At 35.3% G+C, this 144179-nt stretch overlaps 6 protein-coding genes and 2 pseudogenes across 6 annotated transcripts; 3 read left to right on the top strand and 5 right to left on the bottom strand.

The window, feature by feature from the left end:
* Positions 1–3909: 3909 nt before the first annotated feature.
* Positions 3910–4905, top strand: LOC131408178 (olfactory receptor 8B8-like; annotated as a pseudogene).
* A 21820-nt stretch (positions 4906–26725) lies between these two features.
* LOC131407859 (olfactory receptor 8B3-like) lies at positions 26726–27658 on the top strand. Its single transcript, XM_058544459.1, has one exon. The coding sequence runs from the start codon at positions 26726–26728 to the stop codon at positions 27656–27658; it is 933 nt and encodes a 310-aa protein (XP_058400442.1).
* A 16990-nt stretch (positions 27659–44648) lies between these two features.
* Positions 44649–45578, top strand: LOC131408328 (olfactory receptor 8B3-like). Its single transcript, XM_058544943.1, has one exon. It carries the CDS (start codon positions 44649–44651, stop codon positions 45576–45578), a length of 930 nt encoding a protein of 309 aa, XP_058400926.1.
* A 5293-nt stretch (positions 45579–50871) lies between these two features.
* LOC131408322 (olfactory receptor 8D2-like) lies at positions 50872–51813 on the bottom strand. The gene has a single exon (XM_058544938.1). It carries the CDS (start codon positions 51811–51813, stop codon positions 50872–50874), a length of 942 nt encoding a protein of 313 aa, XP_058400921.1.
* A 28207-nt stretch (positions 51814–80020) lies between these two features.
* LOC131408326 (olfactory receptor 10D1B-like) lies at positions 80021–80953 on the bottom strand. Its single transcript, XM_058544941.1, has one exon. The coding sequence runs from the start codon at positions 80951–80953 to the stop codon at positions 80021–80023; it is 933 nt and encodes a 310-aa protein (XP_058400924.1).
* Positions 80954–90972: 10019 nt separating this feature from the next.
* Positions 90973–91887, bottom strand: LOC131408179 (olfactory receptor 8G5-like; annotated as a pseudogene).
* Positions 91888–112262: 20375 nt separating this feature from the next.
* On the bottom strand, positions 112263–113198 carry LOC131408331 (putative olfactory receptor 8G3). The gene has a single exon (XM_058544946.1). The coding sequence runs from the start codon at positions 113190–113192 to the stop codon at positions 112263–112265; it is 930 nt and encodes a 309-aa protein (XP_058400929.1). The 5' UTR covers positions 113193–113198.
* A 16006-nt stretch (positions 113199–129204) lies between these two features.
* LOC131408329 (olfactory receptor 8G1-like) lies at positions 129205–130161 on the bottom strand. The gene has a single exon (XM_058544944.1). It carries the CDS (start codon positions 130135–130137, stop codon positions 129205–129207), a length of 933 nt encoding a protein of 310 aa, XP_058400927.1. The 5' UTR covers positions 130138–130161.
* Between the last annotated feature and the right edge of the window lie 14018 nt (positions 130162–144179).

The raw sequence follows: 144179 nt of genomic DNA on the forward strand, positions 1-144179 counted from the left end.
GTTCGGTTCAGTCAGGGCCAAGAGCTACCCTTAGCAATGGGCAGGGTTATGATTTAGGTCTCCTGCCTGGGCAGAGGTACAGACCAGGCTCCAGGTACTTTGTTTGAGGTCACAAATCACACAGACCTGCACTCCACCAAGTTCTCTGTTCAGACTGCACCACTATCTTTCTTCTGCAGATGAGTAAAGTTACTGTTTGGGATTACTACTTAGGCACTACGAGCAGGAACTCGGTCTGCCAACATTCCAGTGCTGGTTGTTGCAAGCCTCTCCCCCCTCCTCCATCATAATCAGATTCCCAATGGTAAAGCCCATAGATTCCGCTGATAACTTTCTTTTTTTCTTTTGTATAACTTCTGTATTTTCTTTGTGGTTACCATGGGGCATTATACACAATAACACAATTGTAACAATCTCTCTTAAGTTGGTAACTTAACCTCATTTGCTTCCAAATACCTTTCCTTTTATTTTCCTCTACACCTTATCTTGTTTATATCACAATTACATCTATTTGTATTGTGTAGCCATTAAATATTTTTAGTTATAGTTATTTTTAGCATTTTTGTCTTTTTCCTTTATATTAGTATAGAAATAAATTTACCCACTACAATTACATATTGTTCTGTATTTTTCTATGTGTTTACTTTTATCAACTCATTTTAGATTTTGCTAAGCTAATGTATATTGTTTAGCATCCTTTCTTTTCAACTGAAGAAGTTCTTTTATTTTTTTTTGGTAAGGCAGGTGTAATGGAGATGAACTCCTTCAGCTTTTGTCTGTCTAAGAATATCCTTATTTTTCCTTCATTTTGAAGGACAGTTTTGCCAGTTATAGTATTCTTGGTTGACCATTTTTTCCCCAGCACTTTTAATATATCATCCCAATTTCTCAAGGCCTGCAAAATTTCTGCTGAAAAATCCACTGATGTTCTGATGGGGATTTCATTGGAAATGATAAATTGCTTTTCTCTTCATGCTTTCAAAATTATCTTTGTCTTTGATTTTGATAACTTGATTCTAATGTGTCTCAGTGTGGATTTCTTTGGGATGATCTTATTTGGAATCTTTTTTGCTTCCTGGATCTGGTTGTCCATTTCCTTCTACAGTTTTGGGAATTATTCAGTTTTTTCTTTTTCTTTGAATAAGCTTTCTGTACCATTCTCACTCCCATCTCCTACTGGGATTCCTAACATGTGTATGTTGGTCCACCTGGTCATGTCCAATAAGTCCCTAAGGATTTCTTCATTATTTTTTATTGTTTTTTTTTTTTAACAATGCTTCTCCTACTGAATAATTTCCAATGAGCTTTTTTTTTTCAAATTAGATGATTCTTTCTTTTGTTTGATCTTTCTTTTGTTTGTTGATCCACTCTAGTGATTTTTTCAGTTCATTTGTATTCTCCAGCTCCATTATTTTTGTTTAGTATTTTAAGTTTTCTATATCTTTGTTAAAATTCTCCCTTTGTTCATGTATTTTTCACTGACTACAGTGAGCATCTTTGTGACAGTTAAGTTGTGTTTTCTATCAGGGAAATTATATATTTCCATTTCATTAGGGTGTGATTTTGGAGATGTAAGTTGTCCCATTTTGAAAAATATTTTCCTGTTTCTTCATTTTTCTTGACCCTCTGTGCTGGAGTCTGCACACTATACGAAACAACTACCTGTCCTAGTATTAATGGGCTAGCCTTGTGTTGGAGAAGACTCATACCAGTAAGCCTGGTCCGGGACTTAGAGGGCATCTCAACCTGTGTATTAGTCCAACCTGCTTTTTTTGTTCTTAGTGAGCCCCAGGCATCCAGATTGTGCAGGGTCCCATCACTGCTCAAAACATGTGAGACTGAAACCAATTCCTCAGGCAGCCCCAGATAAGGTCGTTGGACACATAGTGCATTTTTTCCCCCAATATTGAAAAGAAGTGGAAGAAATGTGGAGAGTGAGAAGAAACACGTTTTTAATTACTAGCTCTGTGCTAAGCCAGAGAGAGAGACTGTGGTGACTTCCATCCCCAAACCACTATCTTGGTTCTCTCTCACCTTGGGCAGCTAAGGTATGCCATGTCCTATGTCCCATCTGCTTTCTGAGACAGGCTATACAGAAGCCAGTCTTCTGGACAATACCAAGAAAAGTTGGGTCATTGGATGAATTGTGCACCCCATTCTGTTCCCATGGAGAAGCTGGACAGGGGAGTTTTGTGCCAATTGTAAGTAGTTGTGCAAGGATAGGTATTATGCAAGAGGCTATATTGAACTTCCCTAACAGCTTAAATATTACTGTTTTTATGCTTGAATTGGGTGCAGGACCCTCTTAACTAGTATCTGGATTTCTTACAGAGGGAATATGTACACAAATCATTTTTAAATCAATGTGTTCAAGGAGAGTAGAAAAGTCTAGGGGTTACCTCTTTTGCCATCTTGCGGATTGGGAAATGGGCTCTCCTTTGGGAGATATACAATCTCTACAGTGAAAAACTTAAGTAAAAAATAGTCCCTGAGGAACTAAAGACATATTATGGCCTGGGTGTAAATACAGTCCCCTTAGTTCCCTATTACACCTAGAAACTGTCCCCTCAGGAGGAGACTGAGAAAGCTTCTATCCTGTTTAGAACTGAGTACAATATATTATTAAATTCACATTAAATCTTCTATGACTTACCAAGAGGCAAAAAAGATAATAACATACACTATTTATTTTTCTCTTTTGCTTGTGTGCTGAAGTCACAGTCAGAAATTATGATCTGGGGGCTGGCCTGGTAGTGGTTAAGTTTGTGCACACTACTTTGGTGGCCCAGGGTTTGCAGGTTTGGATCCTGCGCGTGGACTTGCACACCACTCAGCAAGCCGTGCTGTGGCAGCAACCCATATACAAAATAGAGGAAGATGGGCAGAGATGTTACCTCCGGGCTCATCTTCCTCAGCAAAAAGAGGAAGATTGGCAACATATGTGAGCTCAGGGCCAATCTTCCTCACACAAAAGAAAGAAAGAAAGAAAGAATTTATGATCTGTAGTTCTGAAAGATTTCTGGTGCATATCCAAAATTAAGTGTGGGATGCATCTCCTTAGAATCAAATGAACCAAAGCCTCAGAGTATGAAATTGCCCTTGCAGGACCATGGGGGTAAGAACAGCGATAAGGAAGCACCAAAGTTTTATGGCTTATGGCAGGTAAGTTTCTGAAGTCCATTATATTGATGCCCTTGTTATTTGAGATGGAACTCCAAGGATCTAAGAGATGCCACTTTCTTTACCATGTTTGAGTCCTGAGACTTATGTAAAATTGGTAGTAGAATCTGTTCAAGGGGGTGCAGGGAAAACAGAGAGACATTATTGGGCTCAAAGAACGCTTTATATCAGTCAGATCCATGATGGAATTCTGACTCTTCTACACTTATGACTTTTACTTTGTGACATGGGCCAGTACCTTAACCTTTCCTAGACTCGGATTCCTTAGTTTTGGATTAGAAACAATGTTTTGGTTCCTATCTCAACAAGTCTAATCTGCATTAGAGGCCAGCATCAGGTAGGTTGTGTTGCTGCCGCCAATTTTACTGATGAAGAGAGAGTTCAAATAAATGAGAAATGTTGTCATGAGAGAAGGACCATTCTGTCTTGGTCCAGACGTCTCCTTATCCTTTGGTCTTCCATAAGTCATTATTTGCACATGGAAGCAGTGGCCTTCCCACTGTAGGCTAAGTTTTGACGCTCTTTGCTATATTTAGCTTGTAAAGGCTCTAATAAGGGAGAGTCTGTGTCACTCAGTTTCATGATAATGGCAGAGGAGATTCGATGGGTCCAAATTGGGCTAGTCTCAAACTTCAGCAAAGCATACTCCTCTTTTGTGCATATAGGAAAAGCTGAGTTGTTTTCTATGTAACTTTCTTCTCCTGTGTCCACAGATTCCCTTAGAGAAGAATGTCTCCTAGAAATGGTTCTTTCATGATTACATTCGTTCTGTTGGGAATAACAGACAGGCCAGATCTCTAACTCCCCCTGTTCTTCCTGTTTCTAATAGAGGATATTGTCACGTGTTGGGAAATTTGGGCTTGACAACTCTGATTGAGCTGAATTCACACTTGCACACACTCATGTACTTTTTCCTGTTTAATTTGTCTTTCATAGGTTTTTATTCTTCTGTTTTTACACACAAAATGCTGACTAACTTCATATCAAGAAAAATATTATATTTTACATGTGGTACATGAGCCAGCTTACTTTTTGTGGGGCTTTTTTGGTTTTGGGGTGTTTTTTTTGGTATTTTTGAATGCTATGTGCTGACATCAATGGTCTATGATCACTATGTGGCTAGCTGTAGTCCACTTTTGCTTAAAGTTGCTGTGACTATAAAGTGTGTTCCAGCCTCATGCTTGGTTCATACTTGGTAGCATTTTCTTGTGCCATAGCTTACACCAGACACACGCTGAGACTGACCTTCTGTGATGCAAACACCATTAACCATTATGTGTGATTCCCGCTCTGCTCCAGTGCTACTGCCTGAGCACCTATGTCAATGAGCTGATAGTTTTCATTGTGGTGGGAATCATCGTGCCCATTCTGACCAGCTTTATCTCTTATGCTTTTATCCTCTCCAGTACCTTCCACATCAGCTCCACTGAAAGTATGTCCAAAGCTTTCAGCACCTGCAGTTCCCACGTAATTGCTATTCCTTCTCTGTTCTTTGGATCAGCTACAATTATGTATCTCAAACCACCTTCTTCTGTGTCTACGGGTAATGGAAATATCTCTTCTGTGTTTTACACCAGTACAGTTCCCTTGATAAACTGCTTAATTTACAGCTTGAGGAACAAAGACCTTACACTTGTTCTGACAAAAACCCTGAGTAGGAGACAGATTTTATCAGAAACAGTATCTGATCGTGCCTGTAGTTTTATATCTCACCTGATTGGATAAGCATTGCTTCTAGAGATCAGGATAGACTTAAGTTTGAAGGTGGAAGTCAGCTATACTCAATTAAGTTGACAGGGATAAAATAGTTGACCCTTGCTCTTTGTATGTATATAGTCATAATGCAATGATTATGTTTTATCTTTGTATAAATAGGTCACAGAATTTGGAAGTTGTCGTGAATTCAGAATAAATTATTTCAATTCTTAAAGTGTTGCTGAAATGTGATGATGAAAAAGTGGTGAAAATGAACAGTTTGGTAGTTCTTGCTAGGAATGATAAAGATAAAAGAAACAAAAAATACTAGAAATATAAAGGGACAATTGTGTAAAGTAATGCCAAGGACAAGTGTTCACTCACCATTGATACTGGAATTAGGAAATACAAAAGGATTAACATTAGTTTGTCAGAATTCTGACTTCAATCTATGGATCAAAGTTCCAAATTAATAAAGTCTGCGGAGGCAGTGAATCGATGGAATTTTTTCATTTGGTCTTGCGTTATTCAAGCAAGAATATTCTGATACCCTGTCACTAAAAAAAAAATAAATAAATAAAAAGCATTTAAGTAGTCCCTAAATTTCTGAAATCCTCCCTACTATCCAAGGAAATCTCATGTTATAGGTATTTACATCAATGAATTGTTGATCCTTGCTTATTGAAACTGAAGTTTGGAATTGTAGCTCATTATAAAAATTGTTGAGTGTGATAGAATTCTAAGTACTAGGTAAGCAACTGTGGATTAAATGGTACAGAGTAAAATGTTGTCTTTCATATCTCAGAATATTTGTTTTGAAGTTGATAATACTTTGACCCTTGAACCACTAAATTTATCCTGCCTGGAATTACTACCTCCTATTTTTTCCTATCCTATTACCTACTGGTCCTACCTTCTTGAGAGCATTTTTTTTTGTTTCCCTACGACTGTGTGAGGGCTCCCTTCTTTGGCTTGCATTCCATTGGGGTTTGTTTTTACTATGGAATGCATTATATTGTATGATAAATGCTTTTTACATTTGTCAATCTAAATAATAAAATGAAACTAGGAGTGAATTTTTTCCCTTAAATGAGTAAATCTTTGCATAGAGTACAGACTCAAATGTATGGGTAAAACAAAACCATTAATTTTAATGCCTCCAACTATGTTCCAGGCATAGGGAAGATAATGGAGCTAAGTAAAACTTTATACTTCCTCACCTTTCTAAGAACGGTAAATACATGCTGACTGAGAAGGGTGAGTGGAATAGATCTAGCAATCTGAGGGTGTCAAGAAACTGGTCTTTTGTTTTCTCTTCAGGGAGATAATCTACTGTTATCAGCCAATCTTAGCAGATACAAGACTTGCTACCCTGTGGATACCCTGCAGACAGATGTCCACTTTGATTCTTACCTAAATATAGTCCTTAAGTAAATATAGTTCTGACCCCTGTGGAGAGTTGCCAGACATTCAGGTGCTGACATGACCATGCACAAGCTATATATATATTTATACACACACACAGTTATATTTAACATTACATATACGTCTGCACAAAACTGATTGACATGCTATGTTGCAAAAATAGCAATATTGTCTAAACTCAAACTAAACAATAATAATCTAAAGGTTTAGCTGGTTTTATATTTAAGTAAAATGAGCTTCAATAAATTGGTATTTGATTTAAGAGCCCCAGTTTCCATTTGAAGAATGTCCCGTCCATCTCTACTTAGCAAATATCAGTATATCTTACTAAAGTATAGATCTTTAAGGATACAACGTTACTTTGTTAATTGTTATATTCTCAGTTTCTAGCACCTCATGGGTGCTCAACTAATACTATTTGAATAAATTAGTGGCTGAGCTATACATATGGTGCTGCTATGTGGTCGCAGTGTGTCACAGGAGTCTCTCGTGTGAGGTCAGTTTACTTCAGGTTTAACATGGTTGTTTTCTGATGTAGTCCTTTCAGAATATTTTTCTTTGCACATTAGAATTATTTGAGAGGGGTCGGCCCCATGGCTTAGCGGTTAAGTGTGAGTGTTCCGCTGCTTGAGGCCCGGGTTCGGATCCTGGGCGCGCACCAACGCACCACTTCTCCGGCCATGCTGAGGCCGTGTCCCACATACAGGAACTAGAAGGATGTGCAGCTATGACATACAACTATTTCCTGGGGCTTTGGGGGAAAAAAAATAAATAAATAAAATTTAAAAAAAAAAGAATTATTTGAGAGGTTTAAGTAAGTACTGAGATTCATTGGATCTAAAATATGAGTTTTTCCTTTAAATTTAGAATATATTATTTTATTCATCTAGATAAGCACTGGTAAAAACATTAGAAGCTATGCAATAAAAAGATGAAAAATAAATCATAACTTTTGAATTTAGAGTTGTACTCCAAGACCACAAAATTTAGCGATATCTGTTTTTTACCAGTAAATTGAATTTCCATCTAGACAACATTTTTTTAAATTTTGCCCTTTTCCCACCACTCAGCTTTGACATAGAACTGTTGTTAGTATTTTAATTGAAAGCATTATGACCAGGTCTGTATCCACATTTAGAATCTATTTTTTAATACAACTTCGAGAAACACAAGTTTATAAGTAACTTCATCAAAATGAAGAGAAAATTGAACAAGAAATTAAAAAGAAATCAACCATACTTGTTTTTTTTCTTCCCCTTCAATCTGCAGTGGAATCTCACATAAAAGCAGTAGGAGAAAGAAAAAATTTCACATCAAGAGAAGCCCTCTAAGACTATCAACAGATTTTTTCAGTAGAAAGTTTGCAGGCCAGAAGGGAGTGGCATGATGTATTCAAAGTGCTGAGACAAACTAACAAAGAGTTCCAATGAAGAACACTTACTCGGCAAAGTTATCATTCAGGATTGAAGGAGAGATAAAGAGTTTAGTAGACAAGCAAAAGCTAAAGGAGTTCATCACCTCTAAACTGGCCTTACAAGAAATGATAAAGGGACTTCTTTAAACTGAAAAGAAAGTGTGTTAATTAGTAACAAGAAAACATGAAAATATAAATCTCACTGGTAAAGGTAAATACACAGAAAAGGTAGGGGATTAATCACTTATAATGCTAGTATGAAGGTTAAAAGTCAAAGGTAGTAAAAATCATTGTAACTACAATTAGTTAAGGGATAGATCTAAAATGTGACATCAAACACATGAAATGCAGAGAAGTAGAGTAAAACTATAGAGTTTTAGAATGCATTCAAACTCAAGTTGTTATCAACTTAAAATAGACTGTCATAAAGATAAGTTGTTATATGTAAGACTCATAGTAACCACAAACAAAACCTATAGTAGATACACAGAACATAATGAGATAGGAATATAAGCATACCTCCAAAGAAAGTCATCAAATGACAAATGAAGAGATCAAGACAAGAAGAAAGAAACACAGGAACTACAAAACAGCCAGAAAAAAAATTAACACAAGGGCAATAAATACATACCTATAAATAATTACTTTAAATATAAATGAACTAAATTCTCCAATCAAAAGACATAGAGTGGCTGAATGGATAAAATACAAGACCCATCTATATGCTGCCTACAAAAGACACACTTCAGACGTAAGGACACACACTGACTAAAAGTGAAGGGATGGAAAGATATATTCCATGCAAATGAAAACCAAAAGAAAGTTTGAGTAGCTATACTTGTATCAGACAAAATAGACTTCCTAAAAAAACTGCAATAAGAGACAAAGAAGGGCATTATATAATGGTAAGGGGGTCAATCTAACAAAAAGATATAACATTTATAAGTATTTATGCACCCAACGTAGGATCACTTAAATATATAAGGCAAATATTAACAGGCCTAAAGGGAGAAATAAACAGCAATATAATAATGTTATGGGAATTTAATACCTCACTTATATCAATGAATAGATAATACAGGCAGAAAATCAATAAGGAAACATCAACCTTAAATGACATATTAAAACAAATGGACTTAACAGATAAATACAGAACATGCCACCCAAAAGCAACAGAGTACACATTATTCTCAAGTGCACATGGAACATTCTCTAGGATAAATCAAATGGCAGGCCATGAAACAAATCTTAACAAATTTAATAAGATTGAAATCATATCAAGTATCTTTCCTCACCATAATGACATGAGGCTAGAGAGTAATTACAAGTAGAAAACTGGAAAATTCCCAAATATGTGGATATTAAACAACATGATACTGAACAACCCATGGGTCAACAAACAAAACAAAAGAGAAATAAAAAAGAAATCTCAAGACAAATGAAAATGGAGATACAACATACCAAAAGCTATGACATGCAGCAGAAACAGTTGTAAAAGGGCAGTTCATAGCAATAATGCCTACCTTAATAAACAAGAAAAATTTCAAATAAACAACCTAAATTTATACCTCAAGGAACTAGAAAAGAGAAGAACACACAGAGCCAAAATTAGTAGAAGGAAGAAAATAACAAAGATCAGAACAAAAATAAATGAAATAGAGAGTAAAAAGAAAATAGAAAGGATCAATAAAACCAAGAGCAGGTTCTTAAAAAAGATAAACAAAATTGACAAACTTTTAGCTAGACTCACCAAGGAAAAAGAGAGAGGACTTAGATACATAAAATAAGAAATGATGGAGGTGACATTACAACTCATGTTCCATAAATACAAAGAATTGTGAGACTACTATGAATAATTTCAAGCCAACAAATTAGGCAATGTAGAAGAAATGCATAAATTCCTACAAACATGCAGTCTTCCAAGACTGAATCATAAAGACATAGAAAATCTGAACAGGCAAATCACTAATAAGGAGATTGAATCAGTAATCAACAACCTCCCAACAAACAAACTTCCAGGACCAGAGGGCTTCACTGGTGATTCTACCAAATACTGAAAGAATGATTAAATCCAATCCTTCTCAAACTCTTCCAAAAAATATAACAAAAGTGAACACTTCCATGCTTATTTTAGGAGGCCAGCATTACCCTGATACCAAAATCAGACAAGGACACCACAAGAAAAGAAAATCACAGAATAATATCCTGGAAGAATATAGATGGAAAAATCCTCAACAAAATATGAGCAAACCAGATTCAACCATACATTAAAAAGATGATAAACCATGATCAAGTGAAATTTACTCCGTGGATGCAAAGATGGTTCAACATCAGCAAATTAATCAACACTACATTACATTGTAATTACATTACAATAAACTAATACACTACATTAACAAAATGAAGTTAAAAATCTTATGATCATCTCAATTGATACAGAAAAAAGCATTTGACAAAATTTAACATCCATTTACAATAAAAAAAAACCTCTTAAAAAAGTGGGTATAGAGGGAATATACCACAACATAATATAAACATATGTGACAAGGCTACAGCTACTATTGTACTCAATAGCTAAAGGTTGAAAGCTTTCCCTCTAAAATCAGGAACATGACAAGAATGACCACTCTTTTCACTTTTATTCAACATGGTAGTGGTAGTCATAGCCACAGCAATTAGGCAGGAAAAAGGAAAAGAAGAAGTAAAACTGCCACTATTTACAGATGACATGATATTATGTATAGAAAACTCTAAAGGCTCCACCAAAAGCCTATTAGAAATAATAAATGAATTCAGTAATGTTCCAGGACACAAAATCAATCTACAAGAGTTAGTTCTATTTCAATACAGTAAAAATGAACCATCAGAAAGAGAAATTAAGAAAACAATCCCATTTACAATTGCATTAAAAAGTATAAAATATCTAGTAATAAATTTAACCCAGGATATGAAAGACCTGTACACTGAAAACTATAACACATTAATGAGAGAAATTGAAGACAACACAAATAAACGGAAAGATATTCCATGCCCACGGATTGGAAGAATTAATATTGTTAAAATGTCCATACTGCCCAAAGCAGTTACAGATTCAATGAAATCTCTATCAAAATTCTAGTGACATTTTTCACTAAAATAGAACAAACAATCCTAAAATTTGTGTGGAACCACAAAAGCTCCCAAATAAACAAAGCCATCTTGAGAAAAAAGAACTAAGCTGGAGGCATCACACTCCCTGATTTCAAACTACCTTACAAAGCTATAGTAATCAAAACAGTATGATATTGGCATAAAAACAGACCCATAGATCAGTGAAACAGAATGAAGAGCCCAGAAATACATCCATGCATGTATGATTGATTAATTACCATAAAGGAGCCAAGAATATACAATGAGGAAAGGACAATCTCTTCAATAAATGGTGTTGGAAAAACTGGACAGGCACATGCAAACAAATAAAACTGGACCAGTATCTTACACCATACACAAAAATTAACTCAAAATGGATGAAAGACGTAAATGTAAGACTTGAAATCATGAAATTTCTAGAAGAACACACAGATGGTAAGCTCCTTGACGTTAGTCTTGGAATTGATTATTTGGGTTTGACACCAAAAGCAAAGGCAACAAAAGCAAAAATAAATGCGTGACTATATCCAACTTAAAAGCTTCTTCACAGGAAAGGAAACCATCAACAAATTGAAAAAGCAAACTACTGAATGGGAGAAAATATTTGCAAATCATATATCTGATAATTGGTTAATGTCCAAAATACATAAAGAACTCATACAAATCAATAGCAAAAAAATAAACAATCAGATTAAAAAATGCACGGAGGATATGAATAGATATTTTTCCAAAGAAGGCATATATATGACCAACAGGTACGTGAGAAGATGATTAACATCACTAATCATCAGGGAAATGCAAATCAAAACCAAAATGTGATATCACCTCAGACCTGTCAGAATCCCTATTATCAAAAAGACAAGAGATAACAAGTGTCAGCGAGTATGTGAAGAAAAGGGAACCCTTGTCCACTGTTCATGGAAATGTACATTGGTTGCAGCCACTATGGAAACAGTATAGAAGCTCCTCAAAAAGTTAAAATTAGAACTACCATATGATCCAGCAATCCCACTTATTATTACTTATCGGAAGAATATGAAAACGTTAACTTGAAAATGTATATACACTCCCATATGTATTGCAGCATTGTTTACAATAACTAAGATATAGAAACAATCTGAGTGTTCACCGATGGATGAAAGGATAAAGAAAATGTGGTGTATACATACAATGGAATGCTATTAAGCCATAAAAAAGAATGAAATCTTCCCATTTGCAACAACCTGGATGGACCTTGAGGACATTATGCTAAGGAAAATAGAGCGAGAAAGACAAATATGGTATGATCTCACTTATATTTGGAATCTAAAAAACAAAACAAAACAAAAAAAAACCAGCTCATGAATACACATAGATACAGAGAAGAGATTGATGGTTGCCAGAGGTGGGGGTTGGGAGCTGGGCAAAATGGGTGAAGCATGTTAAAAGGTACAAACTTCCAATTATAAAATAAATGTCATGGTGGTGTAATATACAGAACGGCAAGTATAGTTAATAATACTGTATTGAATATTTGAAAGTTGCCAAGAGAGTAAATCTTAAAAGTTCTCATCACAAGAAAAAAATTCTGTAAATATGTACAGTTATGGATATTAACTAGACTTATTGTGGTGATCATTTAGCAATATATATAAATATTGAATTATTATGTTGTACACCTGAAACTAATAAAATGTTGTATTTCAATTAAACATCAATAAAGCAAAAAATATTGGAGTGCTCAGTTCCCCTAGTAGATAATGATTAGGCAGATGTGTTGTATTCCCCCACGAACCCAACCAGATTCTTGGCCACAAATTTTCTCTCACTTTAAAATGAAAATATGCTATTAATTTAAATAGTAGCTCTTAAGCCAACTCTTCACATAAAATATTTTAGAGTCAACCAAATTCAACTTGCATTTTAAGAAATAGCCTCATAGTAGCCCCATTCCAGCTCCATGGTATCTAAAAAAGGAGAAACAATCTGAAGAGAAGATAAACTGTATGTCAAGAAATATGTTAAATATTGATGTTACAAAGATAAATTGGACATAGATCCTAATTCATTGAGTAGGTGACATATATTTAGGAAAATATGACTTAAAGGAGGAGTAATGGCCACTGCAAAACCCCTAAGGTGATATTTTCAGCATGTTTGAAAAACAGTAAAGGCTATTATGCTGAATGAAAGGATTGAGGAAGAAAAGGTAAGACGCAGACAGAGATATAACAAGGGGCAAGATCATGTCGGATCTTGTAGGCCATTGAGAAACTTGAACTTTATCTCTGAGTGAAATGGAGTACCGGAGATTAAAATGCAATGACAATGTTTTAAGATGATCTTCTCTGCTATTTTAGAATAAACTGTAGGAGCCATGGATGCATCATGGAGCTCACTGGGTTGTATTGCAAGTAAGAGATAATGCTTTCTCAAATCAAAGTGGTAGTATCATAGCTCTGATGTATGAGTTAACTGCGCATATATTGTGTATAAAAAAGTAGCTATATTTGACCGCTTATAATTTTAAAACATTCATTTGGCAAAAGATACCCCAGCAAATTAGTAGACTAATGGTGGACTAGGAACAAATATAGTTTAAATGCAGGTGGCAGACATTGAATTAACATCCATTGTGTTCCACAATTGGACAAAAACTGAGAAAACAATCCCACATTAAAGGGAGAAAGGACTTAAACAAGACAATCACAGAAAAGCAAATTCAAAAGGTTTAAAAATTTATTAAAAAGTACTCAAGCTCAGTAGTAGTCAGGAGTGAAATTTTAAGTAACAGTGATATATCACTTGACTCCTATCAGATTGTCACATTTTTAAAGCATCAGTAACACTTGGGCTGGCATAAATGCTGGGAAAAGCAAAGGTCATTTCATACATTGCCTGGGGAGAGGTGAATTATTACAGCCTTTAGGAAAACCATAATATTAAATATTAACCATGATATTAAACTGAAAGACAATATTCTGGGAATTTATTTCAGTGAAGTAAAGTACTGGTATATCATGTAGTGGTATGCGTAATGATGATTATTTTAGCATTGCTTTTGGTGGTAAAAAGCTGGAAAAATATATAAATTCAATATCCAGGTGGAGTAGTTGGATAAGTTATGATGTATCCACAATATAGAATATTGAAGAGATTTCAATAAAGTATTGTTAAATGACAAAAGCAAGAGGTCAAAAAGTATATACTTTGTAATCAATTATAAAGACACTATATATTTGGTTATATGAGCAAGTAGGAAATTAGGAGAAGGTGTGAACTAGGTTATAAATATGAGTAACTTGAGGTCATGGAGGGAGGGGAGATAAGATGCAAGAAGGAGTGCCAAGAAAAAAGGAAAATAAAGTGATTTGTTTCAAAAGATTATTAGGTATTGTGCATGATGTGACCACGCATATCACAATGGGAAAATTTATTTGTGTAGGAGACTGTGTATGTGCATGTAATATATTTTTTGAGAGGTATTTCAAATAAGTCACTACTTATATGCTATGGATTGTACCTGAAAGTCAAGCAAACGATAGGAAATAGAGAAGGAAAGAGAGAAATTTTCTACCTCATTTTCCCTGGGGAAATGTGCAATTTCTGATATGAAATTTTGAGTACAATATTGTCTTCAAAGACATCAGGGCAAAAGCATCTTCATATGTATATAATCAATTTCATAATTTGTCTTTCCTAAAGGTTTTGAATTGGTTAGTGGCTCCTATGTAAGCCTCCCTCTGTGTCAATCCCCTGAATCCTTGGAGTTCAAAATAAAATAACTTACATGATGCCACCTGTTATTACTTTGAAAACAAAAGGTACTGTTTGGATCTCGCTTTTTGTAGTTTAAGGATCACGTCTGGGCAAAATCTTAATTAAAAATCATGATCTTTATTTGATTGACATCAAAAGCTAAGATTCATAAATGTCCTGAGTCTCTCTAGATAAAAGGAAGAGAAGTTTTAGGAGAGTTTCTAGACCACTGTGACTATAAGATGACCATTTTTGTGGGAACATGAGTTTTCATTTACTTAGGTAAATACCTTGAATGGGGACAACTTTATAAAGAACTGTCAAGTTCTTTTCTAATCAAGCTGTACCATTATGTATTCCCACCAATAATCTGTGAGAATTCCAGGTGCTTTGCATCCTTACCAGTGCTAGATATAGCCAATGTTACTTTTTTGACATTTTAGCCCTTCTAATAGGTTTGTTGTGATATTTCATTGTAGTTTTCATTTGCATTTCTGTAATGACTCATGACGTAGAGCATCTTTTCACCAGTGTGTTTATCATCCATCCATCTTCTTTAGTGAGTATCTGTTCACATGCTTTGCTCATTTCTTTATTTAGTTTTTTTTTTTTTGTCATTTATTGTTGAGTTTTAAATGTTCTTTATATATTTCTGGATGCACATCCATTATTAGATGTATGGTTTGCAAATATAGTCCTCCAGTGTCTGGCTTGCCATTTCATTCTTTTAATATTATATTTCTCAGAGGAAAAATTTTTAATTTTGATAATGTCCAATGTAACTATTTTTTTATTTTATGCACTGTTTCTTTGTTATCCTGTCTTAGGAATCTTTACCTAACCCTAGGTGAAAGCCTTTTCCTTTCACTCTCTTGTAAAAGTCTTAATGTTTCATATTTTACATTTCTCTCTGATTCATGTATGTGTGAAGTTAGTTGTAGATTTTTTTGTAGATGCCTGTTTTCAGGTTCAGAAAGTTTCCTTTTATTTATATTTTTATACAAAATAGTAAATATAGGTTGCAATTTATCTAGTATTTTTTTCATATTGATTAAGAAGATCATATAGTTTTCCTGCTTCACTCTTTTGATATGGTGAATTACTCTGATTGTTATTCAGATATTAAACCAGATTTGTATTCCCATTGTTAAACATTACTTTTCATGGTGTATTTTTGTTTTTATATATTTAGATTCAATTAGATAGTTAAAAAAATTGCATCTATGGTTATGAACGGCATTGGTCTGCAGTTTTCTTTTCTTGTAATTACAGTCTGGTTTTAGTATCAGGGTAATGCTTGTCTTATAGAATAAACTGTGATGTTTCTCCTTTTTAATTTTTCAAAAAGTTTGTGAAAATTTATACTTTTTCTTTTGGAAATGTTTGGTAGAATTTAACAATGAAGTTACCTGGGCCTTGCGCTATTTTTGTGGGAAAGTTTTTAACTTAAATTTTAATCTTCAATAGATATAAAGTCATTCTAGTTGCCTACTTCTTCTTAAGTGGGCTTTGGTAGTTTGTATTTTCAGTGAGTTTGAATGACATTAATTGGTTGTCAAATTTATTAGTATAAATTTGTTCATAATATTCTCCTACTTTCTTTTTAGGTCCATAGGATCTGTAGCAATTGCCTCTCGCTTGTGTACTGGTAATGTGTGTTTTCCTCTTTTTTTGCCTAATCAATCTGGCTAGAGGAGTATCACTTCTGTTGATCTCAAAAACACAGTTTTTACAGTAATTGATTTTTTTTTTTTTTTTTTTTTGGTGAGGAATCTCCACCCTGAGCTAAAATCTGTGTCAATCTTCCTCTATCTTTTTACTATATGGGCCACCAGCACAGCATGGCCACTAACAAAGCAGTGTAGATCCGTGTCCTGGAACCAAACCTGGGCTGCCACAGTGGAGCACAGTAAACTTAACCACTAGGCCACCGAGGCTTGCTCAGTAATTATGTATTTATTTTTTTTGCTAAGGAAGATTCGCCCAGAGCTAACATCCGTTGCCAATCCTGCTCTGTTTTTGCTGAGGAAGATTCGCCCTGAGCTAACATCCTTGCCAATCCTCCTCTGTTTTTGCTTGAGGAAGATTAGCCCTGAGCCAACATCTGTGCCAATCTTCCTCTATTTATCTTTGTGGGATACTGCCACAGCATGGCTAGTGAGTGGAGTAGGTCTACAATTGGTATCTGAACCTGTGAATGTGGCCCACTTAAGCGGAGTGTGTAGAACTTGAACCACTCAGCCATGGGGCTGGGCCCAGTAAGTGATTTTTTATATTGTTCTTTTGTTTCCTTTTTTATTGCCTTTTGCCCTTATATTTACCATTTAATCTTTCTGCTTATTTGGTTGTTTTTTAAAAAAATTTTTGTGGTTTCATAAGATAGAAGTTTAAGTCTTTCATTTGAGGTATCTCTTCTTTACCAATATAGGTGCTTAGGTATCATAAATAGCCATGTAAACAATATATTTAACTATATTACACATATTTTGATAAGTAGTGATTTTATTTTTATTCACTTCAAAATGTTTTCTTTTATCTCTTCTCATCTTTTTTTTAGAGTTTAGTCTTGTTTTTATGGTAACAACTTTACTGGCATATAATTCACATACCACATAATTCACACATTTAAAGTGTAAAATTTAATTGTTTTCACTTTACTCACAGAATTGTGTGTCCACTGTCACAATCAATTTTAGGACCTTTTCATCATCCCCAAAGGAAACTCCAGACCCCTTGACTGTCGGTTTCCTATTCCCTCACTCCCAAATCTAGACAGCCACTAATATAATTTGTCTCTATTATTTAAATTCTTTCAATATTTTATAAAAATATAATAATATAATATGTGGTTGTTTATGACTGGCTTTTTTTGTTTGTCTTAGTGTTTTCAAGGTTCATCCATGTCATAAATTGTAAAAGTAGTCGGTTCCTTTTTTTCCAGAAAGTAATATTCCATTTTATGGATATACTACATTTTGTTTGTAGTTGGCGGATATTTGAATTTACTATCTTTCGGTAATTATAAATAATGCTTCTATGAACATTCATAGACAAGATTTTGTGTGGATTCATGTTTTTTCCCCCCTCCTTAGACATATACCTAGAAGAATAATTGCTAGGTCATATGGTTCTTCTATGTTTAATATACAATATGAGGAACTGCTAGACTGTTTCCAAAGTGGCTTCACCATTTGATATTCCCATTTGAAGGGTATTAGGGTTCCAATCTTTTCATATCTTCACCAACCCTTGGAATTATCTGACCTTTTCATTATAGCCATCCTAGTGAGTATGAGGTCATGTTGCTTTGTGGTTTTCATTTGCTTTTCCCTGATTACTAATGATATTGAGCATCTTGTCATATACTTATTGGCCATTTATATAAGTTCTTTGGAGAAATATCTATTTAAATCCTTCACCTCTTTTAATTTCTGGTTATTTTTTTTTCAATATTGAGTTATAAGAGCTCTTAATTTATTCTAGGTATTAGATTCTTATCAGTTATATGATTTGCAAATATTTCTCCCATTGTATGAATTGTCTTTTCACTCTCTTGATAATCTTTTGAACCTCAAAAGTTTTAAATTTTGTTGAATTCCAATATATCTATTTTTTTCTTTTGTCACTTGTGCTATAGGTGTCATATCTAAGAAATCATCGCCAAACCCAGGTCACAGAGATTTACTCAGATATTTTCTTCTATAATTTTTATGATACTACTTCTTACATTTAGGTCTACAATTTATTTGGAATTAATTTTGTTTATTGTGTGAGGTAGAGGTCCAATTTCATTCCATTGAATGTGAACATTCAGTTATTCCAGGACAATTTGTTGAAAGGACTATTGTCTCTCCATGGAATTGTAATGGCACCCATGTTGAAAATCAACTGGCCATGAAAGTGAGGGTTAGTTTTAGATTCTTTTCATTGAAATATATGTGTTATATATATATATATATATATATATATATATATATATATATACATCTGTCATGAGTGTAAATGCAGTTAATTTATCTCTATGTTGTCATTCTCTGTTTTTCTTTCACATGTCATTTGTATGAGCTCTTTACTATGTTTACATTTATGTCTTTTTATTCTACTTGGTTAACAATTAAAAACAAAGGTGGGATGGTGTCAGAATTTTTTAAAACTACATTTTTTTTTTTTCTGATAACTCAGAACCAGAAGTATGAAGGTGGGAGGAAAAGTAAGAGTCTTTAAAATTTTTCCCTCCTTGAACTAACTACTGTTTGAAACAACTGCTTCCTTTCATGTTAACACTCCTCTAAAGAATTCAAATGCTATTCATAATCACAATGCGGTGCATTAGATCCCTAGAGCTTATTCATCTTCTAAATGGAAGTTTGTATTTTTTTACCAACATCTCCCCAGTTCCCCTACTCTCAGCCTCTGGTAATGACCTTTCCACTCTCTGTATCTATGAGTTCAGCTTTTTTAGATTCCACATATAAGTGATATCACATAATATTTGTCCTTCTCGGTCTGATTTACTTCACTTAGCAAAATATCCTCTAGGACCATCTATGATGTTGTAAATGGCAGAATTGCATTCTTTCTCTTTGCTAAATAATATTTCATTGTGTACGTACGCCACATACTTGAAAGTTGCTAAGATAGTAGGTCTTAAATGTTATCACCACAAAGAAGAAATAGTAATTATATTACATAATGGAGGCATTAGCCAACAAAACAGTGTTAATCATATGGCAAGATACGTTTATCAAATCAACACTTTGTATGCCTCAAAGTGACACAGAGATATATGTCAAGTATATCTTAATAAAGTTGGGAAAAAAGAATTCAAATGCTTCTGACAATGAGATAAGGAAAATTTAAAGGAGATTGCAAAGTTATTATCCAATTTTTTCCACCATATGAAAATTTATAATATTTTTTGCAGTTTTAAAAACTAGACTAATTATGTATATGTGTATACACACACACACACACACACACACATATGGATATATAAAGGATCTTAATTTGATTTTTTAACACTTTCTTAAGAGCTTTCATTTGAGAAATTCCTTAGAGCATTTTTTTTTTCTTTTAATTAGTTCAAATGTTGTCCCCATCATTGGGAGCTGTTTACCTCAATTATCACTGAAACATATTTTTCTAATTGAGAAAAATTTCCTTCACTGGTAGGGACTTAGACCACATAACTCTATTCCTTAATTCATAGGGAGAGTTTACACAGGTTAATTTTCCACACTGCAGTAGTTTTGGTACAAAAAAAAAGTTTTACGTTTAGGGCATTTGAAATTGCAGGAAGGCTTTCCCCTGAAGACGCAGTGTTCCTTCTCTCCTTTCCATGAGTTATGTTTAGAGATCGTGTAAAGAATTTATGATTTAGCCAAGTTCAGAGGCAACATTTTTTTGTGTGAGTCATTGATAAGATAGTTGATACTTAAAATAAGGTAAACCCCAGATAACTGCACTTCTTTTCAAATAATACATGTATTGTCACATTGTGGGCTTACTAGGACACATTTCTGAGTTCTATTGTCCAGAAATGCAATTGTTCATTGCCTTTACACAGAGTATTTTCATGACTTTTGATTTTTTCAGAAATTTTAAATTATGGCAAATTTCAAGGAGAGAAAAGAGTAGCTCTTGAACATGGCCACTTGGTTTTGAGCAAGAAATGGAAGTTAAATGCAACGGTCACATAAGTCATAGTTTGGCAGGTCCTCTTTCTGCTTCTCTATCTGTACTCAGGTTTCAAGAGAAAAATGGTCAGCCTAGCCAGCTCTTCATCATAACTTCCATTTGAAGCCTTATAGTCAAACTTTCTTTGAAATAGGAAACTTTGGTTGTTATAAGGATGCCCATAAAGAGAGCCTAGTGTCTCTTTTTTAAATATCACAAGCACTTGTTGGGTTCGGTTTGGGGATTTCTAACCTCAATTCATGTAATTAATAATTTTCTCTTTACCTTGAGTCCTTTTCCAAAATGCTGCCTCACAAATTTCCCACTTTTTTTTTTTTTTTACCAATTTTTTCAGTATACCAGTTTCAAAATCATATGTGATATTCTGGGAAGATCTTAAACATAGATCTTAGACATGAATCTTAGATCATAGACATAGAGAGTGAAAAAAAGCTTCAAAATGAAACCTAAAATTAAAATTTCAGTAGGCATGATCTTTGAGTGCCTGTTATAAACTGAATGTTTGTGTCACCAATCAAAGTCGTATGTCGAAACCTAATCCTCCAAGTATTAGGAAGTAAGAACTCTAAAAGTTGATTAGGGCATGATGCTGCAACCCTCATTAGTAGGATCAATGTCCTGATCAGATAGGACCCTTTTCTCTCTGGCCATGTGAGAACACAGCAAGAAGATGGCAGTCTATGAACCAGCAAGCAAGAGCTCACCAGACACTGAATCTGCCAGTGCCTTGATCTTGGACTTCCCAGGATCCAGAACTATGAGAAATAAATTTCTCTTATTTATAAGCTAGCCAGCCTATAGGTTTTGTTATACCAGGCCAAATGGGATAATGGAATGCCTAAGTGGTCTTTTTCATCTTTACCTCTTTAGAGTTGCCATGTGAAAAAAAAATAATCCCATAATTGTGGTAGCACAAGTCATTGTTTTGTGTTTGGAGGCACTTCTTATTTTGAGCAGTTTGAAAAAATTCAGAGTCTGATGCTTTTTTAGTACTAAAGGAACCACCTCTATATAAGTAAAGAATGATGCCCTTCTCCCTCACTACATATAAATGTATGTGTAAATATGTGCTTATGTATTCTCCAAATGAATAAGAATTCAGAATTCATCAGATTTATTGACCTATAATTTTCTTTTCTTGCAGTGTCTATCAGGCTTTGGTAACAGGGTAATGCTGGCCTCTTAAATGGATTTGGAGTTCTGTTCTTTAAGTTTACGGAAGAAATGCAAAGGGTTTGTGTTAATTCTTTAAGTGTTTGGTAGAATTTATGCTTGAAGCCATCGGGTCCTAGGATTTTCTTTGTTGGGGGGTTTTTGATTGTTGATTCAATCACATTGCCAGCTGTAGTTTTGTTCAGAATATTTTTGCTCATGATTCATTTTTGGTAGGTTGTATCTTTGTAGGAATTTATTTATTTCTTCTAGATTATCTACTTTCTTGTGTATCAATGTTCATATAATTTTATAACCTTTTTTATTTCTGTGGCATCAGTTGTGTTGTCTTCTGGTCCATTTCTGATTTTAGTTATTTGATTTTTCTCTTTATTTCTCATTCAGTCTTGTTAAGGCCTTGTCAATTTTGTTTATCTTTTAAAAAACTCAGTTTCTTTGATTTTACTATTATTTTCTATTCTCTATTTGATGTATTTCTGCTCTAATCTTTTTATTTCCTTCCTTCTGCTTATTTTGGGATTTAGCTGTTCATCTAGTTCCTTGAGGTGTAAAGGTAAGTTGTTTGAGTCTTTCTTCTTTTTTCATGTAGATGTTTATCATAATACTATTTCCTCTTAATATTGCTTTTGCTGCATCCCATAGCTTTTGTTATGTTGTATTTTCTATTTCATTTGTCACAGATATTTTCTAATTTCCCTTTTAATTTATCTTTAACACAGTGGTTTTCAAAAGTGTGTTGTTTAATTTCCACATATTTGTGAATTTTCCTGTTTTCTTACTACTGTTGATTTCTAGTCTCCTTCAGTTGTGGTCAGAGAAGATGCTTTGTAAGAGTTCTATCTTTATAAATTTAAGACTTGTTTTATGACCTAAAATGTGATCTATCCTGGAGAATGTGTGCTCAAGATAAAAGCACTTTCTGATGCTGCTGGATGGAATTTTCTGTATATGTCTATTAGGTCCATTTAGTCTATAGTATTGTTCAAGTCCAATCTTAGCTGGTATCGTGTTTAGTTCATCTGTCCATTATTGAAAGTTCTGTCAATGTTTGCTTTTTATATTCAGGTACTGTGAATTTGAATGCATATACATTTATGATTTTCATATCTTATTGTAGAATTGATCTTATTTTTATAATTATACAATGTCCTTTTTTGTCTCATAACATTTTTTGTCTGAAGTATATTTTGTCTAATATAAGTATAGTTATGGCTGCTCTTTTTTTGTTGCTATTGCATGAATTTTTTTTTCATCTTTTTTTTTTGTGAAGAATATCGGCCCTGAGCTAACATCCATGACAATCCTCCTCTTGTGTTTTTGCTGAGGAAGAAAAGCCCTGAGCTAACATCTATTTCCAATCCTCCTCCTTTTTTTCTCTTTTTCTCCCCCAAGCCCTGTAGATAGTTGTATGTCATAGTTGCGTATCCTTCTTGTTGCTGTATGTGGGATGCCGCCTCAGCATGGCCAGACAAGCAGTGCGTCGGTGTGTGCCTGGGATCCGAACCCGGCCCCCCAGCAGCAGAGCGTGCGCACTCAACCACCAAGCCACGGGGCCGGCCTCCCCATCTTTTTACTTACCATGCATGTGTGTTCCTAAGTCAAAAGTGAGTTTTTCATAGCCAGCATATATTTGTCTCTTTTTTTCATCTATTTATCCACTCTCTGTCTTTCGATGGGAGAGTTTAAGCTATTTCCATTTAAAGTAATTATTGATCAGAAAGGATTTAGTATTGAAAATTTTGTTAATTGTTTCATCTTTTTCTTATAGTGTTTTGTCACTCATTTGCTCTTTTGATGTCTTCCTTTGTGTTTTGTTGAATTTTTGTATTGATATACTTTGATTATTTTCTCTCTTTCTTTTGTATACTTTCTATAGTTTTTTTGGTTACCATGGGGCTTATATAAAATTTGTATAGTTATAACAGTCTATATTAAGTTGATAAGAGCTTAACTTCAATCACTTGCAAAAACTCTATGCTTTTACTCCCCTTCACACCTTATGTTATTAATGCAACAACTTACATGTATTACACCCAGTTATTCATGTTTAAACTTATCACACACTCTCACATATTTTCCTACCTGCTCATATACGCAAATACATTTATAGGGCTCTATCTTTGCTTTTAAGAAATATTCTTGACCTCTTTCTCTTTCTATTAAAAATATCTTATTGAATACATATATGTATCGCATATCCATTAATTTATTTTTAATACCTTTATCTGTTAACTTTTATATCAGAAATGAAAGAAATTTACCCACCACTTTTACAATTACACAATGTTCTGTGTTTTTCTATGTTTTTACATTTATCAATTCATTTTAGATTTTCTTAAGCCAAGGTGTTGTTGTTTAGTTTCTTTTTTTTTCAATTCAAAGAACTCTTGTAAACACTTCTGGTAAGATAGTTCTAATGGTGATGAATTACTTCAGCTCTTGTTTGTCTGAGAAAGTTTTAATCTCTCCTTCTTTTTGAAGGACAGTTTTGCTGGTCATGGTATTCTTGGTTGACCATTTTTTTTCTTTCAACAATTTGAATATATCACCCCACTCCCTCTTGCCTGCAAGATTTCAGCTAAAAATCCACTGATATTCTTATGGGGTTTCATTGTGTGTGATAAGTTGCATTTCTCTTCCTCCTTTCAAAATTCTCTTTGTCTTTGATAATTTGCTTATAATGTGTCTTGGTGTGAATTTTTTTGGAGTCATTTATTTGGGATCTTTTTTGTTTCCTTTGTTTCTGGAGGTCCATTTTCTTCCACACATTCGGGGATTTTTCAGTCATTTTTCTTTCAGAAATCTTTCAGTAATTTCTCATACTCTTCTCCTTCTGAGATCCCATTAATGCGTATATTAGCCCATCTGAGACAGTGTAAAAAATCCCTTAGACTTTCTTCACTAGTTTTCATTATTTTTTCATTTTTCTCCTCTGAGTGAATAATTTGCAATGACATTTTTTGAATTATATAATGCTTTCTTTTGTTTGATTTAGTCTGCTGTTGTAACCCTCTAGTGAACTTTTCAGTTTAGTTATTGTATTCTTCAGCTCCATGATTTCTGTTTGGTACTCTTGAAAGTTTTCTGCCTCTTTGTTGAAACTCTCACTTTGTACAAATATGTTCTCTGACTATAGTGAGGATCTTTGTAATGCTTATTTTGAATTCTCTGTCAGGCAAATTATGTATCTCCATTTCATCAGAGTAAGGGTGTGTAGATTTATCTTGTTACTTTTTGGAAAACATTTTGATGTGTCTTCATTTTCTTTGACTCTCTGTGCTTGTGTATGCACGTTAGACAAAATAGCTACCCGTAGTAATCTTCATGGACTGGCTTTGTACTGAGAAGTCTCACACCAATGAGACATGGGAGCCTCTCATTCTTTGTGTTAGTCCAATCCACTTTCTTTGTTCTTAGTGGTTCCAGGCATTTGGAGTATGTTGGGTCATGCCAGCACTCTAAAACAAGCAAAACTGAAGCCAATTCCTCAGGCATCCCCCAGATAAGTTGGGTCATTGGGTGCACAGCACAACTTTTTCCCTCACTAGGGAGAAGCTGGAGGAAAAGAGTTTCTACTGCTAGTTTTATGCTGAGCCAGGGGGAGAGGCTATGGTGAGTTCTAGCCAAAACTGCTATCTGTGTTCTCTCTCACCTCAGGCAACTAAACTGTGCCATGTCCTGTGTCCCCTCACCTTTCTGAAACAGGCTATTCAGAAACCAGTCTTCTGGAATGCCCCAAGAAAAGTCAGTGGGTTAGATGCATGGTGCACCAATTTCCTTCCCAGAAAGAAGCTAGGCACTGGGTTTCTTTCTCTAATCACAATGTTTCTTGCAAGCAGAGGTATCAGACAAGAAGATATCTTTTATTTCCCTAATAGCTTCAATATGAGTGGTTTCTTGCTTGAACCGGGTGCAGGACCCTCTTAACTACTATCTGGATTTCTTACAAAATGAGTCTGTACATGAAATGATTTGGACTCATTGTGTTCATGGAGGTAGGATAGTCTAGGTTTCCTCTTCTGGCATGTTGCTGAAAGGGAAATGGTAGTTTATTTTTGGCTCTTCCATGGGGGATGTACAATCCCTACAGTGAATAGAAAACTTGAGTAAAATTTTGGGTCCCTAGGGAACTAAAGACTGATTATGGTCCTGGTGTAAATACATTCCTCTTAGTTCCCTTTTACACCTAGAAACTTGTCCCTGGGGAAGAGAGTGACTAATCTGCCTTGTTTATAACTGAGTGATGATATCATTACACTCACATTAAATCTTCTGTGACTTACCAAGTGTCACAAATAATAAAGACTATTTATTTTTCTCTGCTGCTTGAGAGGACTGAAAGTCATAATCAGGAACTATGATCTATAGCTCTCAAAGATTTCCAAGGCATATCAAAAATTAAGTGTGGATGCATCCTCTTAGAATCAAAGTAGTCAAAGCCTCAGAGACTGAAATTGTCCTTCTAGGACCACAGGGCTAATAATAATGATAAGGAAGCACTGAGGTTTTCTGGCTTAAGGAGGGTAAGTTTCTGAATTCAGCTTATATTAATATCCTCCCTGTTTGAGATGGAATACTGAAGATCTAAGATATGCCACTTTCCAAATTTTGCAGCCCTGAGACTCAAGTAAAACTGGCAGAAAAAATTGTTAGAAAAGAGGAGCAAGAAATGTTCAGAGACGTTAAGGGGCTCAGAGGGTGCAGTTTCTCAGCCAGTAGGTTTCATCTCCATGGATGGAACTCTCACTCATATACATTTATGGCTCTTAGTCTGTGCCATGGGACAGTAATCTCTCATAAAATCTGGTCCCTTAATTTTGGATTAGAAACAATGTTTTTGGTTCCCACCCCACCAAGTCTAATCTGCATCTGAGGTAGCTAGGGTCTCAGTCTCTAATTCTACTAGTGAGAGGAGGGGTCAAGTGAATGAATAAATGTTGAGATGAGAGAAAAATTATTCTGTCCAGATTCATCCTTCTTCTCCCTTATCCTATGGTTCTTCCAACAGTTACATTTCCATACGGCAGCAGTTCCCTTCACTCTGTAGGGTAAGTTTTGATATTCTTTTCTGCTTAGTTTATAAAGACTTTATAAGGAAAAGTCCATGTCACTCAGTTTCATGATAATGGTAAAGCAATTCTATGGGTGCAGGTTGTGCTAGTATCAGATATTCCCAGTGTATACACCACACTTGTGAGAGGAGACATTGTGGAAAAGCTGTTTTTCCTCTATATCACTTTTTTCTTCTGTGGTAACAGATCTCATTAGAGAAGAATGGCTCCTGCAAATGGTTCCTTCGTGACTCAGTTCATTTTGGTGGGATTAACAGACAGACCAGATCTCCAACTCCCGATGTTCTTCCTGTTTCTACTTATGTATATCGTCACCGTCTTGGGAAATATGGGTTTGATAACTCTAATTGGGCTAAATTCACACCTATACACCCCCATGTACTTTTTCCTCTTTAACTTGTCCTTCGTAGATGTATGTTATTCTTCTGTATTTACACCCAAAATGTTGATTAACTTCATATCAAAGAAGAATATTATCTCCTACATAGGATGCATGACCCAGCTTTACTTTTTCTGTTTTTTCATCATTTCTGAATGCTATGTGCTGACATCAATGGCCTATGATCGCTATGTGGCCATCTGTAAACCACTTTTGTATAATGTTGCCATGTCCCATAAAGTGTGTTCCAGTCTTATGCTTGGTTCATACTTGATGGCATTTTTTGGTGCCATGGCCCACACAGGATGCATGCTGAGACTGACCTTCTGTGATGCAAACATCATCAACCATTATTTGTGTGACATTCTCCCTCTGCTCCAGCTCTCCTGCACGAGCACTTACATCAATGAGCTGGAAGCTTTCATTGTGGTGGGCATCAACATCATTGTGCCTAGTGTCACTATCTTTGTCTCTTATGGTTTCATCCTCTCCAGCATCCTCCACATCAGCTCCACAGAAGGAAGGTCCAAAGCCTTCAGTACCTGCAGTTCCCACATAATTGCTGTTTCTCTCTTTTTTGGATCAGCTGCATTTATGTATCTCAAACCATCTTCTGCAGTGTCTATGGATGTAGGAAAAATCTCTTCTGTCTTTTACACCAATACAGTTCCCTTGATGAACCCCTTAATTTATAGTTTGAGGAACAAAGATGTTAAAATTGCTCTGAGAAGAACTCTCGGTGTGAGAAAGTTTTGATCAGAAACATTATCTGTCTATGCATGTAGTTACAGGACAGGGAGTTTCTATGAGTTTAATTAAAATACTTTTGTGGAAGTCTTCTTATCCTTTTTTTTTTCTTAACATGGTGAAGGAAATTTGAGTCCTCTCTCAATAATTTATTTCCATTCTTTGTTTCTAAGTCTGCTTTTTTTCTTCAACAATTGCTTGATATCTTCTCAACCTTTTTCCTGTTTAGTAACAACATTGAGTAGGAAATATATTATCTCTGTATCTTTATTGTCATTTTGATTTTTTTTCCCACTAGGAAAAGGTGAATGGTCTCCAAATGACCATATTAGTTAACACCAGAGTGACATTGTATTATTAGGCATGGTTCTTATTTGCCACTTGCTATTAGAACCATGAATCAGACACTCTGTTTCTACTTTCCATTCTCTGATTGGCAAGAAAATGTCCTTTAAATGTCAGAGATGGAAGATTTGCAAAGACTATCAATTAGAATCCATCTTGCACCTGTAAACATTTTGTATCAAGTTTCTTTTGGTAAAGAGTTTTCTCTTTTACCTTTATATATCAAACTGGCACATAACGGATTGTAAAAATATATGTTTTGCATAGATGGAAATGTGAATGTCAGAGTCGTTAATGATTTGCATAAAATCACACGCTTTCAAAAGAAAAAGTCTACTAAACTCTTAGCCTTCTGATTTCAAGTCTATTGATCTTAAGTATACTTTGCATCCTCTTCATTCTATTATTTCTATTTCAGTAGGCATGGATTATCAGAAAAGATTTCTAATTTCATAGTTGGTTCTATTTTGTTTCAGGATAATATATGAATTTCTCTCATGCTAGGTATTACTTTTTTTTGGTTTTTGTTTAGTAAGACAGTTTGATGGTTCTTTCTGTTGGAAAAAGGAGACCTTTTAGGCTAGTATAATGGTGAGAGGATTGGCTCAGATAGGGAGGTTACTTTTTCTGCAAAATGAAGAGAAAACTGAATTTGGAATGTTTGAAAGTGTTTGTACCTCATAGAACAAGGAATGCGAGATAAGGAGCCCACAAACATGTCCTTAAATCAGGACTCCACAAGGCATATGGTCAATAAAAAGGATGTCTCTCTGTGAGGAGTGGTCTTGAGGATTAGGAACTGCATTTCATTCTGAAATTGCATCCTGTTCTGTAGAGTACTGTAAACATATTTAATTGTTCATAAATCTTCGATAAAGCTGTATGCACAAAGCCCATACATTAGTAGTGCTTTGGAAATGAAGGTGAAAAAGCTGTGGCTTCATTTGGGGAATGAGGTAGAGAGACAGCAGCAGTTACAGGAGATAAAATAGTGAGGGGTAATTGAAACTCAAATTAGGAAAAAGGAATATGAAAGTAAAAGTTTGGATAATGAAAGCCCCTACCCTTGACTCTCCCCTTTCTGAAAGGCCCTAGAAATATTATGAAGATCACAAAATTTTTCTGGATGGATTGAGTGATTAAGTTCTTTGATATTGAAAAAAGTTAAACCAACAGGGCTGGGAGACCTGGGAACAACGAAATCACTTCTCTTTGTGTTGGCTTCCATATGCTACTTGCAAATGGATTTTTAGGTACAAAATCTTCTAACTGCAGCTGGGAGAGCAATGACAACTTGAAAGAAATATTTGATGAATAAATCAAATTTTGACATGTCTTTACTGGAAGGATGTTGGGTTTTTTTTTTTTTTTGATAAAAAGTAAAATAGAAAAATGGTACTCTAAAAATCCTCCATATGGTGTATCAGCGACAATGTAAATATTTTCCAAGATACCTTAAATAATATTTATTATTTAATAATTTCCTAATCTCTACTCATTATTTAGGTATTTTATAATTTAGCATAGCTGGGTTTTGGCTTGTTGGTTTGTTTTTTAGGTGTTTGGCATTACTAAATCCTTGACTTATGGTTTTAAATGACCACTCATATTCCATTCCCTAACCTCAATATCAACACGCTTCTTTTTAATTTTACAAATTTTATTTATATATAAATATAATAGTTGATCTTGGTTGCACATTTTTCTTTGTTTTGTTTTTTTTTTACTTACTGTTCCTTCTGATAAACTCGTTTTTCTTATGGGAAGAAATGTGTGTCTAAACAAGTAAATATATCTGAGCCATTTGGAAACCTTTGTACATATTGTAAAGGTACAATTTGTTTTGTATTTTATCATGATTTGAGGTTTCCCAAGAATGGGTTAAACTTGATCACTAGTTTTTCATGTCATGAGCCTAAAAATTCAAATGAAATCTACTCATTTTCAGAAAAGATACACTGTTTTTAAAATTATTTTTTATCTTGGACTAATTTGAATAAAGTAATAAAAATAGTTTAAATATAGTTATAATACTTAAGGGTTGTAATGTTTTAAAAGAGGCAACTTAGCTTAGAGTTTAGCAGGTTAAGAATTTTTTAGTTAGCTATAAGTACTATGTATCTATCTATTTGGACTTCTTTCAAAAAGAGGAAATCAAGCCAGGGTATTTTACGTGCACAACATACCTAAACTTATTAGCTTTTGTTCTGTTGTGTTATGTGAGTGGCACTGATAAGTTTTGAGGGAAGGTATGATTCTATTAAAATTGTCACAGCTGAGAGTCAACCAGGTAAGCCACAGTATTCCCTGTTCGTGAGCACTAGGGCTGAGGTCTTTCTAGGTCAGCACGAAAGCTTTGAGTTTCTAGGCTTAACAGAAAATGGTCCTTCTAGTTAAGGCACAGAAAGAAAGTTCCCTGATTATATCCCAAATTTGTTTAATGTAAACTTTCTCTGAACAGGCTGCCATTGTTGCTCAGGATCAGGTTTGGAATGAGCATGATCAGAGTGCACTGTGGTTAAGAGCCGAGGACAACAAGAAGTAAAAAGAGTTTTGGTTCTATATTTCTTCAATTCCTAATTCCCCAATAATAATGGCCATATATGAAAAAGCCACAGCCAACATTATACTCAATAGTGAAAAACTGAAAGGTATTCCTCTAGGAACAGGAACAATTCAGAGATGCCCGCTCTGCCACTATTCTTCAACATGGTATTGGGAGTCCTTGAAAGATCACTTAGGCAAGAGAAAGAAATAACAGGCATCTAATTTGGAGAGGAAGAAATAAAACTGTCACTTTTGGGGGATGACATGATCCTACATATAGAAAATCCTAAATAATCCGCAAAAAAACTATTAGAAGCAATTAACAAGTACAGTAAATTTGCAGAGTATAAAATCAACATACAAAAGTAAGTGGCATTTCTATACACTAACAATGAATTAGCAGAAAAAGAAGTCAAGAACACAATCCCATTTACAATCACAACAAAAAGAATAACAGAACCAAGAATAAATTTAACCAAGGAGGTAAAAAAAAATCTGTGCACTGAAAACTATAAGACGTTATTGAAAGAAATCCAAAAAAGACATAAAGAAATGGAAAGATATTCCATGCACATGGATTGGAAGAACAAACATAAGTTAAAATGTCAATATTACCTAAAGAAATCTACAGATTTGATGTAATCTAAATTAGAATCTCAATGACATTTTTCATGGAAATAGAACAAAAAATCCTGAAATTTACATAGAAAAAGAGAAAACCCCACATAGCCAAAGCAATCCTGAGAAAAAGAGCAAAGCTGGAGGTATCAAGCTCCCTGAATTTAAAATATACTACAAAACTATAGTAATCAAAACAGCATGGCACTGGCGGAAAAAGCAGACACATAGATCAGTGAAACAGAATTGAGAGCCCAGAAGTAAAACTACACATCTATGGACAGCTAATCTTCGCCAAAGGAGCCAAGAACAACCAATGGAGAAAGGAAAGTCTCTTCAACAAATGGTGTTGATAAGACTGGACAGCCACATGCAAAAGAATGAAAGTAGACCATTATTTACACCATATACCAAAACTAACACAAAATGGAGTAAGAACTTGAATTTAAGACCTGAAACCATAAAACTCTTAGAAGAAAACCTAGGCAGTATTGTTCCTTGACATGAGTCGCAGTAGTATCTTTTTGAATACCATGTCTCCGCAGACAAGAGAAACAAACAAAGAAAACTAAGCCCATGGGACTGTATCAATTGAAAAGCTGCTGCACAGCAAAGGAAACTACCAACAAAGTGAAAAAACAACCCATCAACTGGGATAAAATGTTTAAAAATCATATACTTGATAAGGGGTTAATTTCTAGAATATATAAAGAACTCATATAACTCAACAACAAACAAACGAACAACCTGATCAAAATCTGGGCAGAGGAGTTGAACAGACATTTTTCCAAAGAAGATATACAGATGGCCAACAGGCACATGAAAAGATGTTCAACATCACTAATCGTTAGGAAATGTAAATCAAAACTACAATGAGATATCACCTCATGTCCATCAGTATGGCTATAACTAACAAGATAAGAAATAACAAGTGTTGGAGAGGATATGGAGAAAAGGGAATCCTCATACACTGCTGGTAGGAATAAAAACTGGTTCAGCCACTAGGGAAAACACTATAGAGATTTCTCAAAAAATTAAAAATAGAAATACCATATTATCCAGCTATTCCACTTCTAGGTATTTATCCAAAGAAAATGAAAACTCTAATTTGAAAAGATACATGTACCACTATGATCATTGCTATAATTATAATATTCACAATAGCCAAAACTTGGAAGCAACCCAAGTGCCCATCAAAGGATGAGTGGATAAAGAAGATGTGGTGTATGCTTATACAATAGAATACTGCTAAGCCATAAAAAAGATGAAATTGTGCCATTTGTGACAGCAAGTTTGGACCTTGAGGGTATTTTGCTAAGCAAAATAAGTCAGAGAAAGATAAATACCATATAATTTCACTCAAATGTGGAAGATAACAAACAAACACATAGATAAGGAGAACAAATTGGTGGTTACTAGAGGGGAAGTGGGTGGGGGAAGGCTGAAAGCGGTGAAGGGGAACATATGTATTCTGATGAACGGAAACTAGACTTTTGGTTGTGAGCACCTTGCAGTCTATACAGAATCCAGAAAATAATGATGTACACATGATAAACCCAAAGCTAGCAGAAAGAAGGAATCAATATAAAATAAATCAGAGATAAATGAAATAAAGCGTAAAGCCATATAGAAAATCAATAAATCCAAAAGTCAGGTCTCTGATAAAAATCAACAAAATTGACAAACTTTTGCTACATGAACTAAGATAAAAAAGCTTAAATTACTAAAATCAGAAATGAAAGTGGGGACATTGTGAATCATTTTACAGAAATAAAAAGGATGATAAAAGAGTACTATAAACAATTGTATGCCAAAAAATTGGAATACCTAGATGAAATGAAAAAAATTACTAGAAACACAAAAAGTACCATGATTAAATCATGAAGAAATAGAAAATCCAACTAAACCTATAACTAGTAAGGAGATTGAACCATTACTTTAAAATCTCCCAACAAAGAAAAGTCCCGTGTCTGTTGGCATCACTGGTCAATTTTACCAAACATTTAAAGAAGAACTAACACCAATCCTTCTCAAAAACTTTTCCAAAAAGTTGAAAAGAAGGAAAACACTTGCTAATTGATTCTTCAAGGCCAGTATTATCCTAATGCCAAGAAATACTCTTGTATACATTGCAAAATGGTCACCAAAATAAGTCCAGTTATCATCTGTCATCTTACAAAGTTAATACAATATTATCAACTATGTTCCTGTGCTGTACATTACATCCCCATGATTTATTTATTTTACAACTGAAAGTTTGTACTTCTTAATACCCTTCACCTATTTCACCTACCCCCAAAGCCCTTTCTCATCCAAAACCACCAATCCTAGTTTTGTTTTGTTTGTATGTTTTATTTTTAGATTGTACATACAAGTGATGTATGCATTATTTGTCTTCTCTGTCTGATTTATTTCACTTAGCATAATACCTTCAAGATCGATCCTGGTTGTCACAAATGGCAAGATTTCATTCTTTTTTATGATTGAGTAGCATTCCATTATAGATATAGATATAGATATAGATATAGATATAGATATAGATATCACATCTTCTTTATCCATTCATCCAACAGTGGTCACTTAGTTTGTTTCCCAATCTTGGCTATTACAAATAATGCTACAATGAACATAGACGTACATATATATTTTCAAATTAGTGTTTTTGTTTTCTTTGGATACATACCTAGTAGTGGAATTGCTGAATCATATGGTACCTCTATTTTTAATTTCTTGAGGAACCTTCATACTATTTTACACAGTGGCTGCACCAATTTACATTCCCATCACCAGTGCATGCGAGTTCCCTTTTCTCCATATCCTTGCTAACACTGGTTATTTCTGTCTTTTTGATAATAGCCATTCTGAAATGTGAGAGGTGAGATCTCATTGTGGTTTTGTTTTGTATTTCCCTGACGATTAGTGACATTGAGCATCTTTTCATGTGCCTGTTGGCTATCCGTATTTCTTCTTTGGAAAAACGTCTATTTAGATCCTCTGCTCATTTGTTAATCAGACTGTCTAGTTTTTTGTTATTGAATTATGTAAGTTCTTTATGTATTTTGGATATTAACCCTTTATCAAATTTACAAATATTTTCTCCCACTCACTAGTTTGTCTTTTTGTTTGTTGATGGTTTCTTTCAGTGTGAAGAAGCTTTTTGTTCAATGCAATTTCATTTATTTTTGGTTTTGTTTCCTTTGCCTTTGGAGTCAGATTCAAAAAAACATTGCTAAGACTGATGTCAAGGAACTTACCGCCTGTGTTTTCATCTATGAATTTTATGGTTGTAGGTCTTACATTCGTCTTTAATCCATTTTGAGTTAATTTCTGTGTATGGTGTAAGATAGTGGTCCAGTTTTATTCTTTTGCGTGTAGCCGTCCAGTTTTCTCAACTCCAACACCATTTATCAAAGAAACTATCTTTTCCCCACTGTATATTCTTGCCTCCTTTGTCATAATTAATTGACCATAAATGCGTGCATTTATTTCTGAGCCCTGTATCTTGTTTCGTCTATCTATGTGTCTCTTTTTATGCCAATACCATATTATTCTGATTACTGTAGCTTTTTAGTATACTTTAAAATTTGGAAACATGATACTTCTGAATTTGTTCTTCATCCTCAAGATTATTTGGGCTATTTGGGCTCTTTTGTGGTTCCATACAAATTTCGGAATTATTTGTTCTAGGTCTGTGAAAAATGCTATTGGAATTTTGATTGCATTGAATCTGTAGATTGCCTTGGATAGTATGGACAATTTAGCAATGTTAATTCTCCCAATCCATGAACATGAAATATCTTTCAATTTATTTATGTCTTTAATTTCTTTCAACAATATCATATAGTTTTCTGTGTATAGGTCTTTTACATCCTTGATAAATTTATTCCTAGGTATTTCATTCTTTTTTTTTTTTTTTTTGGTGAGGAAGATCAATCCTGCGCTAACATCTGCCAATCCTCCTCTTTGTGCTGAGGAAGACTGGCCCTGGACTAACATCCATGTCTATCTTCCTCCACTCTATATGGGATGCCGCCACAGCATGGCTTGACAAGCGGTGCGTCAATGCGTGCCCGGGATCGGAACCCGCGAACCCTGGGCTGCCGCAGGAGAGCACGTGCACTTAACCACTTGCACCACCAGGCCGGCCCCTATTTCATTCTTTTTGATGACATTGTAAATCGATTTGTTTTCTTGATTTCTCTTTCTGATAGTTTGTAATTAGTGTATAGAAACACAATGGATTTTTGTACATTAATTTCGTATCCTGCACATTTACTGAATTCATTTATTAGTTCTAACAGTTTTTTGGTGGAGGCTTTAGGGTTTTCTATATATAGTATCATGTCACCTGCAAACAGTGACAGTTTTCCTTCTTCTTTTCCAATTTGTATGTGTTTTATTTCTTTTTCTTGCTTAATTTCTCTGAATAAGTCTTCCAATAATATGTTGAATAAAACTCGATACAGTGGACATCCTTTTCTTGTTCCTGATCTTAGAGGAAAAGCTTTCAGATTTTCACTGTTTAGTATGATATTAACTGTGGGTTTTTCTATGTGGTCTTTATTATGTTAAGGTATATTCCCTCTATATCCACTTTGTTGAGATTTTTTTTTATCATAAATAGATGTTGAATTTTGTCAAATACTTTTTCTTCATCTATATAAAGAATTGTATAAATTTTTATTTCATTTTGTTAACATGGTATATCACATTCATTGATTTGTGGATATTGAAGCATCCTTGTATCCCTGGAATAAATAACACTTGATCACGATGTACCATCCTTTCAATATATCATTGTATTTGGTTTGCTAATATTTTGTTGAAGAGTTTACATCTATGTTCATCAGGGGTATTGGTTTATAGTTTTCCTTTTTTGTGGTGTCCTTGTCTATTTTCAGTATCAGGATATTTCTGATCTTATAAAATAAGTTTGGAAGTCTTCCCTCCTCTTCAATTTTTTTGAAGAATTTGAGAAGAATATGTTTTAAAACTTCCTTGAACTTTTAGTGCAATTCACCAATGAAATTGTCTGGTCCTGGACTTATGTTTGTTAGGAAGATTTGATTACTGATTCATCTCTTTCATGGTAATCAGTTTACTCAGATTTTCTATTTCATGGTTCAGTCTTGGAAGATTGTAAATTTTAGGAATTTATCAATTTCTTCTAGATTGTCTTATTTGTTGTTTACAGTAGTCTCTTATGATCTTTGTATTTCTGTGGTATCAGTTGTAATTTCCCCTCTTTCATTTCTGATTTTTTTTAACTCTCTTTTTATCTTTTTGAGCATAGCTAAAGGTTTGTCAATTTTCTTTATCTGTTCAAAGAATGCCTCTCAGTTTCATTGATCTTTTCTATTGCTTTTTAGTCTCTATTTTATTTACTTCCAATCTGATCTTTATTGTTCTCATTCTTCTACTAACTCTGGGCTTCGTTTGTTCTTTTTCTCGTTCCTTTAGGTGTAAAGTTAAATTGTTTATTCAAGATTTCTGTTGTTTCTTGAGGTAGGCCTGTATTACTATGAACTTCCCTCTTAGAACCACTTTTGCTGCATTCTGTAGATTTTGGTAGGTCGTATTTCTGTTTCATTTGTCTCTAGGTATTTTTTAATGTCTCATTGATTTCTTCTATGACCTATTAGCTGGGTAGTAACTAATTAACAACAGTAAAATGTTGTTTAATCTCTACGTGTTTGTAGTTTTTCCAGTTTTCTTCTTGTAGTTCATTTCTTGTTTCATACTATTGTGGTTGGAAAAGATGCTTGATATGATTTCAATCTCCTTGAATTTATTGAGACTTATTTTGTGGCCTAACGTGATTTATTCTGGAATGTTCCATGTGCACTTGAGAACAATCACTGCTTTGTGATGGAATGTTCTGTATATATCTATTAACTTCATCTGATCTAATGTGTCATTTAACGCCAATGTTTCTTTATTGATTTTCTCTCTGGATGATCTATCCATTGATGTAAGTGGTGTTTTAAAGTCCCCTACTATTACTGCATTGCTGTCAATTTCTCCCTTTAGGTCTCTTAATATTTGCTTTATATATTTTGGGGCTTCTATGTTGAGTGCATATATATTTATAAATGTTATATCTTCTTGCTGGATTGACTTCTTATCATTATATAGTGCCCCTCTTTGCCTTTTATTACAGTATTTGTTTTAAAGTCTTTTTGTCTGACATGAGTATAGCTATACTAGTTGTCTTTTCATTCCCATTTTCATGGTATACTTTTTTAATCCCTTCACTTTCAGACTGTGTGTGTTCTTACTTCTGAAGTGAGTCTCTTGTAGGCAGTATATAGATGTGTCTTGGTTTTTATCCATTCAGCTGCACTATATCTTTTGATTGGAGAATTTAGTTCAGTTAAATTTAAAGTAAATATTGATAAGTTTGTTCTTGTTGACATTTTGTTAATTTTTTATGGCTGTTTTTGTAGTTCCTCTCTGTTCCTTTCTTATTTTCTTTCTTTCTTCCCTTGTGGTTTGACGACTTTCTTCAGTATTATGTTTAGATTTCTTTCTCATTTTCTTTTGTGTATTTACTACAAGCTTTTTCTTTGTGGAGAAATAGAGATTCACATATATTATCCTATGTATATGATAGTCTTTTAATTTGATTGGAAATTAAATTTGAACACAATCCCAAACTCCAAATTTTTAGCCCCCCCACCACATTTTATGTTTTTGATGTCACTTTTCACACCTTTTTATTTTATGTATCCCCCAACTAATTATTATAGTTTTAGCTATTTTTACCACTTTTGTTTTTTTAACCTTCTTAGTAGTGTTATAAGTGATGAATCCACAACCTTTACTATATATTTACCTTTTCAAGAGAGATTTTTACTTTTGCATATTTTCTTGATATTAATTATACCATTTCTTTTCAGCTTCAAAGAGTCCCTTAAATATTTCCTGTAAGGCACTTTAGTAGTAAAGAACTCCTTTAGGTTTTGCTTGTCTGAAAAACTCTGTATCTCTCCTTCAAAGTTTAATGATAACTTTGCTAGGTAGAGTATTCCCAATTAGAATTTTTTTCCTTTCAGCACTTTGAATATGTCATGCCACTCCCTTCTGGCCTACAAAGTTTCTGGTGAGAAGTATGCTGATAGCCTTATGGTGTTTCCCTTATTTGTAACAATTTGTTGTTCTCTTGCTGTTTTTAAGATTCTCTCTTTATCTTTAACTTTAGGTATTTTAATTATAATGTGTCTTAGTGTGGATCTCTTTGGGTTCATTCTATTTGGAACTCTCTGAGCTTCCTGAATTTGGATATCTGCTTCCTTTCCTCTGTTGGGGAATTTTTCAACCATTATTTTTTCATATAAGTTTTGTCTCTCTTTGCCTAGGCCCCTATAGTGTAAATCTTATTCTGCTTGATGTTGTCCCAGAGATCCCTTATGTTATCTTGATTTTTTTTTTAATTCTTTTTCTTTTCTGCTCTGTCTGTGTAAATTCCATTGCTTTATCCTCTAGATCACTGATTTGTTTTTCTACCCCACCAAGTCAGCTATTGAACCTTTCTATGGTATTTTTCAGTTCAGTTATTGTATTCTTCAGTTCTATGACGTCTACTTGGTACTTTCTTACATTTTCTGTCTCTTTGTTGAAGTTCTCACTATTATTCTCCTGAGTTTGTTCAGCATTTTTATGACCATTACTTTGAATTCTTTATCAGTTGGTTTACTTATCTCTGTATCATTAAGGCCTTTTTCTGAGATTTTTGTGTTGTTCTTTCAATTTGATCATATTTCCTTGTTTCCTCATTTTGCTTGCCTCTCTGTGTTTGTTTCTATTTATCACTGAAATAGTTACTGTTCCCAGTCTTGAAGGAGTGGCCTTGTGTAGGTATGATCCTTCTCATTCAACCTTACTCCAACTTGTGGTTGTCTCTCAAACCTTTTCTGATTGTCTAGTCCACCTGATTTGTTCTTGGTATACCCTTTTTGTTGCTGTTGTGCTAAGACCTATCAGTGTTCCAAGGGGAAGAATCTCATTTACCACCTAGTTTCAGGCTAATTGGAAGCCAGACCCTCACACAGCATCTTTTAAAGTAGGAAAACATATATAGCTCTGTAGAGCCACAATTGTTGTCCCTGCTGGCCTCCAGACCAGGAGATCTAGAGATGTCCTCTGGGGAGCAGTTACAGAAATCTGGGCTCCAGATGAGGAAATGTGATCCTTTCTGGGAAGTCTCATCCAGCTGTAGTGAGGCTAAGGTGGCGAGCAACAATGGTGTCTCCCTATTTACGTTCCCTGGGAGTGTCTCCTTAGCCTCTAGGTGTATGGGAAACCTGATGCCTATCCCTCAAGTTGAAGCTCTAGTCTAAGTGAATAGACCTTTTTCACAAGAAAGCTGGTGTTGTGTTTCAGTTTGCTGCCTGTGCATTGTCCTAGGAGTAGTGGCCTGCCAAGAACTGTCTTTCCAATTATCCTGTGGAGCTCAGGTATGCCATCCCTCTTTGCCACTAGGGCCAGGAGATCAAGTGGTGTTCCCTGTGTGGATTGCATGTGCCTGTTGGCTTTAGCAAGGTGGCTGGAGTGTGTGCGGGAGGCACACAATCTCTGGCTTCAGGAAGGTAGCATAAAAATGTCTTGGCTGCAGGCACCCATGGGCTTCAGCAATGCAGCGTGAGAGTGCCTTGTCCATACACACACCCAAGGCCTTAGGCTGTTACTGGGAGAATGCCTTGACTGCTAGTGCCTGGCAGTGCCAGCCAGGGGCCTGGGGAGTATTGCGTCTTGCTTGCAGACTTTAATTAGGGAGCAGGAGAATGCTGTCACCATTTTCCTTCACCTGCCCCATCCAGGGAATGAGGGAGTGCCGCAACCACCTGTGCTCTTTGGTTTCAGCCAGGTGGTGGGATAGTGCCCTGACTCTTTGCCCCTGCCTGTCTTAGCAAGGCGGGTGCCACATCTGAGCTTGCCCACTTGTGCTAGCAGGTTAGGTAGAGAGTGCAATAATGACATCCAATAGCTCCTCCTCTCTGGGGAGCATTTCAACTATCCCCTACCCCTCCAGCTGACACTTATAGGTTAGTAAATGAGTCTCCTTCACATATAGTCCAGGCATTTTTCAAACTGCTGTTTTTTTTGCCGAGTCTTGGGGTGAGTAAGACTCCATGCTAGCCCTTTAAGAAGGGAATCTCAGTTTCCTGTAGCATTTTGGGTCCCTTGGAGGTCAGCCCCATTGGTTTTCTAAGCCAGACATTTTGGAGGCTAGTCTCTCTGGTGCAGATCCCAGGGGTTAGGGTGCCTGATGTGGGGCACCAACCCCTTGCTCCTTTGGGAGAAACACTTGTCACGTGAGATGCCTCCTTACTGTGTGTCACTGCACTAAGGGTGGGAATTTTTGCCAGAACATGTCTCTACCTCTCCTACCCATCTCCATGTGGTCCTTTTATCCTTTATTGCGGAGAGCACCTCATTTAGTTTTCAGATCTTTTTCAAAGGGAAATGTAACTGTAGCTTTGGGGTATTGGTGGCAGGAGGTGAGTTCAGGATCTTCTTACACCGCCATCTTGGACCAACCCCCTGATGCATTTTTACTAATAAGAGAACCTTCTTTTACTATAAGATGATGATCTTCCCCTTCCCCCACTACATATAAGTAGTGAGTGTGTGACTATGTATACTTACTTAACATACTTATGTATGTTATTTTTCACACACACACACACACACATATTTATAAAATGGTTTGAATATCCCAAGGCAACTGAGTTGATTTAAAGTGCAAAAGAGTAAATTCACTTACAAAGAAATAGTATCTTCTATATTTAAATTGAAAAACACAATTTCTTATTACAAACGTCTTTCAAAATTTTTTGTTTGGAACAAATTGTTTTGGTGCTCCACCCAATAGATATTCCTCCTCCCAGGCTCCCTAATGGCACAAACTTCTTTTCTTGATAGAGGCTGAAAATGAGAGATTCTCACTTTGTCAGTATTCCTTGCAGCTGGGTTGGCCATGTGGCATAGCCACATGACTGAAGAAAAATTGAAGGGAGTCATCCATTGGCTTCTGGATATGATTTATTTCCTGATATAAAAAGGTATGTGAACAGCAACTAGAAGGCTGTGCAACCATGACGTACAACTATCTATTGGGGCTTTGGGGGGAAAAATAAATAAAGTTTAAAAAAAAAAAGGTATGTGAATTTTGCCTCTTTACTTGCTCTCTTCTTTGGATATATTTGTGTTTAGATGTAAATCTTAGGACTATGACAACCTCTTTCATGTCCATGAGGTGACAAGCTCCAGGATTAAAGCCAACAAACTGAGGAGATTGGAATGGAAGAGAGTGAGCCCTTGATGAGAGTGTTTTTTTGCTAAACCAAACCTTGGATACTCTACCTCTAGATTTATTGCTAGCTGAAGAAAAATAAGCTCTTATTTTTAATGGATGTTTAATTGAGTATTCTGTAACTTGAAGCTAGAAACTTTCTAACTGATAACATAGTTGAATGTTCCATTCCCAAAATATTAAATAAAAAATATTATAACAAATGAACACATTAGTAAGACTCTTGTCCTTTTCAGTAAACATTAAAGAGAAGCTGTAATTTATTATGATGAGAAGGTGAGTTTGTCCAGATTTAAACTTAAATTTTAAATATTATCTTGGAAGGGGCCGGCCTGGTGGCTCAGTGGTTAAGTGGGCGCGCTCCACTCTGTCGACTTGGAGTTCGCAGGTTTGGATCCCTGGCGAGCACTGATGCACTGCTTGTCAAGCCAGGCTGTGGCGGCGTGCCATATAAAGTAGAGGAAGATGGACATGGATGTTAGCCCAGGGCCAATCTTCCTCAGCAAAAAGAGGAGGATTAGCGACAGATGTTAGCTCAGGGCTAATCTTCCTCACAGACAAAATAAATAAATAAATAAATACATAAATACATAAATACATGAATAGATAAATATTACCTTGGTTCATCTGATCTGTGATCTTTGTTCATTACACCCTGTGGTCTCTGAAATGTAAACATTTTCCAACATTCTTTCTTATCTTTGTGAGAAAGCTAAAAGTTTGTACAACATTTAATGTATGCAAAATACTTAAATCAGTCAAAATAATTCTTTCATGGCTCTTCTTCAAATAAAACTCTGACTCAATCTCTTCTTCAGTTTTAATCAAGACTAAATCATAGTTTTGAGACTTTTATTACATGACTTTAATTGTCAAGTGGATAATAGAAAACCATTGAAAGTTCTTGAACTAGAGATGGACAGAGATGTGCTTTCAGAGCTTATTTCAGCAGCAGTGTACACAAATAAGAGGCACTATGTTGGGAAATGCTAGAATAATCATTAAGAGCCACTGCAGTTCAGCATTACAGTTCAGTTAAAACCTAAAAATCCAGAAGTTGTGTGGTGGCCGAAGGACATGGATGGAGATCACTGTGGTTGTAGACACTATTGCTTAGCATATGAGAAATGTGGAATATATTAAGAAGGTTCTCAGAGAAAGAACAACATGATATTCAGAAATATTTATTGAGTTCCTTCTATACACTCTGCATTTTTCTTAGTTCCCGTAGCAAAGTAGTAAACAAGACAGAAAAGATGTTTGTCCTTATAAAACTTATAATTTATTGGGGAACATAGAAAATAAGGAAAAAAATGTATGATGAGTGTTATGTTGGAGGATCTACTGGAATTTATGAGAACATAAATGAAGACAGCTGACATTGATTGACTATTTACCATATGCCAGGCATGGTTCTAACCATTTTATTTACATTTTTTAAATTTAATTATCATGACTTAATGAAAGATGCTATTTTTACCATCCTTATTTTACAAAGATGAACCAGAGGAACAGAGAGATTAAGTACCTTGTCCAAGGTATTACAGTTAGTAAAAGAGGAATTAGAAAGGTAAGATTCATACACACTCTCTCTAACTCCACAGCCCCTACTCTTTTCTATGATGAGAAGAAATTGACAACCTCAGTGACTGAAATGGTGTATACAACAACGCAGCAGGATAGCCAGGTAGAAATTTTCAGTAAGTGTTTAAAAGTTAAAACTTTAGAAGGGATATGCAACATTGCAAATTATTTAGGAGACATCCTAGGAGAGACAACAACTGAAGTGAGTTAATGCAATATTTGAGAAATTTCAGATGAAGAAATAAGGAAGCCTCGAGGCAGAACACTTGCAGAAAAAATATTGCCATTTAGGATATGAGAATAAATGGGGAATGAAACAATATAGTTGATTTCACTTCAGAAATAAAGATAATAGGGAGATGGAGGTTTACTTTGGATCTTCATTGAGGGATGTACAATCCCTAGAGTGAAGTGAAAATAAGTAAAATGTTGAGTCCCTAAGGAACTAAAGACAGATCATGGTCCAGGGTATATAATCTTCTTATTCCCCTTTTGCACATAGAATCTATTCCCTGGGGAAGAGACTGAGCAAGCTTCTATCCTGTTTATAACCAAGTGCATTACATCATTAAACTCACGTTAATCCATCTGTGTCTAATCAAGTAGCAAACGTGATAATAATAAAGACTTTATTTTTCTCTGCTACTTGAGAGGACTTAAAGTCATAATCAGAAATTATCATCTGTAGTTCAGAAAGATCTAGAATATATCAGAATTTAAATCTGGGCTGCATCCTCTTAGTATCAAAGGAAACAAAGCCTCAGAGCCTGAAATTGCATTTCCAGTACTACGGGAGTAAATACCAAGGATAAGAGAGGACTGAGGTTTTCTGACCTAAGGAGGGTGAGTTTCTGAATTCCATCTGATAATATATCCCTTGTTTTGTGATGGAAGTCCAGGGATTTAACACTATTCCTTTCTCATTTTGTGCAGTTCTGTGAAACTGGTGGAAGAATTTGTTTAAGGAGAGATCAGAGAATGTTCAGACATTAGGGGGCTCAGGAGGTGCAGTGTCTCAGTATGTTCCCTCTCTATGGGTGAAACTCTCCCTCTTCCTCATTTATGTGGCATGAGGCAGTAAATTCACATCTCCTAGACTCTAGTCTCTTAATTTTGAATTAGAAACAGTCTTTGTGGTTCCCAGTTCATGAAGTCTAATCTACATTAGAAGCCAGCACCAGTTTGCTAGGGTTGCTGCCTCCAATTTACTGGTGAGGGGAGATTTCAAGCAAATGAAGAAAAGTTGAGATGAGAGAAAGAAAATTCTGTCCTGGTCCAAACTTCTAGCTTCTCTCTTCTCCCTTGGGTTTTCCAGTAGTCATGTAGGCATATGGACACACTGGCCTTCCCTCAGTAGGCTAGGTTTGTGATGCTCTTTGTTATATTTAGCTTGTTTAGACTCCAATAAGGGATATCAGTGTCACTCAGTATCATGATAGCGGTAAAGGCAGTTTCCATGGGTGGAGGTGGGCTAGTCTCAGGCATTCCCAGTGTATACACTCTCTTGTAGGATAAGATATTGCAGGAAGAGCTGAGTTGTTCTCTAATGTAGCCCTTTTCTCTTGTTTCCACAGAATCCCTTAGAGAAGAATGGCTCCTGAAAATGTTTCCGTCATAACAGAATTCATTCTTTTGGGATTAACAGACCAGCCAGATCTCCAACTCCCCCTGTTCCTCCTGTTTCTAGTAATGTATGTGGTCACTGTGTTGGGAAATTTGGGCTTGATAATCCTAATTGGGCTGAATTCACACCTGCACACTCCCATGTACTTTTTCCTCTTTAACTTGTCATTCATAGACCTCTGTTATTCTTCTGTGTTTACACCCAAAATGCTGACTAATTTTATGTCAAAAAATACTATCTCCTACATGGGGTGCATGATCCAGCTCTACTTTTTCTGTTTTTTTGCTATTTCTGAATGCTATGTGCTGACATCAATGGCCTATGATCGCTATGTGGCCATCTGTAAACCACTTTTGTATAATGTTGCCATGTCCCCTAAAGTGTGTTCCGGCCTTATGCTTGGTTCATACTTGATGGCATTTTCTGGTGCCATGGCCCACAGTGGATGCATGCTGAGACTGACCTTCTGTAATGCAAACACCATCAACCATTATTTATGTGACATTCTCCCTCTGCTCCAGCTCTCCTGCATGAGCACCTACATCAATGAGCTGGTAGTATTCACTGTGGTGGGCATCAACATCATTGTGCCCAGTGTCACCATCTTTGTCTCTTATGGTTTCATCCTCTCCAGCATCCTCCACATCAGCTCCATGGGGGGCAGGTCCAAAGCCTTCAGCACCTGCAGTTCCCACATAATTGCTGTTGCTCTCTTCTTTGGATCAAGTGCATTTATGTATCTCAAACCATCTTCTGCTACATCTATGGATGAGAGGAAAATCTCTTCTATCTTTTACACCAATACAGTTCCCATGATGAACCCTTTAATTTATAGCTTGAGGAACAAAGATGTTAAACTTGCTATGAGAAAAATTCTAAATAGGAGAAAGTTTTGATCAGAAACAACATCTCTCTGTAGTTAGTCACAGGACAAAGGGATTCTGTGTGTTTAATTAAAATAATTTTATTTGTAGTTTTCTTATTCTGTTTCTATCTTACCTGCTTGAAAGAAATGTGTGTTCTCTTAATAATTTATTTTCACTTTTTCAGTGTAGGTCTTCTCTCTTTCTCCCCATTTGCACAATTTATTTCATCATCTTTTTTCACATTTAATAATAATATTTTTTAAAAAGGAACTTATTATCTCTGTTATTTCCTTTATCATTTTGTACTTGTATTTTTCTCTCTGAAAATAGAAGTATAATCTACAAATGATCAAATCAAGGAACACTGGGAGACATAATGTCATTGGGGATGTCTTATTTGTCACTTGGCATTGGAAGAATGAATCAGAAAATGTGTTCCTACTCCCATGTTCACAGCCTTCAGTAAGCAAAAAGAAAACATCTCCCTTAATGCCAAAGATGGAAAGTTCCATAAATACTGTCAAGTATAACCCAATTTGCATGTGTAAATACTATTCATTTTGTTTCCTTTGGCAAAGGGTTTTCTTACCTTTGGACACTCAACTCTGCACATAACAGATTGTCAAAATACATTTATTGCATGTTTAGGAAGATAAGTTCAGAGTGGTTAATGATTTACTTACAGTTACATATCTTCTTAATGAAGAAGTCTAGAGTAAACTTTCAATCTTCTGATTTAAGTCTACTACTCTTCCTAGTATACTTTGCTTCTACTTTATTGTATTATTTTTGTTTCAGTAAGCATGGAATATGAGAAAATATTTCTAATTTGAAAGTCGACTGTGCTTTGTTCCAGGATGATATATGAATTTTTCCGAGGGTGGATATTACTTTTTTTTGTTTTTTATTAGAAAAATGGCTTGATGGTTCTTTTTGTTGAGAAAGAGGAGACCTTTGGGGCTAGTATAGTTGGGAAATGATTGGCTCAAATAGGAAAAGTATCTCTTCGGCAAAATTAAACAAAAAAAAATGAGTTTGGAAAGTTTACAAGTGTTTATAATTCAGAGAAGAGGGTATGGGAATGAAAGGAGCCCAGAAGGTGTAATTAGGCCAGGACTCAACCAGACACATGGCTAATAAATAAGAGGTCCCTATCCAGGAGTGGTCATGATGATTTAGAAGCCACATTTCAAGCTGAATTTTTATCCTGTTCTATATAGTATTATAAATATACGGTACAAAACTTCCACAAAATTATAATTCACAATGACCATACATTAGTATTGTTTTGAGGAATGAAGGTGTAAAAGCTGAGGCCAGATTTGGGGAACCAGGTAGAGTGAGGACATTTTTCAGGAGATAAAATAGAGAGTAGTAATTAAAACTCGAAGTAGGAGAAGGAATCTAGAAAGTAAAATGATGGATAATAAAAGCTCATTCTTGTGACTCTCCTCTCCTTTCTGGAAGGTTCTAGAAATACTATAGAGATCACAAGACTTTTCTCGATAGGATAAAAGTTCAAGTTATTTGATATTAAAAAGTTAAACTAACAGAATTATAGGACCTGGGAACAACTAAACCATTCATGTTTTTATTCACTTTCTTATGCTAATTCCTTGCAGATTTTAAGATACAAAAACCTCAGTTGCAGTTGGGAGAGCAATGATGATTTGAAAGAAACATTTGATGAATAAATCAAATTATGACAATGTCTTTTCTGGAATAGTATGTTGGATTACTTTTCTTTTGAGAAAACAGGCAAAAAATGATTACTCAAAAAACCCTTAATCTGGGGTCAGCCCCGTGGTGTAGTGGTTAAGTTCAGCATGCTCTGCTTTGGCGGTCTGGGTTTGTGGGTTCAGATCCAGGGCACAGACCCACAGCACTCACTAGCCATGCTGTGGAGGTGACCCACATATAAAGTAGAGGAATATTGGCACAGAGGTTAGCTTAGGGCTAATCTTCCTCAGAAAACAAAAACAAAAACAAAAAAACACCTTCATCCTTAATCAAGTAAGAATTTCAAATGTTTGTGAGATAATTTAATAATATTTTTAATTTTACTTGTTTTCTAATACCCACTCAAGATTTAGATGCTGTAAAATTTAGCAAAACTGATATCTTGACTTGCTTGTGTGTTTTTCAGATGTTCAGCATTGCTAAATCCTTGATTTATGGTTTTAAATGACCACTCATACAGTATACCCTCGCCTCAAAATCAGCATGCTTGATTCTCACTTACAAAGTCCTATTTATATAAAATAGTTGATCTTGGTTGGTGTTTACTTTTTGTTTTTTCCGTTTACTTACTGTCCCTTTTGATGAAACTGTTTTTCTTATTGAGAGAGAAGTGTATCTAAATAAGTAAATAATATCTGTAAATAATATCACCAATATATTACTGATGATGTTAAGTTTAATCATTAGGTTAAGATGATTTCCACTAAATTTACTATTGTAAAAGTATTCCCTTCCTAATAAGTAGTCTGTGCCATGATACCTGGAGATCATGTGTCTGTCTTGTTCTTATTCCTCTATAATTTTTTACCTACTGAATTTAGTTTCCATTGATGATTCTTACTTAAATCAATTATTGTTATGGTAATTGAGTCACCAGCTAGGGGCCTCGAGAAACTCAAAGGTGGGTTTGAAAGCAATTAACTGTTTTTCCACATTGTTTCTTTTCCTTTTGTATGTTAAGGATATGTAACCACCAGCCATCCTGAAACTGACCAAGCCTCACTACAAGAGCTATGCCTATGACCTTTGCCTTATTTTTAATGCAAAGATCTCTCCAGGAGGAGCTTAGGCCTCATTATGTGGAAGCATGTTCTCCAACTGAGCCTGTGCAAGCGAATACCTGCCTCTCCTTTTTGAATATTCATTCCCCAACCAAATAAAAATTCTTTCTTTCCTTTGTTCCGGGAAGCCATGACTTTGGAAATGATTCCTCATGGCCTCTTATTTGCTGCAAATACACTTTACTCTGTGAGACAACTTCCACTGGTGTAGAGTCTTATTTAACTCACTAGGAGGCGAGCCCATTTGACTCAGTATCAATTGCATCATGATGAGTTTCTAATTTTATCATTCCTTTCACTTTTATTGATGTCGCTCTGTAAACAAAGACCTTTCCCTTTTCTACTACTTTTTATTATTGTTATTATTTTTTTTTTTTTTTTGTGAGGAGATCAGCCCTGAGCTAACATTCGCCAATCCTCCTCTTTTTTTGCTGAGGAAGACGGCCCTGGGCTAACATCCGTGCCCATCTTCCTCCACTTTATATGGGACGCCGCCACAGCATGGCTTACCAAGCAGTGCGTCGGTGCGCGCCCGGGATCCGAACCAGCGAACCCCGGGCCGCCGCAGCGGATCGCGCGCACTTAACCGCTTGCGCCACTGGGCCGGCCCCTATTGTTATTATTTTTATATCAATAAGGACTCATGATTCTCATAAGCTATCCATTTTGGTATTGAAATTGTTCTAAATTTGTCCAGTAGGAGCCCCTTTTATGCTGACTCATTGTCCTTTTAACAAATCTCCGTAAATGTGGCACACTTATTTACCCTATGGAATAATAAGATATTCCAGGCTCATTTTGAATTTTAGATACCCCACTTTGGAATCTAGCATTTCTCCATGAAGTCCTGGTTTTTCTCAGTGGGGTGTGATGTTTAGAAACCAAATATTGGATGATAGGTTTCATCTTTGTTACTTGGATGTCGTTGTTCCTAGGCCCATTCAATGGAAAGAGCAAGAGTAATCTAGTAATCAAATCAGGTCATTCTTCTGTACAGACGCTTCAATGGCTTCCCATTTCATTTACAGGGACAAACCTTTCAACCTTGCCCTCAAGGCCCTACAGATTTTGCCTCCTTCCCCTCACCATCCCTCTGATATCACCTTTCATTATTCTGCCCCTTGTTGATTCTGCTTAAAGAGGACTTCCCAAATTGCTGTTCTTTAAATGTGTCTGAACATGCTCCTCTTTCAGAGATTATATTTGATGTTCTCTTGCCTGAGATTTTCTTCTCTCAATAACGTAGTTTGATTCCTCACCTCCTTCAGGTTTCTATTCAAATATCAGATTTCTCAGATTGTGACTTCCACATGTAAAATAGCAAGCCCCTGCCCCACCTCCCGCGGGCACCCAACCTCCTTCCCTGCTTTAGTTTCCCCATACCACTTATTACCCTTAGATATAGTACAAGTTTTCTTGTTCATTTGTTCATTATTAGCTCCGCATGAGGGTAGGAATTTTTTGTCTGCCTGGCACATAGTTGTCCAGCAAATATTTGTTGACTGACTGGATAAATTAATGATAACGGTGTAGTGAGGCTTAGAGATTATTCTGAATAGTGGGAGAATAAACAGTGATTAATTAAAGAAGTCAGCCAGAAGGAAGTCATCTTGAGATGCAACTTAAGTGAGTCAAAATATACAATAAATTGGAAGGAAAAGATGTAAGTTAAAGTAATAGTGAAAAGTTAAAACTAGAAATCGTTTTGTCCCTTTCCATCATCCCGAACTCCAACCTCCGCCCCATTTGAGACCTCCACAAGACAGATCTGATATTTGATGATTAAAACAACGGCTAGAAGTCTTATGAAAATAATATTTCTTCTTGTTTGCTAGAAACTAGATTCTGTTGAAGTTATACTAAGAAATGTCTATTGTTTTTGCAATCTCATTGTGTATTAAAATGCAAATTTATCAGAGAATTTACACATTCAGCCATTATTAGACATCGCAACTTTAAAGTAGGTTTGGTGAGGAATTTTCGGTTTAGCCAGAACAGTTACACAAAGGAATGGTTCTGAGATATATATAGATAGATAAATAGATATAGATAGCGGTATACAGTAATAATATATATCATATTTACATAAATATATTATATTATCTATATGTAATTGTTATAATAACATAGACACTATTATATATTATAATATTATATATTATTATATATTATAATAATATAGGTATTATTATTATATGTCTCTATCTCTATCTATCATCTATCTGTCTGTCTGTCTATCTATCTATCTATCATCTATAAGCATAGACCAGTGAGTAAGAGTGCAGGCTAGGAAGTCTGTTTCTTGAGTTGCTAGGAGACTAGAGAGAGTAAAAGGGCACTGGGTGTTGGGAGTGGGGGCACCTAAAGAGGAAGTAAGGATCACCAAAAGTAAATATTCAGACATTTTAGCTTAAGTTGGCCATTGACTTGAAACTAATTAGTTAACTTTAAAAATAAGAATAAATGAAACAAAAGATAAAAATATGTTTAAAAGTGTTATTTCTTTTTAGAAGTGCTGTTTTCTACACAGATTCAGAAAGTATCCCACCATTCAGAACTCTTTTTAGAGATTCTTTGACATCTTTGTTCCTAACGCTATAGATAAGGGGGTTAAGCATGGGAATCACTGTGGTATAAAACACAGAGGTCAACTTCTCCTGCATTGTGTCACTGGCAGATGGTTTAAAATAGATAAAGATGATGGAGCCATAGAAGACCCCAACAGCTGCAAGGTGGGAGCTCCAGGTACTGAAAGCTTTGGACTTGCCTTCGGCTGACCGTATGAACAAGATGTTGGAAAGGATGAGAGTGTAAGAGATGAAGATGGCTAAAGCACACGCAAATACATTGAATCCAACCAAAATCATCACCAGAAGTTCCTTTGTGTAGTCTCTTGAGCAAGATATAGTCAGAAGAGGAAGGATGTCACAAAAGTAGTGGTGAATGACATTGGTTCCACAGAAAGAGCAACTAGATATGTAGCTGGTGTGAACCAAGGCTCCAATGGCCCCTACTATATACACACTCATGACCAGTAGAAAACAGACTCTGTGGGACATGGTGACATTGTAGAGCAAGGCGTTACAGATGGCAGCATAACGATCATACGCCATGGCTGTCAGCACGTAGGAGTCGTAAATACCAAAGAGGCAGAAGAAAAAGAGCTGTGCCATGCAGTGGGGAAAAGAGGTGAAATTCCTCTCTGTGATGAAGTTCACCAACATCTTGGGAATTATGACAGAGGAGTAGCAGAGATCTATGAAGGAGAAATTACTGAGAAAATAATACATGGGCGTGTGAAGCTGAGAACTGATCCTGATTAAAAAGACCAAGCCCAAGTTTCCCACCATGGAGACCATGTAGATCAATAGAAACAGGAAGAAGACAGGCAGCTGGAGTCCTGGCTGGTGTGTTAACCCCTCAAGGATGAACTCAGTTACCAAAGAATGATTTCCTCTACCCATTCTTCTTCCAGTTGTGATAGGCTGAGTGGTTTGGGGAAGAGGTTCTCATTAGACAAACATTGTCATCCAACAGGACTTAGTGATCCAAGATCTGATAAATAACATAGTTTCTAACTGACACAGAATGTCAGGAAACCAAGAGACTAAAATATTCCTTTAAGTGAAGCCTTTATCAAGATGTTCATGCCTCATTTGGCTTCGGTTTTTATTACTCCCATGTGACATTTAGAAGTGAAAATCATTTTGTCTCCACAAATTGAGTTTTATATTCTCCTATAAATGAAAAATAACCCTTCTGTTAGTCAGTCACCTTTAGAGAAACCGTACAGAGCTGCTGCCCTGTTTTGTTGGTTTTCAATTTACAACAACCTGTGCTCTCTCTTGATGCCTCACAGCTTAACCTCTCCCTTGCTGGTTTCCCTTATGGCTTTGGTTTGCTCCTTCTGTCACTGACTCCAATCACAAGAGCCTTGGTTTCTCCAAGATTTCCATCTCACCTCTAGTTATTGGTTTTGACTTTGCCATTTCTTTCTTATACCATGTTATTACAAAGATAGGGTAGGAATTACGGCATCCTGGAGATAGTGGGAAGAGGGCAATACTGGAAGAGATGCTGTTGTCATGTGCCAAAGGAAACTGAGGAGAAGGAAGAGTGTAACAGTAGAAAGATCTGCTTGCATTTATTGAGCACCCATCATGTGCCAGGTACAATGTTAAGAACATTTTATTTATGATTTCACTTAGTCTTTATTATAACCCCATGAAATAGACACTATTGTTATCTCTATTTTATAAATTGACTGGGAGACAAAAGGTTAAGTAAGTACTTGCCCCATAGTCACGGATCTTGAAAGTAATAATTTTTTTTCTGTTTTACAAATGAGTTTACGTGACTATTCCAAGATCGCACAGCTGGTAAGTGTTAGAGCAGGAATTCATATCTTTGTTTATTATATTAAACAAAAGAACAATGTGCCCTATTATCCAGCTTTTTTTTCTTTGAACTAGACCACAGTATTGTAATTCTGTGAAGCTTTAGTTATGATGCTGCTTTTATTACCATCACTGTTAAATCACTTTCTCTAATATTTTCTTCCTCTTGTTAGCAAAAGAATATTGGAATAGTCTATTGTATATCTAGATAAGCATTTGAAGCATTTATTCTCATGTTTAAGTAAGATTATGTTGTCTCTTCAATAGCTTTAAGGTGGAAAACAGAAGATTTGCATGTGCACACTTACACACACACACACACACCTTATTCTGTGAAAAAATGACTCCAATGCCCAATTCCTACAATATTAACTTATTAGATAACAACAACAACAAGAAAACAACTGATCATGAAAACTATTCTGTTTGGCTTTTCAATTTGGGAATATGACGTAAAATAAAAATATTTACTCTTTAAGGTAATAAGAAAAATAGTGAGAAAATAGCCCTCCAGTTACAAAGGCTGGGATGAAATAAGGCCAAAGATAAAAAGATTGAGTGGACACCAGTGAAACATTGTGGCAAGTGGGTAAAAGGCCTCTGAAAAATAACACATTGTTTCTAGGTTGCTTGGATATTATTTGAGCAGACTTTCTGTCTGCAGTTTCAAAAACCAAAATGTAGCTCTATCTGGTCAAATCAGATTTAACAGTGTTTCACAGACTTCCCCACTTTTATCTGTAATTTTGCTCATATTCCTATGAATATGAAAAAATGAAAACACATCTTTTGTCAAAATCAATTTAAAGGTATCATCCTCCATGACACTTCTTCCTCCCCAGAGGCACTTTGTGACTCTCTTAGATCATATAATTTCTTATATTATAGTTGTATTTGAGTCATTGTGAGGTGGTAAAAAGCTGAGTTTATTAAGTCGTATGAAACTGGATTTATTTTCAGGCATGGTCATCTCTTAGCTATGTGACTCTGAATAAGTGACTTTTATATAAACTTCCATTTCTTCATCTATAAAACAGAGATAATAATTCACAATATGTATATATATTTTAAAATGGTTCATTCATTTGTTCACCCAACAGCTGTTAACTGAGACTCTTTAATATTCTGAAGATACAACATTGAATGAGACAAATTCCTGATCTCATAAAGTTTACATTCTGATGGGGGAGGTCAATAAATCACCAACGAAATAGATTTAGAATTTAGAGTCAAGTAATGAGAAATATGAAGAAAATAAAGCAGTGTAAGGGCAGAGGCTGGTAATTAGAGACAGTAATCAAGGGAAGACTCTCTAAAGAGGTGGCATTTGAGCTGAGTCCTGAATGAAGTGAGAGGGTGTTAGAGGAGGTCATCAAAAGGACATGACCACTGGTTGCCCTTCAAGCTGGACCCAGGCAATCGGAGGCCCCTCATCCCCTCCTTTATCCTTGGAATATATGCTCTGCTTACCGTTCCCACAGTGTGAGCCATTTTCAAGGATGTAGCCTTGAGAGAGTAAGGTGTTGAGACCATCTGCACTGAAGACACGACTGGACCCCATTAAGACCTCCACGTAAACCTTTAAGATTCTGGCACGTGGGTGCGGAGGTCTACTCGTCTTTTGGCCACTTAAGACAAGCCTCATATGTAAGTTCCTTTGCTTATTAAACTGTCACCTACCAACCTGGAGTGGTCTGCCTCTTTTTTCAGTCTCTCCTTGCCCTCTGTGTATGGGGTTCAGTTTGTGAAGCAACAGAGGGGCAGCCAAGTCAGTATCCGGTTAAAGATTGTTCTGGGCAAAATGCATGTAGATAGTCAAAATGCACAAACTTCCAGTTATAAGATAAATAAGTCCTGGGGATGTAATGTGCAGCATGGTGACGGTAGTTAACGATACTGTATCGTGTATTTGAAAGTTGCTGGGAGAGTAAACATTAAAAGTTCTCATCATAAGAAAAAACAGTTGTAACTATGTGAGGTGACGGATATTAACTAAACTTATTCTGGTAATCATTTCTCAGTATATACATATATTGAATCATCATGTTGTAGACCTAAAACTAATACAATGTTGTATGTCAATTATATCTAAATAAAACAGGGGAAAAAAAGATTGTTCTGGGCAAAAGGAACACCAGTGTAAAGGCTCCGAGAGAGAGCATGCTTGTCATGTTGGAGGAACAGGCAGGAGCCCAGGTGTGGCTGGCCCAGAAGAGCAGGGAAGAGAATGGCAAGCGGAATGTAGGTGAAGCTACATGCCAGGTGCAGGCCTTCGTGAAAACTGTGAATCTTTTTTTAGTTACCATGGGGCCCTGTTGGAGAGTTTGCAGAAGGTAGAGTGTTATATGTTTAACATATTATTTTAAAAAGATCGTTTAGGCTCTGGTTACCCTGTCAAGAATATTTATAAAGGAATGAAGAAGTAGATTCAGGGAAATAAGAAAGGAGACAAAACATGCTCCAGCTGAGAGATGATAGCTAGGGCTGGAATGTTAATGATGGAGACAGTAAGAAGTCAGAAAAATCTGGGATGGATGACATTTGTTTACAAGTTGGATATGGGCATCTGAGAAAGGGTAGCAGCGAAGGATCAAGGATAGAGACCAGAGATTGGTTAGATGGCGGCAGAGGAGCACGTTTGGGAGGTATTTTTCTCCTTTGCACATTTTAAGTTTGATGTCTATTATAAAACCAAATGGATATGTTGAGTAAAAGATCGAATATATGAGTTTGGAGTTCTGAGGAGAAGTCTGGCTGGCACATCATTTTCTGAGTCATCAGTGCATACATGATTTTTAAACCAGGGTACTGGATGAGATCAACCAGGTGTGATGTATACAAACACTTTACAACAGCGCTTGTATATGAAAAGTTATCAATAAATTTTCGTTTGGTCATTTTTGCTATTATTATCAGATATTGAGCTAGACATTAAGGATTTTTAGAGCTTCTTCTCCATTCTTTTTCTATTCTTTACCATCTTCTCACGTTCTTGATTTACAGCTCTCTGCTATATATCTAGAGCGATAGTCCAACAGAGCATCTGTCACAATGAGTCCAACAGAGCATCTGTCATAATGAGTTGGAAACATCCAGCAGAGAATCTACCTAGTAGACAACCTGTACCTATTTGTTTACTTTTCTCTCTTCCCTCAAATTCTGCCTACATATTGACTTCTGCACACTTTCTACTCCTCAGTTTTTCACAATCTTCAAATAAAGCAGCACACCCAGAGAGTATCCTATATTTACACAGAAGTATCTCATATTTTCTCCCATTCTTTGTCTTTGCTTTGGTTGCATTTACATTCTTTACATTTCTATCTTTTCTTAGACAAATCTAAATAATGAGTACCACAAATATAGACAATATTTAATTCAGTGCTACTCCAAATTGACACACTTCAGCTAAATATTAAATAAGTATACCTGTGTTGACTGTGACATTAACAGAAATAGTTTGATTATTCTTTTCTTGACAAAGTATTAGATAAAAAGATTCTTTAACAACTGTTAATACAATAAGAACTCTGGGTGATGGTGTCTCTGAGGAGTACGGGTGTTTGAAAAAGTTTAAAGATTGGGATGTTTAAACCTTGAATAATTAATATTTTTTATTAGAGCCATCTAATTTAATTAAAGTCCTGGAACAGATTTCTTGTCCTAGAATTACAGCCAGGAGAGAAAAGCAGGCAGAAAAAAATGAACAAAAGTGTCAGAGACAATGCCAGATGTTCCTCCCTTTCATTTTTAAGGTTAGCTTTGGGGACTCTTGTGAATCCACTGTTGGAAAAGCATAAAGTGAGGAAAGACATCATTTTTGATCCTGAATATAGCAGTTTGTGTGGTGGGTTAGGAGTCAGGAGCTTGAGTTTTTATTCATGGATTGACCCATTGCTAACTCAGCAATGTTTGATAGAAGGTGAATGTGAGTGTCTTTTTAGTAAAAGAAGAATTCCTGACCTAAGTCTTGCAATATGTTATTTAATGCATGTGTGAATGCTTTGTAAACTTCAAAGTTCAAAATAAATGAGATATATTATTAATATCACTGGACTTTTCATGGGGAAGAAAGCCAAGAGTTTGAAGACAGAACAGATATAAAACTAGTGGAAAGAGAAATGATCTCTATGCATTTTGTTCTTTATGCCCATCTGTCATGAAGCAGACACTGCCTGCCTGTTCAGTCTTGTTCATACAGCATGGGTAACAAGAATTTTTAATTACCTTCCAAAATTGAATTTCAACTACAATGTATTATCAAAGGTAGGTAGAATTTTATGACCTACCTGAATATTATCACCACGGAGAGTGCTGCTGGTCCTACAGGAGTTTTTACCTTTAGTCTCACATAGTGCATGCATGTGCACACACACACACACACACACACACACTTATAAGATAATTTTGTCATCAAACGCTAATTGTCCAGAATCTTCCTGATTCTGGCAAAATCATGAAGTTGATTCCACATAAGTATTCAAGGAGTGTTGATGAAGAGTAACAGTTTAACACCAACTAAGTAGAGCAAGAAAAATTATCCTACTGACCTTTAGCTCTCTATCGTTGAAGGAAAATTTTACTTAGATCTATTTGTACCTAAAGGAGATGATCATAAGCAAAAGTTCCCCTTAGGGGCTTGTCATCCCAGTAGCTGGACTCTATAGGGAAGAAACAATTACAAAATATGTATTTGTTGGCAATACAGTGTCGTTCCTATTGATCCCTGGAGTATTTGAAACAAACTTCAAACTTTTTTCCCTGAATCTTAAGAGATTAATAATGATTCCATAGTAAATACCAAACTTTTGACACCGTGTTGAAATTAAATTGCGTTATCAAAACCACAAATAATATTAAATTTTTCCTTAGCATTTTTAATTTTCTATAATCCAACCAAACCCATTCCATCATCTACAAATATAGAAAAACTTCTTTTATTCTTAAGTTATCTACACGTTTTGGAGGATTACACATAGAGGAAAAGAATAAGTGATCTGTTTCCTTTCTGTGATTTCAAAAAGTGTAACCTGTGCTCCCAGGCATTTTCTTATAATGTCATATGTCTATGGAAAGCATATGTCCATACAATATTCTAGGTAAGTCTTAATTTCAAATATGTGACTTTTTGCCAATCTAAACTATTGGGAATTGTCTGGTCATTTCTTTATCAAAATTTAACAGTTTTATCAAGGTACAATTGACAAATAATAAATTGCACATGTTTAAAGGCTATAATTAGGTAAGTTTGATATATTTACCCATGAAACCATCACCAAAATTAAGAAATGAACGTATCCACCTCCCTTAGTAATCCCTCCCTTTCAACCTTCTTCCATCCATTTTCAAGCAACCATGAAGCCACTTTCTGTCACTGTAGATTAGTTTGCATTTTTGAGAATTGTATTCTTACAGAACTATATAATATATACACTTTGCTTGGATTCTTTTATTCAGCATAATTATTTTGAGATTCATTCATGGTTTTGCATGTTTCAAAGTTCATTTTGTTGTTGTTGCTTTTGTTTTTTTTGCATAAGAATGTCTAATTTTTCTAGCACCATGAGATTACCTTGGCATGTAACTTTATCGAGATCAGTTGACCATCTATGTGGAGGTCTAAAATTTTTGGACTGTTTATTCTACTCCACTGATCCATTTGTCTATCCTGATGCCTATATCACACTGTCTTGCTAATTGTAGTTTCATAATATGTTTTGAAGTTTATAACGTAAATCCTCCGCCATTGCTCTTCTTTGGAAATTTTTTCCATTCTAGGCCTCTTGTATTTCCTTATGAATTTTAGAAACATCTTGTCAGTCTTTACAAAATGCCTGCTGGGATTTCAAATGGGATTATATTGACTCTATAAATAAATTTGAGGGAAACTGACATATTATTAATGAGTCTTCTGATGAAGAAACACAGTATATTTAGGTTTTCTTTAATTTCTTTCAGCAAGGTTTTGCTTATAAACATCCTGCATATAGGGGCCGGCCCGGTGGCGCAAGCGGTTAAGTGCGCGCGCTCCGCTGCGGCGGCCCGGGGTTCGCTGGTTCGGATCCCGGGCGCGCACCGACGCACTGCTTGGTAAGCCATGCTGTGGCGGCGTCCCATATAAAGTGGAGGAAGATAGGCACCGATGTTAGCCCAGGGCCGTCTTCCTCAGCAAAAAAAAAAGAGGAGGATTGGCGGATGTTAGCTCAGGGCTGATCTCCTCACAAAAAAAAAAAAAAAAGAAACATCCTGCATATATTTTGCCAGATTTATCACTAAGGATTTCATATGTTTGCTGCTTCTGCAAATGGTATTTTTAAATTTGATTTCCTGTTGTTCATTGGTAATGTACTGAAAATGATTGATTTTCATATTTTGTTTTTGTTTCCTACAATTGGGCTAAACTCAGTTATTTATAGTAGCTTTTCTTGTAGATTCCATGGGGTCTTCTACATAGACAATAATGAATCATTATAAAGTTTCACTTCTTTCTTTCTGGACTAGAAGAAATTTGTTACTTTGTTGTTGTTGATATTTTGTCTTATTGCTCTGAATTCTGCTTTACCTGATATTAATATATCCACTCCTAGTTTTTTTAAATTAATGTTCATATGTTATACATTTTTTTAACCTTTTACTTTCTTCTATTTATGTCAATCTATTTCAAGTGAGTTTCTTGTAGATAGCATAGAGTTGAGTTGGTTTCTTAGCCATTAAGTGGATAATTGGTGAATTTAGATCATTTGCCATTAAACTGATTATCGGTATGTTAGTGCTTAAGTCTGTCATTTTATTGTCTGTTTTGTGTTTTCTCTTTCTGTTTCTCTTTCCTCTGATTCTCTTTCTTGACTTCCTTTGGGTTTCTTGATATTTTTTAGAATTTTGTTTTAATTTATTTATAGTGAATGAGATTTTAAAGTAAACATGTTTGCTGTTAAATGTATAAAAACCAAATTTCTGTTAAACACAGGAAAAAATAAATGAAATAAAAACTGGAAGAAATAAAACCAGAGCCAGTTGTACACTTGAAGATGAAATATAGTTATTTAAATAAAAATTATTAATATTTGGCTTAAACTCTACCCTGAAGGTAGTTGAAGACATAATTAGTGACCTAGAAGTTGTCACTGAGGAATAAAAGAATCAGAAAAATGAGTCCTGAGGATTCACTCAGAATGCATTGAAAGAAATTAAAAAGCAAAAAAGGCAGTTAAGAGACAGAAAAGATAGGGGTCCAGCCCGGTGGCACAAGTGGTTAAGTGCTTGCTTTCCGCTGTGGTGGCCCGGGGTTCTCTGCTTTGGGTCCCGGGTGTGCACCGACACACTGCTTGTCAAGCCACGCTCTGGCAGCGTCCCATATAAAGTGGAAGAAGATGGGCACAGATGTTAGCCCAGGGCCAGTCTTCCTCAGCAAAAAGAGGAGGGTTGGCAGAAGTTAGCTCAGGGCTGATCTTCCTCACAAAAAAAATAAAAAGAGAGACAGAGAGGATAGACTGAGAGCCTCTACTCTTTTTTTTTTTTTTTGTGAGGAAGATCAGCCCTGAGCTAACATCTGTGCTAATCCTCCTCTCTTTTTTTTTGCTGAGGAAGACCGGCTCTGAGCTAACATCTATTGCCAATCTTCTTCCTTTTTTTTGTTCCCCAAAGCCCCAGTAGATAGTTGTATGTCATAGTTGCACATCCCTCTAGTTGCTGTATGTGGGACACAGCCTCAGCATGGCCAGAGAAGCGGTGCATTGGTGCGTGCCCGAGATACAAACCTGGGCTGCCAGTAGTGGAGTGCGCGTACTTAACCACTAAGCCACGGGACCGGCCCGTCTCCACTTTTAAACTAATAGGTGTTCCAGAAGAAGAGAATGGAGGGAAGGTCTGATAAACAATACTGTATTTGAAAATATACATGATAATTATTTTCTAAAATTGAAAAAGAAAGGAATCCTAAGAGTAAAAGTGAGATTATATAAGTAAATTTCTTCTCAGATTTCTATATTGGTTCACCTTTTTTTTTCCATCTTTCCTGTGATTTCCTGAACAAATTTATAATAGATATTTTAATATCCCTTTCTGATACTTCCAATATAGAACTTCTCTGTGGGTTAGTTCTTGGTGATCTGTTTCCTTGAATGGAGCATTTTCTTGCCTTTTCAAATAAGACACACACACATATAGAGGCACATACACTTACAAATAAGAAAAATCTTAAATGAGGAATCTTAAACTACATCTAAAAGAACTAGAAAAATAAGAGCAAGTAAAGCCCAAAGTCAGTAGATGGAGGGAAATAATGAAAATATGAGCAGAAATAAATGAAACAGAGATTAAAAAAACTATAGAAAGGATCAATGAAACTAAGATCCAGTTCTCTGAGAAGATAGAAACATTGAAAAACCCTTAGCCAGAGTACTAAGTAAAAAAGAGAGAAGATTCAAATAAGTAAAAGTAGAAATGAAAGAGGAGAAATAACAACAGATACCGTAGAAATACAAAGGATTAAAAGAGAATACTCTGAGAATCTATATGCCAACGAATTGGATAACCTAAAAGAAATGGATAGATTCTTAGTCTTATACAACCTCCCATAACTGAATCAAGGAGTAGAGAATCTGAATAGACCAATCACAAGTAAAGATATTGAAGCAGTAATCAAAAAATTCCCGAAAAACAAAAGTCCAGGAACAGATGGCTTCTCTGGTGAATTTCACCAAACATTCAAAGAAGATTTAATACCTACCTTTCTCAAACTTTTCCAAAATATTGAAGAAGATGTTACACTTCCAACATATTCTAGGATGCCAACATTACCTTGATACCAAAACCAGACAAGGACAACACAAAAAAAGGAAAATTACATGCCAATATTACTGCTGAACATAGATGTGAAAATCCTCAACAAAATATTAGCAAATCAATACAACAATATATTAAAAGGATCATACACCATGATCAAGTGGGATTTATTCCAGGGATGCAGGGATGGTTCAACATCCACAAATCAATCAATATGATACACAAAATGAAGAATAAAATCCCACGATCATATCTGTAGATGCAGGGAAAGCATTTGCCAAGATCCAACATCCATTTATGGTAAAAACTTTCAATAAAACGGATATAGAAGGAAAGTACTTCAACATAATAAAGGCCATATATGACAAAGCCACAACCAACGTCATGCTTAATGGTGAAAAACTGAAAACTATTTCTCTGAGAACAGGAAGAAGACAAGAGAGCCCTCTCTCACCACTCTTGTTCAATATACTACTGGAAGTTTTGGCCAGAGCAACTAAGCAAGAAAAAGAAATAAATGGTATATAAATTGGCAAGGAAGAAGTGAAACTCTCACTGTTTGCAAACAACATGATTTTATATATAGAAAAGCCTAAACAATCCACAAGAATACTATTGGAAATAATCAACAACTTCAGCAAAGTTGTGGGGTACAAAATCAACAAACAAAAAAATGAGTTGCATTTCTGTACACTAATAATGAACTAGCAGAAAGAGAAGTCAAGAATACAATCCCATTTACAATCACAACAAAAAGAATAAAATATCTAGGAATAAATTTAACCAAAGAGGTGAAAGCCTATATACTGAAAACTATAAGACATTATTGACAAAAATTGATGAAGACCTGAAGAAATGAAAAGATATTCTGTGATCGTGGATTGGAAGAATAAACATAGTTAAAATGTCCATATTACCTAAAGCAATCTGCAGATTCAATGCATTCCCAGTCAGAATTCCAATGACATTCTTCATAGAAATAGAACACAGAATCCTAAAATTTATATGGAACAACAAAAGACCCCGAATAGCCAAAACAATCCTGGGAAAAAAGAACAAAGCTGGAGATATCATACTCCCTGACTTCAAAATATACCAAAAAGCTATAGTAATCAAAATAGCATGGTACTGGGACAAAAACAGACACAAAGATCAATGGAACAGAAGTGAGAGCCCAGAAGTAAACCCACACATCTATGGACAGCTACTTTTGACAAGGAAGACAAGAACATACAATGGAGAAAGGCAAGTCTCTTCAATAAATGGTGCTGGGAAAGAATGAAAGTAGCAAAGGAATGAAATAGACCATTATCTTACACTATACTCAAAAATTAACTCAAAATGGATTAAAAACTTGAATGTAAGACCCGAAACCATAAAACTCCTAGAAGAAAATACAAGTAGTACACTCTTGGACATTGGCCTTAGCAGTATCTTTTTGAATACCAAGTCTACTCAGACAAGGGAAACAAAAGAAAAACTATACAAATGGGACAACATCAGATTGAAATGCTTCTGCAAAGCAAAGGAAACCGTGAACAAAATGAAAAGGCAATGCACCAACTAGGAGAAAATATTTGCAAATCACATCTCCAACAAGGGGTTCATTTCCAAAATATATAAAGAACTCATACAACTCAACAACAACAAAACAAACTACCTGATCAAAAAATGAACAGAGGATATGAACAGACATTTTTCCAAAGAAGATATACAGATGGCCAATAGGCACATGAAAAGATGTTCAACATCACTAATTATTAGGGAAATACAAATCAAAACTACAATGAGATATAACTTTTCACCCGTCGGAATGGCTATAATGACCAAGACAAGAAATAACAAATATTGGAGAGGATATGGAGAAAAGGGAACCCTCACACACTGCTGTGGGAATGCAAACAGGCACAACTACTATGGAAAACAGTATGCAGATTTCTCAAAAAATTAAAAATAAAAATATGATCCAGCTATCCCACTACCTGATAATTATCCAAGAAACATGAAATAAAAAATTCAAAGAGATTTATGCATCCCTATGTTCATCGCAGCATTCTTAACAATAGCCAAAATGTGGAAGCAACCCAAGTACCCATCAGTGGATGAATGGATATAGAAGATGTGGTACATATATATGCAATAGAATACTACTCAGCCATAAGAAAGATAAAGTTGTGCCATTTGCTACAACATGGATGGACCTTGAGGGTATTATGCTAAGGACATAAGCCAGACAGACAAAGACAAACACCATATGATTTCACTCCTATGTGGAAGATAAACAAACACATGGATAAGGAGAACAAACTAGTGTTTACCAGAGGGGAAAGGGGTGGGGGGAGGGTGAAAGGAGAAAGGGACACATGTACAGTTAAGGATAAAATCTAGACTATTTGTTATGAACATGACACAGTCTGTATAGAAACTGATATATAATAATGTACACTTGAAATTTACACAATGTCATAAGCCTTATGACCTCAATAATATTCAAAAAATAATAAAAGAATATTACATGTCAATGTACCTTATGGATATAGATGTGAAAATTCTTAGCAAAATGTTAGCAACCTGAATCCAGCAATATCTAAAGGATATCATATACAATGACTTAGTGAGTTTATCCCAGGTATGCACGTTCAGTTCAACATCTGAAAATAAGCATTATAGTCACTATCTTAATAGATTAAATGAGAAAATCATTGACTCATGTCAATAGATGCAGAAAAAGTGGGTGACAAAATTAGCTTCCCCTCATTCATGACAAAAACACTAAGTAAATCATGATTGAAAGGGAATTTCCTCTATATGATAAAGAGTACTTATGAAAAACGGACTACTAACACTATATTTAATGTGGAAATATTGAAGATGTTTCTCTGAAAATCAGGGGCAGGGTAAGGAAATCTACTTTGACCACTTATATTCAATATTGTATTGGAGGTCTTAGCTCCAAAACAGTGAAATAAAGAGCAAACAAACAAAAGGCGTAAGTATTGAAAAAGAAGAAATAAAACTGTTTTTTTCACAGCTATCATAAATGTTTACAAAAAAAGTCAAAGTTCTAAATCAAATGAATGAATTCACCAGGGTCTCAAAGTAAATATACAAAAAAATAATTCTATCTCTATTTATTTTCTGCAAGTAATAGGAAAATGAAATTACATCTCGATACAATTGCATCAAAACTAGAAAAAGTCCAGAAATAAATTTCACAAAATATGTAAAAGATCTTTTCACTGAAAATTTCAAAACATTGTTGAGAAAAATTAAAGATATAAATGGAGAGATATGCCATGCTCATGATTTAGAAGACTCACTATTTTAAGATGCAAATTCTCTTTAATTGCTTTATGAATCAATGAAATATCAAGAGAAATCCCCACAGCCTTTTTGACAAGCTGATTCTAAAATTTATGTAAGATAGAGAGGACCTAGAGTAGCTAAAACAATCTTGAAGAAGAACAAAGTTGGAAGACTTAGATTGCCTTAATTTAAGACTTACTGTAATGCTACCATATTCATGACAGTGTAGGACCAGCACAAGAATAGACAAATACATCAATTAAACAAAATAGGGTATGTAGGGAGACATCTTTAATTGCTCAGTAAAAATAATCAGTGATGTAAGCACCAATGGAATTTAATAGGGCAAAGAAATCTGTTCAACAGTGGCACTGATTGACCATATATCTGCATACAAAAACTGACCCTGATTTCATACCTCACACCATACACCCATACTCACTAGAGATACATTACAGAAAAAAACATAGAAGCATATCTTTGTGACTGGGAGGTAGGCAAACATTTTTAGATGAAATACAAAGAACAAAAACACAAAGAAAAAATATAAAAGAAAAAAATGGTAAACACAATGTCATCAAAATTAAAAATTTCTGATCATCAAAAGACACCCCCAAAAAAAGAAAAGAAAAAGCACACAATAGATTGGAAGAAAATAATACACACAAACATATATGTCCAACAAAGGACATACAATCGACTTTTGTAAATAATTTCTACAACCAATTACAAAAAGACAAAAAACTCAGTAAAAATGAGTAAAAGACAGATACTTTACAATAAAGGGTACATAAGGGCTAACAAAGAAATGAAAATATTCTCAACATCAATGGTCATCAGCGAGATACAAATTGAAATCACAAGAAGATACCATTACATACCCACTAAAAGGGTTAAAATTAGAAAGACTAAAAATACCCAATGTTCGAGAGGATTCAGAGCAATGGTATCTCTCAAGTATTATATATTGCAGTATACAATGTGACAAACACTATGTAAACAAAAACATACAAGAATGTTATTGCAACTTTATTCATGATAAAAAAAAATCAGGAAAATGTCCATCATATGGTGAATGGATAAACACATTATGGTGTATATGAACAAATGAATACTACTTAGTAATAAAAAGGAACAATCTATCCATGCATGCAAGAAGACGGATAAAAACCATATACAAAAGAAGCCATGCACAAAAGAACACATTCTGTATGATTCAGTTTATTTCAAGTACAATAAACACGCAACACCAATCTATGAAGATAAAAATCATACTGGTGGTTGCCTCTGTGGAGTAAGTATATATATAGACTGGAAATAAACAAAGGAGAACTTTCTGGGGTGATAGCAATGGTCTACAGCAGGGATTGGCAACCTTTTTCTATAAAGAACCAGATTGGAAATATTTCAGGCTTTGTGAACCATAGGATCTTTGTTGCAACTACTCAACTCTTCCCCTATAGAGAAAGCAGCCATAGATAATATGTTAATGATGGGCATGGCTGTGTCCAATAAAAATTTATTTGTGGCTACTAGAATTTGAATTTTATATAATTTTTTTTTGATATTTTCAACTATTTGAAAATGTAAAAAAGAAAAAAGATCGTAGCTCATAAACAGTACTCAAACTGGTTGTGGCCTGGATTTGGCCAATGGACCAGTTTGCCAACCTCTGCTCTGTATCTTGATAAGTGTGCTAGTTACCTGAGTGAATATGTTTATCAAAATTCATTGAATTGTATCCTTAATATCTGTTCATTTTACTATATATAATTATGTAAAAATGATTACAATATAAAAATAAAAAACAGAAAACTATATAAATGGAAGGAAGGATAAACTTTTGGAGGTGATGGATATGTTTTCTACCTTAGTTGTGGTGATGGTTCCATTTCATTCTTCCTATTTATTTTCATCTTCAACTAGTGGAATGAGGAAATTTGTTAAATTTGAATTTTAAATAAACAATATATGAGGCACACTTTCACTGAAAATTATTTGTTGTTTATCTGAAATTCAAATTTAACTGAGCATCTTCTATTTTTCCTTCTAAATCTGGCAACCCAGACTGGCTTGGGACTCCTAGGGTCATGTGTCCTTTTAGTGCACTCAATGAGGCTAGATAGGACCTCTTTCACCAAATTTTTTAAGGTAAAAAATACTAAGTGATATATTAATTTCCTTTTAGCTCCAAGTTTCTGTTTAATAATAAAAAGTGCAGTATTGATACATGCTATAACCTAGATATACCTTGAAAACATTATGCTAAGTGGAAGAAGCTAGATACAAAAGGCCATATATTTATGATTACATTTATATAAAATATCCAGAATAGGTAAATCCATAGAGACAGAAAGCAGAGTAATGGTGCCAGGGGCTGGGGAAAGAGGTAAATGGGAAGTAACTACTTCATGGAGTGTCCTTCTGGAGTGATGAAATTGTTCTGGAAATAAACAGTGGTGATTGTTGCACAAATTTGTGAATGTACTAAATGCCCCTGAATTTTTCACTTTACAATGTTAAAAATGTATATTTTTGCAAAATGCAAATGCAATATAGGCATACTTTGGAGATATCATGGGTTCAGTTCCAGACTACCACAGTAAAGCAAATATTTCAATAAAGCGAGTCACACAAATTTTGGGGTTTCCTAGTGCATATAAAAGTTGTGTTTACACTATACCATAGTCTGTTAAGTGTGCAATAGCATTGTATATAAAAAAAGAATATACATAACTTAATTAAAAAATATTTTATTGCTAAAAAATGCTAGCCATCATCTGAGCCTTCAGCAAGTGGTAATTTTTTTTGCTGGTGGAGGGTCTTGCCTCAGTGTTGATGGCTACTGACTGATCAGAGTGGTGGTTGCTGACGGCTGGGGTGGCTGTGGGAATGTCTTAAAATAAGATAACAATGAAATTTGTCACATCAATTGACTCTTCCTTTTACAAATGATTTCTCTGTAGCAAGTGATGCTGTTGGATAGCATTTTACCCACAATAGAACTTCTTTCAGAATTGGAGTCAATCCTCTCAAACCCTGCCGCTGCTTTATCAACTGAGTTTATGTAATATTCTAAATTCTTTGCTGTCATTTCAGCAATCTTCACAGCATCTTCACCAGGAGTAGATTCCATCTCAAGAAACCACTTTCTCTGCTCATCCAGAAGAAGCAACTCCTCATTCATTAAAGCTTTATCGTGAGATTGCAGCAATTCAGTTACATCCTCAGGCTCCACTTCTAATTCTAGTTCTTTTGCTATTTCCACCACGTCTGTAGGTACTTCCTCCACTGAAGTCTTTAACCATGCAAAGTCATCCAGGAAAGCTGAAATCAACTTCTTCCAAACTCCTGTTAATGTAGATATTTTGACCTCTTCTCATGAATCGTGAATGTTCTTAATGCCATCTAGAATTGTGAATCCTTTCCAGAAGGTTATCAATTTACTTAGCCAGATCCATAGACTTTCAGTCACTGTCCATGGCACTTAGAGCCTTAAAAACATATTTGTTAAATAATAAGTCTTGAAAGTCAAAACTACTCCTGGGTCCATGGGCTGCAGAATGGATGTTGTGTTAGCAGGCAGGAAAACATTAATCTTATTGTACATCTCCATCAGAACTCTTGGGTGATAAGGTGCATTGTCAATGAGCAGTAATATTTTGGGAGAAATCTTTATTTCTGCGCAGTAGGCCTCAACAGTGGGCTTAAAATATTCAGTAAACTTTGTTGTAAGTAGATGTGCTGTCATCCAGCTTTGTTTTCCATTTATTGAGCATAGGAAGAGTAGATTTAGCACAATTCTTAAGGCCCCTTGGATTTTTGGAATGGTAAATAAGCATTGGCTTCAACTTCAAGTCACCAGCTGCATCAGCCCCTAAGAAGAGAGTCAGCCTGCCCTTTGAAGCTTTAAAGCCAGACATTGACTTCTCCTCTCTAGCTATGAAAGTCCTAGATGGCATCTTCTTCCAATATATGGCTGTTTCATCTACATTGAAAATCTGTTGTTTAGTGCAGTCATCTTCTTTAATTATCTTAGCTAGATCTTCTAGATAACTTGCTGCAGCTTCTGCATTAGCACTTGTTGCTTCATTTTACACATTTATGTTGTGGAGATCGCTTCTTTCCTTAAACCACATGAACCAACCTCTGTTAGCTTCAAACTTTTCTTGCAGCTTCTCCACCTCTCTCAGCCTTCACAGAATTGAAGAGAGTTAGGGCCTTGCTATGGGTTAGGCTTTGGCTTAAGAGAATGTTGTAGCTGGTTTGATCTTCTATCCAGATGACTAAAACTTTCTCCATATCAGCAACAACACTGTTTTGCTTTCTTATTATTTGTGTATTCACTGGAGTAGCACTTTTAACTTTTTTCAGAAACTTCTACTTTGCATTCACAACTTGGCTAACTGGCATAAGAGGTCCTAGTTTTCAGTCTGTCTCTGCTTTGGGCATGCCTTCCTCACTAATCTTCATCATTCTAGCTTTTGCTTTAAAGTGAGAGACGTGGCTCTTCCTTTTCACTTGAACAATGTGAACAATGTGGCCTTAGAGGTCATTGTAGGATTACTAATTGGCCTAATTTCAATATTCTTGTGTCTCAGAGAATAGGGAGATCTGAGGAGAGGGAGAGAGATGGCTTATATGGGCGGGTTAGTGGTATCCCAAAGCAATTAAAATAGTAACTTCGAAGATCGTTGATCACAAATCACCACAACAAATATAATTTTAATAAAAAATGAATTACCAAATTGTGACACAGAGACATGGAGTGAACAAATGCTATTTGAAAAATGGTGCCAATAGACTTGCTTAACACAGAGTCTCCACAAACCATCAATTTGTAAAAAATGTAATATCTAAGTACAAAGAAGTGAAGCACAATAAAATGAGATATGCTTGTATAAGATGAATGTATTGCCCAATTTATAAATTTAGCCCTCTCTATTTTCTCTTGAAATTCATTCTAAGGCTGAATTAGTTTGTCCTGACTCTGTTGCTCAGGTTAACTTCCTAGTTATGAATTCTACCCTTCCTTATGTGCTGGACAAGGCTGCTCTGAGTACAGAGAATACCTAACAGGAATTTAATTGGCAGATATCACTGAAACTTCTTTGCCAGTGAGATTACACACTCAAAACATGCAGTATTTGGAGCTCTGTATCAAGAAATCTGTTTTCACTGTTGCATCTTGCCAGAGTCAATAAAGGCTACGTGAAACTTGTGCAAGGCATTTTTATTACCAACACTGATGAGAGAGGTAAATGCTACAAGACTTAAATTTTCTTTTTAAATACAGTAGCTTAGGAAGAATCAACTTTATCTCGGAAGCGCTAGAGAAATCAATGTGTATGGCATATGTGTTTACTCGTGTGTATGCGAGTTAAACGGTGTGTGCATGTGTGTTGTGTGTGTGTGTATTACACTAATTTTCAGTTTTGCCTTAGAATATCACCAGAGGAATTTAACACCACATCATTTTAACAAACATCCCAAAATTGCTTCACTCTCTTCCTAGGGTGATCAATCTACTTTGTCCCAATACAAAAATCTTGAGGGGGACCAAAAATTAAGAGGTAAAATACTCAGGTATCATAATGAACCCAGGGAGACTCTGACCTCTACATGACATGTGAATGAGCACTTTTGAGATTAATTAACCAAAAAGTTATTTTCTCAGTTATTACCTAATTTAAAAAATTCTTGTAGCATGATGTAGATAGTAACAAAAGTTACTTTAAATTTATATCTCGTGTAAAGAATATCATGTAGTAATTTTAAGAACAAAGGACCTTTTACTGAGTCTTACTGAAATGGTGTTAATCTGTACATTACTGATTTTCACGTGTCATTTTGGAATAAACCTACAAAGCACATGTGTTATCAACATTAGATATCACACGTAGCAAGTGTTTGCCATCACAGTAGCAGTGTAGAGAATGCTTTTTGGAACAAGACAAATTTGGAGGCAAATCTCAGCTCTACCATTAACTACAAGTATAACTTTGAGCACGTCACTGAATTTATCAGCCTCAGCTTTCATATCTACAAAATGAGGGACAGCCCTACATCGTATAGTTACTGTAAGAATTAAATAAATCATGAATGCTAAGGGTTTACCACAGAGCTTTGCACAAGTGGAATGATCTAGAAGTATTAGGCTACTATCTTATATTATAATAACAAAAATTTACTTTCTCTTTTCTGGGTATCTCAAGCACTCCTTTGATGAGAGATTTAGTTTATTGATTGTCAAATCCAGTTAAAGTTTGAAACAAGTCTTTCAGCTGACTCCTATTATCTAATTTGTCTTCAATCTAATTTGACATTTAATCCTATATTTATTTTTTTGGTGCTAAATTGCTTTGACAAAGCCCTGTTTCCTGGCAGTAATTGCCATCAATATCATCATTACTTCTCCTACTTTCCTAAGGTCTCTATGTTTTTATTTTATTGCAGCAAACTGGATCTTCTGTATTACCACTCCCTCTCTTCTTCTTTTGCTACTAAAGCTTTGTACCAAAATTCTCTTTCTTTATAATTAGTAAATTTTGACTAAAGCTCACATACTGATGTTGATATAAGCTAATTCCAACATTAATCACTTTCTGTGTGTGGAATTATGTTTAAATTTTTAGCATTATAGTGAGTTTGGATGATTGTCACATGGACAAAAAATATATACAATTATAACAAGAAACAGAACTTTGCTCATTTATTTTTACGCTTACACTAATAGAAGTATAAAATAATGTATTATACACATATGTTAAAATATGCTATTATCATAAATCATACCAACATTTGTGAGTACCCACATTATTCGAAACATTATGTTAAGCACTTTAGATGAATAATTCCACCTTTTAGCATGCAAATGGACATCTCATACATTGCTAGCGGGAATGGAAAATGGCATGACCACTTTGGAAAATAGACTGCTTCTTATAAAGTTAAATATATATTTACAGGCAACACAACAATGTGACTTCTATATATTTACTCAAGGAAAATGAAAACACGTGTCTACACAAAGACTTGTAAATGAATGTGCCTGGCAGTTTTATTCAGAATAGTAAAAAAACTGGAAACAACTGAAATATTCATCAATGAGTGAATAGATAAATTGTGTTATATCCATGAGGTGGCATATTTCTCGACAATAAAAAGGAAGGGACTTCAAATATACACCAAAATTTGGATTAACGTCAAAAGCATTAATGCTAAGTGAAAGAATCCAGACACCACAGAACTTACATTAGAAATCCCATTCATATAAAATTGAAGAAAAGGCAAAACAGATATGCAGTGACAGAAAGCAGATTCGTTGTTACCTGGGCTGGGGTGTTTGGGGATTGACTGCAAAGGGGCAAAAGCAAATTGTTGCCCTTAATATTGACAGGGTGATATTCATCCTTAAATATTCACAGTCCTCTTACAGTTAGTAATGTACTACCTCACAGAATATAGAAATATTAAAACATTATAAGTCAATGCCCCCCCGAACCCTGCACTTTATAGTATAGTTGTTATATGCATATAACAACTGAAATCTTCATAAATATGCATTTTATTTTTAGTAGCTTCATGGTAGATTTCATAGGATTTTCCATACAAATGGTAGTATCATCTGCAAATAAAGACCATTATTTCTTCATGTTCAATATGGATTATTTTTATTTCCTTTTCTCGACTTTTTGCTCTGGCCGAATCTTCAGAAAATATTAAATAGAAGTAGTGAGAGCAAACATTTTTGCTTTGTTCTTGATATTAGGTGGAAAATATATTAGTCAAAATATAAGAAGCACACAATTATTTGAACAGGAAAAGCTCAATATAAATATTTTTAGTGGAGAATTAAAGTAACAGGAATTTAGCTCTTGAGAGTTTAAGAGATTTCTAAAGAATATAGGAGTAGTAGATATAAGGTGAAATACTCTATCTAGGATGATAAAGAGCACTCAAGTTCTCCCCATGCCTGGGCTGAGTTTAATGCAATTTCATGTCCATGTAGGGCTGGGAATATTCCTGGCTGGCTGCATGAACTAAAGACTTGGCATCCAGCTTACTAGATGGTCTGCCATGTAGCACCCCCAGGGGGCATACATGTTGGTGTGGGAGAAGGTGTGGGAACAGTGATCTGGATTGGGTTGCAGGAGTTTTTTCCTGAACCTCCTGACAGTGCCACATGGCCTCAGTTAAGGGCTGAAGAAAGTGAGTGGTAGCCAAATGCTGGAGAAATTCCCACCTTGCAGGAACCTAGTACTGGAGAAGCCATGAGAGGGCAAACAATGGGTAAAAGAAAACAGTGCGGTCTGTAGGATCCTAGCAGGAGAGGCAAACCAGAAACCAGGAAGAAAAAACCCTCTTCTTCCTCAAGTGCTTGCTGTTGACAAGACTCAACACCTTACCAGAGGACAAAAGAAATATTTTACAACGTTCAGCTTCATTATCTTAGAGCCAGCAAAAAAGGGTGAAATTGGAACTGAGAGAAAATAAATCCAAAACTGACCCAGGAACTATTCAGTGTTTCACCATCAAGTATGATCTTAGACATAGATCTTAGTACATGCTTTTTTACAGGTTAAGGAATGTTCGTCTAGTCCTGATTTCCTAGGAGTTTTTCTCAGGAATGTCTATTGGATTTTGTAAAATGCTTTCTCTGCGTCTATTCAGATGATCACATGGACTTTTCTTTTTCAGCCTGTTTTTATGGTGAATTACATCGAGTGATTTTTTTTTTTTTTAATGTTAAATCAATCTTGCATTCCTGGTATAAATTTCAGTCTACAAGGATGTATTATTTTTTAAATATATTATTGGATTTGATTAGCTAATATTTTGCTATGCAGTTTTGCATCTATATTCACGAGAGATATTTGTAGTTTTATTTTCTTCTAATATCTTTGCCTCGTCTTTGTTTCAGGGTAATGCTAGTCACATTTAATAAGTTGGGAAGTATTGCTTCCTCTTTTTTATTTTGAAAGACGTTGTATAGAATTAGTATTAATTCTTTCTTAAAGAAAACTCAACCTAGAAGCCATCTGGGCCTGGAGTTTTCTCTCTTTTTTTTTGGTCCTGATTAGTCTTGCTAAGGTTTATTAATTTTATCCATTTCACAAAGGACCATGTTTTGGTTTCACTGACCCCTGTATTGTTTTTCTGTTTTGTATTTCATTGATCTCTGCTCTTGTATTTATTGTTTATTTTTTTCTGCTTATGTTTGTTTTAATATGCTCTTCTTTTTGCACCTGAGGTCATTCCTTTGAGATCTTTCTTCTTTTCTATTATAGTGATTTTAGTGGTATCACTTCATTCTAAATACTGCTTTAGGTGTACACTTTTAAACATTTTGTTTAATTTTATTCAGCTCAAAATACTTATTTTCTTTTACTTTATTCTTTAAACCATGTTTGGTTCCAAATATGTGATTATTTTCCAGATTAATTTTTATTGAATTCTTTGTTCCTCTGGTTTATACTTTCTATCATATCTTGAAAAATTTTTGTCATTATCCCCTTGATTATTTTTTTTCCTTCTCTCCCCCCTCCTTTCCTTTGAGGACTCCAATAATACTTATATTAGACTGCTCAAAATTGTCCCTCACATCACTGATGCTCTGCTCATATTGCTTTTCAATTGTTCTTCTCTTTTTATTTCATTTGGGCTATTTCTTTTGCTATGTCGTACAGTTTACAAATTTTTTGCAGGGTCTAATTTACTATTGCTCCAATCCAGTGAAGTTTTCATATCAGACATTATATTTTAAGTTTAAAATTTTGATTTTGGTGATTTTTTATCATCCATGTATCTCATAATGTTTATGATTGACTTTACCTTTTGAACATATGGGATGTACTTAAAATTAACTGTTTAATGTCTTTGTCTACTCATTACTTCATTTGTGACTTTTCTGGGTCTTTGTATATTGACTGATTTTTTATTTTAAATAGGATCAAATTTTTGATCCTATAATGTAGTGATTTGGAAAAGTTTGGTTCTTTTGAGGCTTACTCTTAAGCTTTTTGGTTGGGACCTGAGCAGTCTTATTTCTATTGGTAGTTTTGTTCCACTATTGAGATAAAAGCTTCGTAAATACTCTAGTCGAGGTCCTGGGTAGCACAAAGGTTTTCCATTCTGGATGGTGGAAATATCAAGCTACTCATAGCTCTAGTGCACTCCAGGGTGTGCTGTATTTTGATGTGTTTCTTTAGAGGGTTTGATCTTGTTCTGGAGTGCAGTTATCTTACTTCTGGATCAGCTTGATCAATCAGTGCCTTGTTTTCAGCCCTCTTTATTGCGTGTCTAGAGTGGCTTTTCTTTAAGACTAATTTAGCCTGACTCGTTTCAAGTGTGGCTTTCTTGGATCACTACTGAATTCCCCATATCTTTTCTACTTGGGAAGATCAGAACTTGAATGATTTCTCACTCTAATTGAGTATTTGAAATACTTTTACTCATAGCTCCCTACTTGTTGTAATTTTTTCAGCAATTTTTTTCCTTAGCCTTGTGGAATTTCACCCTACGCATTCATAAATTAGTATTTTGCCATTCATTCAAGGGGATCACATGCAAATTACTGGAGTACTTGCTCTGAATAGCTCCTTCGTACCTAATTCTCTGCCCCCAAAATTCTAACCACTTTGACACTCCTGAACTCTGACTTCTGTCTCATGAATTCACAAGAATGCTATGCCAGTTTTGGAATCAACTTTCCTGTGCCAAAGTCCAGAAATTGCCTCAAAGCAGAGAACCACAGCAAGCTTAAGGCTCATCGCATTGTTTTTTCTTCCTTCAAGCATCACAATTCTGTGCTTGCTTGCTTTCTTTTAGTATATTAAAAGTGTTGAAATATATATTATTTTATATATAAATAGACATATATAATTTCATATATATAATTCATATATAATTCAAACATATATATACAATTTCAATTTTATGGTACTTTGCAAAGAGTGAGGAAGTTCTGTAAATTCTATAGCAGTTATTCTTTCACAGATGGATTCTTCCTTTTCCTTTTGATTTCTATGTGACATGATTGACATTATGATCATTTAAGTGCCATATGATGTCTTTGATGCATTGTTTTTAATCAATATATTTCTTGAATCCTAATTTTACCTTTCAGGTTTTTAAAAATGACTTGTTCTCTTTAACAAATATCTGAACTCCTTTAATCCTCAAAGAAACAGCAGAAAAAGACGGTGATAATCTTCATATCCCAGCTTATTTGAAAGCCGTTATAGTGTAAAGGACATTGTAGAGAGTAGTCAACATTATTATTAGACATACCAGTGTATGGCAATTGTTTTTGTGCCTCCTAATTTTGACCACCGGTGTTTGTTTTAATTAACTTCCCTAAATTATGGTTTCCTCATCTTTTAAATTTTGAATAGTAGTAATTCTTACTGCATAGAGTATGAGAATTAAATGAGAAAAATCAAGTGGAGGGCCGGCCCCGTGGATTAGCGGTTAAGTGTGCACGCTCCACTACTGGTGGCCCGAGTTTGGATCCCGGGCACGCACTGCTTCTCCAGCCATGCTGAGGCTGCGTGCCACATACAGCAACTAGAAGGATGTGCAACTATGATGTACAACTATCTACTGGGGTTTTGGGGAAAAAAAATAAAGGAGGAGGATTGGCAATAGATGTTAGCTCAGAGCCGGTCTTCCTCAGCAAAAAGAGGAGGATTAGCATGGATGTTAGCTCAGGGCTGATTTTCCTCACCAAAAAAAATAAATAAAAAATAAAAATAAAAAAAACCAAGTGGAGCGTTTAATATATTGAATGCATACAGTAACTACTTAAAAAATTTATTTGTTCTTAAAATTATCTAATTATGAAATTATATATATTTTCCATGTATTGGTTATCTAAGACCTTGATATAAATGTCAAGTAATCCTATATTTTTATTTTGATATCTATATTGTCTAGTCACTTTGCAAACTCTCAAAAAACTTGACCTCATGGAACTACAGAAACAAAAAGTCATAGACAAAATTATGTCATTCTTTCTGGCTCCAATTTGATTTTATTTATGCACTGGTGTTGCAAATATAATCAGCAAAATATATGAGAAAAATCTTAAATTTGGGGTGAGGTAGATTCTACCTGCAATTACAGTTCCTCTGACTTAATATGATCTTAGGGATGTTACTTATCTATCCTACAATTCAGTTTCCACATCTTAAAATATGAATTACAATATATATTTTGAGGTATTAATGTGAAGATTTAATGAAATTATGTGTAGAAATTTCTTAAAGAGAACTTCTTGGCCCCTAGTCAGAAATTAAACAATGTAACTTCTTTTCCCTTTCCTTTATAGAACCGGTTCCTATACTCACAGTCATGTCATTATTCTATTTTCTATCTTACTTTTAGAGTTTAACATGCCTCATTTAACAAGCTGTGTTAAACACCTCTGTGGCTATCAGAGTAAGAGCTACAAATGGGTAGAAACTTAGTGAAAGGTTAAGAGTAATCTATTGGGTTGGAGCAGGTATTTTAGATAATCTTAGGAGCAAGCAACTAAAGAAATTTCAAACAGGTAGATGGTCAATGACAGTGATAGCTGATAGGTTCCGAATGGATGTGTGAGAAGAGAGGCAGCAATAGGATTAGAAGAGTTTGGCTCCAGAGATGCAATTAATCAAGTTTTGGTGTCAGGGCAGAGAATAACAATATTGGAGAGTAATGGAGTCCAGAGAAAAGGGTCAGGAGTCTAGTCCATTAAAGTCCTGATGCAGGAGATTCCAATTCTGGGAGGAGTCCCAGTTGCAAATGAAGGCAAACATTCTAGTCAAGAAAAAAAAATAGGAATCCAGTATCTTAGAGGAAGTGTGTAATAGTGAATTTTCTTGATCATAACGAACAAAACAGAGCACTGCTTTAGACTCTGGAGATAGAGTAAGAAACAAGATAAGAAAAACTCCTGTCTTCCTGGAGTTTACGTTTTAGTTAGGGAGATAAATAGTAAACAAATATAAATATGTGTGATGAAGTAGGTGAGAATATTAATATTATGGCCACAGAAGGCTTCCCTGTGGTTGTGGCATTTGAGCATCAAAAGCTTTAGTGAAGTGAGAGACTAAGCTATGGAAAAATCAAAAAGAATAGGAAAAAAAACTATAAGTAAGGTTTTGAAGTATCTACAATAAGGCAGATGAGCACTTCGCTTTTGTGTCATTTAATCTGTACAACAGCACTTTCAAGAAAGGTGTTATCTCCATGATACAGGAAAAAAATGATACACAACTAATAAGTGACAGAGAAAAAAATTAGATGAATTTGTCCTCTTACTAATAAGCTGCCTGTTTTTCTTTTGCTAAATGGTGATTTAAAGTTTTCCTAATGGAGGCTTCATCACCCTCAAACAATTCATTTTCCTTTGGACCAAAGTTTAGGTAACTAGGAGAAGAAAGAATTAGACTAAAAAGGCCTTGGTCTCCTCAGTATCCGTTGAATGTCTATAGCAGTTCACTTACTACACTCCACTGACTGTTGCTCTATTTCCCTGCCTACTTCACTGCACTGCACTTGGCCTAAGTGAGGGCTCCATAAATGTTTATTTATTGAATGAATGGAAAACATGATTGCTGTCATGTTTCCTCTATTTGATAAAAGCTCTTTAAAAGACAAGGGCTGTGACTATCACTGAAGTTTTATTCCAAGAGCCAGAAGATCATCTGCCCTCAAGACTCTGGAGATAATTATGTGCAAAACAACTGACAGATATGAGGATACTGAGGTTCTACTTCATCAACCACAACAAAAACTCACCTGGGATTCAGAACTTCATCTGTTCAACAAATGAACTGTCAATTCCGTGCTGTCAGTCCCCAATTGGCTCTTTCTTTCCTTACCCCTGCTGAACCTACTTTACCTTTACTCTTGGAAAATGCTTTGCCAAAACTGATTCTAACACAATGAATGGATGACTTTGTAAAGTCCTATGCAAAACGTAGAGAAATGGGAACCCAACTTGCTTAGGATAAGGGAGGTTTCATATGGAAAATGATGTTTCACTTGGTCTTTAATGATAAGAATGAATTTGTACAGCTGAAGACTCTGGAAGGAGCATTTCTGGTAGAGAGAATAAAAGGTGTAGAGCTTAACAGAAGTGATCAGGAAAAAGGTTCTCTCCTTCAAAAACATGCACCATCTCATCATCCTGCCATGAGGACCCAAACACAAAGTTGTGGCTAGTCTGTCATATTCTCTGACTGAACTGAAATCCTGAAAAGAACCAAGAGGAGAGAAGGTGCTCCTCTGCCTCTGCCCCTTACCTTCCCATCACCCCCTTCTCATTATCTTTTCTTTCCCTGAATTTGCTATCTGGATTGGAATAACACATTTCTCTGCTAAGCTCATTAGGTAAACGCACAAAGGAATGTTAGGACGAGAGCTCTAAAGTCAAAGCCTTTTGGTAAGCAGGGAATTCAAAACCATAGAACAATAGGGGCTTGGACTTTGCATGGACCCCTGCCTCTGCTGGGCATTACAAAACAAACTCAAATTTCTAATACTGAAAAAAAAACAGAGTCAATCACCCCTTCACAGACTCCCCTTATCTACTCTCTTCACATTCCCTTTCATCAACTGCCTCAGCCCCTAGCCAAGGCCTGTTTCCAGGTCTAATACCAGCAGACAGGCTTTGTGGTTGATACAGCACACTGGTACCTCTGATTCACCCATAAGAGACCTGCCTCAGGTCTCATCCAGAAGTCCTTTTCCTTTACATAACTTCGTTGCATTTCAGAAATCACAGAATGCCACCTGAAGACATGCGGTTGAAATGCTCCCATTTTCAACAACACCCAGACCATCAAAGGAGGGCTTATCTGATGCCGACATTTGAGGGTATAATTAGATCCACTAGTCAAGACGAAGAAGTGTTAGGGTAAGGCAGAAGGGAAGAGAAGCAGAGGATGTCGGAGGAGGAAAACAATGAATGAAGGACAGAAGGTCTAGGCTCTTTTGCCAACTGGGAAGACATAATCCTTCCTGAACAGGATAATTTATTAGTTATGTAACCTTGACAAATTGTACTTATGTCTGCAAATCTTTGCTTCTTCATCTGTAAAGGGGGACACTGATGATATCAGTGCTCTCTATCACAGAAAAGTAAATACCTTTTGTAAGCAATGTGATGTTATTAAAATGTAGCTACTGGTCTCTATCACTTCTCAGGAAGGAAGGCCACTTGCTGGAGCACCTTCCTCAGAGAATATTTCACTTCCTTATTTCTCAGACTGTAGATCAAGGGGTTCAGCATGGGTGTGACCAGATTGTTCAGGACCTGAACATTTGCATTAAGCCAAGGATTGGGGGTGGGCTGTAGGTAGATGAGGACCACTGGCATAAAAGAGAGGAGGATGGCAGTGAGGTGGGCACTGCAGGTGGAGAAGGCACGGCGCCGTCCTTCAGTAGATCGGATTTGAAGAATGGAACAAACAATGAGACTGTAGGAGGTGAGGATGAGAAGGAAGCAGCTGAGAGGCATGAGGCCCACACTGATGAACCCCACCATCTCCAGGGCTGACGTATCTGCACAAGCCAGCTTCAGCATCACTGGGATATCACAGAAGTAATAGTCCACCTCATTAGGGCCACAGTATGGCAATTGGAAGGTGAGAGTGGTTAGAAAGGTGGCCTGAATACAGCCAAAAAATGAAGTCCCAATGGCCAGGATGGCACATACTCTGTGACTCATGATTATCCTGTAGCGTAGAGGGTAACGTATGGCAACAAAGCGGTCATAGGCCATCACTGTGTACAGGAAACACTCAGTACAGCCCAGGAAATGGTAGAAGAAGAGCTGGGACATGCAGCCAGCATAGGAGATGACTCGACTGTTCCCCGAGAGATAGAAGAGCATCTTGGGGGAACTCACAGAAGGGAAAAACATGTCACACACAGACAGCTTACACAGGAAGAAGTACATGGGGGTGTGAAGCCGAGTGGAGGAGACAATTGCCAGTAGGATGAGCAGGTTCCCCATAAGAGTGAAGATGTAGAAGGACAAAAACAGGACAAAGAGCATGGCCTCCAGATCCTCTGTGTGTGGGATGCCCAACAGGAAAAATTCAGTCACCGGTGAGGCATTCCTCATCTTTGTCAGAATGTTAGACTTTCAATAAGAACACAGTTCTCCAAAGTGTGTACACTGCTGTCTAACCAAGTAGCTCTCTGTTGGATGTATTGGTTTCAGGTTTTAACAATCAACAAGTGACCTTCTTAAGTAGGGACATATCTACGTAAAAACATAAAGATAATAAAATTCTTGACTATATCCTGGAACTTTTGGTTTCGGTCAAGTTAGAATAAGTTCACTACAGTCTATCTTTCCCATGGATTACAGTTAAAAACTCTAGATAAAATACAAAAAGTATTCACCAAAGAGCTCTTAAAAGTAAAGAAGAGGAGGCAGATTGTGGAGAGGAGACAGAATCTGCAGGAGAAACCTATACAGATGGGAGCTTGGCTTCTTTCCTCCTCTTTTCTCTTGTGCTTTTGAGCTGAGTGTGATTCACAATTATAGAATTGTATGGTGGCTGTTCTGGACGCTGAAATTCCAACAGCTGACACATATTTTTGACTGAAACCTGATAAAAGGTTCTTCCATGATCAAAGGGAATGAAAGAATCTCTGTTTTTTCCTCTTTCTTTTCTTGTTTGTCTTCCAGCCCTGCCCCAAGGTAATCTCAATTCTGGAATTCTGTAGCAGCAGCATGAGGAATAACAACTTGAAGACAAATTTCAGTTTCTGGATAAAGGATCCTCACATAGGGGAAAGAGAATTGGGATATGTGTGTGTGTGTGTGTCTGTGTGTGTATGTGTATGTGTTGGGGGTTGTGGGAGTCTATATCTCTGGAAACAAGAGAGCTGGGAAAGAGAACAAAGCCAAGATTCACACCCAAATTCTGCTTGTGTAGAATGGATCCCAAGAAGTCTCACTGAACTACAATTTAAAACACCATCCAAGTCTTAGACTAACATCTGAGTGGTACACTTGAAGGACAAACACAATGCAGCATATTAAAGGCTTTGAAAATTGAACTGACATTGAAAGCACTGCCAAGAAGGCAAGAGGAACTACTTGTCTGATGCTAACTGGATTGACAATTTGTTTAAAAAAAAAAAAAACAAGAAAACAAAAATCAAAGTATTCTTCAGAGATTTTTAACAGAATCCAGAGTGTAAACAATGTAACATCAAAAGTGTCCAAGATGAAATCTAAAATTATTCAATATATAACCAAAAGAATGTAATCAATTCTCAAGGGAAAAGATAATCAACAGATGCCAACCCAACTTTGGAATTCAGACAAAGATACTAGATATCAATTTTAATGTGCTCCATGAGGTATAGATAAACCCACTTGAAATGAATGGAAAGATAGGAGTTCTCAGCAGAGAAATATAAAGTATGGAAAATGAAGCAGATAGAAATTTCAGAATTGAAAAAAATTGATGCTTATGAAATTAGAAATATTTAATATCATATTGAAAGTCCTAGTCAGTGCAATAAAGGAAGAAAAAATAAAAATCAAGAGGATAAAAAGAAAGAAACAAAACTCTTTCTAGTCACAGCAATACGTTTTTCTATATAATCAATACTAAGGAATCTACAATAAAAGCTTCTAGAACTAGTAAGTGAATTTATCAAAGTTACTAGATATAAATTCAATATACAAAAATACATTGTATTTCCATGTGTTAGCAACCAAAAAATGGAAACAAAATTGAAATAACTAGTACCATTTACGACAGCACCAAAATATAATAAAATGTGTTCAGGATCAATATATTAAAAAAATTAATGAAAGCAATCAAAGAAGACATATATAAATGGAGAAATAAACTGTGTTCCCGGATTGGAAGATTCAATGTTGTAAAGAAATCAGTATCCCCAAATTAATCTATATAATCAGTGTAATCCCAATCTGAATCCCAACGGATTTTTTTGTAGATATTAACAAGTTAATTCTAAAGTTTATAAAAAAAAGCAAAAGCATTACAATAGACAACACTTTTGGAAAACGACAAAGTTGAAGGGTTCACACTACCTGATTTCAAAACTTGTCGTAATGCTACATTAATTAATATTATGTGGTATTGGTGAAAGAAGAGACTCATAGGTCAATAGAACAAAATAGAGAACCCAGGAACAGATCCACACACATGAGATCAATTGTTTTTTGACAAATTTTGCAAAGGCGAGTAAATGGAGTATAAATAGTGTTTTCAATAAATATTTCTGAAACAAGTGAACACTCATATATAAAAATAAAACAAGAGAGAAAACAATGATCCTAGAAGCATACCTAACACCTTCTACAAAAAATATACTCAAATGGATCATGGACTTAAATACGAAAACTGAAACTGCAATACCTCTGAGGAATGTCTTTGAAACTTTGGTTTAGGCAAAGATTTCTTATATATCAAAAGCACAAACCATAAAAATCAATCAATCCATCATTTAATTGAACTACCTGAAACATTCTATGGTCAGGTCACAAAAAAATAAAGAATAAGGAATTCTTATGGAGTACAGGAAACTAAAGAGAGATAAAAACTAAATGCAGTGGGATAGAATGCTGGCACAGAAAAAGAAGGGGTAGTTGACACACTGATGAAATTCAAAAAAAGTCTCTACTTTAGTTAATAATAATTTTACCAATGCTAATTTCCTGACTTTAATAATAGAACTAAAGTTAGATAAGATGTTACCATTAAGGGATATTGGGTACAGGATTTATGGAAACTCTCTACACTACTGTAATTTTTCTTTAAGTTTAAAATTGATTTAAAATTAAAATATTAAAAACTTCTGTGAGTCACTGGTAAGAGAATAAAAAGGTAACATTCAGTGAGAAAAATATTTATAAATTGCACATCCAATGAAGAATTAATATGCAGAATATTAAAAAAACCTCTCAAAACTCAATTAAAAACCAAGTAATCCCTGAAAAAAAACTATTTAAAGTTTGCCATATGAAGACATTCAAATGGCAAATAAATATATCAAAAGATACATAACGTCAGTAGTCAAAAGAAATGCAAATTAAAACCACAGTGAGATACCAATATGCACCTATTAGGATATGGGGAAAAGACTGACAAAATCAAGTGTCATGAGACAGACAGCGTCAGGAGACACAGAGCAACTGGACACCCCTTCTAGGTGTGTACTCAAGGGAAATGAAAACTACACTCCCATGAAAACATGTATGCAAATATTTATAGCAGATTTATTCTTAATCAAAAGAAACAGGAAACAACCTAAATGTCCTCCTACCGGTAAATGAACAAACAAACTAGTAAATCCACACAAGAGAACACTTCTCAGCAACAAAAGAGAATGAGCTATTGGTTCACACAATATGGCTGAGTCTCAAATGCATTATGCTAAGAGAGAGTTGCTGGACCCAAAAGGTTACATACACTATTATTTCTATGACATTATGGAAAGCAAAATTATAGGAACAGAACACAAATCAGTGATTGCAAGGGTTTTGGGCTGGGAGAGGGATTGATTACAAAGGGACAGAACAAAGGAACAATGGGATCATTCTGTCTTTTGATTTTGGTCAAAGGTACACATTTGTCTACAATTATTCTAAATTCATAGAACTGTACACTAAAAGTAAATTTTAATGTATGTAAATAAAAACATGAATTAAAAATTTTAAAATGTATTGACTATTTCAGACATATAACCTGTCCTACCCTTCAACAGAATGTTTTATGGAGGTTGGTGATTGTCTTCCACAGAACATCAGAAGCTTAGGGACATAACCAAACCATTTTTTTAACCAAAATTTTGTTATGTCTTTCTAAGATTTATTAACTTTGAGCTTATTCATATATTGAAACCACACCATCTTTTAAAATAACAAGCCCAATGTTTTTATTACCCCCTGCAAATAGCTAAAATTAAGAACTAAAATCAGAGTTGAGTTTTGACTCTGGCTTTGCCACTTACTAGTTGTGTATGTTTGAGTAAGTTACAGATTTCTTTAAATCTTATCTACAAAATGGGAATCATAAAAACAACACAATATGTTTTCTAAACGCATAGTGTCCTTGAAATATCTTTGAAAATTACTAATAAACTATAAATCATGATGCAAATGATGATTAATATCATTGTATTGTCACTTCACTCTATTTGTCCTAAAATTAGCTGTTTTATTTGCCTTGTTCTAATCATTATGGTATTTTAGAATTATTTGTGAACTAGTATTTCACTTGATATCATTACTTTGCAGACTTTAATCATAATCCTGTCAACTCTCATTTTGCCCTCATGAGACACTTTTAATATTTAGTATCAAAAATCTGTCAGTTACTGTGGTTCTTGCTTTCTTTACATTCTAAGCAAATAAGAAGTGATGGCATACTGAGCCAATACAACAGATAGACGTCGAATTCATGTTACCTTGCTGAGGTGATAAATACAATGAAATATAGAGATGAAAGGCAATGGGCAGACCTAAAAATGCAGGTTTAAATTGTTGTATGTCAAAGTGTTTCTTTCTGTTCATTTCCAGTCCTGGCTTTAGTAAAACTTGGGTAATATCTTTTCCAGTTTTTAAGATAATTCAAGCTGTCTTCAGTCTTTTCACATCAGAAGTTAATCTCAACTGCAAATTAACGAATTTCAATATGCAAAGCCACATTCACCAGGTAATGCAGAGATGAGAAGACAATTGTGGACAAAAGCCAACATTGGGGCTACAAATATTGACATGTAGACATCTCAAAAGAAAATAACACAGCTGGATTTTCTCTTCCAGAGAGAAAACTTAAAAGAGGTATATGGGGCATGGTGAAAGCTAACGTGCATAATTAGAATTTCAGAAGGGGAAGAGAGAGAGAGAAAAAAATGGGTAAAGAAAATATTTGAATATGTAATGGCCAAATTTTTTTAAACTAATAAAAGATATCAAACTGTTGTTTTTAGAATCTAAGTAAGCCATACGAAGAATAAATCAAAGAAATCAACAAGTAACCACAACATAATAAAATTGCTGAAAACAAGGTACAAAGAGAAAATCTTAAAAATAGCCAGAGAAAAAATACACATTAACTAAAAAAGAACAATACCATTGAGAGCTTAATTCCCAAGAGAAATGAGAGAAGCCCTAAGACAATAAAATTATATCTTTAAACCGCTAAAAGTGAATAAATGGCAAATTTCAATTTATATCCACTAAAGCTCTTCAAAAACAAAGACAAAGCCATTTCTGTACAAATATTGACATCATTTGTCCATATATCTCTGGCAGATTAGAAATACCTAAGGGAGCTTTTTGGCCAAAAGCCAATTATTCTAAAAAGGAAAGAAAAAATTTCAGCAAGAATTTTTTTTTTTTAATCTGAAGGATATACTTTAATTAACTATATATGAATGTTGACTGTAAAAACAATAAAATGTCTTGATTTATTGAAATATGTGTAATATTAAAATGCATGACAACAGTAACACAGAAGACTCAGGGAGGAAAGTAGATTTAGTGTGTTCTAAAGGGCTAACCTGTTCTAAAGTGGTAAAAGGCAAGGATTCATCATTATCTCCAGGGTACCCTCTAAAAATAATGAAAGAATATAAAAACAACAATGTAATAGGGGAAAAACTGATGAAGATTTAAAAAAATAGAAGAGAAAAATATATTGGATTAATCAAAAAAGTGAAAATATGTCTAGAAATAAAAGAATAAATAAGCAAATTTTGGCATATCCATTCAATGCCTGCAACAATGATTTCCAGTATGTGGAATTCTGCATGGAGCAACAGAAAGGAATAGAAGCCGTAAACAATGGAAATCAAACACAAAAGCCCACATATTATGTGATTTTATTTATATAAAATTCTAAAGCAGGCAAAACTATTCAATAGAAATCAAAATATTAGTTACTTTTAGAAAAGTAGTGTCTAAGAGGGGATATGGGGGGTCTTTTGGGGTGCTGGTAATGTTCAATTTCTCAATTTGTTAATAATTATATTGTTCATTACTTGTCTCCATTCTGTGAAAACATCATGGGCTATATACTTATGAAGTATTTTGTGTGTTGTTATAGTTTAATAAAGCTATTAACCTAAGGAGAGAAAGAGAAAGAAAGAGAATTACCCAAAACCAGAACAAGTAGTTATGATGCTAGATGTGGGGAAAAATGAAGACTTCAAAGAAAGAATCAATGACATACTGAAAAATAATTGTATATCTTTAACAGTAGCTTGTTTCTTGTTACTCATTCTAGACATACTAGAAGATTCTCTGTGTGAACCTCAGACTTATCTGGACTCTGTTCTTGAAGAAGGTTCATCATTGCCTCACCTTGGAAATCCCTCCTCCTCCTCCTTTGGTCAGTGAAGACTCTCTGGGTTCTCTGATCCTTGCCTGTGACCAGACACAAAGATTAATTTGCCCTTCCAGGTACTATCTCTAAGACAATGAGTCAGTGATCCTGTTGATTTCTAAATCCTTGCCACGAAAGGGTTGTCTCTAAGAACTAAATATCTAGTAGCTCCCAACATTCAAATCCCAGCACCTCAGTGAATAAGAGGCAAAAAATGTCAGAGAGAGGTGAGAAAAGCAATCTGAACACTCACATTGTTCACAGGGAACATGGTAGAATTTTCTGCAGCATAATAAGATTACCGAAGTCACATTCTCTGGTTCGCAGAAGAGCACAGTGTCACAGTCACAGGAACTGAGATTAGATGTTTATATAAGAAGGTGCCAAGAGTATATGCAATCAATACTTGAAGAACTCATTCCCCCTGGGTCACCTCCCTCAGATCCCCTTGGGCATTTCTCATGATTCAGTCAGTGGTAGCTCTGAGGGAGCAATTAGATTAAAGTTAACCACATTTACCCCCCAAAACAAAATGATAATAGATGCTTTGAAATGGGAAATACCTACATCCCTTCCAAGTTGGCTTGCCTGGAGAACAGACTCCACTTCTGACTTCAAGGCTTCAGGATGAATATTTCTTTTTTGTTGGCCTCTCTTTCATGCCAGTCCTTGCATGCGGTAACACTGTAACACCTCCATCTCAAATATGCAAACATTTCTAGAGCTATGTAGATATGTAAAATGAGCATCAGTGTTTAAAACAGGATTTAATAAGTAATAAGCAGTTATTAAATATTATCTTATGTGTCCTTCTAGCAAGTGTACCTTACAAAAGAACGTTAATAAACTAAGTACACTTAAAGAAAGATTATAAATTGGTAAAGTGTTTTTAAATCATCCCATATAAAAATGGTTTAACAAAAATAACAGCTAATTTTGACTGAGCATTTGCCAGGAGCCATGCTCATTTCTTTTTACATTCTTTTATATTTAAATTTAAGTCTCAAAACAACCTTATTGAGATAGGAAATAGAAGCACAGAGTTTTAGTAACTTGAGCACATAGGTAGAAAGTGACTGAGCTGAGATTTAAACTCAGCTCTGATTCTAGAGCCAAAACTTCTAACCCTTCTGCTGTGAAACTTCCAGGAAATTTTGCTTAGAAAATCAGAGACATGGCCCTCATCTTCAAACACTTGAAGAGCTGCTAGGAGGATTTGTTGGATGCTTTTCCATGGTAAATAACCAGTAAAAAGGAGTGGAACTAATAAAAGTTAGATTTTATTTGAGTATAGAAAGAAAAAAAAAGTAATAAATAATTTTGCCTTGTGAAAGATTAAGTTCTCATCATTGTAAGTGTTTGAGTATGGGCAAGATGATGTTTTTTCAGGGATATGACAACCTTGGATTTCTCATTTTGAGACAGGAACCAGCCTAACGAGACAGAGCCACTTGCAAAGCCCCTGGCCTAACAAGATAAGGCCCCTAACCAACTGGCAAGCTAAGAGAATCAGATAGAGGCCACCAAGGTCCACATTCAGCAGCCTCCAGGCTCTCCTGAGCTTACACATATGCCCAAGCACCGAGGAGTCCACTGAAGGTGACTCTAGCCCCATTACCATACTAAAAATCACACCCAGGGGTGGCGAGCTAGCATGCTAATGATACCTGTGTCACATGTAATAGCATTCTACATGACAGAGCAGGCGCAAGCACAATCCAACCTCTATATGCCATGACAGGGCACTCCTCCCCAACTTTTGCCTAATAAAAGCCCCACAACCCCACTCCCTAACAAGCCGGTTACCTGCCCCATTCCTTTCCGCACAGGCGCCCTTGTGCCTCTCCTATGCACAAGGTAATAAACTTTTATTTTCCTATTCTCGTTTGTTGTCTCTCTTGATTTCTATCCTGGGGGACAACAAGAGCCCAATGTGCTGGTAATGATTTGAATACAAGGTTATGCTACATACGCCCTTAATATCCTCTGAGATTCTTTGATTTTATTACGTTGTTGATCTTTTCAAATATATCTGAGAAGGTACAATAAAGCTTAACAAATGGTTTTCCTAGTAAACAGGTGGCCTTGATTTAAATATGGTAAATCTATCCACCTCTATAACAATAAGAATTATGAATATAGCTACAAGAGTTACAATAACAGCTTAATACTATTCTTAATAGGAGAGAGGCACATGCCATGGGGAAGGCTGGAATGCCACTGAGGAAGAATCACTTAGAATGGTAGAAGCTCTTTGGGATGCTTTTGTGTATGGTCTGCGGTTAAAAAAACAAACAAAAAGTCTGACTTACGGTGAACATAAATATGGCCAGGCACTGTGCTGAATGCTTTGTGTATATTAATTCTTTTAGTCCTTACCACAACTCTGTGAGACAGATAATGATAATTGCCATTTATATTGGGAAATTGAGCACAAAGAGTTTAAGCAAATAACAAGTTCCTATATCTGTTGGAGGGTAGAGATGAGTCCCACAGAAAGAGTAGGAACATCTTCTGGGTTGTTACTAATTCTGATCTCCTAATGCTCACTTATAAATAATGATAATTTTATATAATGTTATTTTTATAATGTTTTATTTTTATAATGTAATTTGATGCTCCTTTAATTCTCACAAAATCCCTGTAAGGTAGTACTAATTAAAATTTTTTGAATCTCTAATGCTGCATACTTGAGTTCAAGAGTAAATTAGACTTACTTCAAGGACTTTTTGGTTGTTGACAGCATTTAATGACTTAAAAAATCAGGTATTCACAAGTTACCACATCTGTGTTGGAATTTGCCACAGAAGGAACTGAAGACTAGTATTTCTTAGTCCTTGTATAGAAACAACCAAAAATGTTATCAGTTATCTTACAGGCCCTCAAAGAATTCTCCAGACTTACACTTCGTTGATTTGAACTAAAACCAAAAAAAACATATATATCACTTGAAGAGGTTAATGGGTGAAGACTGCATTGCATACATAGTGATTTTTATATAAGTATTTTAAAGCAATTTGTCAAGGACCTACTAGGTAGCAGTCAGTGAACCAAATGTACAGGGGGCTACCTTGCTGGAGGTTACAGTCTTATGTGGATTTGTACAGTAGACAAACCATCACAAACTAGAATAATAATAAATGTTAAAGCATGGGGATATTGAATTGGGCACAAAAACAATGTATACATGGGTCTGTAACTCGGGTTTTAAAGTTATAATTAGGTTTCTTAAGAAATAAAGGAAATTACTCAGAAAAAGAAGGTGTGGAGTGGGATATCGTGAGAAAGAGACTTCTCTAGACTAGACATGTGCAAAAGCTCAAGATTACAGTCATCATATTGCTATGATTTTTGTTGTTTTTGACCAGATAGAAGAAAGGAGATAGGTAATCACTGCTAGAAGATATTTTCATTGATTGAGGGATCTATCAATTGTATGGAAGAAAAGGGCAGGAAGTAATGGTGATGGCACTAGTGTGTCCATGTACCCAAGTCATCTTTAGTATTTCTTATAATCCAAGAGTCAATGATATTTATGAGAGAAGAATTCAGAGAGAAATGGCATCAAAAGACCATGGAATAAGAAATAATGTCAACAGAATACCACTAAACATATGGATATACAGATATATGTTTATATATATCCAACATATAGATATATTTTGAGAATATATGTTGACAGGTGAACTAAAATTAGATATATCAATTCATACAATATAATAGCCAATGACAGACTAATAAATCATCCTCATATTATTTCTAATTAGAAGAATATTTTTCTCTCTAGCATTTTATTCAGGGCAACATTGTCATCTTTATTCCTTAGGCTGTAGATCAGAGGATTCAGCACTGGCACAACAATAGTGTAAAACACAGAGGACAATTTCCCTTGGTCCATAGAGCTGAATAATGGCTGCAGGTACATGAATGCAGCAGATCCAAAGAAAACAGCTGAGATGTGGGAGCTGCAAGTGCTGAAGGCTTTGGACCTGTCTTTAGTAGAGTGAATGCGGAGGATGCTGTCAATGATGAAGACATAGGAGCTAAGAATGATCAGGCTGGGGACAAGGAAATTAATTGCACTAAAGATTAGAATCATTAATTCATTGACAAAGGTACTAGAGCAGGAGAGCTTTAGAAGGGAAACAATATCACATCAAATTTGCAGAAATGAACCCTAAACATGCAGCCTGTATGAGCGAATGCACAAACTAGGCTTATAACGTGCACTCCCAAAATCAGGGTGTAACAGGCCTGATGGGACATTATGATACTACAAAGCAAAGGGCTACAGATGGCAACATAGCGGTCAAATGCCATTGCAGCTAACATGTAACACACTACAAAAACAATGAAGAGCTGAGTTGTGCCTTCAGGGTAGGAGATGATGTTCTCTGTCACAAAGTTCACTAGCATTTTGGGGGTAATGACAGGATTGGCAGAGATCAATAAAGAGCAAGCCGCTGAGGAAATAGTACATGAAGGTGCGCAGGTGAGAACTGAGTCCAATCAGGGTGATCATGCCCAGATTCCCCACCACCATGACCACATAGATTTCTAGGAAGAGGAGGAAGAGGGGCAGCTGGAGTTCTGGCTGTTCTGTTAGCCCAGCGAGGATGAGCTCAGTCACTGTGGAATGATTTCCTGCTGCCATTTTCCTCTGGGGAGTTTCTGAAGGGGAGAGAGGAAAACATGGTTGTTGGAGGGACTTCATCATTCTTATCTATTTAGAGTAGGGTGCTCTATATAGATGATTCATGGTTTAGGTATCCTCTTGGTCTATGTGATCATTTAACCCTGAGTCAATTTATGTAAGTAAAACTTATCTCAATTTAATATTTATAAAACCTTATTTTCAAATATAATAAATGTATTTCATATAAAAATAGTTGAGCCATGTTTATAATCATTAAAAATTTTCTAAGTGTCTATTTCCTATTTTGAACATTTTGATGAACATCAAGCCTATATTTCTAAGTTGAGACTCACAACCTTAAATGTTTAGGTCAATGAGAAAAACTGACTGAGTGACAAGTTGGGAGACCAAACCCTGCCTAAGAGTAGTACGTAATCTTTAATAACCTGCAATTAATTTCCGGCAGAGGTCAACAGTGACATTATTTTCAGACCTTTCAATTTTTAAAATAATTTTCAGGAAATCTGAATTCCTACATAAAACTTCAAATGTTCAAATATTATTAGTAAAATGAAACAACGCCTACAACAATCATTGTGCAAAGCTACCAACTGGATTGGCCCACAGTTAGCTGGTTTGTGGTCTCTGGACCAAGTACTTCTGCCTTTGCGTAAGAAAAGCAAAATGAGTAGTAGTTAAATGGACAGGCCTTAAAGTCAAAGCGCCTGTGCTCATATTCTGATCCCGTCATTTGCCAGCTGATACCTTTGCACAAGTAAAACAACCTCTTTGTGTCTTGACATCCAAATCTTTAAAAGAGAAATAATATTACCCACCTTGTAATGAAATTGGGAGAGACATCAATCAGAAGGTGAGCATGATCATAACTGTGATGTTTTTATTACCTATTAACATTTTATCAATTAGAAAATAAACTATAATTACTCACTTCAAATAATAGAAACAGAAATCTTAATATTGCAATCCTCCTTTCTTCTTCATCTTTTGTGCAAAGCAGAGGCATACAGTTAGCAAACATAAAATTACAAATGTGGTTCCCTATTCTGTTAAATAGCAAACAGGTGATTTAATCATTGCATGCACCAAAGTACAATTTTCAAATAGATTAGAGTTGAATTGTAAAAACATATGAAATATAGAAAATCTAAAATTTTCTATTTCACTTCTACACTAAAATAAACCTGAAAACATAGATCTCAGCTTAACTATAAAACATCTGGAAGAAAAAACTGAAGAGAATCTTTAGATCATAGAGTAGTTTAAGATTTTTTATAAAGGACATACATGCACACAAAAAATAACAAAAGCAAAATAAATAAACAACGATAACAAAAATACCGACCATAAAAATGGTTAAATTGTACTTCATCAAAATTAAAAACTGCTCTTCAAAAGACACCCTTAAGAAAACAAAAAGGTAAGCTCAAGGCACTTCATATATCTGACAAAGGATTTTATCCCAAATATGTAAATAATATTTATAATTTTTAATATAAATCAAGCAAATTTAAAAGATTTAAAATATCTGAACAGATACCTCACACACAAATATATATGAATTGTCAATAAGCATATGAAAATAAACTCAATGTCGTTAGTCATCAAGGAAAGGAAAATTAAAACCATAATGAAACCTCTCTACATACCTGTATTGGAAGAAGTAAAACAAACCCACCAAGAAACCGCTGGCGACACCAAGTGTTGCTGAGAAGCAACTGAACTTATACAAAGCTCGTGTGGGATGTAGAACTTTTCAACCACTTTGGAAAACAGCTTGGCAATTTCTTATAAATTTAAAAACACATTTACTATTTAATCCAATAATTTTTCTCCTCAGTATTTACTCCAAAGAAATTGTTAGCATTTGTATACACAGAGAGTCATACAAAAATGTGCATGGCTGCTTTATTCATAGCAACTCAAAATTGGAAACAGCTCAAATGTATGTTCATCGACTGATGAATAGATGAATGAGCTGTAGTATACATACATATATATACATATATATTCATATATAGATGCAGAGAGAGAACATTACTACTCAGCATTAAAATAGAAATAAATCAAAAATACATGAAGTAACATAAATCTCAAAAACATTATGATTGTGGAAGAAATTGCACAAAATTTACCTTAAATATTTGGAAGTCTTCACTAGTGCAGCAAACTAGATCTGTGATTTGTTTTTTTTGTGTGGGAATTTTTAGTAAGGTATTTAAATTATTTAATAGATATCACTGCTTCAGATTTTATCTTTCTTCTCAGCTTTTCTAAATTGAAATTTCAATACATTCATCCACTTTGAAAATTATCAAATGTGTTACATTGGTTTTTTATAATGATTTATTTAACATTTAAAAACAATATTTGCAGACTATGCAGAGATTTCTGCTTATTCATTACTGAAATCAGTAAACTATGATTCTTCTCTTTTTGTCTTGATCTCTCATTCCAGAAGTTTTCCAATTTTATTAATTTATTTAAGTAAACTAACTTCTGGCTATGTTGATTTTATAAATTATATATTTATTTTCTACTTAAATTATTTCTAATAACTTAATTATTTTATTCTTTATACGTTTCTTTGGCATGATTTTCTGTTCTTTTCCAAACTTCTTGAAATGAAAGCTTAAATCAACATCTTCGAATTTTATTTTTTTTAATATATACATATACAGTATAAATTTCTCTCTAAGCCCCATTTTAGCTGTATCTCATAAGTTTTGATATATCAAATTTACAATATCATTTGGTTTAAAATATTTTATAATTTCTGTTTTATTTTTTCATTGTCCCGTGGATTATGTGGAAGTGAATGAAATTTCCAGTATGTGGGAGTTTTTTTTCCAACTATTCCTGTTTTTATATGTCTGCCTTAATTTCATTGTGGTCAGTGAGCAGGCTCTGAATTATGTAAATTACTGCAAATTGCTAAGATATCTTTATAATAAAGCAAAAGATCAGTTTTTATAAATATTCCCAATGCATCCTAAAATATGTTGTCTGTTTTTGAGGGTCTTGTGATGTGTATATTTCAATTATGTCCACTTCACTAATTCTGTTGTTTACATTTTCCATATGCATAATGATTATTTTGTCTGTTGTTCTAATGGCTGTTGAGATAGGTATGTTAACTTCTCCCACTAAAGTTTCTGATCTGTCTGTTTATCCCATTAGTGATTTGAACCTTGAATTAAACCCTATACCATTACGGAACGGCCCACTTTACATTTGGTAATGTGTCTTAATTAAAGCCTCTTTTGTCTGGTATTAGTGTATTATCACAAGATTTATTTTTGATTAGAGTTTGCAGAGCATATAGTTTTCCATCTATTTGATATTTATGTATACTTTTTGAAAGAAACAAATGAAATAATCATTTAAAATAGTATTACATAAAACAGCAACGTTACCATCAAATATCTAGTGATAAATCTAATAAAATATGTGCAATGCTTATACACTGAAACTTTCAAATAATTCTGAAACTAAGGAAACCTTAATAAGGAAAGGGATATACTATACACATGGATTAGAAGACTGAACAGTGTAAAGATATTGTCTCACAAATACATGGATACATTCAACATAATTCAGTTCCTGGATATAACATTTAAACAGATAATCAATATCTTAAGAAACCAATAAAGTCCTGAGGGACCATTTGGCTACTTCTGGACATCTTTTAGGATTTACAGAAAATATCAGCTTATCCCAATATTGGAGGAAAATCAAGATATCGATTCTCAAAAAGGTTATAAATATCGTACTCTAGAAACTAAAGGTGGATATTTTCATGTGCTGCCCTTCATGCTCTATACCCCTTTCTTCCTGTCCATTTAAAAGCTATTTAAAATCCATATATTGGATCAGTAAATGCCTTCTTTTCTAGAAACCAACTTGTCCAAGTCAGAGGAATTTTATGTCAAGGTCAATACTTCAGTTGCTCAATATGAGCATGACACAGGCACAGTTCTTTGCTTTTTCCCACAAATAGGTGGCACAGGCTCTAATAATAAGCTTGTGGGTAAGACAGAGCAGGGTGGGCTGGTTGCTTTACAGTCAGATGTAGAAGACCATATCTGAACACAAAGAGTGTTTATTAATTCAGGTATTTCTCAATATGGTTGATCATCAGAGTCATATAGGAAGATTACAATGTTTACAAAAAATGATGACTGTAAGAATGTAAACATGATTATAATGAAAAACAAATGTTTCTATGCTGGTGTTTCTATGCACCCTTTCTATGCTCTTAGTCCTGATTTCAAGAGATAATGTAACCTTTGTAGAATAGTTCTGATAAACAATTTTTTTCTATTTCTTCTGAAAGTTACCACAACTCTAAATAATTTGTTCATATTCCTGTTTCTAGAATTATCAACTTTAAATCAACTTTCCAGATTACAGGTCAAGTTACTTTAGTTAAACTGGTACCATCACCTCCTCTCTCATTCCGATATCTGATAGTTGTATTCTATTTTAGACATTTTCATAATAGCTTTTGAAATGTTAAAATTTTACTCAAAAATTCTTTATTCAACTTTCAAAATTCTCTCAACTCATCTGGAGATACTTTGTGTGTTTGATATAGATTTCTGTGCTGGCCCCATGGCCTAATGGTTAAGTTTGGTGCACTCCACTTTGGTTGCTCAGGTTTGGTTCTAGGGCACAGATCTACACCACTCATCAGCAGCCATGCTGCAGTGGTGACCCACATACAAAACCGAGGGAGACTGGCACAGATGGTCGCTCAGGGCTATATATATATATATATATTCCTACCCCTATGCTAGACATTGTGAATCAGAATCTCTGAGGGTGAGGATTAGAGATCTGAACTTTCCAAAAATAAAAAAGAAAATGAAAACAAACAAAACTATCTAAGTAATTCTGATGATTGTTTGGAAACAATTAGATAAAGAAATTAAAGTCAGTCTAGTGATTCAAGTGGAGAGCTTCAGGACTTTCTTTCTCTGTCTGTCTTACAGTTTCTCTCTCTGTCTTTTATTGAGCAAACATCACTGAGAGATAGCAAAGTGCCAGACACTGAGCTGAGGTCTAGAGCTATAAAGAGTAAAAGACATATTCTCTGCTCTAATGGAACTCACAATCTAAGTTCTATTCTGTTCTCTTCTATTCTGTTACATACGAGTAGAGTGTAATTAAACTCTGTGAAATTTTCCTTTTGTGAGTTCAGCTTAGATTTAGAGATTGCCAATCCCTTGTGATGTGGTGTACACCTTGTGATCAACAATACTCCCATGTTACACTAACTTCAGCCTTAAAGAACTACAGTAACCAGAAAAATGAATCCAGAGCCTGAAAATAGTTCAAACAAACAAGTTAAAATTTAGCAGAGAAAATAATTAACTTCTAATCTTAGTTTAAAAAATTATCCTTCAGGGGGCCGGCCCGGTGGCGCAAGCGGTTAAGTGCACGCGCTCCGCTGCGGCGGCCCGGGGTTCGCTGGTTCGGATCCCGGGTGCGCACCGACGCACTGCTTGGTAAGCCATGCTGTGGCGGCGTCCCATATAAAGTGGAGGAAGATAGGCACAGATGTTAGCCCAGGGCCGTCTTCCTCAGCAAAAAAAGAGGAGGACTGGCGGATGTTAGCTCAGGGCTGATCTCCTCACAAAAAAAAAAAAAAAAAAAAAAAAAAATTATCCTTCAGAAAAACAGTACAGGGGGAGAGGAGTCAAGATGGCGGCATAAGCAGACTCGGAACTCACCTCCTCCCGTGGACAAAACTACTCGTGGAAAAATTACCCCTGAGACAGAACTGAAAACTGGATGAGAGGAACTCCTGCAACAACGGACAATCCTAACTGAGGTGGAAGAGGCAGAGACTCCCTTCTGGAGAGGAAAAACGCTGCCTTCACAAGCCGCCAGCTTCATGGCCGCTGGGAGCAGCTCACAGGTACGCAGCCCTCCCTGGAGGCAGGGGGCCCTGAGCCGGGAGCGCCCCCGCTGTGGGCATATTGTGGACCCAGCACAATCGAGACCAGCGGCATAATATCTGACTGTGCCTGCTACTAAAACACTGGGGAGCACCCCCAGAAAACCCGGTTCACAAAGAAACTAAAACTGGCTCTTAAAAGGCCCGCGTGCAAACTCACCCGTTTCAGGAAGCACCCTAAAATCATGAGAAAGAAAGGGGTACAGTGCTTTGGTGACAAGAGACTCACCTAATAGGCCCTGAGTGCATCTCGGTGAGGGGTGAGACCTCTCCAGGGACTGGGACATTGGCGGCGGCCATTGTTGTGGCCTGGTGTGGGCGTGCTGACACAGACGCCATTGGAGTTCTCCCTGAGGCCTGCTAGCCCAGGGTCTGCCCCACCCGCTAGAGCACCGATTTAATCCAGCTCAGCCAGGGCAGGCAGCCCACCCTAGAGACTGGCCCCACCCAACAACAAGCCCTCAGGCAACTTGTGGGCCTGCATAGATTGGTGACTGGATTCTCTGCAGCCTGGCAACTGAGCCGACTTGAGCAGGGCAGGGTGTGCACAAGGAGTGGGTGGAGAGTGGGGGGCAGTGGCAGAGTGTGTGGGGCTCCCGCCGTGGAGAGACTGGGTCCGCTTGGGGAGGTCTGGGCGCTCACACGGGGCAGGACTGTGTTGACTGTGTGTGTGGACCTGTGGGCGGCAGGACTTCTCAGCCGCAGAAGACTTGTGCTTCTCAAAGACCCACATAGGAGGTTTGCTCCACCTTCCAAAACCTGAAACAATTGGGTGCTCCTGTGCCTGAGGCCAGCCCTACCCAGCTACAATCCTCAGAGAGCTGACAAGAGACCTAATAGGCTAGAGGCTTGCAGCAATTGTAAGGCCATGAGCCTAACAACCTGCCATGGTGGGGGCCTACTCACTTAAAAGAAATACTGCAACGCAAATGTGGTATTAGAACTTGCAGCCAACTGTGCTGGGGATCCCCACAACTGATAAAGAGACTGAAGGGCCCACAACAACTACAAGCAGCTGAGCATTACAACAGCTGGCCAGGAGCATAACTCAGCCTCCCTGGGCGCCTACAGGGAGAGCAAACAGGCCACAGCAGAAGGATACACATAGCCCACATAGGGGTCACCCCTGGAAAATTGAGAACTGAGGGAAGCACACTGGAAGCCTCCTAAGGCATCACTTACATAAGGTCACCTATCCAAGAGCAGGAGACATAGCTGACCTACCTAATACGTAGACACAAGCACAGGGAAAGAGGCAAAATGAAGAGGCAAAAGAATACATTCCAAGTAAGGGAACAGGACAAAACCCAGAAAAGGAACTAAGTGAAACAGAAATGAGCAACCTACCTGACAGAGAGTTCAAACTAAGAATGTTAAGGATGCTCACTGATCTGGGGAGAAGAATAGATGAACTCAGTGAGAATGTCAACAAAGAAATGGAAGATATGAAAAAGAACCAATCAGAAATGAAGAATACAATACTAGAAATGAAAAATTCATTAGAGGGACTCAAAAGCAGAGTAGAGGATACAGAAGAACGGAGCTGTGAGCTGGACGAAAGACTAGAAGAAATTACCTGAGGTGAACAGGTAAAAGAGAAAAGAATTAAAAAGACTGAGGACAGTCTAAGGGACCTCTGGGACAACATCAAGCACACTAACATCCGTGTTATAGGTGTCCCGGAAGGAGAAGAGCGAGACAAGGGGTCAGAGAATCTATTTCAAGAAATAATAGATGAAAACATCCCTAACCTAAGGAAAGAAACAGACATCCAGGTACAGGAAGCACAGAGAGCCCCAAACAAGATAAACCCAAAGAGGCCCACACCAAGGCACATCATAATCAAAATGTCCAGAATTAAAGATAAAGAGAGAATCCTAAAAGCCGCAAGAGAATGTCAAGTTACGTACAAAGGAAACCCCATAAGGCTATCAGCTGACTTCTCTGCAGAAACCTTACAGGCTAGAAGAGAATGGCACAATATATTTAAAGTGCTAAAAGGAAAAAACTTACAGCCAAGAATACTCTACCCAGCAAGGTTATCATTCAAAATGGAAGGAGAGATCAAAATTTTCCCAGATAAACAAAAAGTAAAGGAGTTTGTCACCAAGAAACCAGTGCTACAAGAAATGTTAAAGGGACTGATTTAAGGGGAAAAGAAAAGACCACAAATAGGAAAAATTATCTATTTCCATGATTAGAACGTAATGGATACAAATGCACAACAAAGAGGTTAGATATGATATCAAAAACATGAGGGAGGAGGGGAGTTAAAGAGTACAGCTTTCAGACAGAGGTCAAACTAAAGTGACCATCAATTCTGTATAGAAGAAGAAAGGAACAGAGAAGAACTACGAATACATTGAGAAAAAAAAAAAGAAAGTTAAAAAATGGCAGGAAGTACATACTTATCAATAGCTACTTTAAACGTCAATGGACTAAATGCTCCAATTAAAAGACATAGGCTGGCTGACTGGATAAAAAAACAAGACCCATATATATGCTGCATACAGGAGACACACTTCAGACCTAAAGACACTCACAAACTGAAAGTGAAGGGATGGAAAAAGATACTCCACGCAAATGGCAATGAAAAGAAAGCTGGGGTAGCAGTACTCATATCAGACAAAATAGACTTTAAAACAAAAACTGTAAAAAGAAACAAAGAAGGGCATTACATAATGATCAAGGGAACAATCCAACAAGAGGATATAACACTTGTAAATATCTACGCACCCAATGTAGGTGCACCTAAATATATAAAGCAATTATTAACAGACATGAAAACAGAAATAGACAGTAACACAATAATAGTAGGGGACTTTAACACTCCACTTACACCAGTGGATAGATCATCCAAACAGAAGATCAATAAGGAAATATTGGCCTTAAACGACACACTACAACAGATGGACCTAGTAGATATATACAGAGCATTCCATCCAAAAACTGAAGAATACACGTTCTTTTCAAAGGCACATGGAACATTCTCCAGGATTGATCACATATTAGGCCACAAAACAAGTCTCCATAAATTTAAGAAGATTGAAATAATACCAAGCATCTTTTCTGACCACAACGGTATGAAACTAGAAATCAACTATAGGAAGAAAATCAGAAAAGCCACAAATACGTGGAGATTAAACAAAATGCTACTGAACAACGACTGGGTTAACGAAGAAATCAAAGAAGAAATCAAAAAACACCTGGAGACAAATGAAAATGAAAATACGACATGCCAGAATTTATGGGATACAGCAAAAGCAGTTCTAAGAGGAAAGTTTATAGTGAAACAGGTCTATCTCAACAAACAAGAAAAATCTCAAATAAACAATCTAACAATGCACCTGAAGGAACTGGAAAAAGAAGAACAAACAAAGCCCAAAATCAGTAGAAGAAGGGAAATAATAAAAATCAGAGCAGAAATAAATGAAATAGAGACTAAAAAACCAATAGAAAAAATTAATAAAACCAAGAGCTGGTTCTTTGAAAAGATCAACAAAATTGACAAACCTTTAGCTAGACTCACCAAGAAAAAAAGAGAGAAGGCACAAATAAGTAAAATCAGAAATGAAAGAGGAGAGGTTACAACAGACACCTCAGAAATACAAAAGATTATAAGAGAATACTATGAAAAGCTATATGCCAACCAATTCGACAATCTGGAAGAAATGGATAAATTCTTAGAATCATACAACCTTCCAAAACTGGATCAAGAAGAAGTAGAGAATTTGAATAGACCAATCACCAGTAAGGAGATCGAAACAGTAATCACAAACCTCCCCAAAAATAAAAGTCCAGGACCAGACGGCTTCCCTGGTGAATTCTACCAAACATTCAAAGAAGACTTAATACCTATCCTTCTCAAACTCTTCCAAAAAATTGAGGAGGGGGGGAAGCTCCCTAACTCATTCTACGAAGCTGACATTACCCTGATACCAAAACCAGACAAGGACAACACACAAAAAAAAGAAAATTACAGGCCAATATCACTGATGAACATCGATGCAAAAATCCTCAATAAAATACTAGCAAATCGCATACAACAATACATTAAAAAGATTATACACCATGATCAAGTGGGATTTATTCCAGGGATGCAGGGATGGTTTAACATTCGCAAATCAATCAACGTAATACACCACATTAATAAAATGAAGAATAAAAATCACATGATCATCTCAATAGCTGCAGAGAAAGCATTTGACAAGATACAGCATCCATTTATGATAAAAACTCTGAATAAAATGGATATAGAAGGAAAGTACCTCAACATAATAAAGACCATATATGAGAAACCCACAGCTAATATCATCCTCAATGGTGAAAAACTGAAAGCCATCCCTCTAAGAACAGGAACCAGGCAAGGATGCCCACTGTCACCACTCCTATTTAACATAGTACTGGAAGTCCTAGCCAGAGCAATCAGGCAAGAGAAAGAAATAAAAGGGATCCAAATTGGAAAGGAAGAAGTGAAACTGTCACTATTTGCAGATAACATGATTTTATATATAGAAAACCCCAAAGAATCCACCAGAAAACTTTTAGAAGTAATAAACGAATATGGTAAAGTTGCAGGATACAAAATCAACATACAAAAATCAGTTGCATTTCTGTACACTAACAACGAAGTAGCAGAAAGAGAAATTAAGAATACCATCCCATTTACAATTGCAACAAAAAGAATAAAATACCTAAGAATAAACTTAACCAAAGAGGTGAAAGATCTGTACACCGAAAACTATAAAACATTTCTGAAAGAAATTGAAGAAGACACAAAGAAATGGAAAGATATTCCACGCTCTTGGATTGGAAGAATTAACATAGTTAAGATGTCCATACTTCCTAAAGCCATCTATAGATTCAATGCAATCCCTATCAAAGTTCCAACAACATTTTTCACAGAAATAGAACAAAGAATCCTAAAATTTATGTGGAACAACAAAAGACCCCGAATAGCTAAAGGAATCCTGAGAAAAAAGAACAAAGCTGGAGGTATCACACTCCCTGATTTCAAAATATACTACAAAGCTGTAGTAACCAAAACAGCATGGTACTGGCACAAAAACAGACACACAGATCAATGGAATAGAATCGAAAGCCCAGAAATAAACCCACACATCTAATCTTTGACAAAGGTGCCAAGAACATACAATGGGGAAAAGAAAGTCTCTTCAACAAATGGTGTTGGGAAAACTGGATAGCCATATGCAAAAAAATGAAAGTAGACCCTTACCTTACACCATACACAAAAATTAACTCCAAATGGATTAAAGACTTGAATGTAAGACCTGAAACTACGAAACTTCTAGAAGAAAACATAGGCAGTACGCTCTTCGACATCAGTCTTAGCAACATCTTCTCAAACACCACGTCTGACCGGGCAAGAGAAACAATAGAAAAAATAAACAAATGGGACTACATCAAACTAAAAAGCTTCTGCACAGCAAAGGAAACCATCAACAAAACGAAAAGACAACCTAACAATTGGGAGAAGATATTTGCAAACCATACTTCTGATAAGGGCTTAATCTCCAAAATATATAAAGAACTCATGCATCTTACCAACAAAAAAACTACCAACCCATTTAAAAAATGGGCAAAGGACCTGAACAGACATTTCTCCAAAGAAGATATACAGATGGCCAACAGACACATGAAAAGATGTTCAAAATCATTAACTATCAGGGAAATGCAAATCAAAACTACAATGAGATATCACCTCACGCCCATCAGAATGGCTATAATTAACAACACAGGAAACAACATGTGTTGGAGAGGATGTGGAGAGAAGGGAACTCTCATACACTGCTGGTGGGAGTGCAAACTGGTGCAGCCACTATAGAAAACAGTATGGAGATTCCTCAAAAAATCAAGGATAGAACTACCATATCATCCAGCCATTCCACTGCTGGGTATTTATCCAAAGAACTTGAAAACACCAATTTGTAAAGGTACATGCACCCATGTGTTCATTGCAGCGTTATTCACAATAGCCAAGACTTGGAAGCAACCTAAGTGCCCATCAAGGGACAAATGGATAAAGAAGCTGTGGTATATATACACAATGGAATACTACTCAACCATAACAAATGATGAAATCCAGCCATTTGTGACATCATGGATGGACATTGAGGGTATAATGCAAAGTGAAATAAGTCAGAGGGAGAAGGTCAAATACCACATGATTTCCTTCATTAAGTAGTAGATAATAACAACAATAAACAAACACATAGGGACAGAGATTGGATTGGTGGTTACCAGAGGGGAAGGGGGGAGGGAGGAGGGTGAAAGGGATAATTCGGTACATGTGTGTGGTGATGGGTTGTAATTAGTATATTGGTGGTGAACATAATGTAATCTATGCAGAAATAGAAATACAATGATGTACACCTGAAATTTTTACAATGTTATAAACCAATGTTACTGCAATAAACAAAAAATTAAAAAATAAATAAATAAATAAATAAATAAATAAATAAAACAGTACAAAACTCTTTAAATAGTAGGAGAAAATCTTGATGAAAAATTAAAAAATTTGATAAATTGGACTTGATCAAAATTCAAAACTTTTGCTTTTCAAAAGATCCATTAAGAAAATGAAAAGCAAGAAATAGAATGGGAGAAAATATTTCAATATGTATATTTGACAAAGGGCTTGTATCTAGAAAAAAGAACAATTACAACTCAATTACAATAAGACAAGCAGCCCCACAGACAATTTTACAAATGACTTGAATATTGACTTCACAAAATAAGATACACAAATTGCCAATTTGTGTGTCTCTTATATCCTGTTGATGGAAACATAAAATTGCAAATCACTTTGGAAAACCTGTAGATCTCTCAAAACGTTAAATATACACATACTATTTGACCCTGCCGTTCTGACTTTAGGTATTTAAATCAAAGAGAAGTGAAAATGTATGTTCACTCAAAGACAGCTGCTTGATTGACAATAGTCCTAAACTGGAAACAACCAAAATGTCTATCAAAAGGTGAATGATAAATAAAATGTCGTATGTTCCTACATCAGAATATTACTCAGCAGTAAAAAGAAGGGACTACTGTTGCATGCAGTGACACAGATGAATCTCAAAAACATGCCGAGTGAAAGAAGACAGACACAAAAGAGTGCCTACTGTAAGATTTGTTAATATAAAATGCAAATTCATCTAAGTGGAAAAAAGGCAAATTAGTGGCTGACTCAGGGGAAAGGGTGGAGACAAAGACAGAGTACAAAGGAATGTGAAGAATCTTTGCAGGATGTTGGAAATATTTTGTATCTCGATTGTGGCCTTGGTTTCACAGGGGTGTACAACTACCAAAATTCATAGAACTGTGTACTTTAACTGGATTTAGTTTATTGTATGTAAATTATTTCTTGAAAAATGCTTTTCAGTAAAATTGATAAGGAAGCAAGGACATGCACGATTTCTTAATAGATCACTTCTTGAATAGAAATGGGAAAATAAGGGGGTTGGAAGAGCTTGAGTGAGTTTTTAAAGAAAGCTTATGGAGGTGGGCACTGTTAATTATTAACGTCAGTGTGGTTCAAACATTTCAGCTCTGAACTGCAGTCTGGAACACTGTATAAATCTAGTCTCTCAGTCACAAATTACAAAATCCCCAGATCAATAGAACCAAAAGAGTTTGTTAAGTTCGGTATAAACTCATTTGGCAGCAAATCCTGCCCTGAAATGATTTAAAGCTATTTATAGTCTTTATCTCACTTAATGTATGTTTCACAGCAGGCACATTAATGTATTTGGCTACAAGGTACTGCTGTTGGCACTGCTGAGGTGGTATATCATATACAGTATATGCACTGGATTCTTTCTTAAATCTGAAAAATTCTGAAGTATCTCTAGCCCTATGGGTGTCAGACAAAGGATGCAGACCTGTAATCATCAGTCAAGAGTTTTCTTCTGCTGTGCTGTGAATTTAGTCGATAACTCAATTTCTGTTTCTTACAGATGAATGATATACAAATCCATAGACTTTTTAGGTACAACTAAACATCGTTAACTAGTAAGGTAAATGAATTATAAAGGATTAGCTAATAATGAATGTTTAAACTAATGTTATCATAGTATTAAAGAAATCTATTTAAGTGTTCCACTAATGCTTGTTACTATTTGGCAAGTCTCATTGTACACGCATACAGGCAGACAGATGGAGTTCCTGACACTTCAGGAAAGAATGCTTCGCGCAGCAGTAAATCATCGGTGTTATCTTGACTTGGTTGTGGTCGCTGATTGCTGCTCTTGTTTCTAACAATACATTACTATTGGTTTATCTTCATTATTATCAACGCATTTTGCTATAGATTGTTTGGTTAGCCTTATAGTGAAGAGTGAAGTGTATTTTAGGGCCATAATCTCTCAATATCTGACTTAAAACGTGAACAGATAACAATTCAAATGTGAATCACCCATATTCCTGTTACTAAAGCAGATGTGTGAATATAAACCCTCAAAAATCTCAAAAAAAAAAAATTATCCTTCACATACAAGATATTTGGTTTGAATGCAATTCCTATGAAAACATAAAATAGGCATATTCCCTATGAACTCAGTAAAGCCCATGGAATAGTGGATGCTGAAAAAGCAATGGGAGATTTTGATTTAATCTATAAAAGTACTAGACTATGATGTTGATTATCTACATAAGATCTATAACATAGCTTCCCAACTCGTGTGCCATGGAATTGAAATGTCATGAAAAAATCACAATGATGCTGAGATATTATTAGTTCTTAGCCCTTGGGGTATTGGGGGCAGGCCTCTGACATGCATAGCCTCTTAGTTGGTCACCATCAGCCACAAACTGTCTCATCCACTTACCCCATTATCTATATCAATATTACCATTTTCTATGTGTGCCTTGAGGTTAGGAAGCAGTGTGAAATACTTATCATGTTATGTCTGGAGTTCTGTATTTAGTTATGAATGTCTTTTTTAAGGAGGGACATTGACAAGATGGAAGGCACACAGAATCTGTCAAGAGCTTGGAAAATATGTGAAGGTAATGGGATAATTTGCAGGCATCTTTATGTATCCTAAGGGAAGCAAAAGGGAGAGAGTTTATTTTGTGTGTGGTGCTTGAAAGTTTTATGAATATACCCTTTAATCAATGTAATGAAAAGTATTCTAACATCAGAGCTGTTAGAAATGGAATGAACTCCCTTTCTTCTTATAAAATGCACTCAGTCATAAACCAGAAGAGGATTCATGTTCATGGACACTGGAGAAAAGATTTCCCTAATTGATTTTAGGATAAAGTACAAAAATCCACTTTTTTGCCCCTCTCAAACAGTCTTAGTTTTTGGAATCCTCCTCCTCTGCTGCAGAACATTTGGCTTCTTTCAGTTCCTGGAATATGTCATGTTTTCTCAACTGTCTGCCTTTTTATTTGCTCTTCTTTGCACATGAAAGAGTCTTACCAACTCTCTTTATCTCTCGTCTGGTAAATATTTTTTTCTTTCTAAATCTCATTTAAAATTGAAGTCATCATGGAAATGTTCTCCAATTCCTTGTAACTGATTGGATCTTCTAACTACATTCTCAGAAAACTGCCATTTCTGAACAGCACATTTTCAGACCAAGCTACACTATAAGCCAGATGATGGACCATCAGACTTATTCTCCTTTGTATCCCAAGTAAATAGCACAGTGTATGGCACATTATAGGAGGACAAAAAAGTATTTTATGAATAATTCAATGAATGAACATATTAAGGAATATTTGCCTAAATTTTTACGTTGATTATTTACACCTTATAGTCTCAAATCCCAAGTGTGAAATGAACATCCTCACTTTTCTTCTTCCTGGAAAGCTCAATGCCACAATTTATTTGCAACTTGCTTTCTTTGACACAGAAGAGAATAGTGCTAATGTTGGTATTGGGAGTCCTAGGTACCCAGCATTCTGCTACCTTTAGTGCTGAGAGGGCAGGCGCGGCCCTGAGTCTCAGAGCCACTTTTGAAGCTGGTCTGCATCAGAGGTCAGCATCTCCAATTGTATGTCCTCAGTTTGTGTTCTCCAGCTTCGGGGTAGCAAACACTCTCAGCTTTTATAGTCCCCTGAATAGTTCTGATTGCTGTGCTATGAAGGTTTGTCCTTGATTTCGATATTCCAGGCACCAAATAATGTGGAGACAAATACCCTCCAAGGATTTCCATTTCTCAGGGAACAAGCCCTTGAGAAAAGAAGCAATTGCAATTATTTCCCAGTTGTCTAACTTTATCCTTCAAGAGGGATTCTTTGTCAATCTTGAACTTATCCACTTGTGGTAAAGATTTGTTCACAGGATCAGCTGAGGATGTCTTTTTTTTTTAAATGCAGATTCTGCTCCAGCGGGTGTGAGTGGGGTTTGCATTTCTTACAAGCTCCTGGCCAGTGTTATTGGTTCACAGTCCACACTGTGAGTAGCTGGTTTTAGAGACCACAGTACATCCTGACAAGTTTTCTTAGCATTAGTAGGGCTAGAAATTTTTCAATAATGAATTAAACCATTTGTTTCCATTTCATTTGTATAAAAATATGTTTAATTTATTTTATGTGTAAATAGGTAATATATTTACTTGATTCAAAAGTCAAATCTATACATAATTGGATTTTTGAGTTTTGGGGTAAGAATTCAGAATATTCATGTAATATTTGCCCTTTTGAGGCCCTCCTGATTAATAATTCTACTTGCTAATTTGTATGTTTAAAGAAATAATTTATTATTATGCACCTATACTTCATATTTCTTCTTCTTTCTGATATGTTTTCACTATTTTTCCCAAAACAGTAATAATTAGAAGTATTCTTAGATTTGTTTGAATCAAGAGAAATTGAACATCTCACATTAGGGGAGCTCTTATAAAATATGGTTAATATATCAGGTTCAATTCTCTTTACAGCAGTTTAGACTTGGGTTACATTAGTGTTTCTCAATTTTGGATGCACATTTAAAATCATCAAAGGAGGTTTTTTTTTTTTTTTTTATATCAATACCCAGGGTGCATCGCATATCAATTAAATCAATGTCTTAGGGTCTGAGGTCAGATATCAATATGTTTTAAAAGTTCTCAATCTTTAATGTGCACAGGAATAACCTAGAGATCATGTTCAAATGCAGATTCTAATTTAGCAAGTCTGGTATATGGCTTGAGGTTATGCAGTTTTAACAAACTCTCAGGTTTTTCCAATGCTGCTGGTTTACGGACCACTCTGAGAAACAAGGTGTTAGATGATCTCTCCTTTGGAATCCCTTCCATTATAATTTTTTCAGATTCAAGCAAGTTCCACCACGCCTATGCATCCAAAAGCTACTTTTAGCTATGGTATTGCAGTAGCTGCAGGATTCTATGATGCTTATAGGAGAATATTATGTGTCTGGAATGCTGCCTTACAGGTTAGCACACTATGAGAGACTGTTACTTCACTGTGCTGAACAAAAGAAGTGGCAAAGAGAGTTGGATCTGGTTGACACCAGAAATAGAAAAGATATAAAATACCACTCCATAAATGATTATATAATAATGAAAACTACTAAGAAACTCATAGAAGCCATTCTTCAGTTTTCTGTCAGGGTATATGTTGTGATTCAGCAGAATATATATATATCAAGAGAGCTAGACAGAGGGCTTGAATTTTATTCATTTTATTCAATTTTATTATTTATTCTACCATCTTGACAATTCTAGCATCATTCATCCTTTTATTTAGTAATCCAAGCTAGAAACTTGCATTCATTCTTATGCTTTCGTGTATTTTCAACTCACGTTTTATTCAGCCATCTCTGAACGATCCACCTTTTTACAAATCTCTTGAGAGTCTCCTTCCTTTCTAGTTCACTATCATTGACATGGACTATCTTGCTTAGAATAATAAAATCACAATAGCCAAGACTTGGAAGCAACCTAAGTGCCCATCAAGGGACGAATGGATAAAGAAACTGTGGTATATATACACAATGGAATACTACTCAGCCATAAGAAACGATGAAATCCAGCCATTTGTGACAACATGGATGGACATTGAGGGTATAATGCAAAGTGAAATAAGTCAGAGGGAGAAGGTCAAATACCGTATGATTTCCTTCATTAAGTAGTAGATAATAACAACAATAAACAAACACATAGAGACAGAGATTGGATTGGTGGTTACCAGAGTGGAAGGGGAGAGGGAGGAGGGCGAAAGGGATAATTTGGCACAGGTGTGTGGTGATGGGTTGTAATTAGTATTTGGGTGGTGAACATGATGTAATCTATGCAGAAATAGAAGTATAATGATGTACACCTGAAATTTTTACAATGTTATAAACCAATGTTACGGCAATAAACAAAAAATTAAAAAAAAAAAAAAAGAAGAAGAAAATGGCTGCTTACTGGTCTTGGATTCAGCCTTATTCTCTTTCCAGCCATCTCCCACACCAGCTTAGGTGTGATCTTACTAACTTGAAAAATAACCACGTCACTTCTCTGCTTAAAAGACATTTAGCAGCTCCCTTCTCTAAAATAAGCAATGACACCTTACAGTGACCCAGAGGTGATTCATGAGCTGTCTTCTGTCTACATTTCTATTTTTGTAGCTTGATCATATTACTCTAAATATGACATGGTTTTCTGGAACTGCACAGGATTTTTTTTTCTTCCTTGATGCAACCATTACCTTTCACTTAGTTTTTATTTTCTGTATGAGCTCAAGCCCCAGTACTTCAAGGATCTACCCACCAGGACTCTTTTTTTTTTGTCCCCTGTTGGTCCATTTGTGTCTGCTTGACAGATCACTGGACTAGGAATCATGCCTAAGACAGGAGTTGTAATTGCTGCCATTTTCCTTTCCTTTACAGGACTGATGAAAATTAAATCAAATAATAAATATGAGGGGTCTTTGAGAATGAATGTCTGACATCAATGAATGAATGCATAACAGAGTACAAAGGTGGTAAAGATATATATTTGTGTCCTATATTTGGATACTGTAGGTAAACACTGCAACTTGTTATATCAGGTGAATAACACAGGACACTATCCAAACAACATTTATCTGGGTATAATCAGTATAATGGTTTGAATTGGGAGGAAACAGAAGACAACTGAGTATTTAGAATATCATGTGAATTGATAGGTAAAAGATTTTAAATGCCCAGAAGCAGAAAATATGAGCAATCATATGAGAGGAGAAAAGAGAAATTTTAAAGAAAAAATTGACATGAAATGGCAACTATTTGTAAATTACCAAGCAAAACAGCATGAACTGCTCATGATAGTGACACATCTTGGCAGGATATATGGCTTTCATGAGCAGTTGCTTTGTAAATAACTACAGCATTCTTGGTATAAAAATAAGACAATGTCGTTTTATCTGTTTTTTTTTTTTACAAATTGTTGCTATCAAGAATAATCATTTGAATCTCATTATCACTCATTATAATAAGTGTCTATAATGAGACTCTATAATAAGTCGCTGCTTTGCTCTTTTTTTTTTTTTTTTGTGAGGAAGATCAGCCCTGAGCTAACATCTGCTAATCCTCTTTTTGCTGAGGAAAACTGGCCCTGGGTTAACATCCATGCCCACCTTCCTCCACTTTATATGGGACGCCACCACAGCATGGCTTGACAAGCGGTGAGTCGGTGTGCGCCCAGGGTCTGAACCGTCGCACCTGGGCCGCTGCAGCGGAGCGCGCGCACTTAACCACTTGTGCCACCGGCTGGCACCTTTTGCTCTTTTTTGCTTTGATCAGAACAGGATTGAAAGATTTTGGTTATAGTCATTACATCGAATGAAATAAACAGGAAAATAGCATTGAACATATCTAGAGAAAAGCAGCACAGACGTATAGGGAACCAGTGATGCTTGCTCAGAGACCTCTTATACCTACCCACAATTACCCGGGGCCAAAGTATCACTTTGAACAAAATCATGGGTCCTGGAGCCAAATGCTCTAGGCTGATTATATGTTATATTTGGGACTTCGGGCATTTACTAAAACTAAAAAATTTTAATTTCTTTATCTTTCAGAGGGAAATAATGCTAGGGCTTGCCTTGAGGGAATACTGTAAATATTAAATAAAATTATCTGTTTAAAGTGCTAGGCACAGTGCTTAAAAACTTATAAAATCTCAACAATATATGTTACTATTATTACCTTTTTCCTCCTCCTCCCCATCATCATAGTTTTGTTGCTGTTTGTATTTTTATTAAAAATAAAACTAGGACTCATTTAATCCTCAAGAGTCTTTGATTTTATTCTAAGAATTTTGCCATACATAATCACTGTAATACAGAATCAAAGGAGGTGGTCTAGAAGGGAATTTTGGAGATGGGTTATATGGGGAAGTGTTACCGAATATTCAAAAATTTGAACAATAAACTTAGTATATTACATATCTCAGCAAACCAAAGGCCTATTTCTGATATGTCATAGTGACATTGATTCTACTCATTTTCTACCATCCAGAATTTTCTTCAGGGCAAATTTGACATCCTTATTCCTCAGACTGTAGATCAGGGGGTTCAGCATGGGCACAATGATGGTATAAAACACAGAGGACACTTTCCCTTGGTCCAGGGAGCTCACAGATGATGGTTGCAGGTACATGAATGCTGCAGATCCAAAGAAAAAGGCAACACCTGAGATGTGGGAACTGCAGGTGCTGAAGGCTTTGGACCTGCCCTCAGTGGAGCGAATGCGGAGGATGCTGGAGAGGATGAAGCTATAGGAGGTAAGGACAGCTAAGGCAGGAGTCAGAATATTAAATGCACTCAAGACTAGAACCAATAATTCATTGATGTAGATGCTAGAACAGGATAGTTCCAAGAGTGGAAAGAGGTCACAGAAATAATGGTTAATCACATTGGTCTTGCAGAAAAAGAGTCTCAACATAAAGCCTGTATGGATTGTAGATCCAATGATGCCCAAAATACAAACTCCCACTATGAGCCAAAAGCAAATGTGATTAGACATGATAACGTTGTAAAGCAAAGGGTTACAGATGGCAACATAGCGGTCGTATGCCATTGCAGCCAACACATGACACTCTGCAATAATAAAAACAATGAAGAAATAGAGCTGAGTCATGCATTCAGGGTAGGAGATGATGTTCTTCTCTGTCACAAAGTTCACCAGCATTTTGGGGGTAATGACCGTGGAATGGCAGAGATCAATGAAAGACAAACTGCTGAGGAAATAATACATGGGGGTGTGCAGGTGATAATTGAGCCCAATCAGTGTGATCATGCCCAGGTTCCCCACCACCGTGACCACGTAGATTCCTAGGAAGAGGAGGAAGAATGGTAGTTGGAATTCAGCATGTTCTGTTAGACCAGCGAGGATGAACTCAGTTACTATGGAATGATTTCCAAGGTCCATTATCCTCTCAGCAGGTTCTAGGTCTAAAAATGAAAAAATGAGTATATTTGTGAGTGTGTGTGTATTTGAGTGTATGCACATGTGTATTTGTGAGTGTGTGTGAAGGGGAAATTAATTCTGTGGAGATCATTGTTTTATCCGTTATCAGAGGAGATTCATATTACAGGGATCTCCTGAGCTTCTCCTGCTACTGTGGGATAACCAATAATTGTGGTTGACCAGAGACTTCAAGAACTTTATAAGTAAGATAATTTGTAACATTTTAAGAGAAAACATTTTTTAAGTCAGCCAGAAGGAACATTACTACTGTTATTTCTGAGGACTCTTTTCTTTTGTTCCATATTCTATATGTATATACTAATGTCATGCACGTCAAATGGCATAATATTTTTATTTTACTCAGAATACATAATAGTAGTGTATGCTATCTATAATTAATAAACATAGGATTCATAAATATATGAAAATTAGTTATATATATATTATATTAGTCTGGGCTATTTTTCTTACTAGAATTCCAACTCAAACTAACTGAAGGACTGGGCAACTACAATATCATTCTGCCTGAGATTTGGCTGCTCTGCATGTCCCAGCTCCCTTCACCCAGGCCTACTACCCTAGAAAGCAGGAACATAACTGCTGGAAGACATCATGTTTTTGTCTCAACAGCTTTTCCCCGGACCAACGAACTATCCTCCCTTGTTCTAATTTGGATAATCTCAGGGGCCGTAATATAATGGCCTAAAATTAGGTCATGTATTCCACCACTGTGACCACACGAGCAGTGGACTATGATTGGTCTATGTAATTGCGACTTCATGGTTGAAGTGGTGGAGGTCTGAAAACTATTCATATTGCCAATATGTGAAGAGGGTTTGAGAACACAGACACTAGGTGTCACTTATGCTGTGTTTTTTGTAATCACGTATTTTGCATGTGCTTTCTATAGATTCAAAGATGGTGGACATGTGGATTACTAAAGCACATGCAATTAGAAATTTAAGTTTAGGGGCTGGTCCGGTGGTGTAGTGGTTAAGTGTGCATACTCTGCTGCTGGGGGCCCGGGTTCGGATCCCGGGCGTGCACCGACGTACCGCTTGTCAAGCCATGCTGTGGTGGCGTCCCATATAAAGTGGAGGAAGATGGGCATGGATGTTAGCTCAGGGCCAGTCTTCCTCAGAAAAAAGAGGAGGATTGCATGGATGTTAGCTCAGGGCTGATCTTCCTCACACAAAAAAAGAAATTTTAGTTTAAATTCACGCAAGTTGAAAGTGTGATGCATTTTTTAAAAAAAGACCAGTGTTTCTTTAGTTTAGATTTGCAAAAAGATGAGTAGATGCTAGAATATGGAAATACATATTCTTAACATTCAATCAATAGTTGGATTAGTATTTTGAGTTTGAGGAACAATATTTCATGTGTTATAGAAATACTGTACAATTTCAGAAAAATGATCTAGAAATCTGTCATTTTAGAATGGCTGAAATAACTGAGGCTATTTCTCTAGCAAAAATTCATGTGGCACAAGACAGTTACCTCAATGTTCAAAATATTGCTTTATTTAAGAGGTATTGTTCTCATGATATATGTCTCCAAGAAAGGGAAGGAAAACTAACTGCTTGAAACCATGGAGAGAAATATTTGGTTTCACAACAAAGATGAACATTCCAATAGTCAGACATACCCTGATCTTCCAGTCAGAAATGTTTGATTACAGCCTGAATAACCACTTATTAGCAGACGTTGTTTAAGGACACAAGCACCTGCTGGGTGTTTGCATTAAATCATCTTTAACCTCTCTTTCAGTTCCAACATTTCATGATTTTATAATTTACACCTTCTTGTTGCTTCTTTCCACATGAATACATACAATAATACAGAGATTTGGAATTACTTAGTAAGTATTAACTTACTTAGTAAGTAAGAATTAACTTTCTAAGTAGTTATTATCCCAAAATTATGAATATTTTCCATGGTCTCCAAATAAAGTTCAAACCAATTTCTTTGTCCTTCAAACATTCATATCATCTGGCAACAAAAATAGAAGTTTTCTTTTTTATGTCCCAACAAGTATCACATGATTCAACTATTACACAAAGGAACATTTGGTAGACTTTCTTTTTTGACTCATCATATTCCTTTAGCTTTTCTCTCATTCTATCCCCTCTATCCTATTAAATCTATTTAATAGTTAGGGTACTTTAATTAAGGTCTGTAATAGTGAAAGCCTCAGTTAATGAGAACATTTTCTACATGCCTGAATATGTTTCTTATATTTACATTTAGCACATACTTAATTCTGTATTAATTAACTATTATGAATTATTTACTGGTTTTTCTTCTGTACTAGATTGTAAACTCAATACAGTGCTCAGCAGAGTGTCTTACACACAGCAAGTATTAATAATTTAATACAATAGCAAGTATCAATAATTTAAAACAATTATTAGTTTTAAATAAATTATTACAAGAATGTTAGTGATATGTTAACGTAGACTCAATATAAGTGAACAAAGCCCTCACACTGCCTGAGTTAAAAAGAGTAAACAAAGAAGTGTTTGCCATTCAGCAGGGGACAGGAAGATGATAGGGGAACCTTTGTTCATCAGGGCATGTGAATGTTAGAGTGAGAAAAGGTAAAGATGGATAAATAACTATGTGCATCTCTAAGTACACTGGGAAGGAGCTAGAAGAGAGGACTCTAAAATGTTAAATGTCAAGAACTAGGATTCAGACAAACCCTTCTTGCTTCCTAAAACTTCAGCACTGTGTATTTTTCTTTTTCACTTCTCTAAAGGGAAAAATGATCCTGAAGATCCTGGTGAATAGTTCCTAGTACTAACCTTGCAGGAATCCTTGGTACTGAAGGGGTCATAGCATAAAAGTCTCCATGGCAATAATTTTGAGTCAGCAGTCCTGATCTCTGATGAAGCCAATGACCCTGCAAAGGCTGGTTGATACAATATGATGATTTTATACTCTGGATATTGATGCTAAGAGTCTGATTAGGAACAAATAATGATAATGACGTCCCATTAGAATCTTATCCCACAAGCACCAACTCTGGGGAAAACAAACAATTAGAATTTGTTTTTTCCCATTTGTTCTCAAGTATTTATAGTGTCACATAGGTGTGATTCATTGTTCTTGTTAGATTATGGATTGGAAACAAGGATGGATAGTTTTTGTTAGAATTGAATTTCATGTCAAACTATTTGAAAGTTCAAAATTTCATGAAATTTTTAAGACATACACTAAAAGAATTTTCTAAAGCAATTTCCCACAAGGGTAAATAGAAAATCAGGGAAAACCTCTACTAACCATATTTAGATAACATGATGTACATACAGAACAGTAATACTTGGAATATTTTAACTTGGAGGCTGAATGAAAGCACCACTTGGATTTGCCATAACCCTATGAGAAGTTCTTAACAAGTCTAACTTGTTAGACTTTATTTTCCTCTAAAATTAAAAGAGAAATGTTGAGGAACAGTATAGAGATTTATGTATTTTAGACATTATTTTAGTTCTACAAAATTACTAAAATATTTTAATTGGAAATAAAAATTGTATTTAATGTTTTCATTACAAATATTCATTGAATTATATCATTTTTGAGATAATTACAATAACCAAATTTTTTCTTACCTTTAATATAATTTATATATAAAATTATGTAAGTTTAAGATGTACAACATGTTGATTTGATACACATATATAATGCAAAATGATTGCCACTATCACCATTATGTCACATAAATACCATTTTTGTGTGTGTGGTAAGAACATTTAAGACTTACTCTCTTGGAAACTTTCAAGTATATAATACAATATTGTTAACTATAATCACTATGCTGTACATTATATTGCCAGAACTTATTTATATTATAACTGAAGTTTGTGCTCTTTGATTAACATCTACCCATTTCGCCATAACCACCATTTTACTCTCTGTTTCTATGAGTTCAGCTTTTTTAGATTTCACATACGAGATTATCTAGTATTTGTCTTTCTCTATCTGACTTATTTCACTTAGCCTATCGCCTTCAAGGTCCATCCATGTTGTAGCAAATGGCAGGATTTCCTTCTCTCTCATGACTTAATAATATTCCTTTGCCTATATATATATAGGCAATGGAATATATATATATACACCACATCACTTAGCTTATTTCCATATCTTGGCTAAATAAAATTATTTTGTAATGCTTTAAATTATTGTTGTATATGAGAATTTAATGGTTTTATAAAGATGTATTTGCAAATTGCTATGAAAATGTTAAAAATTTGAAACAAAATAATTCATAAACACTTTGGGAAATGTTGCTCATCAATTTTATCAAACCTTAGGACAAAAATTTGACAATTTTTATAGAGATACTATCCATAAGCATGCATTAACAGTAAATAATGCCAGAAAAGACATCATTATTACAGTATGTGTGATGAATCAGAAGTGTGATTGATAAGAGTCTGGAGTGGTCACAACTGCACAAATGAAGCACTTGTGTTTGTAGGTGTGTAAAATTGAAAGTTGTGTAAAATTTGGAAGGGAGAATGGAGTCAAGAAGCCCTTTCAGGATGGGAAAGCAGCATGAATGAAGACAAGGCCATAGGAAGGAACTCAGCATTGTTGAGATATTATAGGAACTACCCCACCCAGCATGACATACAGCTCTCTAGCAGATCTTAAAAATTATTAAAATATTAATATATTCTATTTATGGATTTCACATTTTATTTTAATCACATTTCACATTATTTTTCTTCTTAGATACAGTGCTACATTCAAATGTTAAACTCTAGAGAGAACAACACAGAGTCGTCTATGACTCAAAACAAATATTTGAAAGATTGGAAGAAACTGCTAGCAATTTCTAGTTTTCATTCTCCCTTTGTCCTCAATAATAAATGCCCTAAATCTTAGTCTGGCACATAACTATATGGATAACGATGATATTTCTTAGCCCCTTTTACAGCTGGGTTTGATCATATGATAAAGGCCTTGCCAAAGGGAAATTGGTGGAGGTGAGATCTGTCACTTCCAGGTAGTGCTCTTCAAGTCAGGGAGTAGTCCTTTCTCCTTCCATCTCTTTCTTTATGGTGGGTGGGTGGTGGAGATGAAGGATGTATCTGGAGCTGTTACTTGAAACCAAAAGATGGGAGCTCTGTGTTGTGGCCATAAGAACAAAAATTTAAAAGAAGCTTATGTCCCTGATGAGCTACTGTTCCATCCCTGAATCATCTTCTGGTTTAAGGCACCATGGTGCCTGTGTATATCTGTGTGTGTGTGTGACACACAGCCAAACATAATTGTAAGTAATTCAGAAGATAAAAAATGATTCTGTCTAATGTTCACACTTGTGACATAATGATGATCCTTGAAAAAGCTAATTATATGAGAAGCTGTTTTTTTAAAACGTTAATATATGCTGTATCAGAGTTAATGAAAGACAAACTCGGGGCCGGCCCCGTGGCTTAGCAGTTAAGTGCGTGCTCTCCGCTACTGGGTTTGGATCCTGGGCATGCACCGATGCACCGCTTGTCCGGCCATGCTGAGGCCGTGTCCCACATACAGCAACTAGAAGGATGTGCAACTATGACATACAACTATCTACTGGGGCTTTGGGGAGAAAAAGGGGAAAAAAAGGAGGAAGATTGGCAATAGATGTTAGCTTAGGGCTGGTCTTCCTCAGCAAAAAAAACCCAAAAAACAAAAAAGACAAACTCTGACAACATTATCCAAGTTCATCATAGTGCCTATTATTAGAAGATATTTACTCTGTCATGCTGTTTTCAATTATTAAAACACTTAATAATATATATTCTGTAATGGTACTTAAGGAATCCTATATATTTGTTATTTTTTTCTCATTTTTGATAAGTCTCCTTCTTCAAGGTATTTTATCTCTGTTTTTTGTGGTCTAGTTCCATCTCCATTTTGGAATCTATCTGATATGCATTATTTTTAATAGAATGTCTTCCACCCGTTCTCAGAATCACTAAAGACAGTTCAGACATTATTTATCTTTCTGAATACTTTTTAACAGTTTTAGTACACAAATAAATGTTTGGAAACACAAAAAATTCTCATAAATAGTCATTTCTATCTATCAGTCATTCATATGAAAAAAAATACTAGATGTTTATTTTTTACTGCTTAGAGTAATAAAATAAGAATTAGACGTGCGAGTTCTGGTTCAAGACAGCAACAAAGGAAGATCAAGAACTCACCTCCTCTCATGGCCACAACAAATCTACAGCTGCATATGGAACAGTTACCTCTGAAAAAAAATTTACCTGAGCAATTTCTACACGTCAAGCAAACAAGAAAATCCCACATCGAAGTGGATAGGAGAGACTGACAAACGATCCTACAATGAACCACATCACCAGTGTGGCCAACCACAGTCAGTAGAGAACTCAAAACCGTGCGCTTCTCCCTCAGGACTGAAGTGTTTTAACCCCACATCTGGTACCCCAACTTTTCAGACATCCACCCGAGAGATGAGATAAGCAAATAAACTTGTGAAAGAGGTTTATTTTCTTATTTTAAAGTATAAACAAGAGGTGCAGTCATTTAATTTAACACGCATCAGGGGCCCATTTAAATATTCTCCAGGGACAGAGGCCACAGGGTGCTATCTTTGCATCTCCCTCCACCTCTCACCAGCTCACTGGTACCTGCCAGAAAAGAGTTTGTACACTCTTCTAGCGTCCTGATTTTTGTGGCTACTGCCCAGAGGACACGCCTAGGTCACCTGGCTCTGGTATCCAGTCAGGCTTATGCTTGCAGGTACCATAGGACTAAACCAGCAGAGAAAGAGTTCTTAACGGGCCACGACCCCCAGGGCACAGCAAGAGACAACAGACTGAGATGCCCAGTATTTCTGTGAAAGAGTTCTTTTAGCTTATCTTTACAGCTGTGGCCTGAGGGGCAGGCTTCTAATTAAACACATATCTAAGTGCCAACTGTAATCTTCTACAGAGACCTTGGCTGGCAGGCACTATTTTTCTGCTTGCTCTCTAACATACTCCAGAGCATAGTATCTTCTAGAGGGACCTTTTAGACCATGTGGTGCCCCAGGTTTTATGCCTGGTGCACCAGGATTTGTAGGCTGCTGTCCAGGGCTGCCCCTTAATTACTTGACTCTGGTAGTCAGTGGGACTTGCATTCCTGCATCTTATAGGACTGTAACAGTCAGAGAGACAGTTCCTGGCTGGCTTCTACCCACAGGGTGCAGCGTAGACAAAAGACTGAAACATACCCCCAGTATTTCTATGAAAGAGACCTATTTACTTGTGCTGGAGCTTCAGTCTGAGGGTCAGGCTTCTGACTGGACACACAATTGGAGGCCTACTGAGGTGTTCTCCTGGGACAGAGGTCAGTGGACACCATCTGTGCACTCTCCCCCTGTCTTGCCCCAGGTCACTGGTGTCTCTTGAAAAGGAGTTTGCACACTCATCTGGTGCCCTGATTTTTGCAGCTGACACACAGGGGACACCTCTAGATCACCTGGCTCTAGTGGCCAGCAGGACTTACACTCACGGTCCCACAGGACTGTATATATTTGCATTATTTAAAATCTCCTTCCTGATGGTCCAGGTGCCAATAACCATTAAGTTAAGAGCTGACAGAGATCCTCCTCTTTGGGACACTGACATTTCTTGGCACATTCTCAACAACTGGGCACCAGTAAAAAGAGTGTAGGTTGCTTGGACAATCACAAAGCTTTGAGACACAACCAAACTAGGGCAGGGTTGTACCATAAAGTTTGTCTCCAATATGAGGCCACTCCTTCAAGACTGGGAGACTTGGCTGTTTTATTTAATGCATAGAAACCAACACAAAGAGTCAAGGATAATAAAAAAACAAAGGAACATATTCCAAACAAGAGAACAAGATTAAAAATTCAGAAAAAGACCCTAATGAAATGAAGGTAAGTGATTTACCTGATAAAGAGTTCAAAATAGTAGTGATGAAGATAAAATAACAGTGATAAAGATGTTTACTGAGCTCAGGAGATGAACGGATGAACAAAGCGAGAATTTCAACAAAGAAATAGCAAATATAAGAAAGTACCAAGTAGAAGCCACAGAGCTGAAGAATGCAATAACTAAACGGAAAAATACACTAGACAGGTCAACAGCAGACTAGATGAAGCAGAAGAAAGGAGTAGTGAACTCAAAGACAAGGCAGAGGAACTCACCCAATCAGAGCAGTAGAAAGAAAAAAGAATAAAAAAAAAAGTGAAAATAGCTTAAGGGACTTATGAGACCATCAAGTGGACCAACATTTGCATTATAGGGGTCCCAGAAGGAGAAGAGAGAGAAAGGAGCAGAGAACTTATTCGAAGAAATAATGGATGAAAACTTTCCTAACCTGGGGAAGGAAACAGATATCGAGGTCGAGGAAACCCAGAGAGTTCCAAATAAGATGAACATGGAGGACTCATACCAATGCACAGTATAATTAAAATGTCAAAATTTAAAGACAAGAAGAGAATCTTAAAAGAGACAAACAACTTATTACATGCAAAAGAACTCCCAAAAGACTATCAGCATATTTTTCAGCAAAAATTTCGCAATCCAGAAGGGAGTGACATGACATATTCAAAGTGCTAAAAGAAAAAGGAAAAAAACTTTCCAACTAAGAATATCTATGCAGCAAAATTATCCTTCAGAATTGAAGGAAAGATAGAGTTTTCCAGACAAGCAAAAGCTAAAGGAGTTTATAATTGCTAGACTGACCTTACAAGAAATATTATGGAAACTTCTTTAACCTGGAGAAAAGGGAGCTAGTCAGTAACAGTAAAAAACATGAAAATATAAATCTCACTGGTAAAGTTAAATACATAGTAAAATTCAGAATAATCTAATGTTGTAAGGTGGAGTTAATTAATTATAATGTTAGTATGAAGGTTAAAAGACAAATGTAATAAAACTAAATATGCCTAAAATAATTTGTTACGGATACACAAGATAAGAAGATGAAAATTGGGACATCAAAAACATAAAAAGCAGAGTAGTAGGAATGTAGAATTTTAGAATAGATTCAAACTTAAGTTGTTACCAAATTAAAATACACATTTACAAATATAATTTGTTTTATGTAAACATCATGGTAATCACTACACAAAAACCTATAGTAAATACAAAAGAGATAAAGAAAAAGAAGCTAAGCATATCACTATAGAAAATTATCAGATCACAAAGGAAGACAGCAAGAGAAAAAGAAAGAAACAGAGGAACTACAAAGCAGTCGGAAAAAAAAATCAACACAATGGCTTAAGGACACACCTATCAATAATTACTTTAAATGTAAATAGATGAAATTCTTCAATCAAAAAATATAGAGTGGATAAAAACAAGATCCATCTGTATGCTTCCATAAGATACACTCTTCAGATGTAAGGACACAAATAAACTGAAAGTGAAGGGATGGAAAAAGATATTCCATGTAACTGAAAAACAAACGAATTTGAGGTAGCTAAAATTTATCAGACAAAATAGACATTAAACAAACACTGTAATAGGAGATGAAGGACAATACATAATGATAAAGGGGTCAATCCAGAAAGAGGATGTAAAATTTGTAAATATTTATGCACCCAACATAGGAGCACCTAAACATGTAAAGTGAATATTATCAGAACTAAAGGGAGAAATAAATAATGATACAATAAAAGTAAAGGACTTTAATATCCATTCACCAATGTATAGATCATTCAGACAGAAAATCAATAAGGAAACATCAACCTTACAAACATTACATCTGATGGACTTGGACATATACAGAACATTTCATTCAAAAGCAACAGAATACCCATTTTTTTCAAAAGTGCACATGAAACATTCTCCAGGATAGATTACATGTTATGTTACAAAACAAGTATTAAAATATTTAAGAAAAAAAAATCATATCAATCACTTTTTCTGACCACAATGGAGTGAAACTTAAATTCAATTACAAGTAGAAAACTGGAAAATTTACAAATATGTGGAGATAAAACAATTCACTTGAACAACCAATGGGTGAAAGCAGAAATCAAAAGAAAAATAAAAAAATTCCTTGAGACAAATCAAAATGGGAAAACAACATACCAAATCTTATGACATGCAGTAACAGCAGTTCTATGAGGGAAGTTCATGGCATTAATGCATGCATCAAGAAAGAAGAAAAATCTCAAATAAAAAACCCTAAATTTACACTTGAAATAACTAGAAAAAAAAAGAATAACTGAAGTTCAAAGTTAATAGAAGAAAGGAAATAACAAATATTAAAGTGGAACTAAAATAGACAATAACAAGACAATAGAAAAGATCAATGAAAATAAGAGATTTTTTTTTGAAAACATAAACAAAATTTTCAAACCTTTACTTAGACTCAACAAGAAAACAAGAGAGGGAACTCAATTAAATAAAATCAGAAATGAAAAAGGAGACACTACAACTGATACCACAGAAATACAAAGGATCATGAGAGACTATGATGCACAATTATATGCCAACAGATTGGACAACCTAGAAGAAATAGGGAAATTTCTAGAAATATACCACCTACCAAGACTGAATCATGAAGAAATAGAAAATCTGAAGAGATCATTTACCAGTAAGGAGATTCAATCAGTAATCAAAAACCTCCCAATAAAGAAAGGACCATAAGGCTTCGCTGGTGATTTCTACCAACATTAAAAGAATAATTAATACTAATTGTTCTCAAATTCTTCCAAAATATAGAAGAAGAAGGAACACTTTCAAACTAATTTTACAAGGCCAGCATTACCCTGATACCAAAAACAGACAAGTATGTCACAAGAAAAGAAAATTACAAACCAGTATCCACCATGAACATAAATGCAAAAATCCTTAGCAAAATATTAGCAAACCCAATTCAACAATGCATTAAAATGATCATATACCATGATCAAGTGGGATTTATTTGAGAGATGCAAGAATGGTTCAACATCTACAAATCAATCAATGTGATACACCACATTAACATAATGAAGTATAAAATTCATATGATCATCTCAATTGATACAGGAAAAGCATATGACAAATGCAATATCCATTTATGATAAAAATGCTCAACAAAATGGATATAGAGGGAACACCTTAACATAATAAAGGACATATGTGACAAGCCCACAGATAATATCATATTCAATGGTGAAAAGACAAAACCTTTTTCTATAATATCAAGAACAAGACAAGGATGCCTGCTTTCACCACTTTTATTCATCATATTATTGGAAGTCCTAGCCAGAGCAATTAGACATTAAAAAGAAATAAAAGTCACCTAATGCAGGAAAGAAGAAGTAAAAGTGTTGCTATTTTACATAACATGATATTATATATAAAAAACTCCAAAGACTCGACCAAAAAATTGTTAGAACTGATCAAATAATTCAGTAAAGTCACAGGATACAAAATCAATATACAAAAATCTTCTGTGTTTCTATACACTAATAATGAACTACAAGAAAGAGAATTTAAGAAAATAATTATTTAAAATTGCATCAAAAAGAACAAAATATCCAGGAATAAATTTAACAAAGGAGATGAAAGATTTCTATATTGAAAATTATAAGACATTAATGAAATAAATTGAAGAAGACACAAATAGATGGAAAGGTATTCTGCACAAATGAATTGGAAGAATTAATATTGTTAAAACGTGAATACTACCAAAACAATATACAGACTCAATACAATCCTTCTCAAAAACCAATGGAATTTTTCACAGAAATGGAAGAAACAATCCTAAAATTTACATGAAGCCAGAAAAGACTCTAACGGCCAGAGAAATCTTGAGAAAGAATAACAAAGCTAGAGGCATCATGATTTCTGATTTCAAACTATATTACAAAGCTATAGTGGTAAAACCTTATGGTATTGGCATAAAACATATATCAACGGAGCAGAACATAGAGCCCAGAAATAAAGCCACGCGTATATGGTCAATTAATTTAGGACCAAAGAACCAGAATATACAATGAGGAAAGGACAGCCTCTTCCATAAATGGTGTTGGGAAAACTAAATAGACACATGCAGAAGAATGAAACTGAACCACCATCTAGCATCATAAAACAAAAAAAACTAAATCAAAATGGATTAATAACTTGAAGATAAGACTTGGAGCCATAAAACTTCTAGAAAAACACATAGGCAGTAAGGTCCTTGACATCAGTCTTAGCAATGATTTTTTGGATTTGACACCAAAAGCAAAGGCAACCTACTGAATGGGAGAACATTTGAAAATCGTACATCTTAAAAGTGGTTAATATCCAAAATACATAAAGAACTCATACAACTCAATAGCAAAGAAAACCCAAAAAATCTGATTAAGAAATGGACACCGGATCTGAACTGACTTTTTTCCAAAAAAGGCATACAGACGGCCAACAAGTACATAAAAAGGTGCTCAACAGTACCAATCATCAGGAAAATGCAAGTAAAAACCCAATGAGATATCACCTGACACCTGTTAGAATGGCTATTACCAAAAAGACGAGAAATAACAAGTGTCGGAGAAGATTTAGAAAAAAGAGAACCATTATGCACTCTTGGAAAGAGAAATAATCAGAGTTTCCCTTTATCTCCATTGATCCCCCAAGTGTTTAATATTGTCACATATCTGTGATTTGTCTCTCTTGTTAGATGACAGGTTGGAAATGAAGATGTGACTGATACTGTTAGAGCTCCAGAGAGTATCATGCTCAGCCATTTAAAAATTCAAGATACCAGGAAATTTTGACATAGACTAAGAGGATTTTCCAAAGTTTTTTTCATAGAGAAAGAAAAGAAAATCAGGGAAAATAATTTTGTATTATATATTATAGCTTGAAATATTTCCCCAAAAAAGTATGTTGAAGTCTCGTCCTCGAAGTGTTTGAATGTGGTCTTATTTGCAGATTGGATCTTTGCTGATATAATCAAGTTAAGATGGGGTCAGTAGGATGTGTTCTAAGCCAATATAACTGGTATCCTTATAAAAAGAGGGAAATTTGGACTCTGAGACACACAGGGAGAACAGCATATGAAGACAGAGGCAGAGATTGGAAGAATGCATCTACAAGCCAAGGAATGCCAAGGATTGCTGGCCATCACCAGCAGTGAAGAGAAAAGCATGGAACAGATTCTTCCTCAGGGCACTCAGAAGGAACCAACAATTCTGACAGTGATTTCAGATTTCTAGCTTAGAGAACTGAGACAATAAATTTTGGCTGTTTAAAGCCATCCTGGTTGCGACATTGTTATGACAGCCTTGGTAGTACACTACATAATCTCTGAAAGACGTTTTCTTTGACCCCTACTAACTGTATTTAAATGTTACAATATAGTCATAAAGCAGTAATACTTGGAATATTTTATTTTGAGGGCTGAATGAAAGAATCTGATAGATAATGTTATAAACCCATAAAGAGTTCTTACCAAGCCTAAAAGGAAAGAAGAAGATTATTTTTTCCTTCTCAGAATAAAAGATGTTGAGGAAAAATGGAAATATGTATGTTACTGAGAGTATTTTCATTCTATATAAAAACTAAGTTACTTTGGAAATCAAAATTCTATTGAAGTTTTTATTCAAAATATTGAATGTTCTATCATTTTAACAAAACAATTACACTAAATTTAACTGAACATACTTTGAAAAGCTTTAAACCGTTGTTAGATGTAAGGCTTTAGTTTCTTTCTTTTCAAGTAGTATTTACTCATTTGGGTCAGAATTGGACTGAGGAAAAGCCACAATTGGAGTGTAATGTTGATGTTCTGTTACTGGCAACGAGGGTTTAATTCTACTAGCCTCTCATGAGGAGTGTGCATAGTGTTTCTCAAGATAGCTGCCATGAGCGGCAGGAGGATGCAACATTTATACCGTCTCCAGTCCCACTAGATAAGGCTTACCCAAGGGTAAGAACTCTCTGGGCTGACTTGTACATAAGTCAAGTGGACACCTGGACTTGGAGAAGGCTCCAGAGTGAAACTGAAAGATCATGTTGCAGATTTGAAGTGAAGTACCCTTAATGTAAGCTGAGTTTCAGCTTGCAAGAACTAAATAATGTGTCTGCTGCTGAAACAAGAGGTGGTCTGAGAGAATGTGACATGGGAAACCAGAGGTGTCTGGTACAATCATGAATGAATATTTGAGTGTGTATCCTTTGCCCTACTGGAGCTTATAGTCCATTGAAGTGAGAGAAATAAAAATAATAAGCATTTAAAGTATTGTATAATTACCACAGCACTATCAGCTAAGAAGAAAAAGAGCCAGTCTCTCTGAGGGAAAATAGAGGGTTGACATGAAAAGTAATTTATGTGAAGTTTATAGATGAGTTTTCTGAGGAAATAACTTCAAGTCCTTATAGACTTTAAGGGAGTATTTTTCTAAATCTTATTCTGGTAAATATTTCACTGATTATTCTGAGTATCACTGGTAAAAGTAAATAAGCCAATAGGCTGGTTTAGCTTAGAGAAATCATTTAACTCAGTTTAAAGTGGAAGAAATGGATTGACAGTAGGGTCTTCCTAGACTCAGATTAATAGAGCCCATGATTGATTGAGATCTGCTCAGGAAAGGAGGCCCAACCTCTTGGATATATGACACAGTTTACAACTTCTCAGAGGACAGTACTGTAGAGCTATGGCCCATTCACCTATCTTCCTCCTGCTAAAGACCTGAAGAAACTACAATTTGGAAAACCAGGAGTCTGTAAATAAAATATATACAGTAGGCTACATAAACTGGAATCTAACCAGAGTAACCTAACCAGCCCCACCAAATAAGGACAAATAAACTATTTCCATTGGCTGCAGCAATACAGGTTATTGTATTTAACTCTATCGCGTTTTCTCTTTTCTTTATTTTATTGAACTATATTCTACATATAATAAATTCACTAAACATCTACATAGTAAAGAATTTTCTATGCCAGCATAGCTCTGGCTATGGGGAATTATGGTAGGCTAGACTGGATGGTTTGGGTTCCACAAAGCACTCTACCACCAGATTTGCCATGTTTACTCACCAGATATCACATATACTTCTTATTTTTTAACCTCCCAAAGTTGTGTGCTTGAAAGTAAAAAAAAAAATGTCTTGCTTCAGAGACCTCTTGAGTTTTGTCAGAATTTAATGACTTAGTAATCAGGTATCCACAAATTATCACCACTGTACTGGGGTTTGACAAAAGGAGCTCAGGACAAAACTTCTAAATTTTTGTATATAAATAAGTCAAAGTGTCACCAATTGTCTTGCAGATCTTTCAAGAACTCTCCAAACATAAACTTAGTTGATTTTAACAATAATGAAAAAAGCGTGTGTAGCTAATTGGAGAGATTAATAGATGAAGAGAGTAGGAGATATATATGGTTTTCCTATAAATACTTCACAAGAGGAAAAAATTAGGAAGAAAATTTTCAAGGACCTAGTAGGTGGCAGGCCTGGAGATATGACAGTGAAATATATGTATAGGGGGCTACTTTCATGAAATTACAGTCCAGTGCAGATTTGATAATAAGCAGGCAAGTACAAACTAGAACAATAAATGACAAAGCAGGGAGTCTATTGGATTGAGCACTATCACAGCATGTGGATAAGTCGCTAACTCAGATGTTAAGTTCTAATTAGAATTCTGAAGAAAGGGATAGAAGAAAGAAGCCACGTAGTGAAATATAATGAGGGACAGTGCAGGAAAAAGACTGCTCCAGGCTAGAGATATGCAAAAAACTGGAGATTATAACCATCATATTGCTCTGATTTATGTAGTTTCATGACTGGATAGAACAGATTGGAAGAACAGATTTCTTCCAATCTGTTTCTCAATGATAGTTATGAGGGAAAACTATAGAGAGAAATATCATCAAAAGGCATGGAGATTCAAAATAATGCCAATAGAATCCCAGCAAACAAAGAAAAATGTTGACAGGTGGACTAAAATGAAACATTTCAATTCATACAATGTATAACCCATAACTTAGAACTAATATATCCTCCTATTATTTCTTATCACTACAATATTCTTCTCTTTAGTATTTTCTTCAGGGCAACACTGACATCTTTATTCCTCAGGCTGTAAATCAGGGGGTTCAGCATGGGCACAACAATAGTATAAAACACAGAGGACACCTTTCCTTGATTCCTGAAAGTGACTGATGATGGCTGCAGGTACGTGAATGCTAAAGAACCAAAAAAGACCACAACCGCCAACATATGGGAGCTGCAAGTGCTGAAAGCTTTGGACCTTCCCTCAGTGGAGCGAATGCAGAGGATGCTGGCAATGATGAAGATGTAGGAGCTAAGAATGGTCAGGGTGGGGACAAGGATATTAATTACACTTAAGATTAGAATCAGTAATTCATTGACATGGGTAGCAGAGCAGGAAAGCTTTAGGAGGGGAAGGATATCACAGAAATAATGGTTGATCATATCAATATTGCAGAAATAAATCCTAAACATGAAGCCTGCATGAACAAATGCACAAACCAGGCCTATAATATACACTCCTAAAATCAGGGAGAAACAGTCCTGATGGGACATGATGACATTATAAAGCAAGGGGCTACAGATGGCAACATAACGGTCATATGCCATTGCAGCTAACATGTAACACTCTGAGATAGCAAAAACAAGGAAGAAATAGAGCTGAGTCATGCATGCAGGGTAGGAGATGATGTTCTTCTCTGTCACGAAGTTCACCAGCATTTTGGGCGTAATGACAGAGGACTGGCCGAAATCTATGAAGGACAAGCTGCTGAGGAAATAATACATGGGGGTGTGCAAGGGAGAGCTGAGCCCAATCAGTGTGATCATGCCCAGGTTCCCCACCACCGTGACCACATAGATTCCCAGGAAGAGGAGGAAGAGGGGCAGCTGGAGTTCTGGCTGTTCTGTTAGCCCAGCGAGGATGAACTCAGTCACTGTGGAGTGATTTCCTGCTGTCATTTTCCTCTGGGGAGTTTCTGAAGGGGAGAGAGACAGGCACATATTTTGGAGACATTTCCTTGTTATTCTTCATTTGATAAATGGTAGCTCATACAGAAAATTAATGGTTTAGGTGTTCCTTCAGTATCTGTATAATAATTTTAACTCCGGATATTTACTTAAGTAATGTTTATCTTAAATATTTTTACACCTCAATATTAAATACAATAAAGTATTTCATATAAACTTATTTTAGCCATAATGATGATAATTTCACATTCTTTGAAGGACCACTCCCTGTTTTGAACATTTCAATTATCTTGAAGCCAATTTTGTCTAAAGTGAGGTTCACAGACTTAAAAACTTAGAGGAGCTGTTGAAAATGAGAGAAGCTGGCCGAGCGTCAACCTGGAGAGAGCAAGTCCTGTTAAGTTTAGCATCTTTATTAACCAGCAGCTAATTATGGACAGGGGTGAAAAGAGGCACACTATTGCTAGACCTTTGGAATTATTTTAATGAAAATCAGAAATTTTGGGTTTCTACATAAAATCTTTAGATTTTTAATATTATTTTTGACATAAAACACCACAAACAACATTTATTGTGCAGATGTGCTAGCTGAATTGACCCAGTGTTATTCAGTTTGTGTCCCCTGGACCAAACATTCTGCCTGCATTTGAGTGAAGAACTAGGCGTGGTGGCTAAGCGAGTAGGCCTTGAAGTCCAGGTGCCTGTGTTCATCTGCTGACCCATCATCTACTTGTCGATAAACTTGGATGAGTAAAATAACCCCAATATCTTATGAGCAGAGGTTAGCACTCTGACAATAATAATAACAATAGTTTTGCTGCTTTTGTTGTGTACATCATGCTATCAATTGAAAATTAAGGGATAATTCCATACTTCAAAACATAGAAACAGCAATTGTAACGCTTAAACTTTTCCTTTCATCTCTTTTATCTTTCATTAACGATGATGGTATGAAAAACAGTTGTCAAATTAAAGGATCCAGAATCATAAATGTAGTCCTATATTCTGTTAATCATGTACAGATTTTTTTTTATCATTACATGCATCAAAGTAAAATTACAAATGAATTCCAGTTGAATAAAAGTAAAAAAGAAAAAATAAAAAATCTGAAATTTTCTACTTCACAGCTAAACAAGACTGAACTTGAAATGAATTAAGATTCTAAGTACAAAGTGTAAAGTGTCTAGTATAAAGGCTAAACTAATAGTCTTCCGGAGAAAACACTAAAGAAAATCTTCAACACATTGCAGTAGTCTAAGATTTCTTAGAACACACACTAAATATACAATATTGATAAATTCGGTTTTATCCAAATTAAAAACTGGTCTTCAAAACGAGCCTTTAGAAAATCAAAAACAAGCCACAGACAAAACATCAATTCAAGTATGGATTTATATCCAAAACATATAAAAAATATTCACAAGACAATAATGTAAAGACAGTCAAGCAAATTAAAAAATAAGGAAAGTATTTGAACAGATATATCACAGAAGAAGATAAAGGAATAGTTAATAAGGACATGAAAAGATACTAAAATCACTATTTATAAGGGAAATGAAAACTAGACTAAAACCATAATGACAAACCACTGCATACCTATATTGAAATGACAACAAAGAGAAAAAATGAAAAAGAAACAAACAGACAAAAACTTACTACACCAATATTTTGAGAGGATATGGAACACTTGAAGTTCTCATACATGACCTTGAGGAAAAATGTAGACTTGTCTAATCATTTTGGAAAATTGGTAATTTCTTAGCAAGTCAATCATGCACATACAGCATAACCTAACAATTTTACTCCTCAGTATTTATCAAAGAGAAATGAAGATGTATGTCTACACAATGACTTGAACAAAAATGTAATGGAAGCTTTGTTACCAACTACCATAAACTGAAAACAACCCAAATATTCAAAGAATGAATAAGTAAATGAATTGTGGTATATGCATAGAGTGGAATACTACTTATCAATAAAAAGTAATAAATCACAGATGCATGCAACAACATAGATTAATCTTGAAAACATCACGTTGAATAAAAGGAGCCAGACATAAAAGAGTACACACTGTATAATTCCATTTATATAAAGTTCTAAAAAGAGAACTAATCAATAGTGATGGAAATGAGGTCCGTAGCTGACTACAATGGGACATGGGAGAATGACTGGGAAAGGACAAGAGAGGAACTTTTAGGATGATAAAAATGTGTCAAATCATTATGGATGTGTTGGTTTCACCAGTGCACAGGGTATGCATTTGTAAAAACTTATGTAGGTGGACTTTATTTTTAGAACAAGTACATTCATTCTTGATATAATCTTGATAAAAGTGTATCTTGGTATAATCTTGATAAAATATTAATATAATAAAATATATCAAAATAAATTAATAAATATTTCAAAAACAGAAGATCTAATAAAGAATCAGCAAGGATAAAGAAGACCTGAACAAGACTCATGAGTTTGAATATATGCATATAATCTCGTGACATACAGTAACTAAAGAACACATATTCTTTTTAAAGGCACATAGAGCCATTACAGAATATTTATATGCTGGTTCATAACACAAGCTACAATACCTTTCCAGATGTTTTCACTGGTCTTCACATTTAAGAAAGTAATAGCACCAATATTACAGGTTTTCTCCTAAAATATAGAAAAAAAGGCAACATCCTATAGTAATAATAAAATAAAATAACCTCTTAGAAAACTCAGAATAGATAATAAGTTCTTAAAACTGTTTGAAAAGCACATGTAGCAAACAACAAACTTAGTAGTGAAACGTGGAAAACTTTGCTCTGGTAATGGGAGGAGACAAAGATGTTTGCTTGCTATCTCCACTCCTATTCATCATTTTACTAGAGATATTAGCAAATTCAATAAGGCAAGAAAAAAACCCAAATTTCATGAGAATTGGAAAGGAAGAAATAAAACTGTTATTTATAGATGACATGATTGAGTAGGCAGAAAAATCAAAGTCATATAGATAAAAATCTTAGAAATTAATAGATACATAAAAATTATGGATGTAAATTTAAATATTGGAAAAAAATTTACAAGGTCATATTTGATTTTAGAATGTGAAAACATTAGTATCTATTTAGTGTAAACATTTCCTCTCTTTGCATATAGTTTGTGTGTCTGCGTGGTGTGTGTGTATGTTTATGTGTGACTGGATTTAAACTGCTAATATATTTTTCCATGATCATAAGAGAGACCGACTTCTAATTTTTCTTTTTTGTAATATTTTTGTAAGAATTTTCTTTTCAATCATGGTGTCCTGATAAGAGATTTAGACAACGTTCTCTCTCTTTCTATCACTAGAGCAGTTCGTATAAAAGCTACCTTAAATGTTTAGAAGTATTTACCAGTGAAATTATCTAGAACTGTGGATTTCCTTGTGTTCAGGTTTCCAGTAACACAATGAATTTCTTTAATAACTATCAATTTTCAGATTTTTTCCTTTCCTTTCTATTCTCCCTAATTGAAATTTCAAGACATTCATCCACTTTGAAAATTATCAGATGGTGTTTATACTCTTCTCTTTCACCTATTTATATGTTTATAGGCTGTGCAGTGCTTCCTATTTCTTTATTTCTTAAGCCAGTAATTTGTGGTTATTCTCTTTTTTCTGATTACTCATGATAGAAGTTATTCAATTTTATTATTCAATTTAGTAATAGACCTTGGCTATGTTGATTTTATGAATTTTGTGTTCATTTTCTATTTAAATTATTTCTAATAACTTATTATATTCTATCTATATCTCTATATATATTTGATTGGTTTCCTCTTTTTCCTTAAATTCTTCAAATTGAAGATTAAATCATTGATCTTCAATCATTCTTCTCTTCTAATACATACACTTAAGGTATGAATTTCCACCCAGTTACTACTTTAGCTGTATCTCACAAGTTTTAATATGTTAAATGGCACTATCTTTCATTTAAATGTTTTATGATAATTTTTTGATTATTTTGTCCTATGGAATACTTAGAAGTGTATTATTAATTTTCCAGATAATTGCGATTTTTCAAAGTATCTTTTTTTTAAAATGTCTGTCTTAATTTTATAATGGTCAATAAACAGACCATGAATTTTTTAATTTTTTAAAATTTGTTGAGGTTTTGTTTATCATACATTTTGTCAATTTTTGTAAATATTCCAAATGCACTTGAGAAAATGTTATATATCCTTGCAGAGTTGTGTGGTTTATGTATTTCTTGTTTATTGAGATATAATTGATATATAATATTATATTAGTTTCAATTATGCATAGTGATCCAATATTTGTATATATTGTGACTTGATCACCAGAATTAGTCTGGTTAACATCCATCACCACACACAGCTACAAAATGGTTTTTCTTGTGATGACAACTTTTAAGATCTATTCTCCTACCAACTTTCAAATATACAAAACATTGGTGTTAACTATAGCCACCATTCTGTACACTACATTCTCATAACTTACTTACTTTATGACTGGAAGTTAATATCTTCACCCATTTGACCCACCTCCTACCCCTTCTCTGGAAAATACCAATCTCCTCTCTGTATTTATGAGTTCTTTTTTTTGGATATTTCACATGTAAATGAGATCATATAGTATTTGTCTTTCTCTGTCTCACTTATTTCAGTTAGCATAATGCCTTCATGGACATATATATTTTAATAAGTTCAATCTATTAATTATGTTGCTCGTCTTTTATACACATAGTGATTTTTTGGCCTGCTGTTTTAATAGCTATTGAGAGTGTATGTATATTCAAGTCTCCCACAAATTTTTGATTTGTCAATTTGTTCTTGATTTCATAAATACTTTTGTTTTAAAAAATTTGGGCCTGTACTTTGGGTCATATAGAGATTTAGGATTCTGAGATCTTTCTTGTGTAGATAATCTTAGACTTGAACTCTATCATTATGGAATATTACCCTAACATCTGGTAATGTACGATGCGTACACTTTCTATAAATGATATTAGTAGAACAAAATGCTAATTTTTTGGTTAGTGTTTTGATGGCATATCACTTTCAGTTTTCCTCCTTGTGATCTTTCTGTATGCCTATATTAAAAGGTGTTTTTTGGAAGAAGGAACAAGTACAAATACAAGTTTTAAAATAATCACGTTACCTAAAAATAGCAATAATTAAGCATAAAATATCTAAAAATAAATCTAGCAAAATATGTACAATTTCTATATAGTAAAAATTATATTACATAGGTCTGTTCAAGAAAATCTTCATAATAGGAGAGATATACCACATTTAAGGATTAGAAAACTCAATATTGTAAAAATGTCGTCTGCCCAGGTTCATCAGATAAGTTCAATATACTCCAAATAAATATTTCACTAATTTTGTGTGGATTGCCATGAATTTCACATTGAAATTCATAGGGTCGAAAATAACCGTGGCCATCTAGAAAAAAAACAAAGTTTTACAAACTATACTACTATTTGTAGTAATATTACTATATTATTATTATTAGAAACATCAATTTTGACATTACTTCCACTTTTTATTATATTTCATGTGGAGTTACTTTCATTAAACCAGTACCAACACTTCCCCCCAATACTTGACAGTATATTCTATTTTAGTTCTTTTCTTTGTTGCGTCTGTAACTTCAAAAACATTCTCAAAACTTTATTCATCATTTTTCAATCGTCCATGCTCCTCATCCTGTGACCACGCTTTGTATAGAAATGCCTTCACGCACTTCTGATCTTTACACCTTGCCATCTTAAAACCTTTGCCTTTGGAAACCTCTGGCATTGGAAAGCCTGTTTTGTTAGATCCTCAACCTCTTCCCTCCATCTTGTCTTAACAGAAAGCAGATCTACCTTTAAGGAAGCTGAAGCAATCTAAGTGGACCGTCAATGTTTTCAAAGGCCCGTGAATAATTGAACCTATAGATGGAGTTAATATTTTGTTCATTTTCTGTGGAGGTTTTCAAAACACTACTCTAATGAAATACTCGTCTTCCACTGACGCAAACTCAGTATAATTATAACACAGTATCATTTTTCACTTCAATCATTTTTACCATCTGCTTACCTCCAATGTTTTCTGAGAATGAAGTCCTGTATCTAAATCATAGTTCTTGCTCACAATTCACCACTCCCTGTGCCAGGTTTACTGATCACCAGACTCCTTTTGTCATAGTTCTGTCTTTTTGACAGCCCCATTCCTTGGTTCCTATGCTCTGCCTGATGCGTGGGGCATTTACCAATAACTCAAGATTCTTTGTTTCTAAGTTAATCTATATGTCTCCCTAGACTTTCAACTTTTGAATAATTTTAATATTTTCATAAAACAAAACACAATCTACTTTCCCTTTTCCTACTATGAGTCCTTTCCACTTAAGGACTATTCACACTTGGAGAGTCTGCCTCATTTCAGGCCCTGGATATTCTCTGGTTTTTCTTGCCTCCAAATGAGCCCTAAACTCAGATAATCAATACCTTAAGACAACATTTAAAAATATTGATGGGATCATTTGGCTGTATTTGGTGATCTCGTAGAATTTATAAAAAATATCTGCTCAGCTAGAAGACCTATCCTGGAAAGTATAATTCTCAGAAGCTTACAATATTGGAATCTGGAAACTCATGGTAGATATTTTAATGTACTAGGCTTCACGCTTTGTACCAGTTTCTGCTTGCATCTGTGTCCATTTAAAATCCACATAGAGTGCTCACTTTGACAGCACATATACTAAAATCCACATATCTGATCAGTAAATGCCTTCCTTTCTAGAATCCAACCTGTATCAAGGCAAAAAAATTTTATCAAGGCAAAAAAATTTTATCAAGGCCAATATTTCAGTTGCTCAACATAAATGAGACATAGACACAGTTCATTGTCATTTCACACGGGTAAGTGGCACAGGACCTTGTAACATGATTGTGGGTAAGATGGAGTTCTGTGGGCTTGTTGCTTTACAGTCAGATGTAGAAGAACATACTGGAACACAAAAGAGTATATATTAATTCAAGGACTTCCCAATACAGTTGATCATCAGAGCTACCTAGGGAGATTTCAGTACATACAAAAATGATGACTATAAAAAGGTAAACATGATTATAATGAAAAACAAAAGTTTCTGAATCTTCCTCCCTACACTCTTAGTCTTTTACTCTGAGGACAACTTAATCTCTGTAGAATAGCTCTGATAAACAGTTTCTGTTTCTTTCTTCTGAGAGTTACCTCCACAACTCTAAATAAATCACACATCTTTGGTATTTCCAGAACTATCAACTTTAAACATTTCTCAACTTTCTACTATATTTCGTATGTCGTTACTTTAGTTAAATCATTACAACTGCCTTCCTTTTCACTCTAATATTTGAAACTTTTTTTTTTAAATTCCTTCCTTAGTTGTTCTGTACCTTTAAAAATATTTTCAAAATTTTTTTAATTATCAACTTTCTAAATTATCTCAACTCCTCTGGAGAAATTTTTATTACAGATTTCCTATTCTAACACAAGAATTAGTGAATCAGAATCTTTGAGGATTTTAAAGATCTGAGCTTTTGAAAATCAAAATAACTTAAAACAGGTAACAAAACTACCAAAGCAGTTCTGATGATTATCTATGTTTGGTGACTATTGGATTAAGAGACACAAAGTGAGTATAGTGGCATGCTTCACATGAAAAACTGGAGAAATTCTTTTTTTTTCTTTTTTTTCTATTACTTTCTTTTCATTTCTTTTCTTCTCTTCTTTCATTACCTTCTTTCCATCCTTCTTTTCCTAACTCCTTCCTTCCTTCTCTCTATCCTCTATTATTTATAAAAAATTAATGAGACAGTAACATACTAAAGAAAGACCTCTGAGCTAGAATATAAAAATCACAAAAACATGGTTACTGTCCTCATGAAATTTGAAACTTGATATTAAAGAGGGCTAATATTCACCATAATGAAGTATAATATGAAAATAAAGTGAAGTCAAAGAGGTATAAAAATTTGAAAATGTCTCCTAATGGATTGAGACCTAGGAAACTGAATGCCTGGAAATTAGTATTTATTTCAAAATGTCTTCTCAAAATTTGTATTTATGTCAAATAAATTTGTATTTATCTCAAAATGTCTTATTTATTTGTTCTAACCAATCTCCATAGGATCCACCTCTCAGGTTCTGAATAATATATTTGCTTATGAAACAAGTTATTCTATATTTAAATTATATTTAAATATATATTCTATATTAAACTATATTTAAACAAAGATTAATTAAAGATAAAGGTTTCCTTATTATTGTATATTATCTAGTTAATTAAGAATTGGGTGCTTATAGCAACAGCAATTACGTAAACGTATCCACTGAAGTGGGGTTGTAAATAGTTTCATCAGAATATGAAATGAAATCACAGAACATCAAAAACATCCAAGACATTTCTTTCTGGCCTTTTCCTTATTTGAATTTAAAGGGGATGGGAGGGAATAGAATTAGAACGTTATCACTTGAGACTCAAACACTCTCTGTGAAATTTCTCTTTTCTCAGTTTAGCTTGGACTTTGAGATGTCAGTTCTCTATGGTATAATGCACACTCTGTGTGACACTTAATCTCCCAAGTCACTATAACCTAGACCACAGGGATGACAGCAACTGGACAAATGAATATGGACACTGAAAATGGTTAAAACAAATTGAAATTTAGCAGGACAAAGCTTTTATGATTTTAATTTAATTTAAAAAATATCAATTCTTTGCATATTGGATATAGTTTTTCTTTTTATTTTGGCTGAGGAAGATTTTCTGTGAGCTAACAACTGTTGTCAATCTTCCTCTTTTTGTATGTGAGCCGCTGCCACAGCATGGCCACTGATAGAAGAGTGGTGTATTTCCATGCCTGGGAACCAAACTCGGGCCACTGAAGCACAGCACATAGAACTTAACCACTAGGCCACTGGGGCTGGCCCTAAGGACTCAATTTTTCCTTAACTCAGTAAAATCCATAGAGTAAATGGCTGTTTAATAAAGCAATTAGTTTCAGATTGCATTCATAGAAATACAGTGTCTAGAGTATAATCGGTAATAATCACCATAAGATTGATAACATAGCTTCCCAACTTGAGTTCCATAAAACCAGAATATGGTGATAGATCATAACAGTGCTGAGGTCTTGGTCTTCTTTGCCCTTGAGGGAGTGGGGTTGAGCCTGTGGCATCCATAGACTCCTAGCTGGTCACCACTGGCCACAAGCAGTCTGATCCACTATCCCTGTTACATCATATAATTATTACCATTTTATGTGTGTGTCATGAGGTTAGGAAGCACAGGTACCACACAGGTACACTTAAATTACATCTGTAGTTTTGTGTGTAGTTATGGATATTCTTTTTAACAAGAGACATTGGCAAGATGGAAAGCAAATAAAAACTGCGGAGAACTTGGAAAATATTTGCAGGTAATGGGGTAGTTATCAGGTATCATCATACATCTGAAGGGATGATAGAGGGAAGAAAGACATTTTATGTATGGTGTTTGAAAGATCTTAGAATATCCCCTTTACTAGATACAAAAGTAAAATAATCTCACAATTTGAATACTTAGAAATGGATTGATCTACTTATTTCTAATTATTGAGTACATTCAACCATAAATCATATGATGATTCACTTTTAGGAATGAGGAAAAAGGATTTTCTTCACTGCTTTCAAGATAAAGATGAATATCCACACTACATCTTGCCACTCTCCAGACGTAGTTCACCTTTGGTTCCTTTCAGTTTCAGAAACTTGTATTTCAAATTCAGAAACTTTTCCGTTTCTGGAATATGTCACATTCTCTCAGCTATCTGCAATTTTATTTGCTCATCTTTTCCCATGAAATAATAGTTTTACCAACTCCATTTACCTCTGTTATCTGATAAATATTTTTTCTTTTCAAATCTCATTTAAAATTAATGTCGTCATGAAAATATTCTCCAGTTCCTTGTCATTGATTGGACCTTCTTACTACATGTTCAGAAAGCTACCATTTCTAAACAGTATGTTTTCAAACTTGAGTTACACTGTAAGCCTGATAACGGACCATATCAGACTTATTCTTCTCTGTATTCCAAATAAATAGTACACATCTGGCACATCATAGGAAGTTAAAAACTTATTTTATGAATAAATGAATATTTGAATGAACAAATGAAGGTATTGAGGAATATTTGCCCGAATTCCCAAGGTGATTACTTCCAGACTTAATATTCTCAAATCATAAGTGTGGACTGAACACACTTACCTTTCTTCTTCCTGGAAACCCCAATGCCAAATTTTATTTGCAAATTGCTCTCTTTGACTCAGAGGACAATAGCGCTAATGTTGGTGTTGGGAGTCACAAAAACCTAGCATTCTCCTATCTTTAGTGCTGAGAGGGCAGGCACAGCCCTGGGTCTCAGAGCCGCTTTTGAAGATGGTCTCCATCACAGGTCAGCTTCTTCAATTATTAAGTTTTCAATTTGTGTTTCTCTGGCTTCAGGGTAGCAAACATCATCATGTTTCATAGTCCTCAGAGCAGTTCTGATTGCTGTGCTGTGAAACTTTGTCCTTGACTTAGATATGCCAGGCACCAAATAACGTGGAGACAAAACTCTCCAAGGATTTCCATTTCTCGGGCAACAAACTCTTGAGAAAAGAAGCAATCACAGTTGACATTTCCCAGTTGTCTTTTTTCTTCAAGAGGGATTCTTTGCCAATCTTCAACTTCTCAATTAATGATAAAGATTTGTTTACAGGATCACTTGAGGAGTTTTTTTAAATGCACATTATGATCCAGTAGGTCTGAGTTTGTTTTGAGATTCCACATTTCTTGCAATTTCTTAGCCAGAGCTATTAATTTACGGTTCACATTGTGACTAGCAGGTTTTAGCGGACCAGGGAACATCCTAACAACTTATCTCAGAGCTAGATATATATATATATTTTTTGGCTTATGAAATAAATGTATATGTGTAGATAGGTAGGTAGATAGATACATAGATACATAGATACGTAGATATGATATATGTTTTTTATTTATTTAAACTAAAAAGAAACCCAGTTCACCCACTTCTTCTACTTCTATTCCCCATTTCTGGCATTCACCAATCTATTATCTGTATCTGTAAGCTTGGTTTTTTGTTATTGGTTTTGCATTTTTTTAGATTCCACATATAATAGATGTCATATAGTGTTTGTCTTTCTCTGTCTGACTAGTTTCACTTAGCATAATGCCATCAAGTTCCACTCATGTTGTTGCCAATGTCAACATTTCATTCTTTTTTATGGTTGAATAATACTTCATTGTGTATACATACCACAATTTCTTCATCCATTTATTTGTCAAGGGATACTTAGGTTGCTTTCATATCTTGGCTATTGTAAAAATGCTGCAATGAACATGGGGGTGCATATATCTTTTCAAGTTAGTGCTTTCATTTTCTTTGGATAAATACCCAGAAGTGCATTTGCTGGGTCATACGGTAGTTCTATTTTTAATTTTATATGAAGCCTCCAGACTATTTTCCATAGCGGCTGCACCAATTTACATTCACACCAACAGTTCTGAAGGGTTCCCTTTTCTCCACATCCTCACCAACACTTATTTCTTTTCTTTTTGATGATCGCCATTCTAACAACTGTGAGTTGATGTATCATTGTGGTTTTGATTTGCGTTTTCCTGATGGTTAGTGATGTTAATTATCTTCACATGTACTTGTTGGCCACATGTATGTCTTCTTCGGAAAAATGTCACTCAGATCTTGGGCCATTTCTTCAATTGCATTGTTTGTTGCTTTATGATTGATTTGTATGAGTTCTTTATATATTTTGAACATTAGCCACATATCAAATATATGATATGCAAAGATTTTCTCCTATTAAGTAGATTATCTTCTCATTTGGTTAATGATTTCCTTTACTGTGCAGAAGGTTTTTAGTTAGATGTAGTCCCCACTTTTTTATTTTGCTTTTGTTGCTTTTGCTGTCACATTAAAAAAAAACAATCATCACCAAGACCTATTTCAAGGAGCGTATCACCTATGTTTTCTTCTAGGAGATTTATGGTTTCAGGTCTTACATTTAAGTCTTAATCCATTTTGAGTTAATTTTTGTATATGGTGTAAGACAATGATCCAGTTTCCTTCTTGTGCATGTGGCTGTCTAGTTTTCCCAGCACCATTTGTTGAAGATTGTCCTTTCCCCATTGTATATTCTTGGCTCCTTTGTCATAAATTAATTGACCATAAAAGTTTGGGTTTATTTCATGGTTCTCCAACCTGTTCCATTGATGTATGTGTCAGTTTTTAAGCCAATACCATTTTGTTTTAATTATTATAGCTATGTAACATAGTTTGAAATCAAGGAGCATGATGCCTCCAGCTTTGTTCTTTCTCAAAATTGTTTTGGCTTTTTGGGTTCTTTTGTGGTTCCATAGAAATTTTAGGACTCTTTGTTCTATTTCTGAGAAAAATGACATTGCAATTTTGATAGGGATTGCATTGAATCAGTATATTGCTTTGGATATTATGGACATTTTAAAATGTTAATTATTCCAACCAGTAAGCATGAAATATCTTTCTATCTATTCGTGTCTTTTTCAATTTCTTTCATTAATTTCCTGTAGTTTTCAATATACAGGCCTTTCACTTCCTTGGTTAAATTTATTTCTAGGTATTTTATTCTTTTTGATGCCATTATAAATGGGATTTATTTATTTATTTTGCTGAGGAAGATTGGCCCTAAATTAACATCTGTTGCCAATCCTCCTTTTCTTTTTAATTGAGCTGCCACTACAGCATGGCCATTGACAGACAAATGGTGTGGTTCCGCCCCCAGGAACCAAACCAGGGCCACTGAAGTGGAGTGCTCCAAACTTTAACCACAAGGCCATTGGGGCTGGCCCTGGGGATTGTTTTCTTAACTTGTCTTTCTGATATATTGTTATTAGTGTACAAAAACACTACAGAATTTTGCATATTGATTTTGTGTCCTGCAACTTTAGAAATTTTAAAATAATGAATTAAACAGTTTTTTCCTTGTACAAATATATGCTTAATTTATTTAATGCATATTTAACATACTTATTTGATTCAAAAGTAAAATCTATACATAATTAGGTATTATAGTTATGGGATAAGAATTCAGAATATTGATGTAATATTTCCTTTTTAAGGTTCTCATTAATAGTAATTCTACATAGTGAATTTTATATTAAAGAAAATATTTCAGTAGTAGACAAACCAATGATCCACATTTCTCTTTTTTATATATTTTCATTTTTTTCCCCAAAGCTGGAATAATTAGAAGCAGCCTTCTTTGCAATAAGATTCAAGTTAAACTGGACACACATCAGAGGAACTCTTATAAAATTTGGTTAAATGTATTAGATTCAATTCTTTTTAAAAGAATTTACAGGGGTTACATTAGTGTTTCTCAATTATAGATGCACATTTCAAATCATCAAGGGAGTTTTTTTTTTATGTCTCAATGTCCAGGTTGCCCCTCATATCAATTAAATCAAAATCTTTGGGTCTGAGGTCAGATATCAACATTTTAAAACAACTTCTCAAACTTTAATGTGCACAGAAGTAACCTGAGGATCTTGTTCACATGCAGATTCTGATTCAGTAAGTCTGGTATATGGTTTAAGATGATGCATTTTTAACAAACTCTCAGATTTTACCCATGCTGCTACTGTGTGGACCCCTCTGAGAAACAGAGTGTTAGATGACTTTTTGTTTTGAAACTCTTAATTCTTTCAGATTCAAGGACGGTCTCCTATGTGCATACACCAGAAAGCTTATTTTAGCTTTGGAATTGCAATGGCTGCAGGATTCTGGGATGTTTATAGGAGAGTACTATGTATCTGGAATGCCACCTTACAGGCGAGCAGACTATGATTGCTATTTCAGTGTGCTGAAGAAAAGAAGTGAGAAAGAGAGCTGAAACTTGGCTAAGGATAGAAATGCATACAACATAAACAGGTCTTTCCATAAATGATTTTACAATTATGAAAACTATTGAGAGATTCATAGAAGCTGTTG

This window comes from Diceros bicornis, chromosome 7 (assembly GCF_020826845.1).
Source record: "Diceros bicornis minor isolate mBicDic1 chromosome 7, mDicBic1.mat.cur, whole genome shotgun sequence".
Lineage (NCBI taxonomy): Eukaryota > Metazoa > Chordata > Mammalia > Perissodactyla > Rhinocerotidae > Diceros > Diceros bicornis.

Coding starts and splice junctions, on each gene's coding strand:
- LOC131407859 (XM_058544459.1), top strand. CDS start 26,726: ATGGCTCCTGCAAATGGTTCCTTCGTGACTCAGTTCATTTTGGTGGGA.
- LOC131408328 (XM_058544943.1), top strand. CDS start 44,649: ATGGCTCCTGAAAATGTTTCCGTCATAACAGAATTCATTCTTTTGGGA.
- LOC131408322 (XM_058544938.1), bottom strand. CDS start 51,813: ATGGGTAGAGGAAATCATTCTTTGGTAACTGAGTTCATCCTTGAGGGG.
- LOC131408326 (XM_058544941.1), bottom strand. CDS start 80,953: ATGAGGAATGCCTCACCGGTGACTGAATTTTTCCTGTTGGGCATCCCA.
- LOC131408331 (XM_058544946.1), bottom strand. CDS start 113,192: ATGGACCTTGGAAATCATTCCATAGTAACTGAGTTCATCCTCGCTGGT.
- LOC131408329 (XM_058544944.1), bottom strand. CDS start 130,137: ATGACAGCAGGAAATCACTCCACAGTGACTGAGTTCATCCTCGCTGGG.